General features: G+C 47.3%; 2 protein-coding genes and 1 long non-coding RNA gene across 13 annotated transcripts; 2 read left to right on the top strand and 1 right to left on the bottom strand.

Moving 5' to 3' along the window:
- The first annotated feature begins 17,511 nt into the window (after positions 1-17,511).
- Positions 17,512-19,419, top strand: LOC147005816 (uncharacterized). Its single transcript, XR_015044863.1, has 3 exons — positions 17,512-17,683; positions 18,303-18,471; positions 19,350-19,419. It is a non-coding gene; the product is annotated as an uncharacterized LOC147005816 (long non-coding RNA).
- A 12,570-nt stretch (positions 19,420-31,989) lies between these two features.
- Sirpa (signal regulatory protein alpha) lies at positions 31,990-78,917 on the top strand. Of its 9 annotated transcripts, none has more exons than XM_085834216.1 (10): positions 31,990-32,156; positions 32,868-32,958; positions 48,779-48,886; positions 49,549-49,902; positions 54,272-54,589; positions 54,996-55,331; positions 57,221-57,334; positions 60,039-60,063; positions 74,634-74,685; positions 76,619-78,917. In XM_085834216.1, exons 2-10 carry the CDS (start codon positions 32,877-32,879, stop codon positions 76,874-76,876), a joined length of 1,647 nt encoding a protein of 548 aa, XP_085690342.1. In that variant the 5' UTR covers positions 31,990-32,156; positions 32,868-32,876; the 3' UTR covers positions 76,877-78,917. The 9 variants fall into 9 exon arrangements, with proteins under 9 accessions (XP_085690342.1, XP_029329481.1, XP_029329479.1 ...); XM_029473621.2 differs by having other exon boundaries at positions 31,990-32,268; XM_029473619.2 differs by having other exon boundaries at positions 31,990-32,339.
- A 49,815-nt stretch (positions 78,918-128,732) lies between these two features.
- On the bottom strand, positions 128,733-142,968 carry Pdyn (prodynorphin). Of its 3 annotated transcripts, XM_029470256.1 has the most exons (5): positions 142,570-142,968; positions 141,293-141,352; positions 139,668-139,761; positions 131,883-132,031; positions 128,733-130,801 (listed from the first exon to the last, which is right to left on the bottom strand). In XM_029470256.1, exons 4-5 carry the CDS (start codon positions 132,012-132,014, stop codon positions 130,187-130,189), a joined length of 747 nt encoding a protein of 248 aa, XP_029326116.1. In that variant the 5' UTR covers positions 132,015-132,031; positions 139,668-139,761; positions 141,293-141,352; positions 142,570-142,968; the 3' UTR covers positions 128,733-130,186. The 3 variants fall into 3 exon arrangements, with proteins under 3 accessions (XP_029326116.1, XP_021012673.1, XP_029326120.1); XM_021157014.2 differs by lacking the exon at positions 139,668-139,761 and having other exon boundaries at positions 142,570-142,967; XM_029470260.1 differs by lacking the exons at positions 139,668-139,761; positions 141,293-141,352.
- Between the last annotated feature and the right edge of the window lie 366 nt (positions 142,969-143,334).

The raw sequence follows: 143,334 nt of genomic DNA, 5'->3' as shown, positions 1-143,334 counted from the left end.
ATGTACCAGCATCAGGACTTGGCTTGGACCAAGCTCAGAAAAGCATCTATGCCATGTTCTTTGTGCCACATAGTGGCTAGCCACTAGCAAGATCACATGAACAAACTCTTGAAGAATGAAGTAAGGATATTGCCCTAAACCCACCTGCTGTGAAATATCCAGGATCCTGAGACTGCATCCCAGAGACTTGGAGCAAACATCCGGCTTAGCCCACAGTTCCCACCATCACATCCTTCTTGTGCTGACTAAACAAGCTCTAAAGGATGATGTCAAGTTTATCCCAGTGCTGACAGGTGAGCAGAGCCAGCAGTGTAGGGAGCAGGGGGAGTTCCGAGTGAACGTGTGTTGTGGACGTGAGCATGACAATGTCAAGGACCCAATGCCTCAGACCCAGGAGAATGGCAAAGCCTTTCCCAATAAGGTTCAGGGAAATGGTAAAGCCTTCCTCCTCCTCTGCGTGCAGATGTTGTCAGTGGGAAATGTCAACAGCAGCTTCCTCCCCCTGGATGTTTACAGCCTGAGACTGGTCTGCTATAGAGACCCCCTACCAAGATTAGCTAAATCTGTCTTTTCGTTCCGCTATGTACAATAAATCCACTTCCCTGCTCAGCTGTATAAATAAATGCACCGAGTTTCTGGGCTACTGTTTGCGTGTCTTCATTACAGCATAGGGCTACCTGACCTAGCCTTCTGTAGATGTGTCATGTGTCTGTCTTTGTTTGTCCTTTCTCCATCTCCCCACCCACAGTCACCCCTGTCTTGAGCACAAGTCAGCTCCTAAAGCCATACCAGTCACAGAACAGTAGAGTCCTTCTAGCCAGAGCTCAAAGCCTAGAGCCAAGCAGACAATGAGGAAGGGAACAAGAGATTATTACCCTGACAGTGCCCTTCCCTTTTCAAGGCACTTCAGAGCTTGTGTTACTGATCCAAATCTTCTTACTACTCCTCAAGTAGTAGTGGTGGACAGCAAGTTGCTATTGCACAGAAGAGATGAGGAGTGGAAAGAAGCTAAGACCAGATCCTTAAGGTCACCCCCTTGACCAATAGGTAACTCGATTTGTCCTTGGTTTATCTGGAAGCACTCTCCCCTAGCCCATCCTGCCTCTATTCACTGGATCAGCCATATAGGCAGCCACCTCAATCAGGAGACCTGCTACTCTCAGCACTACCAAATTAGCTACCAGGAACAACAGCCCCTCCCCAAAACCAGAGTCAAGCTGGGACACCGTGTTGCCAGCTACACAAGGCACCCTCTACATCAGCTGTTGGCACGGCTAGCTAGTTAGTTATTCATCCTCCAATGAGCACACAAGCCCAGGGTTTCAGCCATGAGTTTTGGAGCATGCTCATGTGGGGAACCTGGCTGATGAGTCCAGACCTGTCAAGAAATTTGGATCTGTCTGCCCACAAAATGTTCCCGGATCCTCCCACTTCATCCCTGTCAGATACAGTGGAGAATGACAGCAGCTAAGATGTTTCTAAGACACAAAGTCCAGGCTGTGTCTGCTGTTGATAGGAACTCCCTCTCCTGGTTGCCAGTCTACCTAGCCCAGCATCATTCAGACTCAGCAAAATGCTGGGTAAGCTGAGAGTGTGGATGAGGGATGGGGCTGGGCTGGGGGTGGGGTGGGGTGGAATGGAGATAGGGATGGGGCTGGGATAGGGGGGTGGGTGGTGTAGAGATAGGGATGGGGCTGGAATAGGGGTGGGGGTGGTGTAGAGATAGGGATGGGGCTGGAATAGGGGTGGGGGTGGTGTAGGGATAGGGATTAGGAGGCATTTCTTCAGGTCCCAAGGTGGAAGTCAGCGACTCAAAGAAATCAACACACAGGGCAGGGGTCTCTTTTGCCACCACAGACAGAGACAAATGACTTAGCTCCTTTCTATTCTTTGACAAAACATTAAAACATCTGATCAGATGCTTTAAGCATGACATGGAAACTGGTTTGTTCTATAAATGTTGTACTGGTTTGAATATGCTTGGCCCAGGGAGTGGCACTATTAGGAGATGTGGCCTTGTTAGAGGAAGTGTGTCACTATGGGGGTGAGCTTTGAGACCCTTCTCCTAGCTACCTGGAAGACAATTTGCTCCTGGCTTCCTTTAGATGAAGATGTAGACCTCTCAGCATCTCCTGAGCCATGCCTGGCTGGATGCCGCCATGCTCCTGCCTTAATGATAATGGACTAAACCGATGAACCTATGAGCCAGCCCCAATTAAATGTTGTCCTTTATAAGAGTTGCCTTAGTTATGGTGTCTCTTCACAGCAATGGAAACCCTAAGTGAGACAGAAGTGTATTGTGCCCACATTGGACACTGGGGACCCAACTGGAAAGTATTAAAAGTGATCTTGCACAGCTGAAAGAGTCACTAATCTAAAGCACTTTCTGATAATAAGGAATTCTCAGTACAGAGTGAGCAGTGTCCCCTTTATTCTCTCACTGCATTCATTCATTTACTCAAAAACATCAACTCCTGTGCTGTGTAGACAGTAGACCCTGCTCTGGACATAGAGGACAAAGCTGTGACCAAGACAAATGACAGGATATGAACAACAGGAAGGCAGGAAGGCTATATACTACAGTAGTCATCTGCTGAACCCAGGGGATGCCTAAGACGTCCAAACCTTATATAGGTACATTTTTTTCCTGTACATACGTGTAGATGTGTACTGAAGTTTAAATTGGGGCATGGTAAAGGATTAGTAGCAGCAACCACAAACACAATCACTGTAACAATGCATTGGGGAAAAGCTTTAATCCATCAAGAGGAGGAACAGCTGGTAGCTGGCTGATGCAGGCAAGAAAGAGCACAAAACCCAACGCTGTGCCATCAGGAGCTGAAGAGCCTAGCCAGGATGGGTGCAGAAGCGGGAAGCAGAGGTCTGCCGGGTGGGTGTGGCAAAGCCCTGGTGAGGCAGAGAAGGGAGACCTGGGAACACGAGGGAAGAGATTTCTGCATGTGGGAAACACCCAGGATAGAGGCCTGAGGTAGAACAAAATTGAGGAGACTCTCAGGGCAGCCCACCCTGGAATCCTAACCTTATTCTTTGGGTGAGAGGGAGAAGCAAGAATGACTCCTGAGACTTCAAGGATGGGCTCAGGGAATACTGCAGACTCAAGCTGCTCCCTGAAGAAGTGGGTGAATGGGGATCAAAAAGTGTTGTGATTTCATAAGCATACACAGCCTGCAGTGGCTGGGCTGGACCTAGACTCCATGTCTCCTAGGTCTAGCCAGTGTCGTCTCTACTAAACCACAAGTGTGGACTCTCTGAGAATCTGATTCAGAGCCTCACCCTCCCACACAAGATCCTGGCTGAAACAGGGTTTCACAACTTGGGGACCAGAGTGAAGAGGGGGGAACTCTCACAGCCTCTTTCCTGGAGCTATGCTCATCTTCATGGTCAGAGTCACTGGAACCAAAATCAGCCTCCAGCAAGGCTCTGTATCTGGGAGCCATGGTTACGGCTGCTGCTTGATTGGCAGGAGTTCCAGATGCTTGCCAGTCATACTCTGATGCCTAGAGGTTGCCTGAGAAGCAGAGGCAAAGGCCAGGGGACACACCAGAGGTCACCAGTTGCCACTGGATACTACCTGCTAATCTTTCTCTCCCAAGAGATTCATTTCTGCATGGCATATCAATGCAAAATCTTTTTTAGAGCCCTGAATTAAAAATAAATTTGCAAGCACGTAACCAGATGTTACATGGGGAAAAGATAAATAACTCAGCCTGTCAAGGAACTGCCTCATCTCAGTCAACCCTCTCTCTTTCACAAGGTTTTAATTTTTAATTTCACAGCGGTAACTATAGCAACCTGCAAAAATAATATATTCCATAGCAAAACAACTTTCTTGGCTCAGGCTTGGCATCTCCATGTTCCTGCATTCTCTCTTCTCTACCAACTTCATGCAGTCTGTGCCCAGCATTGATGAGAATTCTCAGCTTTGGTTTCACCTCCATTTATCCATCCATCTATCCCGTCATTCCCAGGGATCCTTGCCACTCAAAGTCATGGAACCCCTGACTCTGAATATCAGGGTGTCGAGCAGCAGATTCAGACTCATGTGCAGGATGCGATCCTGTCCTGACCTCACTGTTGCTAGATTAGAGTACATAGGAGAGGTTGCCTGTACTTGGGGTTGGGGGTTGGGGTGATTTGTCCCACGATCAGTTCTATGTATTGGAATGAAGGAGAAGAGGACTAAGCCAAGGATCCAAGTTCAAATGCAGGTAACATCAGAGCAGAGTACTCCAGCCAGCAAGGGAAGGAGACAGTGTTAACAAACCAGTTACCAACTGGAGTCTCACTACACTGGGAGTTCTGAAGCCAGTTCCTGGCATGCCCCAGAGCTGGAGTGATGAAATGCCAAGTCTTCATCATTGATCAAAAGCTGCTTTTAGGGGACCGTAGTTCCCAGGGGATCTTGGGAGCAGAGCAGCTTTCAGTGGCCAGCAAGTCCTAAGATGGATGCACATTACCCCTCTGAATCAAAAAGCAGGCCAGCTTACTACAGATTATAAAGCGCTTGTGTTTCTTAAGCTTGGTACTTCCTTATTATAATGTGACGTATTAGGCTATATGGGGTTACATGGCTCTTTCTGTCATGCTGTGAAAATTGGAACGTAGAGAACCAATGTAAAAGCAGCGATAATGCGGCTACTGTAATTTCTCTGGATAAAAAATCTAGACTTCGTGTATAAGAAAAAAAAAAGAACAAAGGCTCACCTATGAGCATACGTACACAGACCCTGGGACAGGGAAGAATGCCCAAATAGGGATGGAGAGTCATCAAAAGCATTGAGCCAATTGGCTTCTTGCTGCTAAAAGTCTTCCCCTGGGAGAGTTGTAAACAAGTTCTACCTCTCCTTCTTAGATCCCAAAGCAAACCAAGTCATGGTTCCACCAAAGTTCACTCTGAAGAACCGGTGAGTTTGTTACCTTACTTACAGAGCAGTGGGGAAGGGGTTACAGGCAGGAGCACAGGAGACCTTAAAGCACCTCACTGGACTGTCTGTATCCAGCAGAGATGACTCTTGGCAGTGTAAATGAGGTTACCTCCTCTAGTCCTTCCCGAGACCTCAAGGCCACGTGCAATTAGAGCAGAACTGGTTGGGAGAGGGGACTGGATACTCAGGTGACCATCCCATACCCTCATCACCACCCCTTCTTTCCATGAGAGAGGGAATGTCAAGAATCAAAAGCCCACCTATGACAATTCCTTGTGAGCAGGTCCAGCCCTCCCGAAGATAGCAGCAGTACTGATCAGAGAATGATCTTCCACAACAGTTCTGCCGGGCAGGAAGTCATCTTGAAGAAAGCTTGACCTCTGTAATGGAGGCAGATGCTGGCAGCTGGTTTGTAAGAGCATGACATAGGTAACACAGTCCGAGGGAAAGCAGACCCAAGACCATTTTGGATCCATGCTGGTACAGGACTCCTGTGGCACAGACCAATCCAGGATGGACTCCTATTCCTCCCTAGGGTAGGAGAAAAGCTGTCCCTCTGGTGTCTGATGAAAACTGCAATGTTTCAAGCAAGTGTGTGCCGAGTGGAGAAATGCTCTTCACATGCTTAAGTGAAGATTCAGACATGTATGGGGCAGGGGCGCTAAGTCATTTCTCTGTGCCTCAGTCTCCCCTTCTATAAGATGTGGTTCACTAAAGTGACTGCAGCACTTACTTATGGAAAGGAGGCAATTAAGTGATGTGCTTTGATACCTACAAATCGCCTAATCAGTATTACCTATGACTATTATATCTTTTTAAGCACACAACATGGGTGCTCAGCCACGGGAATCTACAATGACCAAGAAGGCATGAATCCTCTCTTTGTGCTGCATGCAGCTTCATGGGCATGCTCAGATACATCACACAGAGATTTGGAGAAAGCCAGATAGAAACTTGTTCATTAAGTATGCCCTCAATGTTGTTTAACACTCATGAGGCTGAAGGGATGCACACCATCATATAGCGCTAGTTAAGATGAGAGCCTGCACTGAAGGTGGCTTGCATTTCTACAATGATTTTTAAAAAGGAAGGAAAACTAGCATATTTCCTTCTCTGACTTGAATTTCTACTAGCTTCCTCAGGAAAGATCACCGCCATGGGGTGGGAGGGGGGGGAGACAGATAGCTGCTTGTGCCTCTGTTGGGAAAGGGGAGGTCTCCATCAGAGCTGGAGCTGACTGGTAAGAGTGGAGGAAGGGTTGCAAGCGGGGCAAGCACCTGAAGACAGCCCTGACAAGCTTCAGGGGAGGGCTGGGCTTATAGATGTCTGTTTTCAGCACCACAGGGATCAGCTCTGCCTGCCTAAGCCATGTTCCCCAAGCAGCCCTGTCTGTAACAAGCTGGCATTTTGTTCTCTGGGTTCTGTGTCTCTGACTATTCTGAATATAAGTTGGAGAAGAAAAAAAAAGATTTTTTGTTAGCACTGTAAAATCATATGGTTTACCTCTGTCTTCTTTTAGGAGTTTTAAACTGGCCTTTAATAAATATGTTAGCCACCTGTTTTTATCATGTTCCCTGCCCCTCCCCCCCTTACCTTCTAGGACTGTGATAGGCCAGTTGCTCTTGGACAGTGCTCATAAGGTGCTGCGCCACGGGCTTGATAGGGGTTGGGTTACAGACTGTCCCAGGGGAGACGTGGCACACAGGTCTCCTCACCCAAAGTACAGATACCACCAAAGTCCAACTTATGAGCCAATGAACTTGACTGGGGTTACTTATAGGAATATAGGTGAGGGATTACTTATAGGAGCAGAAATGACTCAAAGACAGCTGCATCACCAAAGCCCGTTTCAGTGTGGGTGACCGCTCACAAAGCTGGGAACCTGGAGCACACTCCACAGCCTGTAGCAGCTCAACAGGTTAGAGAGTGTCCTTTCCAGGCCGGTCTGAGCATCTTCCAGGCAGCTCTGCTGGCCTCTGCTCCTTCCAGGCAGCTGGGCTTGTCTAAGAGGTTTTGTTTTTTGTTTGTTTGCTTTTTTTTCCCTCTTTCTGATTCTCAACAGTCTTTACTCACAGGGAGGGTCCTAGTAAATCTGATCATTTTCAGAAACTTCCTGAAACTATTTTGAGTCATTTACTTCCAATATTAGAGTTAAACAAGCTTTCCTGCAGTATGTCAGGTCCCCTTAGAACATCTTAAGAAGTTCCCTCCAAAGTGGAAGGTTTTAATCTCAGAGAACACCACTAGACAACAATAGTATTATCTGTTTGAGTCTCTGGGGGAAATTGAACCTCCCCTACACTATAGGGGCTTCTGTCAAGACACATAAATAAGGGTGGTCATGAGTTCAACGTAGAAACAACATGCTCTTTTTGGAACTAAAAACAGCTGGGCACACACTTACTGTGTAGGAGAAAGAAGCTGCATCTTCTGCTGGCCTTGATAACCTTGGAGCACATAAGTTTAGAGCCATCCATTAGTGGCCATCCTTTCCTATAAATGCTGGAGGCTTGCAAGTAGGATAAAGGTAAGCAGAGATGGTGGTCTGTTGGGTCCCTTTATGTAGTCATTCCTGAAACCACCTTTCAAGGACAAATCTGCCTTCAACCCCTTTAACCCCTTCAAATCTGTTTTTTCTCAATGATAAGTTGGGGTTTATCAGCAGCTGCAGGGATGGTGATAACCACACTACAATGGGTATCTACTGGGTGGAGGTTTGTGGCCATCCAGAACCCATGCCAGCTTCCTAAACATATCCTTAAGATTTAGCATCACAGCTAGATGGTAGTGGTGCACGCCTTTAATCCCAGGTCTCAGGAGGCAGAGGCAGGCAGTTCTTGTGGTTTGAGACCAGACTGGTCTACAGAGTGATTTCCAGGACAGCCAGAGACACAGAGAAAAACCCTGTCTCAAAAAAAAAAAAAAAAACTGAGGGAGGGAAGGAAAGGGAGAGGGAGAAGAAAAGAAGAGGGAGAGGGATAGGGAGAGGAAGAGGGAAATGTATTTAACATCATTCTCCTCTGCTAAATGCATCTAGAGCTACTGTTCTCAACCTGTGGGTCACGACCCTTTTGAGGGTCAAATATTCCTTTCTCAGGAGTCACCTAAGACCATTGGAAAACACAGAGATTTACATTATGGTTCATAACAGTAGCAAAGTGACAGCAACAAAAGTAATTTTATGATTCAGGTCATCACACATGAGGAACTGCGCTAAAGGATGGCATCTGGAAGGTTGAGAACCACTACTCAAGAGGACTCATAGGTTCCAATACTCCTATGTCTCACTCCACATCACAACCTGTGTCCTCACAGAAACCAGATAAGTCAGCGTTGAGGTTCTTCCAAGCAGCCCCAAAGTATCCCCCATGTTCTTCTATGCTGTGTCTTTCCTTCTCTCTTTGGGGATGCAGAGGATCTAGAAAAGAACCCAAGAGCCCGAAAGCTGTCAGAGCCACTAGGTGGCCTTGCCCAGATCCCTGATGTCCATGAGCAATTGACCACAGCCATTAGCCTTCTTCAGCAAATATAACATGGTAACACTGTGGACACCTAGCCTAGAGCTCTCATCAGGAAGGAGACTCCGCTTAATGACTGCAAATATTTATTGAGCTCCTAGTCTGTGCTTGCTTAGACCTCACCCCCTATGCTTTTCTTTATCCTGCACTGCCCACGGTTGCCTCTCTCCTCATCTGTCTCCTCCATATGTTCATGAATTTCCCCAAAGACAGGTCCTTATCTGTCTTCTCCTCTGCACCGTGCTCCAGGTATCCAGTTAATTGCCAGGCATATTGTCAGTGCTTAGTAAGTGTTGATAGACTGAATTTGCAAATGACCATTTGCACAAAATTGCTGTGAGGCTTAAACATTGTTCTGATTGAGAGGGTACACGGCACACAAGAGGTCCTCAGCAAATGTTCACAAAGGGAAAACGAGATGGGAAAGATAAATGTGGGTTGGGTAAGGCTTTCAGGGGAGGGCATATTTCAGCTACGTTTTATCCTACCTTGGCCTCCTCAAAGAATGCATTTCTTTCTGGTCTTTCTGGATAATCCCAGACTCTGCAGAGGAGCCTCCATCCAGAGGCTCTGGGATGTGGCAAGGGTGCCACAACACTTCAATAAATAACTCGTGGAAGGCTTGTGCTGCAAGAGCAGACTTCTCGCCCTTGCCTGGGTGTGGGATGCCTGGTGTGCCTCTAGGGAAAGAAATCTCTCAGTTTCAAGTTTTATCTTGGGAAAGGTTAACTCTTTGTACCCTGTCCTGGTTGCAGACAGGCTACATGGACTTAGCCCAAACCTGCCAGACAAATGTTCCAATGATCACTCCCTAGTAGGAAAGGGGTGGCTGTGACCTGTCTGTGATGGGCCAGTGCTTATTGTCAGCTTGGCAGGATCTAGAATCTTACAAACCTGTGGAGGATTATCTAGATTAAGTTGGCTTCTGGACATGCCTGTGAGGGATTATCTTGACCAGATACACTGAGATGGGAAGACCCACTCTAAAAGAGGGAAGTCTTATTCCCTAAGGTGGGTCCTAGATTGCAGAAACAGGAGAAAGCTAGGTGAGTGCACACATTCAGTCTCTACATTTTGCCAACTGCAGAGGCAATGTGACAAGCTGCTTCCAGTCCTGGTGCCTTGATTTCTGCATCGTGATGGAGTAAGATGGAGTAAAGCCCCAAACTGTGAACCTTTCTTCCTTCTGTCAGGGTATTTTGCCACAGCAATGGAAAAAGTAACCGAGACAGTGCCCAAGTAGCATAAAAAGCAATCCACTGCTTGAGCGCTGGAGCCAAAATGTCTGTGGTTCTTTCCTGCCTTCAGTCATCTGTTAGTTTTGAGACCAATGACTACGTAGCATCACTGAGCTTGATCCCTCCTCACCTATAAAGTGGGAAGTTGATATTAATAATTCCCACACTGGAGGGTAGTTAGAAAGATGACTCTGTTGTTTTGATACTGAACGGGATGCTTTTTTGAATGCCTCTGTTTTCATGTCTAATATGGTCGCTTCAGTAGATAAATGGATATAAATAAAAACTGCTTTGCTTCTTCTCATTTGTTTTGTCCTCATTAACTTTTAAAAGGGCATAAAAGGGCCCTAAGACCTAAATGTTGGAAACCCCTCTCTCCTTAATGAAGATGGTTACTCCAACTATGTAGAATCCTTAGTCCTTACAACTTTTATGACTACAATGTGGACAGATGTCACAGTGTCTAGATCATATCTAGGAAATCCCCCATCTTCCCATTAGACTGCCTGTTCCTCTAGCTTTGTACTCTACACAGACCTGAACTGTGCAATCCTGGGCAAGTCACTTCCCCACTTTGAGCCTGTTTTCTCATCTGTAAAATAAGGAAATTATACTATTTGCCCTGTAGTTCATGCAAGAATTGGGTGTGCTAATGCATCTGTATTATTAATTCATACAATTAACACACCACAGTGTGCTACAGGTGGCTGCAACAACAGAAATCCATCTTCTCCGCAGCGCTGGAGGATGGGAGTTCAAAATCAAACTGTTAGCAGAATTGGTCTCTGTGGGGCTTCTCTTCACCCGACTTACAGAAAGCCATCTTCTCCTCGTGGCCCCATAGGTCTTCCCTTAGTGTAAATCTGTGTCCTGATCTCTCCAAATAAAGACATCACAGTACGGATTAAGGGTCTCCCGTATTACCTCATTTTAACTCACTTACCTCTTTACCCTAGAGGGATCGGTCATTCGGTGCCTCAGGAGAAGAAATGACCTCAGACAAGGCTGGACAGCCCCAAAGAGGGCTCTCTGCTGACTTACTAGGCATCCATCACACACCCTGCTTTCTCCTGCACCTTTGTCTTTTCTGAGCCTCAATTGGCAAAACTAGAGCGAGAGACTTTCAGAGGAACAAATGTGGTGAACTTCAATCTCTGCTGCCCTTTCTATCCCTGTTCACACTAACTAAGCACATACTATGTATAGGTGAGGTATGGCTCTAGGGATACTGGGAATATCCTGACTGTCAGAACTGATGTTATCCTGGTGTCCGGAGACAGCCAAACAGGACACAAATACACAAACGCATAGTGTGTCAACCCTGATCAAACGCTGTGAACGAATGATAATTAAACCAAGGAAGGGAGCGCTCAGTGTGGCAGCAGGGACCACTTAAAGTAAGCCTGGGAAGAAAGGCCTTTCCACAGACACATCAAGGCGAGAAGCCACATGGGTATCTCAGAAGTGCCTTATAAGCAGAGGAGCCACAGACGTGCCCTGTGCACCCACAGGAGTGTTGCTGGAGCTGAGTGGACAAGGATGAGACTGGACACAGGAGAAATGAGAGGAGTGGCTCCATTCAGCCAGGATAGACTTTCCCAGGGCACTGAAAGGATCTCGCTTTTCCTCCATGCACAAAGGAGAGGCTCAGGAGTATCCTGAGTGTGACCTCACTTAGACTTTACTATCAGAGCAAAACCAGGTGACAAAGTGAGAGTGCCACAGGTCCCCAGCACTTTAAGCCCCGTGCTTCTGCAGACTGGCCAGATGTCTGTTCTGGCCCTCCATCCCTCAGCAGTGCCACCCTACTACCCACACCAGTGCCTTACATGTACAATCATGCCTGTCTTCTGGTCCTTTATCCCTCAGTATAATTTTTGCTCCCCAGGAGACAATCAGAGCCCTAGCTCTGCCCACATCCCCCACCCCCATGCCCTTTCTGAGAACCAAGAGGTAGTTAGGAAATAGGTCTGGGAACCCAAGCACAGGGTTGAAATTCCCTCTACTTAGAGTCTGTGGGGCCGGCCCAGTCTTTACCTCTGTAAACCGTGAACAATGATAACCCCAGACCCCGGGTAAGTAGGGTCCCAAATATCTGGATATGTAAAATACAGCACAGCACAGTCAAGGAGTTAACAAGCATCAGCGCTTTCAGTCATCTGTGCTGTTGCAATCCTAAAACGAAGAAACTGTTACCACCAAGAGAAAAATCTAAGATCATGTTGGTTGTTTTTCAACCAGCTACCCCACCCCCAACCCAAGTCCACTCACAGCTGAGAACAGAAACTGAGAGAACAGAAACTGAGAGGAGTCCGGGCACTTATTACCACCCAAGTTTTGCTGTCCATCTGCCTCACGTAGTTGTGACACGGAAAAATAAGCCCATACAAGATGTGTCCTTGGAGTGGGTGCAGAGTATCCATAGGTATGGCCCCGGCACCCATGCCACATGGGAAGGCCACCAGGCAGATGTCCAACAGTCATGAGAACGCTCCATGAGTCGTGGCAGCATCCGTGCCAAAGACACTTAGGAGTGAACTCCTGTGAGTCTCGGGATAGAGAATTCCTAGAGAAGTTTGGTGGCTTACAGCAGCAGATGTGGACAAGAGTTGATCACTGGGTCTGTCCCATGGAATATTCAGCTTAGCAGAATCCACGGTGGCCTCTCCTCCCCCTTGTCCCAGTCAGTCCAGGGCAAAAGGTGCTAACAGCCCCTCCCCCATTTGAGAACATTCAGTATCCCCCTCCCCCATTTGAGACCATTCAGTATCCCCCTCCCCCATTTGAGACCATTCAGTATCCCGTTCTAGGTGCTTCCTGGCTCTCCAACACTAGATTCCACTCTATGCGTGTTCCTTGGGCCCCCTTGGGTGAGCCTCTGAGAAACCCCTTGGAGCACCTCTTGGGCGAGCCCCTGAGAAGCCACTTGGAGCACCATTTTGCAGGTAAGCAAACTGAGGCACACTGGTACTTGGGATCACACAGGTAGAAAGTGATGGAGACAAACTTTGAATGTGGTCCTAGCCCTTGAGCCTTTTCCCTGAAAAGCAGCCTAGTGATTAAAGGTGACACCCTCTGGAGCAGCCTGCAGGGTTCAAAGCTAATCTGGTGCCTCTTCAGTTTCCTCCTCCAGAAAAAAAGAAGTTTAGACCCTGGAGAAGCCACCACAGGGATTAGAGAGGAGCTTTGGGCATCTACCTTCACTGAAAGCTTGCCCTAATTACCCCACAGACCCCTCCTCTTGGCCCAGGGTACCTCTGCCCACTGACTCTGCTTCTCTGGCTCCCCTACTTTTTTTTCTTATTGCCATCTCTTCTGGAACATATGTCTTGCTTTGAAAATCCTCTCTTTGCCAATTTCTCCCCCTTTCACGCTCCCATCTGGGTCCTAAACCCTAGCTCTGCATTTACCTGCTGCATAAACCCAAGCTAAGCCCAGGCTGGCCATTTCTACCCTTGCCCTCTTAAAATTTCTCCTGGAGAACTCCCTAAGTGCTGTCACTTGAGAACTGAATTCTATAGGTGAGGGTGTGGCCAGGGAATCTGCCTTTTAAACCATGCCTTCCTATGGGAGAGGGGCTGGCTCTTGGATTGTACTCTGTGAAGCACCCATCACCCTCAGTTTCCTCCTCTGTAAGAGGAGGGGCAGAACCTCCCTCCCAAGGTTGCAAAAGTGAGATGATTTATCTGCAAACAAACATATCTTTTGTCCTGCCTTAGTTTTTGTATAATTGCTTTTGTCTGTCCTTCCCGGTTGAGTTTCTATTCATTTTCTTACTCTCCGCTCATTAACTGAAGAACACCCAACTCCGGAGTGGAAATGGAAACCCTGAACACAGTGTGGGACGGAGGTGGGGTTTCTGTGAGGGCTGGAGGCCCCCAAGCCGCCCAAGTGGCCCTTTTCACTCCTGGAAGCCTGCACCCAACAGTCCCCTACGATGGAGCATCCCCGCCCCTGCAGCCTCCACAGCCAGGAAGCCCAGGGAAGAGGAGGAATCTATTGTGCAGGAATGGCCTGCTGCTATGGAAACCAGCGCTCAGGAAACTCAGCAAAGATCCATTCTGGGGAGCCGGGTTGCCTTGGGGGAGGGGAAGAGGCCAAACTGCGCCTCGGACTTTGCCCTCCCATTACCCATCCTGTGATGCTGGGCAAGTCACTTAACCTCTCTGAGCCCTCCTTTCCCTCACCGGCCTGAGAGCAGCAGCCCCCATTAGCGTTGGATAATCCCAGCCTCCGATGACTGAATGTCGCGCTGCGGCTTTCAAGACTGAAGATGGGCCAAATTGCTGTGAGCTTTCTTTCATTACCGCAAGCTCAAAATATTCCAGTGCCAGCTTGCTGAGCGACCCTGTGCCACGGAGGACCGGCAACGATTGCAATGATTGAATTCCCTCTCGCGGAGGCAGTGGGTCCACCCTTAACACACACACTACCATACACACTCAGACGCAGCATGCACACAGGTGCTGAGCTAGGCTGCCCACAAAACAGCTCGGTTTCTGCGAGGAGCTCTCGCTCTCGGTATCACTCCATCTGCAGCGCCATAGTCAGGATCATCTGAAGGCTTCGCTAGACTTCCCACTTCAGGAGGCCTAAGTCCAAGCCCAATAGCTTGACCTTGGAGGCCTTTAGCATCTCTGTCCTGCCCCGCTCCTCCTGATATTATCTCTGGATTTATGAGGGTCTTTCCTGAGAGGCAAAAATTGTATCTTCTTCTTCTTCTTCTTCTTCTTCTTTTTTTTGCCACAAATCACTCAGCATCTGGCCCACTTAGTTCCCTGTGAGGGTTGGAAAGGCAGAGACCAAGGGGCATAGATATTCAAAGTGACAGGAACTGAAACTACCCACCCCAAGAAGGTCAGTGAAAAGGTTACCCTCTCTGTGCCTTCGCTTTCTAGCACACACCTCCCCTATCTACAGTAATATGTCACACACTTGAATTCAACACACACAGCCATAGCACATATAGATCCCACCACACATCACGAGCTCCCATCCATCCAATACCTGGAGTCTCCGAACCCCTTGTGTATCTTGCTACCTTCTTGTGTTTCCTGATATGGTTCCCTTGCCCCCAAATCCTGCTGCCCAGGTTCCTCCAGGGCTCCTGAGATGCTCCAGTTCTACTCCCCCCCCCCCTTATCTCATTTACCCCCTCAATTTACAGAGAATGTGTGCCCAAGATCACACTGGCTCTGTGGCCAACAAGCCTAGGTCAGGAACAGATTCTTTAGGAGTCACTGAGTCAAGCCGCTCCAAAGAGCATCCATGTATGTGTTCCCGTGTTCCTTCCGCCAGCCAGGCTGTTTGTTTTCCTAAAAAACATTATGCTCCAAGCAGACGGCTCAGTGCTGGGGACCCAGGAACACACGAGGCCAGCTGAGATAAGGACATGCAGCCAAGAGAAGCAGGCAGATGTTAAACAAGTAATTACAAACATGATGGATGCCACAAAGGAACAGCGGGGCCAGACCCTAGGAATGATGCAGGAGGAAACCAAGGATTCTCACTTGTATGAGGTTTTTGTTGGTCTTCTGGGCCTCCCTGCACAGAACCTCCTTTGTAAAGCCCCGAGGCCTGCAGACTCAGTACCATAGGTCCCTGAACCCATGTCCACCAAAAAGCATGGTAGGGTTAGACCTGAGTTTTGGGGATTATGTTTTGTAACCACTCACCATATCACAGGCAGACTCAGCTCCCAGCCATTCATCTGACAGGCAGAATCAGTTCTAGGGCACAGATAAGCAAATCGAGGGCTAGAAAAGTCAAGTGACCACTTGCTAAATATGCTTACAGGTAGCAGCAGAAACAAGCAGTGCCCAGTCGTCTTACCCAAGATTGTTCGCTTTGTGGCAACAGTTAGCAACCCAGAATTGGTAACCCTGACATCATGGGGGATGGCTGTCCAGCCAGGCACTTCCAGTTACCAGCTGTGTGCTTTCAACCGTTTGTCTAACTCGTCTGAGTTGTTTCCCATCCAACTGTCTCTGGTGTGATGGTACCTGTAAGGATTTTACTGCCCAACCTGCTCCCTTTCTCTCTGCTCTCCATTTCCATCCCTCATCTCAACCACACCCGCCTCAAGGACTCCTCTCACTGGCAGGCCCTGACCCTGCTCAGCAGTTTTGTACATACCGCTCCCTGGGCCTGGCAACTTTTCTTCCTCATATCCACAGTTCTACTTAGAGACCTTCTTGGCATCCTGGCAGAAACAGGTCCTGTGACACCACCCTGGATGCCACTCAGCCTGGGTTTTTCTCCCCTGCGCTTCCACCAGCTCCTACTCCCAGCCTCTTGCAGCAGAGAGCTTTGGTTCATTCACTGTGGTTTCCCAGCCAAGGCACTTGACTCAGGCCACCGGGAGTTAGCAAGCCCATAGAAGCTCATGCCAGACCTCTGCACGTCCATGGCCTATGCATACCCTTGGCAGCTCAGAAGGAGTGCCCTCTCTCCCTAGCTATTTGGTGACTGGGTTGATTCTGAGCATACCTGATCCCCAGTCAGCCAGACAACAAGGTCTAGGCAGAGTGTGTTCACAACTGTACAAACAGACTCTCTGAGAGGACAGCTATACAGCCTTCCTCCTATGTAGTAGGTCTCTAAAAGGGTACCACTGGATTCCACGGGTCTCTTTCTCCAGCACCCTGGAGCTGGCAGGCAATGGGAAACCATGCCTAGGCTTGGCAAAGTCTAGCAGGGCCTCAAAGCCGAGTGCCAGGTCCCTGCCAGCTCCATTCCCTCCAAAACAGCCACCAATTGTCCCAGAGCTCCCGAGTTCCCTGAAGTCCTTCCAGAGGCCACTCTCTCATGGGGACACTTACTCTCAAAGGGACCCCAGGCAATCTGCTTCCTGCTGGACAGGCATGGTGGTCCCAGCCTCACAGGAGTCCCAGGATTTTCATGCCCCACTGAGAACTCACAGCCCAGAGCCTGGCAAGGACAGAGAGCCAGAGCAGGCCACTGCTCCAGTTAGCATTTGTATGCGGATGCTGGCCCTGAACAGAAGCTAAGGATCCATCAGCCCAAAATAAAGCTCTCGCTGAAAGCAATCCTAAGAAGACAGAGCGGGGGGAAAGGGAGCCACCAGGGCCCTCTGTCGAGCTGAGAATTCTCCATTCTCAGGCCATACCCCAATCCTCATGTATAGGGTTCACTGGATAGGTTCCTCAAAGCTCAGATTGCTATGGCAAAGATTCATTTATCACCCATGGCAGTGCCCTAACTCAGGGGTGGAGCATCTGTATCAGAATATGATACCAAAAGCTTTCTAAAAGGCTCGTCCTAGGTCCATCCTGCTGGATTTGGTGAGTGTATTAGCTACTGTTCTGTTGTTCTGACAAAAGCAACCTAAAGATGTGTGTTTGGGGGATGTAGCAAGTCAAGTGTACAATCTTCCATGGCAGGGAAATTGTGGTGGCTGGATCATAAGGCGACTTGTCACATTGTATCCAGAGTTAGGAAGCAGAAAAGGTGAAAGTTGGTACTTAGCTGTTTTCCTCTTCGTTCATTCTGGAACTCTAACCCACAGGATTGGAGGATTGGTGCTGCCCGCAGCTGGGATGATTCTTTTCATCTCAGTTGATCCAATATGTAAACATCCTCATCCACATTCCCAGAGGCTTATCTCCTAGGTGACTCTAGATGCTGGCCAATTGACAATCAGCATTCACCATCCTAGCTACCTTGGTCTCAGCTAGTTCTGAGTTTGAGACTCACTTAGAGACAACTGTGACATAGCGGAACTGACTTTTCATTTGTCAGGTAAACAGGTCCTTGAGTGGAGTGGTGGGGGGGGGGTATCCATGAGGGATCTGGGGATAACAACTTTAAAGTGAGCTTCATCAGCACACATTGTGTGTTAGGTCTTCTCTGAAGTTTTCACACTCACTTCATCCTCTTGACATCTCCATGCGGGAGACAACACTCTTCCTCCATTTAGCAGATAAGAGCTGCATGAAGCTTCCCATGGAAGACGGCAGAGGTAGGTTACAAGACTAGGTGGAGGCCCTAGAGGCTGTCCTCTTACTGTCCTCTCTCCATCCTGAAGCCCACAGTCGAGTGGGAAGAGAAGGAGTGTTCTTGACATTCAAGGGAACATACTCCATGGAAGGAGATATATGCATGGGCCAGGGAAGTGCAGGGCGTCCCTAGCCAATAGATGGGAACCTGATGGGGCTTTGCCAGTGGCTCATCCGTTTAGGACACTTGTTGCTCTTGCAGAGGATCGGGATTTGAGTCACAGTATCCACATTGTAGCTCACAACCATTTGTAACTCGTTACAGTGGCTCCAGTGCCCTCGTTTTGCCCCCCCCCCCCCCCGGCACCAAGCACATATGTGAAACATATACATACTAGCAAGGCAAAATATCCATACATAAAACAAAGTAATCTACCAGAAAGGAAGTGGGGAGAAATAAAAGAAGGAAAGAAGAAAGAGAAGGAGCCTGATGAAATCCTTCTTTAAATGATACCCCCAAGAGTTGGTCTTATAGGTGAGAATTAGCTGTGTAGATGTGGTGAGAATGGTGCTCTCTGCAAAGGGAGTAGCCATTCAAAGACATAGTTATGTTCACAGAAATGCCATGTGGTATTTGCACAGGTTCAGGGAAGATCTTGGTGACAAAGAGTTTGAAGAGCTGGTCTGTACCCCAAGGACTACAGAGAAACCACTGAACTGTGGAGAGCACAGCCTTGTCACTAGAAAAACCACCCAGGGCACAGCCTGGCTGCACTGGAGCAGAGACTGAAGACAGATCCAGGTTGCAGAGGTTGGCAGGACCCTACTGAGCAGTGGCTGGTGATGGGCACTGCTGAAGCATAGTGGGCAGGGGATGTGAGAAGGAAGCAGACAGATTTGGAGAAATCTTGGACAGGGGGAGCTAGTGAGCAGGAATGCTGGGTCTGGGCCCGGGGTCAGGAGCAAATCTGATAGAAGTGGGAGGTGTCTCAGTGGAAGTCAGGCAGAGCCTTCAAGGCTAGGGACAACAAAGTGACCTTGACAGGTCCCAGCACCAGCTTTGGCCTCTAGCAAGTGGCCATATTGCTTGTCATCATTAAGTCTATCTTTTCTCCTCTGTGGGTCTTTGAGAGGAGAGTGACTGCCAGTTCCACTGCCCTCTAAAAAATCACAGAGTTAGGGAGGGAGACACTCCCACTGTCTAGGAGATTGATAACATCACCCATCAGGAACATGTTCAGGGCCCTAAAGCTACACTATTTCAGGTGTATTTTGGCACTGGGAATCCCAGGATTCCAGAAGGTCACCCTCACCCCCACATACCCATAAGCCTTCTTGAGTGCCCCACATTGTGTTCCATATGCGCCTACTGATGGGGAATTATTGGAGAAGTTGAGGCTCAGTGACACACAAGGACAGAGTGTCAGGATGCCAGTTAGGAATGGGGTATGGATATGGCCCCAGACCCAAACTGGATCCCCACTTGAAGGTTGCCTAGAGGCAGGTGCCTTCCACCTCTGCCTGGCACAGTGGAAGTCATACTTGGAGGTAATCATGTGGCAATGCTAAATGGCTGCAGTCAGGGAGCCTCCTGTGGACACTGGGTGTTTTTCTACATCACTGTGTAAGATCTGGGGTCACTCCTTACCCATTGTTGTACAGCCAAATACCTGTGACCTCTCCTTCTAGGCCCAGCAGTAATCCTGGAGAACTGATGTGGGGTATGAGGATGGTGAGGAGTCAGAAGGTGAAAGGATAGAGGGGGTCCATCCTCACTGAAGCCTACAGGAGGATCTGGAGAGCCTGAGACTAGGTTGTGATATCCTAGCTGCAGAGCTAGCCTGGCAACAAAAGATATTACTACCAGATAATGGGTAAAGTGTCTTGTTATTTCATTAACTGTATGTCAAAGACTGTCTCTGAGAGTGTTCCAAAGCTTTCAGAAGCCTACACCCTTGATAGGAGCTGGTAATGGTTAAGAGGAGCTGGCATGGGACAGAGGGATGTTGCTGATGTGGGGCCTCATCCTAGACTCCCAGGCCTAGCCCCAGGACAGGGACCCAAGATGAGCCTAGGGATCACATGTGCCAGCATGTCCCCCGATAGAGCTTCTAAAAAATTAATTAATGATTAGAAATTTTGAATTTTTAATATTTTTACAATTATATGCCCGTATATAATGTGTCATACCATATTCGTCCTCATTATGCTGTCTGGTCCTGCCTACCCCCTTTCTCTTTCTAACTGGTCCTCACCTGTCTTCTTTGGTTGTGTGCAGGCCTTGTGGAGGAAACCAGAATTGCTGTGTGCTCATGACTGCAATGGCTATGCTATATCCTCCCTGCCACCCCCCAGTTCTTATAATCCTTCTGCTCCCTCTCGCATGGTGTTACCTCGGCTTTGGTGGGGGTGAAGCAGAGTGGTGAGTCACAGTTTGGGCACTGAGCCACAGAGATGAGGGCTGAAGCTGACTTCATCCTTTGGATGTAGCAAATTGTACTTAACTTTGCCAAACCTTCTGTAAATTGGGATAATACCACCATATTGGCCTATTCCTAAGGCCACATTCACAGTCCTTGAACGGACTCCATCCACTTCCTGCCAGGCACTTTCTAGGTCCTGAGCATCCAATAGCAAGGGTTCCACTGTAAGTGAAGTTTACATGGGGGTTGGCACATAATAAATAAATAAATAAATAAATAAATAAATAAATAAATAGGAAAGGTATCAGAAGGTGAAAGGAGCTAAAAAATGTGAAACTAGGAAAGAGACTGGGTGCAAGGAGGGAGTGTTTTACAGAATAATGATGGATTCTGACTTTGGAACAGAGCCTCAAGGGACCCACAGTAGTCACAGGAAAGTCCTAAGTTGGCATCCATAGGCTCATTTGAGGAGAAGAATGTCTATGTGACCGAAGCAAATTGTGCATGCAAGATTATACAGTTGAGGGTGGAGTAGAGGGGGTGGGGCTTTGAAGCAGTGTTGGCTGTAGAATCTGGGGTTAATTTTAGGTAGGTCAAAGCTGGGAAAGGACCTGATATGATTTCTTGCTGAAGGACCTCCTGACTGCTGGCAAAGGGTAGATTGGAGGGGCCAGGAGAGAGACAGATGAGCTGAGGAGACGCTCAGGTGCTGGTCGATGAAGGTAGTTCAGGGTGGAAAGGTGTTGGCGCAGGGCTACATTCTAAAGGCACAGCCCACACCTGTGAATGTTGTCATAGCAGAGAGAAATAGGGGCTGGGACGGTCAGGATTAAATGAGATACGTATGAGCAACTGTTCACTTAGTATGCACCTTATATAGAGAAAGTGCTTGATAAATATCACCCATTCCAGAACACTGTGATGTTTACAAGCACTGAGGACTTTGCAGGAAAGGGTTGGGCAGTGGGGCAGCCTGGTGTGTGCAGAAGTGGCATGTGGGACGGGGACTTGGACTCTTCCAAGATTAATGGGAGCAAAACAAGCTCCAGGACCAACCTCCCGACCCTGTGAAGTTCCCCCTGGGATCAGAGAAGGCTGTGTTCCCAGGGGTGAATTCCAAGAGCACCTCTCTCCACATCCGCTGAGAAACCAACTCTGAAGTCTGTTTCCTGACCCTGTGGACCCCTGGGGGACAATAGCAGAGACTGATACTCCTCCTTCCTGAACCTTCCTAATGCTGCACAGGTCATTTGGATCTTCTCCATCTCCACTCAACAGTTCTACAGAGTTTTGGCTTCAGAGCTGACCCCAGCATCCCCAGGCCAGGAGGTAGGGGTAGGGTGGGGTGGGGTAGGGGGTGTGGCTATCAAGGGAGCAGAACATTACTACTTCCTCATGTCCTTCTGTGGAAGAATCCACAGTCTTATGCTAGAATAAACTGGTATGGCAACCTGGACCCATCTCCATGGCATTGATGGATCCACACACACTCGCTCTGAGTGGCCAAGCCACACAGGATAGAACCGCCTTTCCTGTTGGGAAATGGCCCAGACGGAATCCCCCTTTCCCCCTTATCCAGCTAGGATATGAGTCAGGGAAGGTCCCATTAGCACTCTTCCTTTCTCCTCCTGCCCAAGTGGACCTGTGGTACAAGAGGAGAGGCAGGGACATTTGGAACTGCCCCACCTCGCTCTTGCCTGTAAGGTCATCCAGGAGCACCAAGCCCATAGGCAGCCAGTCCTCTACCAGCACCTAATGATCTAGGTCTCTGCTGGCCCCAGACTTAGGATGCCGGCTTTATGCTTAATCTCAAAGCAGTCCAGGACTCACTTAGAGCCAAGTTCAGATAAAAGGTAATCAGGTTCTTAAATGGCTTCCAGCAAAGGCCAGCTGTCTGGCTATTAAATATTAAGTGGCAAGAACCTGGGCACGTGCAATTGCAAATTAGACTCTGAAGCAGATGCTGCCAATGGGTTGGCCTGGAACTCACAGTTGGGATCAATGGGGACTGCAAGTTATCATGCAGAGCTGCTGGCAATTGCCTGCATTTCCTGGGTGCCAGACTCTGGGTGACCTTACCAGACAAGAGGCAAATGGGGCAGCCCCATCTGGATGCCACAGGTAGGAAGGTTGATCTGACAGTGTTAACTACAAGTTTTTTTGTGCCTGTAAAGATTCTCACCCACAGATGCTCCTAGGGACAGTGTGACCTGGGAAGACACCTGCAAGGGCTTATGGGAACGAGAAGGCAAAGGAGAACTGAGCTGAATTTAATGGACACAATCAGTCAGTCATTCAACAAACATCTATTCAATGCCTCCTGTGTACTAAATGTTGAAAACTCTGGGAAATTAAGAATTAAATATGTTAAACACTTTTTCTGATGGCACTTAGAATTAACTGAGAGCTTTTACTCCACTAATGAATAAAGGTTTGTAGCAAAAATAAAAGGCAACAAAGTTTCATACAAAGGAAGGACTGGACACAGCAGGGGAGGCTAGCAGCCAGAGCCCAAGCTAAAGAGCTTTGGTCAATTCTGGGGATTTCAAAGCAGTGACTGACCTCGGGGATGGTTCCCAGAATCCCCGGGAAGGGACACAACCTGGTCTTTTAAGCTTCCATCCAGAGGCACAATAAGGAAGGAAGATCTTGAGATGTGGCTGTAGGTAGAATATTCGCCTATTATGCAAAAGGCCCTGAGGTCTATCTTCAGTAACACAAAATCTGGTGTAATGATACGTATCTGTAATCCCAGCTCCTGGGAAGTGGAGGCAGGAGAATTAAAAGTTCAAGATCATTCTTTGCTATATGATGAGTTTGAAGTTAGTCTAAGCTACAGAAGACTGTGTGTGTGTGTGTGAGAGAGAGAGAGAGAGAGAGAGAGAGAGAGAGAGAGAGAGAGAGAGAGAGAGAGGGAGGGAGAGAGAGAGAGGGAGAGAGAGAGAGAGAGAGCCCATTGGGTATTCCAGTGAATGTGTCTGCCTGCTTAGCTGGCCATCCGCTCTTAGGTTGGGTTACTCAGCCTCCATTACAGACAGATATCTACCCCCTTATTGTCTATATACCTGCAGCAGCTAAGCCTCTGCACGCACATTCTGGGAACATAGGCACCCTCATGTTGGCTGGAAGCACAATCTATGAAGGTAATATGAGTCTGCAGACCACGCAGGTGAGAAGCCTTATTCAGTTTGCCAGCCTTAAGAATGCCCCCAAACAGCTGGGCCTGAGGCCGATGAGCTTTCAAAGTCACTCCCTGGCCATGATTGTATTCAAAGAAAAGCTGAATCCGGGAAGAGAAAAACGCAGCAGAAGATATTGAATGAAATAAAGAAAGAAAAAGGAAAGACACAGGACTGCTCCTAGGGACGGTGGAGGAGACAGTTTATTGTAGATAAAAGGGAGACAGAGCCAGGGGCAGGGACATCTGGGAGAGTCCAGGGTGGACATGACAAGACTGAGCTGGGTCATGTGAGGAGAGTGGGAAGGGAAGGGAGACTGGAGACAGGGGACCAGGAGGCGCATGGGAGAGTAGACAAAAGACTCAGTAACCTAAATGGTAGGATTATATACTGAAGGGCAGCCAAGCCCCTGGGCTGGAGAGTTTAGGGCAGGGAGCAGGGTATACCAGCCAGGAGGGCCTCAGTAACTGGTAAGGACTGAGGGAGGCCTCGAGAACCTGGTGGTTCTGCAATGTTGAATAAGTGCCTCAGTCATTTGTCTCTTTGAAGCCTAGCAGACATCACCATCCCAGCAAGAGCTCCACCCTTGATTGTGGCTCTGGTAACCTAGAATTGTGCTGGTTCAAGATGCCACAATTTCACCGACCTAAGATGTTTTAGCATCCTGTAATCCTATGGTGCTAAAACTAAACACCACCATAGTGTTCCCTTTTTCTTGGTAAAAGCCATACTTCAGGAAAGGACCTTGTAACTCACAGCACCTAAAGGCCACAGGCCTATTCTACTTCTAAATGCATAGTCTCTGTCTCTTTCTTTCTTACTCTCCCTCCCCCCTTCCCCCCTTCTCTCCCTCCCTTCCTCCTCTCTCTCCTCCCTCCTTTCCATTCCTCTGTCTGCTCTCTCTCCTTTCTCCCTCTCCCTGTCTCTTTCTCTCTCTTCTCCCCTCTCCTCTCACCCATTCCCCACCCCTCCCCTCTGCTCATCTGCACACCCCCTCTACTGCCCCTCCCCTAAGCCTTAGCAGCTACACATTTGCCATCTGCATATAACCCAGTGATTAGCACCTCTAGCTGGAGGGGAGGAGGGGTGTGGACCACGTCTGGATTTAGCCAGTCAGGTAACTCTGAAGTGAAGAAATGCTACAGGAGAAGCCCAGCTCCCCCCCAGGAGAGCCTAGTAGGGGAAGAAGGCAGAAGCACACATAACAAGATACATCAAAGAATGTTTCAGACATGCAGATTCACAGACACGGAAAGGCATGCATGCTGCATGCTGATGTCACAGACAGCACATGATGCATATGTCTACAGTTCTCACACACATGCAAACAACCATGTACAGACACATAACCCATAGTGACATGCAAAATCACAAAGACAGGTCCGGCACATTTGGTATGTGTAAATAGACACGTGTGTCCACACTCGTTTGTGAACACATATAAATAAGCTTAGAAACAGCTACAGACTCAGAATCACACACACACACACACACACACACACACACACACACACACACACACAGACACACTCCCAGGACAATTGCACTGCATTGACTACAAGCCCTCTAGGTGACAGATGGCAAAAGAGCTACTCTTTTCACCTGCAAGTGACATTCCTATTCGTTCATTATTCCACAGCCACCATGTACAGTGGCTGACACTGGGCCCTTGGGAGACTCCAGGGTGGTGACACAGGGCAGGGAGGTGGGGAACAGTTTACCTGGGAACTCAGAGGCAGCAGGAACACAGGCAGGCCTCAGATTTCTCAGGATTTCTCTGAGCTACGATTGCCTGATTGCAGGTAGTGAGCTCCGCGTCAGCTCAGCCTCCCCTCAACCCTGTCTTGCTCTGGACAGGCCCTGCTTTTTTTTGTGACAAACACAGCAGCAGATGGGGTCCAAAGTGGGATCTCAGGTGTGACGGACAGTTGGGGCAGAAGGTCAGGAGTGGAGAGCCTAGCGGAAACTAGAGGTGGAGATGGGAATCGTACCAAAAACTCATAGTCTGGTCTGGCTGCCAACCCAGTGGTCCGTCCAGGCAGCCTGTCTCTGCAGACAGCCTGCTAGCTCTGTTGTGAGTAGGCTCAGATGAGTTCAGCCTTGACCCAGTATGACAAAGGCTCTTGCTGATATACGTATTCTCGGAGCAGAGACTTTCCACTCCATGGGCAGTGGCACTGTACAGGCCCCGTGTGGCTATTGTTCCTCAAAGGCCACTGTCGATGTTCGGCAGAAACTGACAGACAGGAAGTGGTGTGTGTTGCTCAGGCTTTCCCTTAGACTCAGGTCCTGTAGCAGGAACCGATACTCCAGTCCTAAAACAGAATGACACCAGAGAGAGACTTGGACTCCCTGTCTGGGAAGGTAGTGGGAGTTGGACAAGCCAGGCCCAACCTCCCTCAGGATGGAGGGGTCTCAGCCCCTCTGAGAAGCAGCCAGTGCTCTTACAGGCAGAGCCTTCTGCTTTCTGCTCAACTCCATCATCTACTGTCATCGGCTACTTCCTGAGGCCCTACTGTGTGCATGCTCAGCTCAGGTACAAGGGAATAAAGGTGGAATCTACATGTAGCCTTAATATGAGTGGAGAGTCACCTCAACCCTTAATATGGAACATTAATTACCAGGAAATATGATTACACCCCATCCCACCCACCCCCACCCCAAAAAAGAGGAGCAGGTGAGCAAAGCAAGAGCACAAGTTTAGATAGTGTGGCTGAGGCGGGCATTCCTGAGGAGACTGCGTTTGAGTAGAGCGGGAAGAGTTAGGACAAGCAAGGCAGATAACTGGGGAGAGAGGATTGCGGTCAAAGCTGACAGCAAGTGCAGAGGTCCTGAGGCAGGAATGTTCTGGGTGAATCATGTAGAAGCATGGCGTACCATGTGAGACCCGTTTGAACAAGATAAGACTTTCCGATTTCATTTCAAAATATGACGAGGAAGGCTTCTGGGTGGTTTATGAAGAGCACGGTGAACAGTTCAAGGAGAAAGGAGCCAGAGAGGATGTGAGGAAGGCAGGTGTCAGAGCAGGGTATGATGCGGGTAGTATGATTTATGAAGATAGAACCAAGAAGATTGACTTACATGTGGGGAGGGAGAAAAAGATAAGTGTAAAGGGACCCCAAGGTACCGTGCCTGAGCTATGCCTTGACCAGAACTAAAATGAAGAAGGGGTTGAAGTGTCTCATGTCGCACTCTACTGATTTTAGTGATCTTGTGCTCTCTCTCTCTCTCTCTCGCTCTCTCTCTCTCTCTCTCTCTCTCCCCCCCTCCTCCCCACTCTAATAATTCTGGATTTCAACGTGGCATACAGTCCCTCAAGGTCACACAGCTAGAGAGGGCAGACCCAGAAACAAATGAAGGTCTCTCCACCCCTAGGCTATGTGGGCCATCAATGGAAGCTGAGCTGTATGACATCTGTTGTTTCTTTCCTCAGACCCTGCATGCCCTGACCTATCACAGGCTTGGTCAGCACTGGGACCACGGAAGGATGTGTATACCATTAAGCTGTCATCTTAATGGGCAGAGAGACACAGAGAGGGTACTGTGGACGGTCCCAAGCTCTGGACAAAGCCCAGTACTGCAGAGGAGGGGAGGTCACACTGCTCACTTTAAAGCCTGCTTCCTGGAGCTTTCAAGTCGTGTGTGTGCGCCTTGGACAAGCATCTTACATTCTGCCTCAGTTTTCCCACCTGTAGAGTGGGGATAAGATTGTTTCTCGGGGTCCAGGTGAGAGAGTCTCAGGGAGGAGTCAGTACACTGGACTCTTTGTGGATTGGGGCTCTCTGTGGACTTCTATGCCTAGGTTCTGATTTAGCAGTGTTTAACCAGGCACTCAGCCTTGGAACCCAGGTCTGTTGTTATTCATAGATGTAATGAACGTTCTGCCTGGGCTTGCTGTGGGGAAGGCTCAGCTCGGCACAGCTGGGCTGGCTCTGGGTAGAACCAGGTCCCCAAAGCCTGAGAACACTGTTCAGGGCCTGACAATGCTTCCCACTCCTGATGAGCTTAGGGGGAGAGTGAGCAAGCTGAGCTAGGGAGCTTGCTTAGCTGCCTGTCTGCTTGCCTGGTGAGTGGTTCAGTCTCTGATTTTCCTGGGAAAGCACTAATTACCTCATGGCTCCCTGGGGGTGTGGTAAATGATCTGTCATAGCCCCGCCCCCGCCCCACCCCCAGCCTGGAAACATTGTTGCCTTCTCATAGTCTGACGGTGTCCTTACCTCTGCCTTTCCCTAAGAAGACAGGACCAGAACAAACTGACCATCTACAGGGAAGCTGGGGCCAGGCTCCTAAACCATTTGTGTCTTGGTTCAAAGTGTGGTCCCCAGACTTGCAGCATCAGCTCCCTGGGACCCCTGGCACCTCCTGAAGGAAATTGGGGTGGGGTTTTGGAACCTATGTCTAACAATCTTTCTAGGGGATCTGAAGTTCACCCATACTGGAAAATCACAGATGTGGGGGCTGTGGCCAAAGAAGAGATGATTATCAAGCACCGTGGCCGCAGCACAGGCTGGTAGGGAGATACCTGCCTTGCAGTGTGAGTCCTTGTGACTCCTCACCTGTGAGCTGGGACAAAGCACTTTATAAATCTAACACATGCTAATTTTCTATCTACTGCTTATTGTTGTAAGTCCTGAGGCTGCAGTTACAGCCAATAAGAACTCATTTAACCCTTACAAGAAACATTTTGGGTAGGGCTCTACCACTGCCCTAATCTACACAGTCCAGATGGAGGTAACTTACTCCTTGGCTAATCTCAGTATGCTAAACTTTGAGCCATTGGATCTGTCCCCAGAGACAACCGCCAAGCCTCTGGGCTGAGCCAACCCATAGAGAGGCACGATAAAGGTCACAATGCAGACACACCACTGTACACACTAAGAAGGTAAATTTAAATTGGGATGAGGACAGGGAACATTGGGGGAGAAGCTGGGTAATGGGGAACTCTGGCAAGACCACTCTGACAGGCCTAGTAGAAGGGGTGGTTTCAACCTTTGCCTTTCTCTGCTGTAAAATGATACAGTAATTAGCACTCCTCCCAGGTATGGCAGGACCATGTCACAAGAACGAGACTGCAGGGATTGGAGGGATGGTTCATCAATCAAGGATACTGGCTGTTCTCCCAGAAGACCTGGGTTCAATTCTCAGTACCCTCATGGTGGTTCATAACTGCCTCTAACTCCAGTTTGAGAGGATATGACCTTTCACACAGACATAGACACAGGCGAATATGCACAGGAAATAAAAATAAAGAAATTGTTTATTAAAAAAGAACAAAACTGCAAAGCATAGCAGATGCTGAACAAATAGAAGTATTTTATTGTTGTTTTAAGAGTTGAATTCAAAGTTCAAATCTTGACTACTTGGGGACCGAACAGCTACGTGTCCTACGCAAGTCATGACCCCTCTGAGCCTCTGTTTTTACAGCTACAAAATGGGACTAACAGCAGCCACTCCCAGAAAGGGACTGCTGTGAGACCCAAAGTGGCCTACATCAGAGCTAGCCAGTCACATCACTCTCTGCTTCCAGCCTGCTCAGTGGCTTTCCCGCCAGGACAGGCAGCCTGCGGTCCAAGCTGCCCCCGGGGGTCTGTGGTACTTTTATTTTTAATCATTCTGGCTTCAGAGCTGAGGTCTCTAACTGTAAATGGTTCCTCTTGCCCTGTAAAAATAGGTCCTTGGCAACTTGAGCCTCCTGAAGGTCCCACACAAAGGCAGCCAGGCAGGCTGGCCTGCTGATGCCAGCCCAGGGCTATGGGAATCGGGGGCAAGCGTGGGCAAGGCTACATCAGTAGTACTGTGACTCTGCAGGCCCCAGCATGCCTGGCAGAGTGGCTCTGGTCAAGTCAATGTCTGTCTGGCCTTGTTCCCAGCATCTAGAAACATGGTGGGGTGTTTGGGGCCTCAAGGAGAGAGCGTAGATCTTAGGGCCTGGCACATACCAAAAATGTATTTGTTGCCCTTACAGAGGTCAAAACCTCCTGAGATTGCAATCATGTCCTGGCCATTAGTAGGGAAGGAGGAGGAGGAGGAGGAGGAGGAGGAGAAGGAAGAGGAAGAGAAGGAGGAGGAGGAGGAGGAGGAGAAGGAAGAGGAAGAGAAGGAGGAGGAGGAGGAGGAGGAGAAGGAGGAGGAGGAGGAGAAGAAGAAGAAGACGAAGAAGAAGAAGAAGAAGAAGAAGAAGAAGAAGAAGAAGAAGAAGAAGAAGAAGAAGAAGAAGAAGAAGAAGAAGAAGAAGAAGAAGAAAAAAAACAGCCCCTAATTGCTTAAGCCAAATAGCCTCATATAAAAGGATTCCCTGGCTGCTGAGTGAGGAATGGACAGGAGGGAGGGAAGAAATGGGCACTAGGTGAGAGCGTACACATATCTCCCATCTTGTAACTACACTGCCCCTCTTGATGGGTACCCTTGGCCTGACTCTATTCATCCCTCCCTGGAGCTCTGATACTCATCTGACATGTGAAGCATTACGGGTTAATCTGTCAGCTCCTTGAGCACAGGGTCATGTACCTGGTTTGTTCTTCCCAGCTGCCACATCTCGACTGCTCAGTGCACTGGCAAGCACACAGTAGACACTCAATGCATGCTGGTAAGTGCAGGAACCGTGAACGAATAACATCTGGATTAAAGCACCCAGACTGGCTATTGTGATGGCTGGTTCGTATCAATTATCTGTCATAATCTGTGTGCGACCCCAGGCAGGCTGTACCTTGCCCCTTTAGTTTTACACATTTGTCCACAAATCTCAGGGGACTCACAGCAACTGATGGGTGAGCACAAGTGACTTTTATATGGACAAATGTCAACTCCCCCACACTCAGATGTGAGAGTGAAGAGGGTAGTTTAGAAGCTCTGCTGAGCGCCTTTGCCAAAGATGCTATATATAAACAGCAGGTAGTACAATTATTATTCCTCCTAATCTCCCAGTTCCTAATCCCAGGCAGGTCGGTGTCTGTGTGTGCTTGCCCCAGAACGATGAGCAGCACAGGGCAGGAGGCTGCATCATCTCCGACTCCAGCAGTAGGCCCTTCTTCCTCCAATCTCAGGTGATTTTTTTTTTTTTTGAGACAGGGTTTCTCTGTATAGCCCTGGCTGTCCTGGAACTCACTTTGTAGACCAGGCTGACCTCGAACTCAGAAATCTGCCTGCCTCTGCCTCCCAAGTGCTGGGCTTAAAGGCGTGCGCCACCATGGCCAGCTAATTTTGGGGGAGGGTTTTCACAAGGCTTTAGTGGACACCATGGTTCTATCAGACACAATTTAAAGAGCTGGAGACACTGCAGCTCAGCTCAGATGCTAGAACCAAGTTTTCTTTCTTGCCTACCCCCCCCCCCGACTCCATATTCTCTTCCCTCTAGCCACCTCTTATTCCAAGTATAGTGGCCCTTTGAGTGTATCAATCAAGCAAGGTAGGCCCTACTTGAATCTTGCCTACAGGGGTTCCTATTTGCAGAACCAATTCTCTTGGGCTTCTGGACCACCCTCCCGACATGCTGGCCACAAACTGTTGCCCTTATCTAACCAAGCTAACACACATGCGCACTTGTAACCTACACTCCCTACAAGACCTCCTCTGTTCATTCTTTCCCTGCACCTTCTCCCAGACTGCAAGTGAGTTCTTGTAATCCCCTAGGTCCAAAGAAATACAACCAACCTTCCAGCTAGGGCTGCCCCGTGGTCCCTCAAGGATTGCTGCTGCCAAACACTTCTCAAACACTGTCCTTGCCCTTGGTACATGGTAGGCTCTTCTTAAAATGCACTGCAAATATCAGCTCATGTAACTCTCCCAGTGGCAGTTCTGGGTCGCTGCTCATGTTGGCCTGGTCTGCTTTAAAAAGAGCAGAGACATAGAAACAAGGTCTTTCTCCAAGTCTGCAGCTTCTTAGACCAGGAGGAAAGATCTAAGGCTTGGAAGCTGGGTCCTGGGTTCAACAGATGCACCCTGCCTGCCTCTCAAAAACAAACAAACAAACAACAAAAGAAGAAAAGGAAAAAAAACTAAAAAATCTCCCAGGCTTTTGGTCATGGGTGCAGAGGACTCTGTGGTGTGTGTGTGTGTGTGTGTGTGTGCCATTGCATAAGGGGCTTTCTACACCATTAGGCAATCATCCTCCTTCTCCTCTGTGCCTAAACATCCTCTTTATTGAGAGGATGGGCCAGTAGGGCCTGTCTTGCATCATTATGTCCCTCAACCACCATTGTGAGAAGCAAAATTTGCTATCTCTGAACTTCCAACTCAGAAACTCTCCAGTTTATAAGAGAGGGTCTTGATTCCTCTTCTCTGCCTTGGTGCCCAGCCTTCTGCCGATTAACCAAGCACCTGACCTAGCTCATGGAAACCCAGAGCTAGGGTACATTTTGCATCCAGAGGCTCTGTCCTTTGGGATTGGCTCTCCTGTCCCTCCTCTTCCTCATTAGGGTCACTATTTTGCAGCCCAGGTGTCTCCTAGTACAGTGTTGCCTGGGCCCTCTCCACCTCCAATCTATTCTCCCTGATAGAAGGCCTCTGGTCTGTCTCCTCCCTAGGGCCCAGCCCTGCCCCTCTCCTTTCCCTGCCACAGCATTTTTTGCTGTTCCTCTCCCCCAGCGCGTCTTTACCAAGAGGCACTGAAGTCCTTCCTACACACACGCTATTTTTGTACCATCACTCTCTCCTTCCTCTCCCCCTTCCCCCTGCATTTACTTCCTGCTTTTGCTATACCTTGGGGCCAGCTAGGAAAGATTTGGGCCCCTAGGACTCACGCCCACCCGGAGGCCGACCTTCGGCTTTGGGACACACAAGCAGGGCCTCTCGGGGAGGGGCAGAAAGCAAACCTCCCCGCCCCCTCCACTCTCCACCCTTGCAAGCTCCCCTGCCGCGGGCAGCCTCTTGCCCACTGGAGACTAAGGACTGGCCGGGTGAGAGGCCGAGACCAGGGGGCGATCGGCCGCCACTTCCCCAGTCCACCTTAAGAGGACCAAGTAGCCAGCCCGCCGCGCCGACCTCAGAAAAACAAGTTTGCGCAAAGTGGTGCGCGGCCAGCCTCTGGGCAGAGGGAGCGGTGCTTCCACCGCCTGGCAGCCCTGCGCGCGGCGGCGCAGGTCCGAGCGGCTGGCGGGGACCCGCACGGGCAGAGCGGGCTCGCGCAGAGCCGAGGCGGGCGGCGCAGCTCGCGGGGCGCACTGGGGCGCGGGCGGGAAGGTGCGGGCGCGAGGCGGGGGCGCTCGGCCGGGCCGCCCTCGCGCTGGCCTCGCGACGGCTCCGCGCAGCCCGCACTCGCTCTGCGAGCTGTCCCCGCTCGCGCTTGCTCTCCGATCTCCGTCCCCGCTCCCTCTCCCTCTTCCTCTCCCCCTCTTTCCTTCTCCCTCGCTATCCGCTCCCCCGCCCCCGTGCCTCTGGCTCTGCGCCTGGCTCCCTCGGGTCCGCTCCCCTTTCCCGCCGGCCTGGCCCGGCGTCACGCTCCCGGAGTCTCCCCGCTCGGCGGCGTCTCATTGTGGGAGGGGGTCAGATCACCCCGCCGGGCGGTGGCGCTGGGGGGCAGCGGAGGGGGAGGGGCCTTAGTCGTTCGCCCGCGCCGCCCGCCCGCCTGCCGAGCGCGCTCACCGCCGCTCTCCCTCCTTGCTCTGCAGCCGCGGCCCATGGAGCCCGCCGGCCCGGCCCCTGGCCGCCTAGGGCCGCTGCTGCTCTGCCTGCTGCTCTCCGCGTCCTGTTTCTGTACAGGTAAGCACCCTCAGCTCCTACTGCCACCGTCCCCAAGCTGCGAGCTCAGGCCCCGCACACTGCCGCTAAGCTAATGTCGACAAATCCCTGTAACGGGGGTTACAGATGCAGAGTTGAGGCCCAGAGAGGGTCAGCCACTTGCCCAAGGTCACATAGCCTAGGCTAGAAGCCGGGATAGAACTCTTCTTATCCGGATCTGCCTTGTGGACTGCGACTGGGTAGCCCTGCGTTGGGCTGCGGGGTATAGGAATGAGTTGGTTTACCGTACCCTTTGCCAAACCTGAATGGGGAAGCAGACTGGCAATTGCTTTGGGCAATCGGGCTCCTAGTTTCCCCATATGCTCCCTTGCTAGACTTGATTGGAGAGAGGGTCGGGGCAGAGGTTGGGCGCGCTGTTGGGCTGTTGGGATGGGGGAAGAGAGAGCTTTCGCCCTAGTACCAGAGCAAGCAGGGTTAGTGTATGGAGGTGGAGACAGGAAGAGAGGCCGGAGTAATCCACGGACCCTTGGGAGACACAGTGGGTTTACCTGTGGTGGGCACAGCCCTCTCTGGATGGTCTCCTCCCCGCTACCCCCCTGCCTTCCTTAGGCAGGCTTCCAGTAGCTCCCTGCAGTTCCAGCATGTACCTGTGGCTCTGAGCTTGTCTTCTTTGTTGGCCTACATCAAACACCTGGCTGTCTCCAGCAGGAGGGCTCTGAAGGCCGGTTGGCCAAGGAGTGAGGTCACCATTCAGGAGAGCTGCATCTTAAAGGGGTTTTGCAAAAAATCTTGGGTCTCTTCTGGAAGTATATGAAGGCTAAAGACATAGCTGGGGAGGGACAGAAAGGACCCTTATTTCGTGTCTTCTTGGATTGGTGCTATGGACATAGGGGTCTCTGTACAACCTTCCTTTTGCAGGGAGGTAAATCCAGCCACAGCATGCCGTTCTTACCAACATTTGCCTAGAGCTTGGCACCTGATGGCAGTGTAGAAGGAAGAAGAGAGAGTCAGCCTCAGGAGAGAGGATAACAGGGTGGGAAAAGTGGGGTGTCTAGGAGTTCTCTCTGAGCTGCAGTGTTCAGGAACCCACTGGGTGCCCTCCACCAAGTGCTCCCACCCCATTCACAGTTTTCAGTTACCCTTGGGTCCTCTCAGAGCTGAATGATGAATTTCATCTCTCTCCTGTGAGTGGCTCTGAGGTCTGGTCTGCTTCCTCCTGCTTTACCAGTCCCTGCTCTACCCTGTCATGCTCCAGGGCTTGGGAATCTACAGGCATCTCTCCGAAGTACAGAACACTGGGCCCAGATTAATACCTAAATGTTGGCTCTAGACCTTTTTCTGACTAGGGTCCTGTGGCACAGTCCCTGGCAAACAAATAGTTAACAAGTGTTCAAACTAGCAGTCTGCCCTTCCTGGGTGGGGGTAGGGGTGGGGGTGGTGTGGAGGGGGTGGAGGTGGGGGCAGTGGGAAATGACAGCACCTTTCTTAAGAGCATATCTATCCCCCCTTCCCCACCCTCACCTATAAAATCAATCTATAAAATAATAAAGATTGGATCTTCCGTTCCAATCCACTCAGCATCAATGACTTGAAAAAGTGGGAGCGGTGGAGGGGCATAGATTAACTTCATAGTAAGTAAGCCTTGGGTGGTGAGAATGAGATTCTGGGGGAGGAAGGGATGGTGTATGGCCTTTGAGTGCCAGCCTCCCAGCAACCTGCGCATAGTCCCCTTGGGGCTCAGGATCAAACCTACATTTTTGCCCCAGGAGGTACTTCAGCCCCTAGTGGACTCAGCCTCCCTTGCCCAGGGCATGGAATTTACAGCACACAGAAGAAGTGGGACAGAAGGACAGACAGGTAGGAGGCAACTGTAGGTGGGACAGAAGGGCAGACAAGTAGAAGGCAGCTGTCCAGTTTTCTAGGAAAATGGATATGTTTAAGCAAGAACCCCAAGTATCGGCTTAGAAAAGACATCTTGGATTGAGTGACTACTGTCTCTGGCAGAACTGTCGTCCTGGGAGGTGTCATGTGATCGCTGGGCTTCACAAGATCACTGCTTGGGTGAAGGGAGCTGGTCATGTGAATTATTGCCTCCGGGAGGCAGGAGAGGAAGTTTCTAAAGATTGCACTCGACAAATGATGCCAAAGGAAAATTCTAAAAAGATTCTGGTGAAGTCACCACCGTGGGTTCTTGCAGACTGTGTAGGGGCTGACCCTGCTATTCTGAACGAATGAGATGGTGGCAGGCTTCACAGTCAACTACAGGATGCTTTCCTGGCCCTGGCTGGGCCTGAGCCCTGGGATGGACTGCTTTGCCCTAGTAGGCTGTATCTGTGGGAAGTTGAGGTTCCAGCTTAGAAGAGCAGTGAGCCCCTCCAGGGAGCCCTGTGACCCTTGGGTAGACAGTAGCATACTGACAGCGCCTCTGTGCTTTCCTAAGCACTATAGCTGACCTCACTTCCTCTTTCGTAGGAAAAAAGGGGGTGGGATGGGTGTTATCTGGTATGTCTAAGGTCCAGAGGCTTTTAGAAGGCCCATTGAAGGCTCAGTGTTCTCTGGGTGCTTTGTGGCCATTAATCATCCCTGTCTCCATCCCATGGGGGACACGAGCTGATTTTAAGAGGTCCCCACTGAGCCGGGCGTGGTGGCGCACACCTTTAATCCCAGCACTTGGGAGGCAGAGGCAGGTAAATTTCTGAGTTCGAGGCCAGCCTGGTCTACAGAGTGAGTTCCAGGATAGCCAGGGCTACACAGAGAAACCCTGTCTGGAAAAAAAACAAACAAACAAAAAACCAAAAAACCCAAAAAAAACAAAAAAACAAAAAAATAGAAGAAGAAGAAGTCCTGACTGTGTGTTGAGAAAGGGAGAAGAACCCGTGTTTATTGAGTAGGCCCAGTGCTTTGCCTGCAGTCTCATTTACCAGCAGTATGCTGTTTGGCTCTTACTAGCGATGTTCAGATGAGGAAAACTGAGTCCAAAACTTGTCCCAGGAGTAAGGAACCGGAATTCTGGATCCAGCTTCTGGTTAGAGGAGTGAGTGACTTAGGCGTATGCAGCCCACATTGTTGGGGTGAGAAGAGCCACCTGAGGCTTAGTTGAAGAGCTACAGGAAGGTTCCTGTAAGCAAAAGCTTTTGGTCAGGTTTTCCCGAAGCCCACTGAGTGAGGAACTGGTAGCCTCTTGGCTTCATGGGGAGCGATGTGGTTTGAACAAGAGGCCCCATCTGGGCTGGTGAGCTCTGGATTCCCTAGCACTGGAACGTTCCTCCCTGCATCTTGCCCTTTGCAACAGATGGAGAACAGTGGGCGAAAGGAAGGGAGTCTAAAAGTGCCGAGTGGATCCCACACGCACCACCTCGCTACTTGCAGAGCCTGCGTGTGACAGCGTGTGACAGGTTATTTCTTATTTGTCATCATGAGCTGATGGAAGAGGACCCTCCTTAACTGTGTTCAGACTCCTGGCTGTGGACACAGCTCTGACTATATCATCATGTCACACCCCAGCTCAAAACCAGTGATGCCTTGGACCAAGTTTCCTTAAAAAAAAAAAAAAAAAAAGAATAGCAGGGCCTGGGTGTCCCCCGTCAGACCTCAGTTACATGTTTTCCAACAAACATACATGTTCATATGCTATGAGGTAACAGGGCTTCTTCACTGCAGACTGAAGCCTGGTTGGCCACTCATACACCAAGAAGTCCAGGGAAATTCTATGTGGGAGACCCCCCAAGCTGTTCCAGTGTGTTATGAACAAGAGGCATTTGATTTATGCTATGTCTGTTAATATGCAAGCTAACCCAGTTTGGCTCTTGGACAAATCCATGCCCCCAGCTAGCCTCTTATCTCTCCACTTTTGCTCCTGCTGTTCCACCAAGATGACCTTTCCTGTACTTCCTTGCTTCCCTTTGTCTGAATCCCCATCCCTCCAGGTTTCCTTCCCATACCTCCTGCTCAGGGGGGCTAATTCCTCTGACCCTCTCCCACGGTTTTATCTGTTCCTCTTTGAGGCTGCTTGTTACTTCTCCTTTGTTTTGTGACTGTGTGCACTGCATGTTTACCTCTCAGATCTGCTTCTGCAGCCTCACTGACGATTAGCCTCACCATGTACACACAACAGTGCCAGGACCCCCTGGGAGGGAGGTCTGGTTCTGCCACCTACTTGAACAATTTGCTGAACTTCCCTGGGTCTCCTTTTTTTTTCCCCTCATCTATAAACCAGAGATGTCATTAACAGCTCTTTCTCAAGGAGTAAGTCAATTAATGCAAATTGAGATGATGTTTGGAGCATGCCTGGTATCTGTAAGCTATCACGCAATCACTGCCTTATGCTTTGTGACTTGCTCATCCTGGTACCTGTTAGCTATCATGCTGTCATTGTTTTATATTGTTGGTCTTGCTCATATCTCGAACTGGAATGAACTTTTGCAAAGCAGCCAACCTAGCACAGCTCCAGCACATAGTGGGCACTCAGAAAACGAGGACCATGGGTAACTAACTACATGCCAGTGTGGCTCAGAGAGTTCCCTTCTCCTGAAGCTTTCTCCTGGGGGATGGACAGGTTGTGAGGAAACCAGCTCTGCGATCTAATTGCCTTGTTAGTGCCAATGAGCTGTGGACCCAGCCTGACTCTAGGTGTCTCCCTCTGGACTCACACACACATCTGAAATTGTGGCTTCGCAGCCCTGGAAAGCTGGAGGGGCTTGGGAGATAGCTGCTCACTGTGCAGCGGGGTAGAGGGCTTAGCACAGGTCTCCAGATCCAAATTCAGGTCGGGTCAGGCCATGGAGGGAGGTGCCAGACCTCCTACGATACGTGGGGACACTTTTAAAACGGGGCTGGACATTTCTACCGTGAAAGCCAGAGTTCTGACAGGATCCTGAGCTCTGTGAGAAAGTGCTAAAAATAATCATCACAATCCTGGCCTCCGAGCAACTGTGTGTGATCCTAGTGGGTCTCAGAGCTACCCTGGAGTATGCACCATTGATGATTGATCATCTAACCCCCTTGACCAGTGAGGGGATGATGGCTCAGCAAGGTGTCTACATCGGATGGCCACCCAGATCAATCAACCTGAGCTTCAAAGCCTGGGCTTTAGATGTCTCCTTACTTTGCTTGACAAGTAGGGAGGCTGAAGACCAGGGCTTTTGGCACCCTGCTCTCTTGGGACCTCTCTTATCTAGTGTTTATCGATCGGTGTATCCTCCAGAAGATGAGGACAGCAGATGTTTCCAAGATGCGCTCCCATCCACATGCTGGAGAGGGTCTGTTACGCTGGCTGATGCTGTTTAACTGCTCACATGGGCTTCCTGGAACCCTGGCAGGATGGGTCTTCCCTGCCGAGTGGCTTGCCAAGCTTTTAGTCCAGGAAGATGTGGACCAGCAGAGGCAGAGATGGAGAACATACAGCCTGGTCTTCTGTGCCAGCAGGGTTTTCTAGCACATCCGTTTGGGTCTCCAAAGCTGCAGATCAGATCAGAAGCTGGGAGTATACAGTGCTGGGGTTGGGGGAGATTGGATGCTGGAGTGAACAGCTGGGGGACATGGCTAGAATAGGTGATGGCCATGCCAGGACTATAGAGCCATTGGCCCCATCTCTAAGCCAACCGTCAATGTCTTCTAGAACTGGGAGCATAAGGTTGCAGAGAATGCTCTGTGTACCTGTGCTTGGCACAGAACACATGGTGTCTTCCCATATTCTTCCACTTTTGGAAACTTCAGACATGTGCAGAGTGAGAAGGACTGATGAGTGACCCAAGCCTTCATACTGAGGGGCTTTCTGCCATTCTTGTTTCTCAGACTAACTGGGTGATAGGAGCTGGCACAAGGAGCCTTGCACAGTGAACATTAGACACAGCCATTCCTCGTGGATGCTTAGATTGCATGTCTTCCTTTGGATCGTTATCTGACCCTCACAGAGAGCCAAAAAGCATACATTTTACCCATTTTATAGGTGAGGAGACCGAGGCTCCTGAAAACCACCCTGGGCTTTTCCCAAGCCACCCAGCCGTAGAGAATTAAGTCTAGAACCGAAGCCAGGGTCTGTCTGCTCTTGCCTGCTGTGCTGTCAATATTAAGGTCATTCTAATTATAAATATTTGTGCAGTGATTTTGAACGTTGATAGATGCCAGTAGATCTAACGGCTGCTGTGTGTGTTGGGTACCTGGAGATAGAACTGTGAACAAGGTGGGCACATCCCCTGCTCTTATGGAGCTGACATTCTAACGAGGAAGCAAAAACAAACTCATGTCAGCAAATGATGGGTTGTCTCCAGGCCGTTTCTTCCTATGCTCAGTTTAATTCTTTCTGCCCTGAATCCTCCAACTAGGATATAGGCTGTGTGAGGGTAGACACAGTGACCTGGGCCTCCTGGGACCTTAGCCCAGGAGCCCACCCACAGTGGGCAGGTTAATCTACGTTAGTGGAATAGCAGAATAGCATGGATAGGAAAAACCTCCTTTTTTTAATGTTCTTTTTTTAATTGGGTATTTATTTCATTTACATTTCCAATGCTATCCCAAAAGTTCCCCACATGCTCCCCCACCCACGAAAACCTCCTTTTAAAGAGAAGGTTTAAAGATGGTGTTGCACAGGCAAAGACGGTTTCCCCAACTACCACCAAGTCTCTCCTCCAGGGCTCAGACCATGACTGCTACAGATCTCTTCCAACGTGCTGAGATCCCAGGAAGCCCATGCCAGTGCAGAGGAGTAGCCCCAGAACTTGGGATTAGATTCCACTGAACACACCCTCCCACTGCAGACTCCATGGTGGCAGTGACCTTGCTGGTGCTGCCATGACGGTGTGGCACAGAAAGAACTGAGCATTTCATGGGCCAGATGTGGTTAGGAGGACCCCATTCCTGTCTGACTTCCAACTAGGCATTCTGTTAGTAGATCTGTCAAGGAGTAGTGAGAATGGACAGAAAGGGTGAGGGAGGACCTGCAACCACCCTGTGGCCTGGACCATGTTTTTGTTCTCCCTGTTCCTATGGTACTCCGGAGTTGGGTGAGGCTCCATATTTGAGGCCTGCCCTGCTTTGTTCAGCTTTGGTGGTCTTCAGGTGCCTTTGTGGCCCTGTTATATGATAGCCTCGTCATGTGCTTTGGGGCTCCAAAGGGCAGGTAGGGTCCCCACCCCCACCCCTCCACCTCCACTGAGCCTCAGTTTTCCCTCTGAAGGTAAACTGAAGGCTTCAACAGGTCTCTCCAGTGGTGGCTCCCTGGCCAGCTTCTTTGGCACAGGAGACCCTGCACCAAACACCTCTGTGCATTCATCCCTGCCTGACAGAGGGCCACATGTCTCCTTTCCTGCTCTGTGCACAGGCTTCCCTGTCTGCAGTCTGGAAGCTATTCTCACTCTTCTCTCCTGCAGAGGCTGCAAAGGGTTAAGGGAACTACTAGCTGAGCTGGAAAAGCTCTATGAAAGGAATCAGTGAATCACATCAGCTTAGCTGGGGAGAAATCCCATCCGGAGAGCGGAGAGCGTCTTGTGCTGGCTCAGTGCATGGTAACCACGGTAGATGATGTTTAATAGGTGTGTGTTGCTTTTAGAGAGGCCTTTAGTCTGACCAGGGAAATGCGTGCATATCTTTGGCGGCCCAAGAATGTAGAAGCCTGAGTTGAAGGCTGCATCTTGAGAGAAGGACCAATGGTTGTGCCAGCTCCCAGGCTTGAGGGCCCCATGCCCTCACATGGAGGAAAGACTGGTAGCAGCAGCTGTCATCTTGTGGGGCCTTCTAGTCTGTCCATTGCCCTAGGAAGGCATGCCAGGCAGCACCGTGCTTGTTTCAGAGCAAGTCAGGACTGGAATCTGGGAAGAGGCCAATGGGTTCCTGACCTCCACCCTCACTCCTGTGTAGGAAGAAGTCTCTTAAGTTGCTGAGACATTACTCCAGTGAATGTGGCAGTAGTCACTTCAACCTCTCTCAGATACTTCTGGTTCCCAGAGGTCCATGACAGTTCAAAGGGCCCTCACAGTACACAGGTGTTTGCAGTTACTGTGTCCTCACCCCTGCCCCTGGGCAAACCACTGGGCAAGCCATGTGCATTGCTTTGTCACCTCCAAGTTTTGTGTGACCCCGTTGCTGCTCATCCACAGCGTGTGCATTCTGCAGTGTGTGTTTGTTTGTTTGTTTTTAATGTATGTTAAGGCAGAGAGAGTCTGTAGCCCTCCATCTTACCCCAAGCTGAAGGACACAGCCATCACTTCGCTCCTTCACCTTTAAACACCTGGATACATGGGAGTCACTGCCTTCACTGAGCACTTGTTGTCCTGGTGCTAAGTTCCCTAAGTGTGCTGTCCCCTTCCATCTGTGGCCTAAACCTAGAATCAACACCATCCTCATTCACAGAGGAGAAGCCAGAGGTCCACAGTGGTTAGGATGCTAACTGGATTCTTATGGGTAGGAGGATGAGAATCCAAACCAAAACATAACTTTTAGCAAATGCCAGATACTGCTCTAAGTCTGAGAAGTGAAACAGTCTCCGCTCTCGAAGTGCTTACAAGTCTGAGGTAGAGAATCGGACACTAAGAACGTTAAATAAATGTGCAGTGTGTTAAGTAATAGATGATACTTAGAAAAATCAGCAGGGCAAAGCATGGAGTGTACCGTTTTATGCAGGAGGCAGGGAAAGTGCCAAATAGACCTGATCGAGGGGACAAGCCATGTTTGTAGACATCGAAGGAATGAGAAATGGACAGAGGCTCTGCGGTGATCAGAGAGTCTGGTCTGATTGCAAAAGAGCAAGGACCTGGGATCCTGGAGGCCACTGTAAGGGTCCTGATGGTGCCCTCAGCAGAGAGCAAAGGGGAGATGCCCCTGATTCAGGTCTAGAGGCTGCCTTGAGCATGACTTGTTGAGAGATGAAGTAGAGACAGGAAAGTCACTGGGTGGACATGGCCAGATGGTGCAGAAGGAGCTACCACCCACCCAAAAACATCAGAGTCAGAGACAGGAGGCCTGGTCAACAGGAAAGGCTTCCAATTTATCTCCACTGCAGTGGGGCGGGGTGAGAGGAAGGCAGAGTCCATCCATAACTAGAGACTTGAGCCAGCAGGATTAGCTAATGGGTGGAGCATGCAGCCTGGGAGGGAGGGTTGAGCAACCATGTGGTTCTCCACTCTGCTCTCCACCACCCAGCATGTGGTTTTGAGTAGAAACAGGACAGGATCCCTGCTTACAGATGAGGAAAGCTGCTTGGCCAAGTCACTGTTCTGGGGACAAGATACCCAGGCCTCTAGCCCCAAGCCAGAGCTTGCCACTGTCTGGATATCTTAGGAGTCTGCTGTTTCTCACAGAGGCCACCAGGGATGTGGCACAGTGCCCAGTCCTCAGAGATGCCCGCAGTGGAGATAATTTGGAAGCCTTTCCTGTTGACCAGGCCTCCTGTCTCTGACTCTGATGTTTTTGGGTGGGTGGTAGCTCCTTCTGCACCATCTGGCTATGTCCACCCAGTAGTCTGTCCAGCGGTGTCAGCAGAGCATCCAGTGGTGGTCTGTACCCCAGTTGTGTACAGGAAGCCATCCTCCAGGATTCTGGGTTGACCCAGCTCCAGGTCAACCCTGTCCCAGTTTGCTGGGGTCCCAAAGACTCTGCTCTGGTCCCAGACGGAAAGGCCCTTGCCTCTCCTCCGCATCTTTACCCATGTGGCTTCTCCTGGATAGCCTCTTGTTACCTCACCTCCGTCAACCTGGGTCAGAGGCTGCCACCTCTAGGAGGTCTTCCTGGATTCAGCCCTTTCTAAGACCCCCCCTCCCCACCCAAGCATCCTTTCATGGCATCTCTTACTGATGTATAGTCATTGCTTGTGTCCAGGATACTTCCAGAGTAAGGCATTGAAGGATAGGCCCATCTTCCTCATTTTCCCGTGGCATCTAGGACAGGCCCTGCCAGTAGAGGAAGCTTTGTAAGCGGGAATAGATGAATCACTGGGAGGAAAACCACTGATCAGCCACTGATCAGCCACAGCTGCCAGAGCCCTAAGCTCCCAGCTTTGGAGTCCACGCAACTGTATGCTGGGGCAGCCCCCTCTAGAATCCAACACCGACGGCCTCCTGTCCCTGCGGGCCACAGAGCACAAGTACTCCCAGATGATTAGTACCTCCTGCCCAGGGCAGGAACTTAGGCTGAGCACTGTGCAGATGTTACCCACTGGGAGTTGCTACTGCTCACGACAGAACCCCTCCTGTTTCCCTCCCCCGACTTCCCTCTGTGAAGAATCTCATTTCACAGCTTCATCCGAGCTAGGCATGATCCCAACTTGCTACACTGGTAAACATGAGTACATGGGTACATAGTATGTTCATAAACAGCGACCCCTAGGTGCCTCCCTGCACATGTGCAGAACACACACACACACACACACCCCTACCTGCGCAGTGCCCACCTGCACACGCACATGCGCACACACGCCTGTGCACACACGATACACATAGGCTTTTTGTAGATGCCCTCCCACTGTTCACACTTTCACCCTCAGACATCCCTCCGCAGACTACCCACAGTTCAGAAAATCTCTTCCTGTGGTTCACATCACCATGTTTTGTTTGCTCTCTACCTGTTCCCATTTGAACACACTGTGGTGTCCACTAATATGTCTCTACACACATACATCAAATTTTACACATGGCAGCCTGCTGCGTTCCTACCCAGAACCCTATGTACAGACCCAGTAAATGAGTGGATGTTTGTGCTCTGCACACTTACGTATACATACGTGTATCTGCCCTCAATGTATATATGTACTCTTCTATGTATACTTATCATGCTTGCTGTGATATGATGTGAAATCTTGTTTCTGTGTGTGTGTGTTGCATATGCACACACATGTGTGGTGCTAGGCACTAATTCGGGGCTGTAAGCATGCTGTGAAGCACTCTAGCACAGCCCCAACCCTTCTTATGCCATTGCTGGCACCAGGGGCTTTTCTACCCTGCTACCAAGTCGCAGCAGAAGGTATGGGCAATAGTATTAGTGAAACATATGTTGATTAAGTTTGCATTGTAGAGTATCTGAGAGCAACATAAAAGGAGGAAAAATTGTTTTAGCTAGTGGTGTCAGAGACTGGGTCTATGGTCACTCAGCCCCGTGCACTTGGCAGAGCAGCATGGCAGTGGGTATGTATGACCAAGGAAGTGCTGCTGATAGATGGAAAACAAAGGAACACTGCTCTTGACTGGTTCTGTCCACCACCCCTTTTCCTTTAGAGTCCCTAGCCCGGAGGGTAGTGCCACCCGAATCCATGGGCTTGCTCCTTGGTGATTCCTGTCTGGAAATGTCCTCATATGCACACCTGAAGGTCTGTCTTCCAGCTCGTCCAGTTGGTTCTAAATCTAATCAAGTTGACAGTGACAGTGAACTGCTGCAAAGTGCTAGAGGGCAGGCAAGGAAGCACAGGTGACATAGTGACCCAATGGAGGGGTGGCCTGCTGCTGTGGTGGTGGCTAGGGCGGGGTGGCCTGCTGCTGTGCTGAGGGTTAGGGTTATTGGGGTTCTTGGGATAAGGAGCTCTGGACTGTTGCTATGGTTTCTTCCGGGGATGAGGCTTTGGGAGATCTCACATCCTGGGTCACTAGGCCCCGCCTTCCTCCTCAGCTTCATTTCTGAATTGAGTTGGTTTTCTCATTAGGAAGAGCACAGTCTCTTTTTCTTTCCCTTCTTAGAAGATTGTTTTATTTTTTCTTCATCTTCAAGGCCTCATCTGAATATTGCTGTTTTAAAAAGTGAAATATGTTTTCTAAGCCCATTAGTCAGGTCTCAGCCCACCTTACTGCATAGGTTGGTAGCATTTAGCACACTGGTTAAGCCTTTGACACTTTGGCCAGTAGAAGAAAAAAAAAGATTCCAGTTGACAGGACAGGGGTCGCTGGAAGTGGGTGGGGCAGAACATGTAATCAGAGTAGCCAGCTAGAGAGCTGTTTTGTCCTTCGTTCCTGCTGAATGCTGTCACGTGACTCCTTCACAGTCTGACTTCATAACTAGTGTGCCAGAGACACAGCCACGTAGCCCTCGGTCCATGGGGATCCCATGATTCATCACTGCCTTCCACAGCAACAAACACACAGGGTAGTTACCCCTCCCTAGAAACACACTCATGTTCTCCTCATTTGCATCTTTCCCTAAAGCATCACACATTAGTTACAAAAAGAAAGGCTACTGTGTTCAACGTAGTACTTACTAGAAAGTGATAAGCGAGTGGCTCTCCAGCCCACCCTGCTCACTCCGGCTGCACTTGGAGCCCTGGCTCACAGAGATGCCGATCTTACTGATCCAGGCCGGTTCCTCTAGACAAGCGGCTGCTTGGTCCACCAGCGGATGTGTGTTAAGCATCTGCTCTGTCAGAAGCGCAGTTATCAGGAGCCCCAGTCACAGTGATAATGAGCCGAACCGTCTAGGAGAAGTCATTCAAAAAGTAGACGTGTATGGAACGTGCATGTTACGTGTATAGTTTTCTTTCAGAAGGAGACACTGTGTGTATTCTTTTGGACTTGTGGCACCAGAGCTTGGTCTCACATCTGCTGGGCAGTACTCTTTCAGAGTTAGGCCCTCCCACATCACTCAACCTAGAAAACCTGAAATTTATCCAAGGTAGAAATTAAAAAAGAAAAGGCGGCTTTATCAGTTTTTAGAGCCGTAGTCTAAGACAGTGGTATACTTAACAGTTACTCTTTATAGAGCCACAATCACACAGAAAATGCTGGCTTCTTAGACTCTCATTTCACACAGGAGCAACAAATAGGCAGTACAAACCGGAAGTGAACCCCACAGAAATCATCACTCACAAGGAACCTTAAGTTTTTAATAACCTACACCCCTTGAACCTCAAGGTTCGAGATCCAACCAAATGTCACTTGTTAACCCCGACGGTCGGCATAGTTCTGTTGTGATTCTGCAATCTTTCAGGACTGAGCTTTTAGCTCTCAGATGGCTTTACAGTAGGATCAGATGGTCCCTTTCCTTGGATGTGACCCCCTGAGGTTTCCACTGTTCCAGTAATGCCTGAGTGAATGCGAAGTGTTTGCACGTTCCTTAGTTATCAGAAGGTGTGATTTTATGTTGTTTTTATTCTCTTATTTTAACTATAGCACATCAAAGTGTTGCCTGCATTTATCTTTGATAGTATCATGTGAGCCTTTTTTTTTTTAAAGATTTGATTTTAAATTATGTGTATATGAGGTAAGGGTGTGTGTATGGGAGTGCAGGTTCCACACGGAGGCATCAGGTTCCCCTAGAGTTGAAAGTGATTGTGAGCCTCCACGTGGGTGCTAGGAACCAAAGCAGATCCTCTGAAAGACCGGTGCCTACCCAACCTCTGAGCCATCTCTAGCCCCAATATTATTATTTAGTTTTCAGACTTTTTGTTTCTTTCAAATGCTTTACAATAGGTTGTTTGTTTTTACATAGCCACCATTGCTATTTTAAATAGAGCTATGAAAAATGTTCACATCATCACAGTGATTATCTATATAATTCACCTGTGGGGTAAGGGGACATCCATTTCCTCATCCCAGTCATTTGCCCTTTGGGTTGTTGCCCACATTTTCAGGGTCCATGGAGGAGACCTACCTGTATCTGTGATTGGGCCCTGAGGAAGTGACTAGCACGTGATGCTGGTCCACCCTGCGAACCGTTCCCCACCACCTTGATCAGCAATGACGCCTATGGGGATGCTGTCTGGTTTAGGCCCCCAGAAAGGCTGTGCTCTCTGCCAGGAGGCCAAAAGGAGCAGGGAATGGTTTCATTGGCAGTGCTAGTGTGCTGCCCTGGGCTTGGCCCACAGGAGTAATTTTAACAACTTTGGCTCACAGAACTGAGCCTGCAGAGCAAAAGAAAAGCAAGCAAGCAGGCAAAAATAAGAGAAAAAGGAAAAAAAAAGAAAAAGAAAAGGAAAACCAAAAATAAAAAAAAACTGTTGAAAAATACACATGGAGATTAAAATAATGTTTGACACTTACATCACACTTTTAAAATTCTTCAAACGCTTTAGAAACACTAGCTAATTAATTAAGCTGCCTAAATCTGCTTGCAGTTGGTTGAGATCTCCAGAGGAGCTAAAAAAAAGAAGGGGGGTTAAGGGGAGGAGCCAGCCCTCCCCAGCCCCAGATTTTATTGTCACCTGCCTGGCATGTGATTACAGGCCTCTGGCTGCACCACAAGAATAGCCCTGCTCCAACTTGTCAGCGCCCAATTCCCAAGCTCCCGTGAGCGAGCGCAGCTCCTTCATCAACTGCTGACTCACAGTTGTGCGCCGTTGAGGATGGAGATAATAATAACTGAGCACCAGCTCCTGGGTAGCCACGGATGTGAGCACCACTGAACGGATGAAGGAAGAGGCTCAGGGTGTTGCTAGGGTCACGGTGCAAATAAAACCTGTTCTTTCTCACTTCATCAATGTGTTCTTTCAGCATAGATGTGGTTTGGGGAAAGGGTCCTCCTAGCTAGGTTGGAAATCACAGAGATCTGCATACTTCTATTGGGGACACAGTATATACTGGGCAGAAGGCAAGAAGCAGTTCTTAGTGGATCTACCACCCTAACAGTGGGGAAAATAGCAGTTGACGGCAAATCGGATATATAAAGGATACAGCAATGTGATGCTAAGTTTTAGAACTAGAGTTACCAGCAAGTATCTAGCAGGTGCTTATGCATAGCTTTGGAGCAATCTTCATGACAAAGCAGAGGGTACACACCAGTTCCCTGCTTATGTCTGATTGAATGGGAATCCACTTATGAATGCTGAGCTGGCAAAGGGGCCCCTTTCTCTCCCAGGCCTGCGCACATGGTGGTTCCAGTCCAACCGGTCTCACATGGTTAACTGTACACCCACTGGAATATTCATGGCTCCCTGCTATTGGCAGTAGCTGGTGATGTCACTGATGCTCTTGGGAGACTTCCTGTCTCATCAAGCCTGTTGCCTCCTTGTGTCTGTCACTTGCCAGGCCACCAGCCCTATCCTTTCTAGGTTGACTGATGCTGGCTGAGCCCCTGTTTCCACAGATCTCATTTCTTTCCCTGTAGAGTGAGAGTCAGGTTGTAACCAGGCTGGTACTTGCAGGCTCAGCTCACATCTGCCATGAAAATTGGATCTCAAGGCAAGCCCTGGCTGGGGAAGAAGGAGAGGCAGGACAGTGAGCAACTGATGACAGGCCCATCCCAGGGCTCTGAGTGCCTGCAGTGACAGCAGAGCTGATCCATGGACCTCCCTGCCTTAGGCTCTCTCCCCTTGACAGTGCAGCAAGACCAGGCTGTTGATCTATAGGCAAACACACAGTGTCTCTTTTACTCTGCCAACACAAGAGGGGCTACCCAAGGATCCTTCTACAGCCCTGTCTAATAGACAGAGTCACATTAGAAGCCGGTGGGGATCCCAGCTGCGGACCAAGATCACCTGACTCACTGTTGCAGTCTGCCACTCTTGCTATCTTCGTCCTCCCTCTCCTGTCCTCCCGTCTGGGCCACTGTGTCTCTAATGTCTATGTGTCTGACTGCTCATGTTCTACATCCATAAGTTCAGCAAACCATTGTTCAGGAAGGTAGTTAGGCCACTGTGCTTGGGTGGCAAGGACTTTAATCCATTGGATCATCCCTAGATGCTGCTTTTTAAAAATTACTTATTTTACTTTAATTATGTATATCTATTGGTATATGCATATGTGGGGGTGCTTGTGAAGGCTAGAAGCCCCTGGATCCCCTGCACTTGGACTTACAGACCACATGATATAAGTGCTGGGTATCGATCCTGGGTCCTCTGGAAGATCAGCCAGTGCTCTTAACCGCTGGCCATTTCTCCAGCCCAGATGCTGCTTTTTAACTCACCAACTTCAGTTTGTTTGTTTGTTTGTATTAGAAGTACATCAAGATGGGCTCATGCTACACATTTCACAGAAACTAAGGCCAAGGACCATCAAAAGCCCTGTCCATGCTAAAGCCACAACTCTGCAGCATTTGGCAAAGGGTGAGCACCTGGGCCTACTGATGACTCCATGTGATGCAGGCTTATGCTACCAAGCCACAGCCTTATGCTAAGACCCGGGTTCTCACCTCTCCTACCACAGACTGCTGAGACCCGCTGCTCTGCTCGGGTCTACACAATCTCCCTCTTTGAAAAGTACCACACATCCTGGGGTCTCCTCCATCTGCATCTCTGCTGGGTTTGTTCCCTCTGTGGGGAATTCAAGCTCCCATTATAACTGACAAATTCAGGCCTGGCGTGGTGGCACACGCCTTTAATCCCAGCACTCGGGAGACAGAGGCAGGTGGATTTCTGAGTTCGAAGCCAGCCTGGTCTACAGAGTGAGTTCCAGGACAGCCAGGGCTACACAGAGAAACCCTGTCTCGAAAAACCAAAATAAATAAATAAATAAATAACTGACAAATTCAGCTCAGACATGACACTTCTCCAAAGGGCTTAGGCACTCTACTATGCTAAGCTATGTGGCTTAGCACTCTGTGCTTTAGTTTTCTTATTAGTCTTGAGGCTCATGTGGGGAATAACACATGCTGAACATTGTGCTGAACTCAATAGCATTGTGTGTGCTCAATCAGTGAAAAATCATTGATAAACCTGAGCCTGCAGGATCCCTTAAGGTTAGTCATGGCTGCCATCTTTCTTTCCAGGAGTCACGGGGAAAGAACTGAAGGTGATTCAGCCTGAGAAATCAGTGTCTGTTGCTGCTGGGGATTCGACCGTTCTGAACTGCACTGTGACCTCCTTGTTGCCAGTGGGACCCATTAGGTGGTACAAAGGAGTTGGGCAAAGCCAGCTGTTGATCTACAGTTTCACAGGAGAACACTTTTCTCGAGTTACAAATGTTTCAGATACTACTAAGAGAAGTAACTTGGACTTTTCCATCCGTATCAGTAATGTCACCCCAGCAGATGCCGGTACCTACTACTGTGTGAAGTTCCAGAGAGAATCAGCGTCTGACACAAAAATACAATCTGGAGGGGGAACAGAGGTCTATGTACTCGGTAAGTAAGCCTGTGCCTTCTTCATACCCTGATATGTAGCATCAGGTCAGAGAATAACATCTTGGATCTGGTGAGTGTGGCTCACAGCAGGTACAATGGGAGGTCAGGTTCATGATCTAAGCTCAACCTTCAACAGATCAGAGAAGCTGAGGCCAGGTGTTAGCTCAAGGTTCCAGTGCTAGCAGGTAAGAGGGCATCTGCACCCTCATCTGCCCACCCCACAGCCCTCTCTTCCTTGCCCATGGTTCAAGTACCAGCGAATACCAGAATGCAGATCCCGGCAGGCTCCTTGCTGCCCAGGCATTAAGCATCCTCACAGGTGAGCCCAGGACACAGGAGATGCTGAGAAAGTTCTGAGCCTCTAGGAAACCCAGACTCTCCACCATCACTTTCACAGAGACTCAGGATGCCCCCTCCATTCAGAACCCGGGGCCTGTCAGTGACTGGGAAAGCTCTCCCAAATGCTAGGCAGGACACAAAGCACCCCTCCATTATGTGAATGCCTCCATTTTACTCTAGCCTCTAGAAATTCCACAATTTATTATAGTCTTCTGTTGGTAGAGAATTCAGTTCTTCCAAACTGTGGACTTTTACAATAGTGCCGCACTGGATGCTCATCCCACTTGTCTAGGACAGAGACACCCACTGTGCAAGGCTTACATCACATAGCTGTGTTCGTTTTAATTTGTATAGATGGTAGTAGTTTTCCCTCCAGGCAGCAATCGAGTCTCCTTGTCACCTCTGCACAGAAGCAGGGCAGGTAGCTTATCCTGATATGACAGACACCGAAGCTCCCAGGTAATGTGTCACTTGCCCAGGCAATTACAACTAGCAAGGGGCTTCCTGCCACATCTTCATCACGTGTGGCTTCATGCTGCATCTTCTTCATAGCATTTTCTCCTTAAGCCAGAGCATACTCATACTCTACCTGTACAGGGTGTATTAGGACACTGAATAGCCCTTTAGGGAGCCATGAGGAATTGCCCAAGACCTTTCTATTTGGAGCAAGATTGGCTTCTGTCAAGTCTTCAGTTTCTCTTTGTGTAAATAACAGTAATGGCTCCATTTTGGGTTCTATGAGCATCAAGATATTAACAAAGCCCTAGATGGGGGCGGGGGGGGGGGGGGCGTCAAGGTCATTACTGAGGATGAGAAGTACAGTGGCCAGGAGGACAGGGGGCAGGGTTTTTACAGTTTGGAACCACAACGTAGATAAGCCATTCCTTTGCCTGTGTCCTAGGACAACCCCTCCTTGTAGCAGCCTCGGTGGGCTCCTATGTCCATTCCACTCTCGTGGAGTATGTGGTCAGGACTGAAGCAGTGACATCTTATCAAACACTTAGCCAGCACCTGGCTTGTAGGAAGCATCCCACCAGTGGGAGCTGTCCTGAACTGTGGCCATGTGACCTTGGGTGGGTCACTTTCCCTTACCAGCCTCAAGTGTTGGTGGGGTTGGGGTGGGGTAAGTTGGTTTCTTTCCATCTGTCTGCTCATGTAACCCATCTAAGAGACCAAAAAGCACCACACACCTCGTGTCTGCCATTGAAATTCTGCTGTAATTGTCCTGACATGGATCTGAGGTTTCTGAGTGAGCTGCGTGCATGCGTGTGACATCAGCAAGTGTTCTTACCTGCCGATCTATCTCTACAGCTTGTGTCTGATGTTTCTAACCACAACCAGGCTGAGATACGTGTCCTGAAACCACAGAAGAAAAGCTGTGACTTTTATTTCCCCCCTAGTGAAGGTAGTGCCCATGAAGCTGGTACTCAAAAACCTTTTATGCGTTGGAAGAGCATGTGTTCTCTGGGTCCCAAGGTCAAGCAACAACATCTCCAGGAGCTGACCTCAGGATACTGGAGATGCATCCCACACAGCTCTGACAGCTCTGCTACGAGCAGGGCCAGGGTGTTCCTGACCTCTACACATCTGTGTTTGAACAGAGACAAATTCTCTATCTCTAGTAGAGTCCCTCCCTGCCTTGATGACCCCAGATATCACAGATCTTTCCTCGGTGCTCCAGGCTTCCTTAATAGCTTATCTGGATGAAGCACCTGTGACCCCATTGGAGTTTTGAAGCAGCTAGCCTAACTCGGGTCCTGAGGGGGATTTCTACCAAAGAGGAGAAAGCCATAATGTGGTGGCCTTATTGTGCCTTCTGGCTGCCAAAGTAGAAATGTGTAGTCTCAGAGCTAACTATAGTAGCCACTGCTGTTATTTATTAGGCACCTACTGTATTCCAGGAGTCATCTTTAAGTCATCTTCCCAAGGTGATTTTTTTTATCAACTTTGTATAAAGGAAACACAGATAGATTCTTGAAAGATTTTTTTTTTTAATTTTATGTATGTGAGTACAGTGTAGCTGTCTTCAGACACACCAGAAGAGGGCATGGAATCCCATTACCATGGTTGTGAGTCAACAGGTGGTTGCTGGGAATTGAACACAGGACCTCTGGAAGAGCGGTTAATGTTCTTAACCACCGAGCCATCTCTCCAGGCCCCGGAAGATAAATATTTTTAAGTACTAAATTAGTCATCTCAGTGGAAGAGTTGAAACCCACCCACTATGCTTTTGGCTAGTCCCACTCTCCTCTGAGCCTTGTCCTACAGAAGGAATTCACCCTATCTACCCCCTCATGGGCTGGCGAGCACAGAAGGAGCAGCCAGTGTCAGGCTCTAAGAACTCAATAGATGGTGACTTCAGCTTTTTCCTGGTATCTGTAGGATACGCAAATCCAAATGCTTAAGGCCCTCATCCAGGATGGGGGAGATTTGTGTGTAACCTACACACATCCTGCCATCTATTTTAAATCATCTCTGGGTTTCTTATAATACTTAATACGATGCAAATGCTATGTAAATAGTTGTTCTATGTGTTGTTTAGGGAATAGTGACAAGGAAAAGTCTGTTACTATTCAGTACAGATGCAGTTTTTTCAACAATATTTTACATTTCTAGTTGGGTTAGATTTAAGCACAGGGAGTCCCCAGGGCCTGACGGATGGCTCTTCACTGCTGCTGGTGATCTGATGACTTGACTTCTTCAAGTGACACCTCCTTTCTGTGCCCTCGACATATTAGGCGGATATTAGGGAGCCAGTATGTGTTGGCAGATGGAAACGTGTTGTGTTTGCTATCTGGAGGTGATGCTGGTTGCTCATGAGCAGTTTGGATTAATCCCCAAGGGACACTGCCTCCCTCCTAGTCACCCATGTGTCCATTCAGGACCAGAAGAAGCGTGTCTGCTTGCTTGGTGGGGCTGCTCGCTATCTGTCTCTTTACTAATTAGAAATCAAGAACCACCTTTGACTTTCTTAACATAGAAGTGATCTTTGTTTCCAACTCTATAAACAAAAGCTCTACAGATTGAAAGCAAAAACTCCCTTTAGCCTCTCTCTTTCAAATATGGGACTTGGCCTGGGAAAAGCCTATTAGGTTGTAGAGAGAGAAGAAGAAGAGGAAAGCCCACGTAGTGAATTCCCAAGTTCTTACAGGGAGAATGTAAGAATAAAGTGTAGGGCTGGAGAGAGGCTCACTGATTGAGGAGCTTGTACTGCGCTTACCAAGGATCTTAGTTCAATTCCTAGCATCCACGTGGCTGGGTGACTCACAACCGCCTGCGACTCCAGCTCCAGGGGATCCAGTGCCCTCTCTGCTCTCTTAAGGAACTCACTCATATACACAGACACATTTAAAAAATAATTTTTAATAAATATCCGGGTCAAGGTCAGATCTGTGTGTCATGTTTGAGGAGCATCTCTGTGTGTCTGTCAGTCACCCAAAGCAGGAAGCCTCCAGGGCCTCATCTCTTCCTCACCACATCCAGAAAGCAGAAACCTTGTCTCCCATTTCATATGCATGGCTCTGGGCAGTGTAAACATCTCAGAGCAGCCATTGGGATCCGATTGACTCTCCTACAGTGTTATTTGTTTCCTGTGTTTACTTCTGCAAACACTTTCTCTAGGTTGGCAGAGTATCCAGGAACGCAGTTAAAAGTAGTTAAAGAATGAGATAGGTCAGCAATCTTGGAAATCCCTGAAGCAGAGAAGATTTAGACCTTGGGCCTGGAGTTCCTGGTCTTGCCTTACTGCCTGACCGACCCCTCCATTTCATGAAACTTCTGCATCCTCCCCAGATAGAAGGCTAAGGACATGGTCATTCCAGCTTCATCAGGAGGGAGATGAATGAATAGTGTCACCAGACTAGAGACGCCATATGGTTTAGTAGTAGAATATGCACTGAGTATGCATAAAGCCCTGGGGCCAATCCCCCATGTTCCAGTATGATGACGGTATCTAGGCAGACGACTTACACCACCAGTTCATTTGCTTGGCCATCACAATCATATTTCTTGTCTATAAATGCTCCTTTAGCCAAACCTTCTCCACCGGAGGTATCTGGCCCAGCAGACAGGGGCATACCTGACCAGAAAGTGAACTTCACCTGCAAGTCTCATGGCTTCTCTCCCCGGAATATCACCCTGAAGTGGTTCAAAGATGAGCAAGAACTTAGCCACTTGGAGACCACCATGAACCTTAGTGGAAATAATGTCTCCTACAACATCTCCAGCACAGTCAGGATGGTACTAAACTCCATGGACGTTCATTCTAAGGTCATCTGCGAGGTAGCCCACATCACTTTGGATAGAAGCCCTCTTCGTGGGATTGCTAACCTGTCTGACTTCATCCGAGGTAGATGTCCTTGACTTCTAGCCCAAGTACACAGCAGCCATTACCCTATGACTAGCACCATGCTGGTAGTTGCATTTCAATGGCAACTATAATTCCTGGGCACCCAGTGTGAGCCACGCCCCCTTTGCCTGGTAGTTTTCATTTATTTTGTTGTAGGTACTGCATGCATTGACATCATTCATTATCACCATACCAGTAGCTACCAGTTCCCAGACAAGGCACCGTTTGTGTTCTGGGTGCTGTGCTTAGTGATTCCATTTGTATGAGACCCACACTGTCTGAGTACGCAATGCATGCCTAGCAGTCTTGTTTGTTTGCTGTGATGGTGGGAGAGGCTCAGCTCTGCAGCCCCTCCCTGGGATCACAGTGCAGCTTAAGGTTAGAGCTTTTGCCTGTACTGTTTCAGTTTCACCCACCGTGAAGGTCACCCAACAGCCCCTGACGTCAGTGAACCAGGTGAACCTCACCTGCCGGGCGGAGAGGTTCTACCCCGAGGATCTCCAGCTGATCTGGCTGGAGAATGGAAACGTATCACGGAATGACACGCCCAAGAATCTCACAAAGAACATGGATGGGACCTATAATTACACAAGCTTGTTCCTGGTGAACTCATCTGCTCATAGAGAGGACGTGGTGTTCACGTGCCAGGTGAAGCACGACCAACAGCCAGCGATCACCCAAAACCATACCGTGCTGGGATTTGCCCACTCGAGTGATCAAGGGAACATGCAAACCATCCCTGGTGAGGTCTCCACTCCCGCTGACTGGGCTTCTTTTTTTCTTTTTCCTTTTTTTTTTTTTTTTTTGAATCTTTATCATGATTAAAGTTATTATATAATGCTTATTATAGAGAAGTCTAGAAGTTTATAAGCATAAACATAGTTTTAAAATGAGAACTGCTTCTCCAGCATTTGTGCTCCTAGATTCAGCACTGGTAAGAGTTTGGCTCCTGTCTGGATGGGTCTGATGACACAGTGTATCAGAGAGGAGGAAAGGGAGAGGGAGTCTGTCTTTGCTTGCCTCCAGCCTCCTGCTTTCTCCACCTAACAATTGTTCTGTCCCCATGGCCCCTCCCCTACCTCTCACTCTTTCTGGCCTCTGCTCCTTGCTGTGCCATCGCTTGTCCCTCCTTTAACGTCTCATAGAGGCTGGCGATCTGGTTCAGGGACAGCCAGTACAGCAAAGAGTATCCTTGTTCATACCTTCTCCTAGTGGCCATCTCCCTGGGACAGTCATCCCGTGACTATTTCTAGGCCAAGGTGTGTGTGTCTAGACAGCTGCCATGCTCCACATCCTGTGACAGTTGACATGTCAGCAGTGCCACCTCAGCCCCTCCAGTGTGACGTCAATCAAGAGCTCTTCTTTTGAAAGTGGCCACGTGGCAACAGCTCTTTAGCACTGTCTCACTCAATGTTTGCCGGCTCTACAGCTGATGCTGTGTACATAGCAGAGCCTCTGAAGGGGAGAGGACAGGGGCCGCTTTTCCACTCATCCTTCAAAGGTGCTTCAGGAGTTCCACGAGCCTGTGTTGTGTTCATTTGATTTTACCCATGACTGATTCCTTAAGGATGCATAGACCGTGCAGGTAGGAAGTGTCCATGATGGCTCTATCACTGACTTGCTGTGTGATCCTGGACAAGCCAGTGCCTCTCTTTGAGCCTCTGCTTGTTTGTGGACATGTTAAAAGGGATAGGTTTGTCTCTCCTTGGTTGGTAAGGACCATGACTGTCTTACCCAACATCACCTTTAGAGCACACAAAACACAGTAGGGAATCAATAAAGAAATACTTTGCTGGAGGATGAAAGGCTGGGCAGGTGGCTCCTCAGGTCATCCTCATGCCGTTGAATGATGTACTAGAGGAAACCAGCAGGAGACCATGGTCCTCTGCTGTGGATGAGGACGAGTTGGAGCCCTTGCTTGAGTTCACATTTCATTGTCACAGAGCCCTGCTCTTGACTTTACTGTGCTTTGGTCTAGAACAGTGGTTCTCAACCTTCCTAATGCTGTGACCCTTTAATAGGTTGTGGTGACCCCCAACCATAAAATTGCTACTTCATAACTATAATTTTGCTAGTTATGAATTGCAATGTAAATATCGGTGTTTTCCCATGTTCTTAGGTGACCCCTGTGAAAGGGTCATTCAATCCCTAAAGGAGTCACGACCCACAGGTTGAGAACCGCTAGTTTAGGACTTTGCTTGTCCTTCTGCCACAAACATACACACTGTGGGTTAGGTCCTGGACACACGGGTGAAGCCCTGGGTGCTGTGCAGATCTCGTGCAGCAGGCCCTCCACTGTCACCATCTTCCCAAGTTCCTCCCCTGACAGTTGGTTTCCAGTCTGTCTGTCCTGCTGCAAGGGCCAATGAGAAGGGATGGGGTTCCATTCCTCAGGGTCGGTAGTATGGTTTCTGCCTATGTCCTGTGCCTACTTTGTCTGTGGCTGCCAGCAGTGTGCATTTTGCACTGCTCACGGGTGGCCTGAATGGGTAGTTAGGCAAGCTTAGCTATGTAAGAAGACCCAGCCAGGTGTCCACAGCTACAGAAGACTCGGGAGAAAGGGGCAGCAGGCTTTCATTGTTTCAGTCACAGAGTGGCATACATGAAGCCCTTCTTCCTTGTGGTCCTCAGGTGATAATGCTACCCACAACTGGAGCGTCTTCATCGGTGTGGGTGTGGCGTGTGCTTTGCTCGTAGTCCTGCTGATTGCTGCCCTCTACCTCCTCCGGATCAAACAGAAGAAAGGTGAGCAGGATCTCTTCTTTCTCTCCGGGCTGTCCTGACAGGATGGCCCCTGGGTTCTTAAGTATACCTGGCTTCCAGTGACAAGAAGCCCATAAGGTCGTCTGGGGGGATTGATGGAACAGCTTCATCACGATGGGTCTAAGAGGTTCATTCCTCAGCCATCTTCCCTCCTGGCTGTAAAACGACCATCACCACCCCAGGTCTTATGTCCTCGTGGAACTGCTACTGAGGGAGAAGGAAACCAGGAGCTGTTAGGGTGGCAGTGGGGAGGCTCTTACTGCCAGCCTCCGAGAGGAGATGCCTGAGCTGCTTGCAGCCTTCTGTGTCCCTTATCTGTGTCCAGGCTCCAGGTTAACAAGTTCTCCAGTCAGAACTCCCAACTACCGCCAAGGGAGTCCAAGTGGGAGAGCCGGCAGAGTTTCCATGTAGATTAGGAAAGTGCCTGACACACAAATGTTTAACAAGGGCAGCTCCTCCAGCCAGAGTCATACATAAGCCAGGAAAGCCCCTCACAGCAGCAAGGTACATGGCTCCATCGGGGAAGGAAGGTGTGAGTTCTAGGCCAGGCCATGTTTCTCTTGTGTGCACATGCATATGTTTGTGGTAACGGCTCTGCAAAGCTTCTGACCTTGGAGTCAGGCAAATAAGGCTCCAGACTGTTCCGTCCTCACCACCGCAGCCTCTACCAGCTTCCCTCTCCCCATCTGAGATTGGTTAGTATTGCATTTGGCCACAGCAACATTAGAGGAGACTGGCAGGGGGCAAGCGGTTCATCTGACTTGCTGGAGGTCACATAGCTAATCAGGGGCAGTGGTTTGAGGAGTACTTACGAGGCCCAAGTGAACTGCTGTGAACTGGTAGGTCCGCCACATCCTGGGACCTCCCAGGACACATCTCCACTCTGCTGGAGGAGACTGCTTTATGCTGGTTTCCCATGTTTGTTGTTGTTGCTGTATTATCCAAAGCAATAGATGTAACGTTTTATATCTCAACTCAGTACACCATATATATATATATATATATATATATATATATATATATATATATATATATATATATATACATATATATATATTTGAAACTCTGATGTTTTCTTTTGATTATATTGTGTTCTCTTTGGTGTTAAGAATGCCAGTGCGACTCTCACAAACCACAGCGTGAAAACAAGCACCATCCCAAGCTGCCATCCTGTAGCTGAGTGCCTGGCTTAGGAGGGACCATGGGGACCACCGGTCTCCCATCCCTTTAGCACCCCTCTGTCTCTGTACCGCACTGTCTGTCTCATCTGGACCAACTGGAAAGACTCACCTTTGAAACATCAGCCAAGCCAAGTTCTGCCTGATGACCTGAGTCCTAAGTTTGTTTTTGTTTGTTTGTTTTGCCTGACTGTTCCCAGAGTCCCTTCAGAGGGGGACACAGGAGGGGCTCCTGTTCCTGTCAGGAAAGCATGTCCCTGGGCCAGCACAGTGCAGAGCACTTCAGCAGACACTGGTGACACTCCAGCTGTCTTTTCAGAGGCCCAGCAGTGGGAGCTTATTGTTGTGTGGCACCCCATCAGTACCTAAGGGATCAGAGGAGGGATAGTGGCCTAGAGGTCTGTGGTCACAGGAGACCACCCGGCTCCTGAGTGGTGAGTGTGTGCAGAGCCCGGCTCCCAAACACAGGCTCAAGCAACAGGGACAGCCAAAATGTCCTCAGCCCAGGCCCACAGTACTCCTGGTACTTTTCATGTGATAATGCAATCAGTTCTCCCCAGCAGCCTTGGTGGTCTCACTGGCCCATTTGACAGATGAGGTGACTGAGACACGGCAGCATTACCCAAACGTATTCAGAACCTCATGGCTGGGAGGCCAGAGTTCAAAGCCAGAGAGCATGTTAGGATCTCCTCCACACAGCACATCACGTCTCCCTCCTCTACCCTGAAAAGTCACCCCTTCTCCTGTCAGCTAATGTGAGTCTGGGATGAGATCCATTGTCTGGTTTAAAGTGAGGACCATTCTGTTGTGCCCCGCTGGCTGCGGCCTCCCTCTAGCCTGGCTCACCTGCGGATCCAGTTCCTGGGAAGCCCCAGCCTGCCCCTCCTCCCACCCAGCCGCCTGAGCTCATCATCCTTGGGTGGCCTGCTCAAAGTGCAGCCCTGAGCCTCTTTCAGTGCATCTGTTTTAATTAGAGCTTTATAACAAACTGGGAATCAAACTGTTACAGATAAATATAATCCCCCGGAGATAATCTCTGGGATGATGCCCTTCCTGCATCCCAGACCTAAAAGCACAGAAGCCAACAGTCGCTTTCTTGGAAAATGAGAATGGGTAAATAATGGATGCCGTGTGAGTTAAGGAGCTCAGAGATGGGAAGTGACCCACCCAGGGTCACACAACAGATTAGTCAGGGAACAGACCTAGGATTTTTCAACTCAAATTCCTGTTCGAATCTACTCTCCAACCATGTAGAACCTAACTGGGGACTGTCAAGATGATGTGCCTAAATGGAGAGGAGGCCTAGCGGAGAATGGAGGGCCCCTGGGCCCTCGGAGGCTGGAGGCTACGTGGGACAAAGGAGGAGCACATTAGCCCAGTTTAGCCCTCTGGCTTGGCCTTTCCTGGACTGATTCTCCCCATGCCCCTGAAGGCAAACCTTGGCTCCAGGAAAATTACACAGCAACTTGTTTCTGGTTAAGTAACATCCTTTTCTTTTTCTCTTTCAGCCAAGGGGTCAACGTCTTCCACACGGTAAGTGCATCCCTGAACCATTTCATACTTACCTATTTTATTATTTCTGATCTGTGTGTATGTGTGTGTGTGTGCATGTTTGTGTGTGAGTGCGGACATGTGCTTGCCACAGCGTGCATCCGAAGGCCAGTGAATACCTTGGTCAGCCATCTGCAGACCAGTGAATAGCTTGATCCTTGCCTGCACTTTGTTTGAGATCGAGTCTCTTGCTCCACTGTGTTTGCCAGGTTAGCTGGCTGATGAGCAGGGTACTCTACTGTCTCCGTCTCCCCTTAGGATCTCTGGGATTACAGACAGACATAAGCAGCCACGCCTGGCTTTATATGGACTGTAGAGATCTCAACTTGGTCTTCATGTATAACAGGCACTTTACCCACTGAGCCATCCTCCCAGATGCCTCTTTTTACTCAAACAACCCCAAAATACTATAAATCACTAACCCTCACTTATATCTCCCTACATTCCTCTTTCTTTTCTATCATGGCTATTTTTAAATATTGCCTTAAAGGAATAGGTTTCAGGGTACATTGGCATTAGTAGCCCAGGCCTTTGCCTAATTCCCAGTGACAGCGAGGGCAGCCTCCCTCCTCTCGCCATCTGTGCTCATGAAGTCCTGCACACTCTACTGGGCTCACCTCTCCAAGCCTAAGCCAGGTTCCCCTCCTTCCTTCTGCCAAGCATATTAGTAGGGTGTAGGCTGAGTGATCTGCAAGGGTGGTGATAAAGACCATTGGAGGTCACAGCCCGATCAGGGGCTCAGGCGGTGACCTCAACAGGACACCTTAGTGTGGTTGTTTATGTTCAAGGGGGTCTGTGGCAGAACTCCGCTCTAGGAGCTAGGGTGCAACACCGGCGGGCTGGGCCTTGGGGAGGGATGCAGAAAGTGAGTGTGGAAGCACAGCCATCCAGAGTAAGGTGGCTCTGACACAGCAGGGGTGGGTGGCCGTGTATGAGGAGCGTAGGCAGAGGAAACCATAGCCTCTGAAGAGACATGTGAGCAGGGACCTGAAGCTCGGGGCTCTCACACAGGCCTAACATGCTTGGACAAGAGAACAGGTAGAACCACGCCTGAGGTTGGGAGGCCCAACTGACTGGGCACAGGAAGGCAAGAAACGAGGAAGCTCATGCAGCCATGTGAGCTTCACCTGTTTTGGAGAAAGGCTTTTCTGGCTTGTAAGTTGGGTTCTGGTGCTCCCCAGAAGAATAGGGCAGCGCCCCAGAGTCTGTTGTGTGAAGGTGCCAGCGTGAAATATAAAACTGTAAATGGCTTCATGTCGGTTCAGGTGAGGCTGTGTCCTCATGAGCTGGGCAGATCTTTCTGTCCTTCCTCCATCATCCTCCCTCTCTCTGTCCCTCCCCCCTCCCTCCCTCCTTCCCTCCCCCCTTCCCTCCCTCCTCCTTCCCGTCCTTCTGGAGTTCAGAATTGAACTGCGGATCTGGAGCAGCAGAAGCCAGTGGTATAGAGCTTGTGACTGTAGAAGAACTCGCGTGGTTCCATGGAAAGATGTGATCTAGCTTTTATTTTATAAGTATCGCCTTCTCCATGTGTAGAAGCTGGACAACAGATGAGGTGGAGCCAGAAGGGCCAGTGAGGGATGACTGGACTGCTCTAAGCAGATGGTGAAGGCTTGAGCCAAGGGGAATGTGAGCTAAGAAGTGGTCAGACTCTAGCTGTACTTTAAAGATGACTTGCTGATGAACTGGTTGTAGCGTCAAGGACAACTCATGTTTGGGGACAGGGAGGAGTCTGTGTCCTGGTTGGAGGACCATCAGTAGTAGAAACTGTGGTTGCACGTAGCAGGAGTATCTCACCTACCTTCAGGGGCTCTGGGAAGCTTCACCTGCCCATGTCTTCCCAACAAGAGAGTGCACAGTCCCCTTGGGATGAACCTGGCTCCTGTTTTGGTCTCCCTGGCAGTCTCCTGAACGACCCTGTCCAACCTCACAGCCTCCACCCCTGAACACGCACATCACTGTACTGTCCCCGGCCCCCGCCCCCGCCCTGCCCTGCTCCCACTCCCCCAGGAATCCTGTTCTCTCACCCTCACTCTGCTTGCTACATTCCTTCACCTGGCCCAGTCTTTTCTAGGAGCAAAACTTGTCTCTCTCATCTGCTCAGAGACCTTCTGTTGCTTTCTGTGGGCCTTCAAGGTCAAGTCCAAAGGGCTTGGGCCCATCCCCTGTGAACACACTGTTAGTTCTGGCCAGCCCCGAGACCTCACACTGGCCTCTTCTCTCTCCTGCCACATATGGGCTCCAGCTTTCCTCCTAGCCCACTCACACTGCCTCTTCCACACACGTGCCATCCCAGGGCTGTAGAGGATCTGGGGACACAGTGGGTTTTGCGAACGGCTCCTCTGGAGTTGGCATCTTTCTTTCACCTGATCTTCCTCAGGAATGCCAGTACTCTCAGGCCTCCCGTGAGCCTCTGATGCTCTGTCAGACATCCTGGTATGCCTGAGGTGGCTCTGGGCCTGTCTGTGTTTTCTCGACCACATCTCTTGAGCACGGGGACTGTGTCCCTCCTGCTCACAGCAGCTAGTGCTTTGAGTGCCATCCCTGGGATGGGGTAGATTTTCTATAAAGGCGAATGAAAGAATGACTGAGTAGTTTCCATCCCTCACCTCTTGCAGCGCCTGCGAGCTCTGAGTCCCTGGAACTCCTTCCCTGTGGGAGGGGTCGCTGTCTGGTTTTTCTGTTGTTCTCACTTGCCTTACTTTGTTAGATAGTCAGTTCTGGCAGATAGTGACACCATGAGATGACAGCAGCAGTCACAGCTTCTGTTTAGTGAGCACTTACTGTGTCCCACGCCCATCTGTCCCTTTACTCATGTCATCCCACTGGTGAGCGTGAGTTTCTCTTGCTATCCTATCATCTTCATATCCTGGAAGGACAGGGCTTCCCAGACAGTAGCTGAAGCCTCGGGGCTGTTCACACACAAAGCCAACCTGAGCCTGCGATCCAGACTCCATGGCATCCTTTGGGAGCCCCTGCCCCAGGAGATTATCACAGCTCCCCTTCCTGTGGTTGAGGCAGCCAGGATCTGAGATATCAGTGTGGTGATGAGCTGGCCCAGGTCTGTGCAGGATTTCTGGTACTGACACCGACACCGGCATTTCCCCATTGATGCTCCGCTGCCTCCTGCCACCTGGTCCTTCCTCCAGAGAAGCAGGACATTTTCTGCCCTTTCTTTTTTTTTTTTTTTTTTTTTTTTTTTTTTTTTTTTGTAAGAAATATCTTTATTGAGTTAAAATTACGGCCTGATTAAGAAACTTTTAGATAAAAGGGATAGTTAATTTTAAGTAAACACTGCACTTTCTTCAATTATCACGGGCAATAAGAAGTCAAGGACAAAACTGGATTATTAAAAACAATGTGTAATTCTGGCCTATCTAAGCAATACTGGATACATTTCAACGCACATTGCAAAAGTTTGAATTGTTTTTTACTGCGGGAAAGTCTTTCAGTTACTAAGCATTTTGCTTAATTAAGTCGCTGTGCCTTCCTCTGCCAGGCGGGAGATTAATTAAAAAAATTACTTTTTTTGCTTGAATTAAGTCAACTGGGTAGTTTGTAATGATTCAATTTAAAAAATTAAAGTATCCAAATGTAGACACTTTAGTCATGTGTGTTAACTCGGGGATAGAGATATCAGAAGAGTTCTGGTTATCAGGAGAAAGTTTCAAGGAACTGTATTCTATTTTTTTTTTTTTGATTTTTAATATTTTTATTACATATTTTCCTCAATTACATTTCCAATGCTATCCCAAAAGTCCCCCATAGCGCCCCCCACTTCCCTACCCACCCATTCCCATTCTTTTGGCCCTGGCATTCCCCTATATTGGGGCATATAAAGTTTGCAAGTCCAATGGGCCTCTCTTTCCATTGATGGCCGACTAGGCCATCTTTCGATACATATGCAGCTAGAGACAAGAGCTCCAGGGTTCTGGTTAGTACATCATGTTGTTCCAACAATAGGGTTGCAGATCCCTTTAGCTCCTTGGGTACTTTCTCTAGCTTCTCCATTGGGAGCCCTGTGATACATCCAATAGCTGACTGTGAACATCCACTCCTGTGTTTGCTAGGCCCCGGCATCGTCTCACAAGAGACAGCTATATTTGGGTCCTTTCAGCAAAATCTTGCTAGTGTATGTAATGGTGTCAGCGTTTAGAAGCTGATTATGGGATGGATCCCTGGATACGGCAGTCTCTAAATGGTCCATCCTTTCATCACAGCTACGAACTTTGTCTCTGTAACTCCTTCCCTGGGTGTTTTGTTCCCAATTTTAAGAGGGTGCACAGTGTCCACACTTTGGTCTTCATTTTTCTTGAGTTTCATGCGTTTATCAAATTGTATCTTATATCTTGGGTATCCTAAGTTTTGGGCTAATATCCACTTATCAGTGAATACATATTGTGTGAGTTCTTTTGTGATTGTGTTACTTCACTCAAGATGATGCCCTCCAGGTCCATCCATTTGGCTAGGAATTTCATAAATTCATTCTTTTTAATAGCTGAGTAGTACTCCATTGTGTAAATGTACCATAATTTCTGTATCCATTCCTCTGTTGAGGGACATCTGGGTTCTTTCCAGCTTCTGGCTATTATAAATAGGGCTGCTATGAACATAGTGGAGCATGTGTCCTTTTTACCGGTTGGGACATCTTCTGGATATATGCCCAGGAGAGGTATTGCTGGATCCTCCGGTAGTACTATGTCCAATTTTCTGAGGAACCGCCAGACTGATTTCCAGAGTGGTTGTACAAGCTTGCAATCCCACCAACAATGGAGGAGTGTTCCTCTTTCTCCACATCCTCGCCAGCATCTGCTGTCACCTGAATTTTTGATCTTAGCCATTCTGACTGGTGTGAGGTGGAATCTCAGGGTTGTTTTGATTTGCATTTCCCTGATGATTAAGGATGTCGAACATTTTTTCAGGTGTTTCTCTGCCATTCGGTATTCCTCAGGTGAGAATTCTTTGTTCAGTTCTGAGCCCCATTTTTTAATGGGGTTATTTGACTTTCTGGAGTCCACCTTCTTGAGTTCTTTATATATATTGGATATTAGTCCCTTATCTGATTTAGGATAGGTGAAGATCCTTTCCCAATCTGTTGGTGGTTTTTTTGTCTTATTGATGGTGTCTTTAGCCTTGCAGAAGCTTTGTAGTTTCATGAGGTCCCACTTGTCAATTCTCGATCTTACAGCACAAGCCATTACTGTTCTATTCAGGAATTTTTCCCCTGTGCCCATATCTTCAAGGCTTTTCCCCACTTTCTCCTCTATAAGTTTCAGTGTCTCTGGTTTTATGTGAAGTTCCTTGATCCACTTAGACTTGACCTTAGTACAAGGAGATAGGAATGGATCGATTCGCATTCTTCTACATGTTAACAACCAGTTGTGCCAGCACCATTTGTTGAAAATGCTGTCTTTCTTCCACTGGATGTTTTTAGCTCCCTTGTCGAAGATCAAGTGACCATAGGTGTGTGGGTTCATTTCTGGGTCTTCAATTCTATTCCATTGGTCTATTTGTCTGTCACTATACCAGTACCATGCAGTTTTTATCACAATTGCTCTGTAGTAGAGCTTTAGGTCCGGCATGGTGATTCCACCAGAGGTTCTTTTATCCTTGAGAAGAGTTTTTGCTATCCTAGGTTTTTTGTTGTTCCAGATGAATTTGCAGATTGCACTTTCTAATTCGTTGAAGAATTGAGTTGGAATTTTGATGGGGATTGCATTGAATCTGTAGATTGCTTTTGGCAAGATAGCCATTTTTACAATGTTGATCCTGCCAATCCATGAGCATGGGAGATCTTTCCATCTTCTGAGATCTTCTAGAATTTCTTTCTTCAGAGACTTGAAGTTTTTATTATACAGATCTTTCACTTCCTTAGTTAGAGTCACGCCAAGATATTTTATATTATTTGTGACTATTGAGAAGGGTGTTGTTTCCCTAATTTCTTTCTCAGCCTGTTTATTCTTTGTGTAGAGAAAGGCCATTGATTTGTTTGAGTTAATTTTATATCCAGCTACTTCACCGAAGCTGTTTATCAGGCTTAGGAGTTCTCTGGTGGAATTTTTAGGGTCACTTATATATACTATCATATCATCTGCAAAGAGTGATATTTTGACTTCATCTTTTCCAATTTGTATCCCTTTGATCTCCTTTTGTTGTCGAATTGCTCTGGCTAGGACTTCAAGTACAATGTTGAATAGGTATGGAGAAAGTGGACAGCCTTGTCTAGTCCCTGATTTTAGAGGGATTGCTTCAAGCTTCTCACCATTTACTTTGATGTTGGCTACTGGTTTGCTATAGATTGCTTTTATCATGTTTAGGTATGGGCCTTGAATTCCTGATCTTTCCAAGACTTTTATCATGAATGGGTGTTGGATCTTGTCAAATGCTTTTTCCGCATCTAACGAGATGACCATGTGGTTTTTGTCTTTGAGTTTGTTTATATACTGGATTACGTTGATGGATTTCCGTATATTGAACCATCCCTGCATCCCTGGGATGAAACCTACTTGGTCAGGATGGATGATTGTTTTGATGTGTTCTTGGATTCGGTTAGCAAGAACTTTATTGAGGATTTTTGCATCAATATTCATAAGGGATATTGGTCTGAAGTTTTCTATCTTTGTTGGGTCTTTTTGTGGTTTAGGTATCAGAGTAATTGTGGCTTCATAGAATGAGTTGGGTAGAGTACCTTCTGTTTCTATTTTGTGGAATAGTTTGTGAAGAACTGGGATTAGATCTTCTTTGAAGGTCTGATAGAACTCTGCACTAAACCCATCTGGTCCTGGGCTTTTTTTAGTTGGGAGACTATTAATGACTGCTTCTATTTCTTTGGGGGATATAGGGCTGTTTAGATCATTAACCTGATCTTGATTCAACTTTGGTACCTGGTATCTGTCTAGGAACTTGTCCATTTCATCCAGGTTCTCCAGTTTTGTTGAGTATAGCCTTTGGTAGAAGGATCTGATGGTGTTTTGGATGTCTTCAGGATCTGTTGTTATGTCTCCTTTTTCATTTCTGATTTTGTTAATTAGGATGCTTTCCCTGTGCCCTCTAGTGAGTCTGGCTAAGGGTTTATCTATCTTGTTGATTTTCTCAAAGAACCAGCTCCTTGATTGGTTGATTCTTTGGATAGTTTTTCTTGTTTCCACTTGGTTGATTTCACCCCTGAGTTTGATTATTTCCTGCCGTCTACTCCTCTTGGGTGAATTTGCTTCCTTTTGTTCTAGTGCTTTTAGGTGTGTTGTCAAGCTGCTAATGTGTGCTCTCTCTAGTTTCCTTTTGGAGGCACTCAGAGCTATGAGTTTTCCTCTTAGAAATGCTTTCATTGCGTCCCATAAGTTTGGGTATGTTGTGTCTTCATTTTCATTGAACTCTAAAAAGTCCTTAATTTCTTTCTTTATTCCTTCCTTGACCAAGGTATCATTGAGAAGAGTGTTGTTCAGTTTCCACGTGAAGGTTGGCTTTCTATTATTTATTTTGTTATTGAAGATCAGCCTTAGTCCATGGTGATCTGATAGGATGCATGGGACAATTTCAATATTTTTGTATCTGCTGAGGCCTGCTTTGTGACCAATTATGTGGTCAATTTTGGAGAAGGTACCATGAGGTGCTGAGAAGAAGGTATATCCTTTTGTTTTAGGATAGAATGTTCTGTAGATATCTGCCAGATCCATTTGATTCATAATTTCTTTTAGTTTCACTGTGTCCCTGTTTAGTTTCTGTTTCCATGATCTGTCCATTGGTGAAAGTGGTGTGTTGAAGTCTCCCACTATTATTGTATGAGGTGCAATGTGTGCTTTGAGCTTTACTAAAGTTTCTTTAATGAATGTGGCTGCCTTTGTATTTGGAGCATAGATATTCAGGATTGATAGTTCCTCTTGGAGGATTTTACCTTTGATGAGTATGAAGTGTCCCTCCCTGTCTTTTTTAATGACTTTGGGTTGGAAGTCAATCTTATCAGATATTAGAATGGCTACTCCAGCTTGTTTCTTCATGCCATTTGCTTGGAAAATTGTTTTCCAGCCTTTCATTCTGAGGTAGTGTCTATCCTTTTCTCTGAGATGAGTTTCCTGTAAACAGCAAAATGTTGGGTCTTGTTTGTGTAGCCAGTTTGTTAGTCTATGTCTTTTTATCGGGGAGTTGAGTCCATTGATATTAAGAGATATTAAGGAAAAGTAATTGTTGTTTCCTGTTATTATTGTTGTTAAAGTTGGCATTTTGTTCTTGTGGCTGTCTTCTTTTAGGTTTGTTGAGGGATTACCTTCTTGTTGTTTCTAGGGCGTGGTTCCTGTCCTTGTATTGGTTTTTTTCTGTTATTATCCTTTGAAGGGCTGGATTCGTGGAGAGATAATGTGTGAATTTGGTTTTGTCGTGGAATACTTTGGTTTCTCCATCTATGTTAATTGAGAGTTTGGCTGGGTATAGTAGCCTGGGCTGGAATTTGTGTTCTTTTAGTGTCTGTATAACATCCGTCCAGGATCTTCTGGCTTTCATAGTCTCTGGTGAAAAATCTGGTGTAATTCTGATAGGCTTGCCTTTATATGTTACTTGGCCTTTTTCTCTTACTGCTTTTAGTATTCTATCTTTATTTAGAGCATTTGTTGTTCTGATTATAATGTGTCGGGAGGTATTTCTTTTCTGGTCCAGTCTATTTGGAGTTCTGTAGGCTTCTTGTATGTTCATGGGCATCTCTTTCTTTAGATTTGGGAAGTTTTCTTCTATAATTTTGTTGAAGATGTTTGCTGGTCCTTTGAGTTGAAAATCTTCATTCTCATCCACTCCTATTATCCGTAGGTTTGGTCTTCTCATTGCGTCCTGTATTTCTTGGATGTTTTGAGTTAGGATCTTTTTGCATTTTACATTTTCCTTGATTGTTGTGCCGATGTTCTCTATGGAATCTTCTGCACCTGAGATTCTCTCTTCCATCTCTTGTATTCTGTTGCTGATGCTCGTATCTATGGTTCCAGATTTCTTTCCTAGGGTTTCTATCTCCAGTGTTGCCTCATTTTGGGTTTTCTTTATTGTGTCTACTTCCCTTTTTAGGTCTAGTATGGTTTTGTTCATTTCCATCATCTGTTTGGATGTGTTTTCCTGTTTTTCTGTAAGGACTTCTACCTGTTTGATTATGTTATCCTGTTTTTCTTTAAGGATTTGTAACTCTTTAGCAGTGTTCTCCTGAAATTCTTTAAGGGATTTTTTGCTTCCTCTTTATTGTCGTCTGCCTGTTTAGTAGTGTTCTCCTGCATTTCTTTAAGTGTGTTATTAAAGTCCTTCTTGAAGTCCTCTATCATCATCAGGAGATATGCTTTTAAATCCGTGTCTAGCTTTTCCGGTGTGTTGGGGTGCCCTGGACTGGGCGAAGTGGGGGTGCTGGGTTCTGATGATGGTGAGTGGTCTTGGTTTCTGTTAGTAAGATTATTACGTTTACCTTTCGCCATCTGGTAATCTCTGGGGTTAGTTGTTATCGTTGTCACTGTTTAAAGATTGGAGCAGAAGCTGTGTTCCACTCACCAGCAGTCGCAAAATCCTGCGGCGGGGGTCGTGGGTAGCTGGCGGGTGTCAGGCAACCCTGCTCTCCCGCTACCCCGGCGCTGATCCGGCCGGATGAGGCCTGTGGCCCTACTCAGGCTGGTTTCCGCTTCCCTAATTAATACAGTCTCAGGTCCCGCGCAATTGGATTGGAGCAGAAGCTGTGCTCCACTCACCAGAAGTCTTAAGATCCTGTGGCGGGTGTTGTGGGTAGCTGGCGAGTGTCAGCCGACCCTGCGCCCCAGCTGCTCTGGCGCTCCTCTGACCGGAAGAGGGTTGTGGCCCTATGTAGGCAGGATTTCTCTCTCCCCAACCAGAGCAGTCTCAGGTCCCGCGTGATTGGACTAGAGCAGAAGCTGTGTTCCACTCACCAACAGTCCCAAAATCCTGCGGCGGTGGTCGTGGGTAGCTGGCGGGTGTCAGGCAACCCTGCGCTCCCGCTACCCCGGCGCTGATCCGGCCGGATGAGGCCTGTGGCCCTACTCAGGCCGGTTTCTGCTTCCCTAACTAATTCAGTCTCAGGTCCCGCGCAATTGGATTGGAGCAGAAGCTGTGCTCCACTCACCAGAAGTCTTAAGATCCTGTGGCGGGTGTTGTGGGTAGCTGGCGAGTGTCAGTCGACCCTGCGCCCCAGCTGCCCTGGAGTTTTTCTGACCGGAAGAGGGTTGTGGCCCTATGTAGGCCGGATTTCTCTCTCCCCAACCAGAGCAGTCTCAGGTCCCGCGTGATTGGACTGGAGCAGAAGCTGTGTTCCACTCACCAGCAGTCCCAAAATCCTGCGGCGGGGGTCGTGGGTAGCTGGCGGGTGTCAGGCAACCCTGCGCTCCCGCTACCCCGGCGCTGATCCGGCCGGATGAGGCCTGTGGCCCTACTCAGGCCGGTTTCTGCTTCCCTAACTAATGCAGTCTCAGGTCCCGCGCTATTGGATTGGAGCAGAAGCTGTGCTCCTCTCACCAGAAGTCTTAAGATCCTGTGGCGGGTGTTGTGGGTAGCTGGCGAGTGTCAGCCGACCCTGCGCCCCAGCTGCTCTGGCGCTCCTCTGACCGGAAGAGGGTTGTGGCCCTATGTAGGCCGGATTTCTCTCTCCCCAACCAGAGCAGTCTCAGGTCCCGCGTGATTGGACTGTAGCAGAAGCTGTGTTCCACTCACCAGCAGTCCCAAAATCCTGCGGCGGGGGTCGTGGGTAGCTGGCGGGTGTCAGGCAACCCTGCGCTCCCGCTACCCCGGCGCTGATCCGGCCGGATGAGGCCTGTGGCCCTACTCAGGCCGGTTTCTGCTTCCCTAACTAATGCAGTCTCAGGTCCCGCGCAATTGGATTGGAGCAGTTGCTGTGCTCCACTCACCAGAAGTCTTAAGATCCTGTGGCGGGTGTTGTGGGTAGCTGGCGAGTGTCAGTCGACCCTGCGCCCCAGCTGCCCTGGAGTTTTTCTCATTTTCTGCCCTTTCATGTCATTCCAGTGTTAGTCTACCCAGGGAGCTAAATCACTAGCTTCTTTCATGTCTCTAGACCAAAGTGATGGTGGGGAGCAAGCTTTAATGGTGGTTTCCTGGGCAGCGGTGGCTCTAGCCCAGCATGGGATCAAATACTTTTTGAAAGACATTGGTGCTGGTGTAGGACGAGGCCTAGCACCTCAGAGAGGGTGATGGGGATCCTATGCCTTTGAACTCAAAGGACCCTGAAGGCTGCTGGCTGGCCACGGGCCCAGCCTTCTGAGAGAACACTGTTATCCCCGCCCACACGAGAGTGTTGTCTGCTCTTTTATTGGGCACTGGGGTTCATGTGGACGGCTATTGTTTAACTGTGACACGTTTGCTGCACTTATTCTCAGAATACCAGGACTACCCCAGTTGTTTATTTGTTTTGGATTGAGCTCAGCTCGGAGCCAGACTTGAGTGGCACTAGGGAAACCCAGTGAGAAAACACTCGACCATTCATTCGGCAAGTATTTACGGAGGGAGTTATAAGCCAGAGGCTAGCCCAGGACAAGGTGCTAGGGTTCCGCCGTCCCTTGGGAGGCAGCTTGCCATGCAAGCTAGAAGCTTAATAATCGATGTGGAGCAAGAGCTAGGAAAAAAGACAAAAGGACCAGAGCCCAGGGGTGATCAGGGAGTGCTCCCTACGTAGGCAGCAGTGGATGATCAGGGAGTGCTCCCTACGTAGGCAGCAGTGGATGATCAGGGAGTGCTCCCTACGCAGGCAGCAGTGAATGAGAGCTTCCGTGTGGGGTTATTAGGCAGAGTACACTAGACAAGGAGTAGCTAATGCCAAGGGCTTGAGGGAGGAGCATTGGTAAGGCTGCAAGCGCAGGGAACGAAGCCTAGAGAGGGGCAGGGAAGGGCTGTGCACAACCTCATCAGACAGGATGTGGAAGTGTAGAAGTGGACTGCACTGTATACGGTGAGGTTTCTGTACAGAGCAATAACTGCTTCTGCTGGTGCCTCTCCTCCTCCCCCTTTTCTTTTTCTTCTCTTCCTCCTTCTCCTGTTGTTTTGTTTTGAAGTGGGAGTCTCAAAGCCCAGGCAGGCCTTGAACTTGAAACCCTGAGTCAGCCTCCTGAGTATTGGGATTATGGGGATGAGCCAACACCCCTGGTTTTCACTTATCCATTATAAACGTAAGAAATGGAGGCAGAGAAACCAAGACCTCTCACAGCCTGAGAACCTGGGACCAGCACGATAAGATAACCAAATAGCAGAGTCTGATGTAGCTTTTGGAGATGGCCAGTTAGCCTTGTGGTGCTTGTATAAGGAAGAGAAGAATCCAGGATGTATCCCACACTCGTCTGGATCCCTCGTGAGTAATGGTGGTGCCAATTTTAAAGCAGAACAGACTAGTGCTTACGGTGTGGAACACTGCTCTGAAGGACAGGAATGACCTCCTGGGAACAGAGTTTGGGAGTTCTGTGAAGGTTCAGATAAGGCTGTTTAAAATAGGGTTTCAGCCGAGCACCATGCTATATGCTTTTAATCCCAGCACTTGGGAGGCAGGGCCGAGTGGATCTCTGTGAGTTCAAGGCCAACCCAGGCTACAAAGTGAGACCCTGTCTCCAAAGAAAAGTGTTAAAATAGGATTTCAAAGATCTGAAGGGAGAGTTCTCTGTGCAGAGGCCTTGGGGCTGTTTGACAGGCGCTAGCTTCAAGGTTGGGTGCCTGGGCCTATGTGCTAAGGCAGTGTGGCAAGGAGGAACAGAAAGCAGAGATGAAGATATGCAAGAAGATGTGAGGTTGCCATAGAGAAGCAGCCACACCAACCCAACACTGCTGGTGAAGCCTTCCAGGGAGGAAACACATCGTTAAGTCTTAAAGGATACATATACGTTGACAGAGAGAAAAAGTAGTAAGGACTTTGTCCTGAATAGTTTCGTGTCAGCTTGACACAAGCTAAAGTCATCTGAGAGGAGGGAACCTCAATTGAGAAAATACCTCATTAAGATTGGGCTGTAGGCAAGCTTGTGGGGCGTTTTCTTAATTAGTGATTGATGGGGGAGGGCCCAGCTCATTGTGGGTGGTGCCATCCCTGGATAGGTGGTTTGGGGTTCTACAAGAAAGCAGGCTGAGCAAGCCGTGAGGAGCAAGCTGGTAAGCAGCACTTTCCCATGGCTTCTACACCAGCTCCTGCCTCCAGGGTCCTTTGAGTTACTGTCTTGACTTCCTTCAATGATAACAGTGATGAGGAAGCATAATTTCAATAAAATCTTTCCTCTCCGGGTTGCTTTAGTCATGGTGTTTCGTCCCAGCAATAGTAACCATAGGAAGGAGAGAGTGAGCCATGGCTCTCACCGAAGCAGAAAAATGCAAAGCAGCTGCAGCCCTCATGCATGGGACATGGGACAGTGTAAGAGTGGCTAAGTGAGCAGGCTCAGCAGTGTGTGTGTGTGTAGTGACTGGATATGAACCAAACAAGCAACAGGGCCTGCAGAAGGTGGGAACTGGAGACTGGGGAGAGAGCGGCATGATCCCCTGTCTTTGCATCCTGGATCCTGGAGGACTGTTTGGCCACATGGGGCACCTTATGATCCAGGCAGTCATGACAGCTCTATCAAACACCCTGCTGCCAAGCCCCATTGCTCATTCTGCCATTGTTCATGCTTGAGTGCCCCAAGTTTCTGGCTTGAAAATTGATATAACTCCTACAGGACCTGTCTTGGCTCGTCACCTTCACGGTGACCCTCCAGGGAGCCACGCCTGGTCTCTTGATGGTGAGACCAGGGGTATGTCAGTGGTTGTTGTTGCTTATTAAGCACAGCATTTTGTTCCTTTTCTCAACAATACGTAGGTCTATCTATAACATAGAACACTTGGGAAATGTGGGAAGGGAAGGCAAGAAGCAGTACTCTGCACATCACTGTTGCTCGCATTTTCTTTCCAGTTCCAGCACATTTTCATTGAGAGTGCCTTACTCGGTGACTCAGACATGCCACTCTATTAGCATGAACAAGGCACTGAACCCTGTCCCCAGCACCACAAAAATAAAATGGAAACTTCTCATCTACTTTTTGAACAGAGAAGAGTTTAGTTTATGCTAATTTCAAAAAAAACAAAAAACAAAAAAGCAAAAACCCAAAAACAAAAAAACCACTGCCCATCGGCAGGGCCCCAGGACATAAACTTATTTCTGTATCTTGTCTAGAGCACAGGCCTCTGTATATTCAATCCCCCCAAAAGGTGCAGTTATGATTCAAAAGATGGAGCATTATTCTTGTTCATGATTTGTCCACCACCTCCAGGAAGGATTGGCCTGGTTTGTCCCCACGGCAGTGGGTGGAACTCCTCTTCATCCCACCCTCCGTACAGTGGGCCTTTCCAGCACTATCATTTCTAGAGATCCTTCCAACAGAAGCTTTTCAAAAAGCCAGTGTGCTTTGTTTAGAATTCCCTCAGTGAGACTGGCTCCTGTGTCCAGACATTTGATAAGCACTTACGGTCCCTCCTCCGCTCATGTAGGATGTAGGTCCCGAATGTGGTTCTGGTTGATTTGCATAAGCTCTTCAGATAGATATTTTTATCTGAGTCTCTTTCCATTTCAGGTTGCACGAGCCCGAGAAGAACGCCAGGGAAATAACCCAGGTACAGTCTTTGGTGAGCTGCCCTTCCTGGGAAACTTGGGGTGTGATTTCCTTGCTTCAACCGGAGTTGCAGATCCAGTTCTAAATTAAGACTCTGGGCTAGGGAGGAGGAGCTGTGCATTACTGAATCACCCATGAGTCCTCCGCATCCTTCTCCAGCTCCAGCTGGAGAGTCTGAGGCTCCTGGGTTCATTGTGAACCATTGCATAACATGGGGTACCAGTGTCCCACGTAAACGATACCCAGAGTCAGATTCCAGCCTCCTTTGTTGCTGCACATTCCTGCTTCTGGGCCCCTGCTCTAGCCAGTTCTAGCACTGGAAGCCATCGTCAGCTCACCTTACTCTTCCCTGCCTGTCATGGCCTCTCTCATTTTTGTGGAGGAGGAAGAGGAAAAACCCTGTGTCACCAGTGACCTGGATGGATGACAAGATGTCCTGGTCCTGGTAGCTTCTCCCTGCTCATTGTTGAGGAGATTTCATAGGCAGTATTATTCGTTTATTTCCCAGATCCGTGAGCCCTGCTGTCTCTGTCCAACAGTGTCACCTCTGGGGACACAGGGTTCCTCAGAGCCTTGTAAAACAAGACAAACCCAGTCCTGAACCTGGAACGAAAGCCTCAGCTTTCCTGCTATTTCCAAAGCAGTTGACACCACTTTAGACATAATCTGCTGACGGGGCCAGGCTTGGAGAGGTGTGAGATTTGTAAGCCAGACACCTTGTTGTGCCAGCCCCTACCAGCCTTAGGCATGAGCTAAGCAGTAATTAGCAAGTATGAGGCCGTTTCTAGTCATGGCAACCAGAGTTCTTGCCCTCTGTTATTTTGTTTCTGTGCTTCCTTCTGGAATCTTCTGGGTAAAAGACTTGGTTACTGAAGCCTGTAGAAATTCACATTCCAAGACTTACTGAGTGTGCAAATACATGTCAGGCCCTGGCCCCCAATATCAGCCTCAGTATCTTGCCATGAAGGGAGACCAGTTCAGTCTCCATGATTTCCCTGACAGCAGGCCTCAGGGTAGAGGTACCACAGTGTGGGAAGTTCACCATGTTAGGCTCCAACAGGCTTCATTTCTTTTTCTCAGCTGAGTGAACTTAGACCAAATCACTGAATTGATATCTGCTCCCTAGGTCACCTTTTTTACCTGTAAAATAGGGTCAGTCACTCTTCCTGAGTAGCGTTGTCATCAAGCCTTTGTGAAATGATTTCTGACTATGTGATTCCATCCATCTCTCCGTCTCGCCATCTACCCACCCATCTTCCCATCTGTCTGTCTTTCCATCCATCCATCCATCCTGTCACCATGGACTGGGCCTCTGTGCTAGCCTTGTTGTCTGCAGTATAACAAATGCCCAGTTAACGAGAAAGAAATGTGGAATAAACATGTAAACGAAGAGGTGTTCCCTATCTTGTGGGAGATCACATTTGCTAAGGTTGCAAAACAAACATAGTCTTTGGTGGTAGATGCTATGCCAGGGAGATGTGAGCTGAATTGCTCAGAGGAGCTCTGGGTTCAGCCAGAGGTCTTGAGGACCAAGAAGTATCTTAGGGTGGAGCAGTGCTAGAGCAGAATTGTACACGGTTCACTGGGGTCTCTTATGTGAGAGAGGTGAGAGTGGGTGATCCAGGCCAAGGAAAAGATACGGGAAAGGGGAGGGGATAGCTGCAGGTGGTTCCACCCAGAAAGAAGGAGGTGACATGAACATGGAGGAAGCAAGCTGGGACTGGAAAGGAACATGTGATAACCACCCGAGTGTTTCAGAAGACCCTTTGGGCTCTGTGAGGAGGAAGGTGGATTGGAAGAAGAAAGGCTGGAAATGGGATACCATTGGCAGGGGAAGGGCCCGAGTGAAGGCTGAGGCCACTGGGAAAGAAGTGGGCCGATTTTGTTGCCAGTTGATGGGTCAACAGGCTGGGGCACCAGAATGACTTTCTCTCTGTGTCTTTTAGATCCAGGACACAAATGACATCAACGACATCACATACGCAGACCTGAATCTGCCCAAAGAGAAGAAGCCCGCACCCCGGGCCCCTGAGCCTAACAACCACACAGAATATGCAAGCATTGAGACAGGCAAAGTGCCTAGGCCAGAGGATACCCTCACCTATGCTGACCTGGACATGGTCCACCTCAGCCGGGCACAGCCAGCCCCCAAGCCTGAGCCATCTTTCTCAGAGTATGCTAGTGTCCAGGTCCAGAGGAAGTGAATGGGGCTGTGGTCGGTACTAGGCCCCATCCCCACAAGTTTTCTTGTCCTACATGGAGTGGCCATGATGAGGACATCCAACCAGCCAGTCCTGTCCCCAGAAGGCCAGGTGGCACAGGTCCTAGGACCAGGGGTAAGGGTGGCCTTTGTCTTCCCTCCGTGGCTCTTCAACACCTCTTGGGCACCCATGTCCCCTTCTTCCGGAGGCTGGGTGTTGCAGAACCAGAGGGCGAACTGGAGAATGCTGCCTGGAATCCAAGAAGTGTTGTGCCTCGGCCCATCACTCATGGGTCTGGATCCTGGTCTTGGCAACCCCAGGTTGCGTCCCTGATGCTCCAGAGCTTGGTCTTCTGTGTGGAGAAGAGCTCATCATCTCTACCCAACTTGAGCTTTGGGACCAGACTCCCTTTAGATCAAACCGCCCCATCTGTGGAAGAACTACACCAGAAGTCAGCAAGTTTTCAGCCAACAGTGCTGGCCTCCCCACCTCCCAGGCTGACTAGCCCTGGGGAGAAGGAACCCTCTCCTTCTAGACCAGCAGAGACTCCCTGGGCATGTTCAGTGTGGCCCCACCTCCCTTCCAGTCCCAGCTTGCTTCCTCCAGCTAGCACTAACTCAGCAGCATCGCTCTGTGGACGCCTGTAAATTATTGAGAAATGTGAACTGTGCAGTCTTGAAGCTAAGGTGTTAGAAAATTTGATTTGTGCTGTTTAGTTGTTGTTGGGTTTCTTTTCTTTTTAATTTCTTTTTCTTTTTTGATTTTTTCTTTCCCTTAAAACAACAGCAGCAGCATCTTGGCTCTTTGTCATGTGTTGAATGGTTGGGTCTTGTGAAGTCTGAGGTCTAACAGTTTATTGTCCTGGAAGGATTTTCTTACAGCAGAAACAGATTTTTTTCAAATTCCCAGAATCCTGAGGACCAAGAAGGATCCCTCAGTGCTACTTCCAGCACCCAGCGTCACTGGGACGAACCAGGCCCTGTTCTTACAGGGCCACACGGCTGGCCCTTTGCCTCCATGGCTACTGTGGTAAGTGCAGCCTTGTCTGACCCAATGCTGACCTAATGTTGGCCATTCCACATTTAGGGGACAAGGTCAGTGATACCCCCCCTTCACTCACAAGCACTTCAGAGGCATGCAGAGAGAAGGGACACTCGGCCAGCTCTCTGAGGTAATCAGTGCAAGGAGGAGTCCGTTTTTTTGCCAGCAAACCTCAGCAGGATCACACTGGAACAGAACCTGGTCATACCTGTGACAACACAGCTGTGAGCCAGGGCAAACCACCCACTGTCACTGGCTCGAGAGTCTGGGCAGAGGCTCTGACCCCCACCCTTTAAACTGGATGCCGGGGCCTGGCTGGGCCCAATGGCAAGTGGTTATAGCAACCCTGACTATCTGGTCTTAACATGTAGCTCAGGAAGTGGAGGCGCTAATGTCCCCAATCCCTGGGGATTCCTGATTCCAGCTATTCATGTAAGCAGAGCCAACCTGCCTATTTCTGTAGGTGCGACTGGGATGTTAGGAGCACAGCAAGGACCCAGCTCTGTAGGGCTGGTGACCTGATACTTCCCATAATGGCATCTAGAAGTTAGGCTGAGTTGGCCTCACTGGCCCAGCAAACCAGAACTTGTCTTTGGCCGGGCCATGTTCTTGGGCTGTCTTCTAATTCCAAAGGGTTGGTTGGTAAAGCCCCATCCCCTTCTCCTCTGCCTAGAGACATCACGTGTGTATACACACACCGGTGTATAGATGAGTTAAAAGAATGTCCTCGCTGGCATCCTAATTTTGTCTTAAGTTTTTTTGGAGGGAGAAAGGAACAAGGCAGGGAAGATGTGTAGCTTTGGCTTTAACCAGGCAGCCTGGGGGCTCCCAAGCCTATGGAACCCTGGTACAAAGAAGAGAACAAAAGCGCCCTGTGAGGAGTGGGATTTGTTTATCTGTAGACCAGATGAGAAGGAAACAGGCCCTGTTTTGTACATAGTTGCAACTTAAAATTTTTGGCTTGCAAAATATTTTTGTAATAAAGATTTCTGGGTAACAATAATGCCTTGGGGGTGTTCCATTTTGTCTTTGAAGCTCTGTCCTTGGAGTCTGCCAGTTGCCTGTCTTCTGGGGCTGGGGGTGAGGATGAACTATGCCAAGGCTTCAAAACGTTCTGTATAACTTGGTCTTCGCTAGGTTTTACAGGAGTTCTTGTTCCCTTGGCTCAGACAGGGTCATGGTTGCATCGGTCGTGCTGAAAACTCAGGCACAGACTTTCTCCACTGCTTCAGTGTTGTGGGCATTTGGACAGTTCACCCATCCGCTCGCTACCTCCGGGACCTTGGCTGTACATAGGGTTTAATTGTGCCCCTCCCAAGGTTCCCTGGGAATTAAAGAAAGGATCACTCCATGCTGTATGCAGGTCTGCATTGAGTGTTGAGCTGTGCCTCTCTACCTGCCCAATGGGGCTGATGACCATGGCATAGGCTTTCCATGACTACAGTAAAGCACTGTGATCAAAAGTGAGTCGGGAAGGAAAGGGTTTATTTTGTTGACATTTACACAACATCACTACACAACATCACTACACAACATCACAGTTCATCATAGGACAAGAACTAATGCTGAGGTCATAGAGGAGTTCTCCTGTAGTTTGGTGTTCCCTTAACCGGACCCGGACACTCCCCACCCCAGAAATTCGTATTCCCCCTTTAGTGTTCAGTCCCTAGACTGAGGGAGGCTTTAGCGCACCTTGTGTGCTGACTCTTTGTCACCGTGACCAAACACCTGAAAGAATAATAACTTAAGGCTCTAGGTTGTAGAGATTTCTATCTGTGGTTAGCCGGCTCCATTCCTATGGGCCTGTGGCAAGACAGAACATGGCAGTCGGGGAGGAGCATGCCATCAGAGGTCCCTTACCAGGAAGAAGGGTGAAAAGCCAGGGCACACCCTTCAAATACATGCCTCCAGTTACATGCTTCCTCCACCCAGGCCCCACCTCACTGCTCCCACCACCTCCCACTAATGCCATCAAGTTATGAAACTCAGTGGAAGAGCCTGTTGATTAGGCCACAGTCCTCGTGGTCCATCACTCTCCAGTGATTCCATCGGCCAGCTGGAGGCCAAGCCTTCAACATATAAGTTATCTGGAGAGACATGTCATGTAAGGGATACAATGTGCCTGAGAGTCTTGTGATCTCTTGCATTCTTCAGTTCATGGAAACTTGGCAGAGATGGGTGCTATGATGTCCATTTCACAGACAAGGAAATGAGGCTCAGAGAGGCAAAGTGACAAACTCCAGATCGTTGAGTTAGTAACTATTTTTCAAGCTCCTGCTTGGAAGCAGGCCTTCTGCAAAATTCTGAGAATGCAGTGGTGACGAAGGGTGGGCCACACCCATATGAGCTCATGGAGTGGGAGGAAGTGAGAGCGGCTGCCAGTCCTAACAGCAGTGCTGAGCCTGCCCATGGCTGCTTACAGAATGAGAACATCAGTCAGGGAACAAGGGTCCCCTGCAGGAGGGCAGCCCTGCTGCCAAGAGGAAATGGGTGCCCTCGGGCTTTTAAGAAAGGACTGTGAGAGGAAAAAAGTCAAAGTTTGAGATAGGGATTGTTAACATTTCCCAAGGTGATAAACCAGACCTAGAGAGGCAAAACTTACAAACTGGAAATATATCATAGTTTTATAAAATCTGGACCTTAATCAAGCAGCATAAACAAGCTCAGGTGTATTTCATGTCAGGACTGAGTTATCCTTTAGTAATGCTTTAAACAGTGCTCCACTGTTGGAATGAGAAGAAACACTCCCTCCTTTTGCCTTACTTCTGAGTTTAGGATACCTTTTTCTTATCAGATGGAAATACGAGGGCTTTGCTAAGCCTGCATGAGGTGAAGCAGCTTCCCCAGATAGGAAACCCCCAAGCTGAGGTCTAAATATTGAGTAAGGATGAGTCAGGTTGTGCAGGGGAGCCAGACTGAGGCAGAGACCAGCCTTCCCCACAGGTCCTGGCCCCTATCAGAGCCACACGCCCTTCCACATTACTCTCCATCACCCTGCACTCCATCAGCCTCTTGACGAATTCAAACATGGGTCCCTGGCTCTTTGTACTTCTAAGCTCTGTCCAGAACACTCACTTTCTACTTGCCCTCCAATCTGCAGACTGGGCCTAGTTCATTTGTTATACATGCTACAGCTGTCTCCCAATTCTCTAGAACCTCTATCAGAGTTTGTAATTACACATAGACCTTGTGTTGGTTGATTCACATCCCTCTTCTGTAGTACCCTGGGTGCTGCCTGATAGTAGGTAGAGTATTGGAGTATGTTCCTTAACGTAATTCCCACGCCCAGCCCCTAGAAAGCATCCAGCAAATGCTTGTTTGAGAGGTGGGAGAATGGGTAGAAGAGTGGGAGGATGGCGGATGAGCAGACGGATGAGTTAATGATGGGTAGATAGATTGTTAGATAAAAGAATGGTTGGGGAAGTGGATGCATGTATACATGTAGTATGTATTCATATATGTATGTAGTATGTATGTATGTATGTATGTATGTATGAGAGGAAAACCCAAGAAGGAAGAAAAAGAACTTACTTTGAAGCCTGCTTGGTATCTTAGGAACACTAAGCTCCCTAACTGCCAGGTTAGAACTTAGATTTAATCACCAGTCCCCTGACTTTTTCCATTATCTGTCATTTGTCATGGTCCTGGGTACATTATCCCAACTGGCAAGGAGCCAGTGATACTTGTCTAAGCCCTGGGTCCCTCTTCTTGGGAAGCTGGGGCTATTCATAGAAAACAGGATGAAACAACACAACAAATAGTCAAATAAACTCAGGAAACATTTTAGAGAGCATGAAGGTAAATATTTGAGTTGATATTTTAAACATGATACTAAATACAAGACATATTGTTGGGATGGAATAGACAACCTAACAGTTAAGGGCACTTGGTCTTCCATAGGACACAGGTTCAATTCCCAGCCATCAGTAACTCCAGTTCTAGGGGATTTAATGCCTTCTTCCTACCTCCATGGGAACTAAGCATGAATTTAGTGTACATACACACATACAGAAAAGATAGTCACACACAACAAATAAATAGATAATAGGTTTTAAAGAAAGAAATTGGTAAAATAAGATTTTTCACTTTGCTAACACCATAGACAAAAATCCAAATGGTAAAAAAAAAAAATTAGATATAAGAGCTGACACTATAGAGCTCATGTAAGAAAACATAGGAGGGAGGCTCAATGACTCTGAATATAACAATGACATTTTTTGATATAATACAAAACTCCAGACAACAAAAAGAATAAAGCCATAATTTGGACTTCATCAAAATCAATAACTTGCTAGGCATCATGGCACAAGCCTTTAATCCCAACACTGGAAGACAGAGGCAAGCAGATCTCTGAGTCTGAGGCCATCATGGTCTACCTGGTGAGTTCTAGGAGAACCAGGATTGGATGGGAAGAGCCTATGTCAAGAGAACACTTATGTTTATCCAAGGGCTCTATTAGCAGAATAAAAAGTCAAACTATTTATTATAGGAAAATAGTTATAAGTTGTGTATCTGCTAAGAGATTAGTATACAGGATATATAAAGAACTCCTAAAACTCTACCTCCATGGCCTAGCCCAAGAAATCTCACCGACTTCCTTCTCCATGTCTTCTCTAAAACCGACCAGATTTTGGCCTCACACCTAGTAGCCCAACCTAGTCTACCCATGCCTGCCTGCACTGCAGCCAACATAGACTTCCACCAGGACCTCCCTGCCTGTAATAACCCACATATCTCTTACAACCATCCTACCCGCTCAGACACACCACTTCCTTCTCCAGGATCTAGCTGCAGAGTCTCCCTGGTCCTCCCCCGCCATTCATGCTTTTACCACAACCACTCAAATCTAGTCTGAGGACCACCCTGCCTGCACTACAAATGATCTTTATGCTTTGATCAAGACCTGCCCTACCTATTCCCTAACCCACAGGACCTTCCCATACAATATCTAATCTTTCCACCTAGCCAAATATGCCCCCACAGTCTAGGCTTATACTGTATACCAGCCCAGTCCCCTCCATGCACCTGACATCATTCCACCCAAGTAATTTCCAACTTCTAGACGCAATGTCTCCACCCACCTTACATCCTCGCTTCACCCCTAACCTGTTCTGTATATCAGACAAAGAATTAAGGATAAAAAAAATCCACATGCCCAGACCTTATTGTGAAAATACCAATAATACAACAGAGCAAGTCAACATCTTTTCAAAACCTACTCGTGCTGTAGACATGTCTGCCAATGAGCATTTTCTACATGAACTCCAGAAGACAGAATTTAAAAGAACAGTCATAAACTTCACCAAAAAGTTTAAAACACACACACACACACACACCCCAAAACAAAACAACACCGCCCAATGAAATTAAGTAGACAAGAATGATTATGGCCAAATCTCTCATTGTGCAGATTGGTCAGTTGTAGGCCTCTGTGTTAGTTTCTGTCTACCAGAAGAGGAAGCTTCTCTGATGTTGACTGAATTGGGCTCTGATCTATGCCTTAGAAGCAAGGTTTTCTTGCTAGGTTTTAGAATAGCAATAGTATTTGTTTCCTGTAGGCTGTGGCCTATTCATTCTCAAGTTCTTCGGTACCCAAGTAGTGTAAGCCACAGGTTCCATAATATGTAGTGGGACATAAGTCTACTCAGAGAGTGATTGGTTACTCCTACAATATTTGTTCCCACTATTACACTGGCATTGATTTAGAGGAAGGGAAAACCATGGTTAGAATATATTGTATGAAAAAAGTTTTCAATAAATAAAACAGAAATTGAGGAGGAAGAACTTAGTGAATATAAATAACTGAGTGATGGAAAAAATTAAAACCCCGCAAACGTAAAGCAGGTGGAAATGTTAGTGACCACGAAGGATTTGATAGTGACCTTGAAGAGGACCTGAGCTGAAAGGAAGGTTCAACTAAGAAACCCAATGATTTAATTGGAAAACTTGAAGTCTTAGAAATAATCAAATACAATAGAGATTATCGGGACTCAAAGGTAAGTAGAGGATCTAGGAAGTAAGTGAGGAGTATAATATAATTGAAAGCCAAAAGAGGAAAAACACAAGTCACATAGAATGAAAGCCCATCAGAACAACTAATTAATTTCTCAATGGAAACTTTGAAAGCCAGAAGAGTCTAGAGAAATGAATTCCAAGTTCTAAAAACCTATGATAGCAAACAGACACTAATATACCCAGAAAAACTGTCTGCAATAATTGGAGGAGAGAGACAAGCTTTCTACAATGTAAACAAAAAATTAGTCAACAAACCAGACCTGTGGAAAATACAGGAAACATTCATTCAGTCTGAAGAAAGGAGTGAGCATAGCCAAGAGACCATGGAAAGAAATATGAAGCCATGATTATCAAAGCACAAAATATCACTGAGGATGCAAACAACCTCAAAAGTCAATGACACAATGGCCATAATTAAAGCACGCACCTTTCAATAATAACTTTAAATATCAATGGTCTCAATTCTCCAATCAGAAGACACAGGCTGACTAAATGAATCAAGAAACAAAATCCACCTGTTACCTAAGATGTCTTCATTTTAAAGTTAGGCACTGCCTTAGAGTCAAAGGATGGACAGCGTTCCAATGAAAGGGGGCCAGGAGTCAAGCAGGTGTTGCTTCCTAGCACATGACAAAATAGACTTCAAATAGAGCCAATAAGAAGAGATAAAGAGAAACACTGTATTCTAGTCTGGGGAACAGTTAAAGATGAATGCACGAAATTCTGGGGCACACAGTTTCATTAGGAAACCTGGTACTGGATTTAAATACACAGATTAACACCAGTCCATTAGCAGAGTTGATATCAATACCCCATTTTCTCTAATACATGAGTCATCTGAACAAAAAATAATTAGAGAAAAATGGGAATTATTCAACATCAAATGGACTTATTTATAGAATAGTCCACCTAAACACCAACGAATACACATTCTACTCCCCAATACAAGGAATCTTTTCTAAAATAGGCTACATCCTGGAACACAGAGCAAATATTTACAAACTCAAAAAGATACTTACCACTCCTTGTATATGATCTGACCACAATGCAACAAAACTGACAAAAGAAAAGAAAAAAACAAACCTAGTAATACACCAACTCACAGAGATTAAATAACTCATGGCTGAATGATGAACGAGTCAAAGAAATCAAGAAAGAAGAAATTCCCTGGAACTAAATGAAAGTCAAAACACAACACAACAAAATGTCTGAAACAATAATGAAAGCAGCTCTATGAGGGAAATTTATACTGTTAAGTGTCTACATTAAAACAACAACTACAAAACAAACAAACAAACACTGAAGGAAAGCCAGGTGGGGTGCTGCACATCTTTAATCCCAGCACTGCAGAACTCTGTGAGTTCAAGGTCAGCCTTGTCTACAGAGCAAGTTCCAGGACAGCCAGGGCTGTACAGAGAAACCCTGTCTCAAGAACCAAAACCAAAACAAAACAAACAGACAAATAAACAAAACCAACAACAACAGAAAGAGCACAATGGTTAAATGACACTACTCAAAAAAGTTAGAAAAAACAAACACAAGTCCAGTCAATGGTAAGAAATAATAAAAAGCAAAGCAGAAGTCAGTGAAATAGAAACAAGAAAACAACACAAAGAATCAAAAAATCTCAGACCGTTTTTTTGTTTTTGTTTTTGAGAAAATGACCAAGATTGATAGACCATTGGCCCAAATGAAAGAAAGAAAGGAACCAAATTAACAGAATTAGAAATGATCAGGCATCATTACAACAGACAACAAAGAAATTTGAAATGTTATAAGGGAATATTTTAAAAACCAGTACTCTGGGGCTAGAGAGATGACCCAGAGGTTACTGCTCTTCCAGAGGTCCTGAGTTCAATTCCCAGCAATCACATGGTGACTCATAACCATCTGTAAAGGGATCTGATGCCCTCTTTGCTGTGTCTGAAGACAGCTACAGTATACTCATATACAATAAACAAACAAACAAACAAACAATTCTTTTTAAAAAAACAACCCAGTACTCCATTAAACTGGAAAATCTAGAAGAAATTGATAATTTTTAGATTCAGCTAAATCTCCAAAATTAAAGCAAGAAGTCAATACCCTGAACAGACCCATAACAAGTGAGAAGATTAAAACTAATATTAAATAGCCCAGGACCAGATGAAGTTTGTCTGGTCCTCGCATAATTCTACCAGAAAGCCAAGGAGATCTCCATCCAATTGTTCTGAACTATTTTTTGAAAAGCAGAAAGAGAAGGAACATCCCACACTCCTTCTACGATTCTAATGCCCAACCCAGGTAAAGACAACCAAAGGAAAAAAAATACAATGTTCCTGATGAACATAGACTCAAAATTCCTCAATAAAATACTTGCAAATAGAACACAAACATGCATCAAAAAGATTCTCCACCATAACCAAGTTGGCTTTATTCATAAAATTCAGGACAAACGTGTGTGTGTGTGTGTGTGTGTGTGTGTGTGTGTGTGTGTGTGTGTGTGTGTGTGAATAAATATTATAAACCATATAAATGAACTTAAAGACAAGAAACACATGATCATTTCAATAGATACAAAGAAGCCTGTGAAAAAGAAACTATCCTAAAATTCAGATGGAGCTACAGTACACCACGGAGAGCCAACACATTCCTGAGGTTACAGAACAGTGCTGAAGGGATTACCACTCCAGGCCTTAAGGTACAGTAAAGAGTCATAGGGAGAAAAGCAATATGGCACTGCTACAAAGACAGACATGTTGACCAATGGGACAAAACCAAAAAGACCCAAACAGAAGTACATGTATCTTCAGTCACTTAATATTTGATAAAGTTGCCAAAAACATGAGCTGGTGGAAATGAATGTGATCGATAAACGGCGCTGGGAAAGCCGGATGTGCATAAGCAGAAGAGAGGAGTCTCAACCCATCTGTCATCGTGCATAAAAACTAACACCAAACGGATCGAGGGTCTCAGCATGAGACCTGAAGCATGGACATGCCTAAGAAAACACAGAGAGCACATGTATGATACGGGTGAAGAAGGAAACACAGCACCATATATGATATAGGTGAAGAAAACACAGACAACTCCATATATGATATAGATATGTGGGAACAGACTTTCTGAATAGGGCTCCATTTGTCTAAGAATTGAGGCCAACAATTGTCCAGTGGAGCTTCCTAAAACTAAAAAGTTTCTTAACAGCTACTACCAAAAAACAAACAAACAAAAAAAACCCCAAAAAACAAAAAACCCAAATCAACTGGGTGAAGGGGGAGCCCACAGAATGGGACAGAATCATTGCCAGCTGTACATCTGGTAGAGGATTAATATCTAGAATATATAAAGAGTTCAAACAGCAACAACAAAGATTCAGAAAATAAATGAACTATTCCAAAACTGGGCCTGGCATCCGAATAAGAGTTCTCAAAGGAAGAAAAAATGGCTAAGGAATATCTTTTAAAAAAAAAATGCTCAACATTCCTAGCAGTTAGGGCAATGCAAATCAAAAAGACTTTGAGATTTCACCTTAGCCCAGTCAGAATGGAGAAGATCAGCAAAACAACTAGCAGTAATTGCTGGAGATATGTGGGGGAAAGGGACCTTCATTCACTGCCAGTGAGACTGTGAACTGGTACAGCCATTGTGGAAATCAGTAGGGAGAATTCTTACAGAGCTATAAACAAATCCACCATATGCCACAGCCTATGCTCCTTGCATGCCCACAGTACTTCACATCCTATACACACACACACACACACACACATACTCTCTCTCTCTCTCTCTCTCTCTCTCTCTCTCTCTCTCTCTCTCTCTCTCTCAGCCATGTCCACTGTTGCTCTTTTCACAATAGCAAAGAAATGGGAACAAAATAAATGTCTTCCATCCTATAAATTGATAATGAAATGTGATACACACACACACACACACACACACACACACCATGGAATATTAGGCAGCTGTGAAAAAATCCCTAAAATCAGGAAATTTGCAGATATATAGATCGATTAGAAAAGGTCATATTGTTTGAGGTAACCCAGACCCAAATCCTTAGATATGAGTACATATCTTAGAGTAACTGCAGAAAGCAAGAAAGTAAGAGTGGGAGGGTCGTTCCTGGAGAAGGGAATTGGTAAGCGATAGAGTGGACTAGCGGGGTTCAAGTGATCTGCTCAGGTTAATGGGAAAGGGGTTTCTTTAGTGAGAGTGGAAGGGGTAAACGCCGCAGAAAGCAGGGGGAGCGAAAAGAGGAACAGCAGAAGTAGATCTCATGGTGGAAATGGAGAAGGAGTGGGCTCTTTAGGGAGGGAAGAGGGTGAAAAAACAACAGAGTGTCTTAAAAGGACTTTTAAAAATTTAATCTTTATTTATTTATTTACACTCCAGATTTGATTCTCCTCCCTCTCCACCCTCTTACTGTTCCACGTCCCATATCTCCTCCCCGTACCCCTCAGCCCGTCTCCATGAGGATGTCCCGGCCTCCAACCCCCACCCCACAAGACCTCTAAACTCCCTGGGGCCTCCACTCTCTTGAGGGTTAGGTGCATCTTCTCTGACTGAACCCAGCCCCGGCAGTCCTTTGCTGTAAATGTGTTGGCCTCCTATCAGCTGGTGTATGCTGCCTGATAGGTGGTTCAGTGTTTGAGAGATTTTGGGGGTTCAGGTTAATTTGTCCTCCTACAGGGTTGTCCCCCCCCCCTCCTCAGGTTCTTTCAGCCTTCCCTAATTCAACCACAGGGGTCCACAGCTTCTATCCATTGGTTGGGTACAAATATCTGCAACTGACTCTTTCAGTTGTTTCTTGGGTCTTTCAGAGGGCAGTCATGCTAGGTCCCTTTTTGTGAGCACACCATAGCCTCAGTAATAGTCAGGCCTTGGGACCTCCCCTTGAGCTGGATCCCACTTTGGACCTGTCACTGGACCTTCTTTTCCTCAGACTCCTCTCCATTTTCATCCCTGTAGTTCTTTCAGACAGGAACAATTATGGGTCAGAGGTGTGACTGTGGGATGGCAACCCCCTTCCTCACTTGATGCCCTGTCTCCCTCCTAGAGGTGGGCTCTACAAGTTCCCTCTCCCTACTGTCCAGCATTTCATCTAAGGTCCTTCCCTTTGAGTCCCAAGAGTTTCTCACCTCCCAGGTCTCTGGTACATTCTGGAGGGTGCCCCCAAACACCTACCTCCCGAGGTTGCCTGTTTCCTTTCTTTCTGCTGACCCTCAGGGCTTCAGTCCTTTTCCCTCACCCAATACCAGATCAGGTTCCACACCCCCATCCCCGCCACCCTCATCCTCTTTCCCTCCCAGGTCCCTCCCTGCCTCCCTGTTTGTGATTGCTTTCTTCTGCCTCCCAAGTGGGACTGAGGCATCTTCACTTGGGCACTTCAGCTTGTTGACCTTTTTGAGTTCTGTGGACTGTATCTTGGGTATTCTGTACTTTTTTTTCTTTTTTTGGATAATATCCACTTATTAGTGAGTACCTACCATGCACTGGGTCTGAGTTACCTCACTCAGGATGATATTTTCTAGTTCCATCCATTTGCCTGCAAAACTCAGGATGTCCTCATTCTTAATAGCTGAGTAGTATTCCATTGTGTAAATGAACCATATTTTCTGTATCCATTCTTTTGTCATGGGACACCTGGGTTGTTTCCAGCATCTGGCTATCACAAACAAGGCTGCTATGAACATAGTGGATCAGGTGTCCCTGTGACATGGTGGGGCATCTTTTGGGTATATTCCCAAGAGTGGTGTAACTGGGTCTTCAGGTAGATCAATTTCTAATTTTCTGAGGGACTTCCAGATTGATTTTCAGAGTGGCTGTACCAGTTTGCAATCCCAACAGCAATGGAGGAGTGTTCTTCTTTCTTCACATCCTCTCCAGCATGTATTGTCACCTGAGGTTTTGATCTTAGCTATTCTGATTGGTGTAAGGTGGAATCTCAGGGTCGTTTTGGTTTACATTTCTCTGATCACTAAAGACTTTGAAGATTTCTTCAGGTGCTTCTCAGTCATTCGAGATTCCTTTGTTGTGAATTCTTGGTCTAGTTCTATACCCATTTTTTTTTTTAGTGGGTTGTTTGGTTTTTTGGTGGTTAGCTTCTTGAGTTCTTTATATTTTGGATATTAGCCTTCTATCAGATGTGGGGTTAGTGAAGTTTTTTTCCCCAATCTGTAGATTGCCAATTTGTCTTGACTGTGTCCTTTGCCTTACAGAAGCTTTCCAGTTTCATGAGGTCCCTTTTATCAATTGTTGATCTTAGAGTGTGAGCCATTGGAGTTCTGTTTAGGAAATTTCCCCCTGTGCCAATGAATTTGAGGCTCTTTCCCACTTTCTCTTCTATTAGATTCAGTATATCTGGCTTTATGTTGAGATTCAGTGTATCCACTTGGACTTGAGCTTTATGCAAGGTGACAAATATGGGTCTATTTTCATTTTTTCCCATACAAACAGCCAGTTAGACCAGCACCATTTATTGAAGATGCTTTCTTTTTTCCACCGTATATGTTTGGCTCCTTTGTCAAAGATCAAGTGACTATAAGTGTGTGGTTTTATTTCTGGATCTTCAATTCTATTCCATTGATCAACCTGCCTGTCTCTGTACCAATACCATGCAGTTTTTCTCACTGTTGCTCTGTAGTAAAGCTTGAGGTCAGGGATGGTGATTCCCCCAGCTGTTCCTTTATTGTTAAGAATTATTTTCACTATTCTGGGGTTTTTGGCTTTCCAGATGAATTTGAGAATTGCTCTTTCCATGTCTTTGAAGAATTATGTTGGGATTTGATGGAGATTGCCATTTTTACAATGTTAATTCTGCCAGTCCATGAGCATGGGAGATCTCTCCATTTTCTGAGATCATCTTTGATTTCTTTCTTGAGAGACTTGAAGTTATTGTCATACTGGTCTTTCACTCCTTTGGTTAGAGTTATCCCAAGATATTTTATATTCTTTGTGGCCATTGTGAAGGGAATTGTTTCCCTAATTTTTTCTCAGCCTGTTTATTATTTGTATAAAGGAAGACCACTGATTTATTTGAGTTAATTTTATATCCAGCTACTTTGCAGAAGTTGTTTATCAGCTGGAGAAGTTCTCTGGTAGAATTTTTGGGGTTGCTTATGTATACTATCATATCATCTGCAAATAGTGATACCTTTATTTCTTCTTTACCAATTTGTATCCCCTTGATCTCTGTTTGTTGTTTTATTGTTCTAGCTAACACTTTGAGCACTATATTGAATAGATATGGAGAGAGTGGGCATCCTTGTCTTGTCCCCGATTTCAGTGGGATTGCTTCAAGTATCTCTACATTTAATTTGGTATTAGCTGTTGGTTTTCAGTAAATTGTTTTTATTATGTTTAGGTATGGGCCATGAATTTATGTTCTCTCCAATACTTTTAACATGAAAAGGTGTTGTATTTTGTCAAATGCTTTTTCTGCATCTGTGGAGATGATCATGTAATTAAGAGCATGTAAACTATCTAAACAGGCCCATATCCCATGAGGAAATAGAAGTCAGTAAAAACCTCCCTACAACAACAACAAAACCAAAAAACCAAAACAAAAACAAAAACAGCCCAGGGCCAGATGGATTTAGTGAAGAATTCTACCAGACCTTCAAAGAAGATCTCAAACTATTCCATACAATAGAAACAGAAGGAACACTACCTAATTCATTCTATGAAGCCACAATTACTCTGATACCTAAACCACATAAGGACACACACACACACAAAAAGAGAATTTCAGACCAATCTCACTTATGAATATCAATACTCAATAAAATACTTGCAAACCAAATCCAAGGACACATCAAAACCAAACCACAATTCACCATGATCAAGTAGGCTTCATCCCAGGTATGCAAGTTTGGCTCAATATACCAAAATCCATTAACAAAATCCACTATATAAACAAACTTAAAGAAAAAAAATTACACTATCATCTCCTTAGATGCAGAAAAAGTCTTAAAAGGTCTTAGGGAATCATTATTAACTTTTTTATTGTAGGCATAATGTGATATACACGGTGTGAAGTTTACTCTTGGGTTATTCAAATGCTGATTCCTCTGCCCCCATATCTGTTTCAATCTGGATACAGCACTGTAATGCTTAGAACAAGAATCTCCTGTCTCGTTTGTGTAAACAGTTCTTAGCATTTATTCTCTGCCTTGTCAATAAGTGCTGATCACCCAATGGCTGGGCAGAATAGAGAATAGGCTGGGGCGTCTGCCAGCAGAGGAAAGAGGGAGGGGAGAGAGGTAGATCAGCGAGGAGGATGGAGAAATTGGAGCCATGAAGAAGGAGTCTGAAGAGTCAGATCAATAATAATATGCAAGTGCCATGGGGTGGGGCTGGGAGGGAGCCAGATTAGCTTAAGAGGTAAAGGTACAAATTTAACTGTCCAGTTATTGAGGTGTAGTTTTGAATTAATCTTATTTCTTCTGTGTGGTTATTGGGAAATAGCATAAGGTAAAGAAATACAGTTGCCCTTGCTAATTCATCCACTATATTTATATTAAGGATAATTCATTTAATGAAAAAGGAGGCCATGAATTTAAAGGAGAGCAGGGAGAGATATTTGGGAGAGTTTGGAGGGAAGAAAGGGAAGAGAAAAATGATATAATTTTATTATAATCTTCAAAATAAAAGAAAAATAACAGCAAAATTTCAAAGCAGGCAAGGTCTTGAGTAGGTAATTCTCTGAAGACAATCCATAAATAACCAATAATGGCATCATAAATAATGACATGAGATGATGCTCAGCTTCCCTGAGGGTGTTCAATGCTGTGAAGAGACACCATGACCATGGCAACTCTTAGAAGGAAACATTTAATTGGGGCTGGCTTACAGTTCAGAGGTTTAGTCCATTATCCTCATGGCAGGAAGCATGACGGCACACAGGCAGACACAGTGCTGGAGAGGTCGCTGGGAGTTTTATATCTAGATTGTCAGGAAGCAGTGAGACACTGGGCCTGGCTTGAGTATCTGAGACTTCAAAGCCCTCCCCCAGTGACACACTTCCTCCATCAAGGTCACACCTCCTCATAGCGTCACTTCCTGTGGGCCTATGGGGGCCGTTTTCATTCAAACTCCACTCTGGGAAAGTGAAAAAGTACCATGGGATGCTGTCTCATACAAGGGGCATTTGGTGTTGTCAAGTAAATAAGAAAGAACAGGTACTGGCAAAGATGTAAAGAAATGGGGAGACACAGCCACTGCTGATGTACAATGGTGCAGTGGCTGTAGAAGAATAGTGGGATGGTTTCCACAAATAAAGACCAAACCCCTGTGCTCTCCAGCTTCACTTCTGTGTACATACCTGGGAGAACTGGAAGCAGGGCACATCCACCACGGAAGAGCTGCCCACCCATGTCCACAGCAGCACTGGACACAGCAGATGAAAGGTGGAGGCAACCCACCACAAATGAATGTGGTAAATACATTAATGAAATATTACTCATCTTGAAGAAGGATTTTTTTGGATTTTTTTTAAAATAAAAACTTATGTAGCTAACGAAAATCGTACACATTGCGAACAAGATGTTTTGAAGTGCATATATTTTAAAATGACTAAATCCAGCTAATTAGTGGGTGTATTACTCATCTCTTTTAGAGGTGAGAACTCTTAAAAAATCTATTCCCTAAGCAACTGACAAGAATACAGTATACCGTTATTACCTATAGTCACTACACTATACATAGATGTCTAGAATTTATCCAGCTTGAGTTTACTAAAACTATGCTCCTGACCAGCATCTCCCCAGGCTTCTCACTCTACCCTTGGGAACCATCATTCAGACATCCACTTCCATGAGCTTGGCCTTAGATCACATGCACAAGTGAGATCTTGCTGTAATTTTCTTTCTGCATCTGGTTTATTTATTTCACTTAGGAGGTCCTCCTTGGTCATCCTTGTTGTTGCCTATATGAGACTAGGCCCTCTCAAGTTTTTAAAAGTGGAGACTTTAGAGATTATATAAAGCAGACATATTATGTCCACTCACTGTCTAGTCAACATGTAAGTCTCTGGGTTGGCTAACATGGATAATACTGTGGTGAAGTTGGGATTGCTCTCTCTTACATATCAATTCTCTCTCCTTTTAGCTACATCCCTAGCAGTAGGTTTGCTGCATCATAGAATGGTTCTGTTTTTAATTTTAACATGGCTAGTGGTCAAACATAGGGCCCTATGTGGGCTAGACCAGTACCCTACCACTGAGCAACCTCCCAGTCTTACTTTTAATTTTTTTGAGGAAGGTTCATGCTGGTTTTGTACTTTCCATTCCGAATGTCCATGTTCAAGGCTTGTCCTATTTTTCCATACACTCTCCCATACACTTTGCTTTTTTGATAATAGCCATCCTAACAGGTATGAAATACTGCCTCATTGCTTTAATTTATATTTGTCTAATGGCTTGTGCTTTTATAGACTTGACCTTTTGTATGTCCTCTTTGGAGAAAAGTCTATTCCGATTAGGAGGGAAATGATCTCACACATGTTTCAAGAAGAATGAAACTTGAAGACACACTAAGAGTAAGAAGCCAGACACAAAAGTATTCTTTGGTTCCCTTGTATGAGAAATTGAGAATATTCCTATGTGCAGACAGAAAATAGGTCAGTGGCCACCAACAGCTTGGGGAAGCGGGGAGATGAAGGACTTAGTGTTCACAGTATTGAAGGGAGATGATGCTGGAAATCACCTTGCTGGGGAGGATGGATCAGAAACATGGAAAAATTCTTGTCTTTGGTGGTACCAGGGAGTGCCTAAACCAATTCTGAGATTAGCCTCTAGCCATAGATCCTGTTATCTAAGCTTTGATTGCTCTTGATAAATAAACTTCACAGGCTTCAGGTACAGCTCAGTTACTGGGGTGCCTGCCCGCCGTGCACAAAGCTCTGGGTTTGCGTCCCAGCACTACCTAAACCAGGTGCAGGGGCACATGGGAAAGTGGGAGCAGTAAGGTCAGAAGTTCAAGGTTATCTTCACATATGTAGTGATTTGAGGCCAGCCTGGGATATGTGAGAGACTGTCTAAAAGCAAAGCAATGCATGGACTTCACCTAGTTTTCCTTGGCTTTAAACAGGGATTGGCAATGACATTGCAGGTATGATTTTGCAAAGGTCCTAAGAAGCCATCAATTTAAGAACAGGCTTTTGTTTATATTTATCTTACCTTTTCCTTTTTTAAATATGTTGGGAAAATGAGTGCAAGAAACCTTCCCTATCTTGAGACTCGGTTGGTAATGACCCAATTCTGAGAGTTCCAGTATCTGCCACTCAGCAGACGTGGCTTCCTGGCCCCACTTCAAGGACAACAAGCCAAGACATTATGGTAAAAGGAGACATCCCCTCTAGCCAAGGCCTTCTGACCCTAACTGTCCACTCAGGCAGGGTCAGCTGGGGTGACAGACAATGTCATGAATCCAAGTTAGGGAAACATCCTTCAAAATGAGGCTGGGTGAGTGTTTAATAATAACCCTGTAGCCTGACTGGTGCTGTCTCCAGATTGGGTCCCACATGCGTGCAGCCTAATGCATTATCACTGATGTTGTGTGAGAAATGCAAAGAAGCCTGGGTTGCCATTGTAGCATGACCTTTTGCTAGAAGTTTTTGCTCAGGGCAATTAAATGTTCAGCTATCTCCTCCTGGGGAGTGCCAGCTTGCATTTTAATTAGGCTTAGAAGAGGGAGGTGGTAGAAAGGATACCCAGACAGAGAATTAAAAAATAACAGTCTGCTTGATAAACAAAGCCATCCGTTTGCAGCTGTGAGTCTACTCTGCAGCTCTCTTCCCCTCTCAACTCCAGGATGCCTTTGACCCTCTGGGCTTAAAGCTCCTTGTCACGTAGTGTAGGGAGAAGTACAGGAGACAGCGTGTTCTTAGTGAGGAGTCCAAATCTCAGTGGCCTTACCACCTTCGAAAGAGTAGAAGGCATGAACCTCATTTTACAAATAAAGAAACTCAGGCTGAGAAAATAATTGGCTGTAACCTGACTTAGAACAATAAAAAAGGCGTAAACTACTGAGAGAGGGAATCACAGTAAATGATGTTGACTCAAAGGAGCCAGCCCTCAGATGTGAATCCCTTTTACATGAAATGCTAGAACCAAGAGCCAGTGCAGCTCATCCCGTCTGTCAGGAGCTGGGGAGAAGGGGAAAGGGGTCAGAAGTACAGAGGGGGCTTTTGGGGAAAGAGGACGTGTTTTGTTGTATGCAGCTCCAGTGAGAGTGTCTGGATAGCAGAGCTGGACAAACTGTAAACTCAAAATTGGTACACTATTTATAAGCTTTAATAAAACTAAGCTTAAGAAAAATAATATGGTGGGTGGCTGTTCGGAGTCAGTCTTGGGCACTATATGATGATACATAGATGCTGGCTTCTATGCCCAGACATTTGTTTGCAGTCTGGACACTGGCATGGTCAAGCATTTTCAGTTTCAAAGTTATGTAAAAATTGTTTTCCATCATCTCTAATTGGTCATTGAAGAGCTGATTCAGCCTATAACAGCAGAGAAGAGAATAGGGTGGGACTTCCAATCCCAGTGAAGGACTCTCGAGTCAGAGAGAGAAGTAGGAGAAGAAGGTGTAGAGGAGACCAGGTTGAGAGACCAGGAGGATGAGCCATGAGGTCATGCGGAGGGTCATCCTGGGAGTCCCCATGCGGACACACATGGAGAAGAGCAAGCAGGGCAAGACTCAGATTAAAGGTAAAGGACCACGAGGCTAGGAAATATGTGGGGCTATGAAAGGCAGCCTATTTTGGTTGAATGAGGCTTGCTCCAGAGACCCACTAGGAAACTCTACAAGGGACAAAACAGTGAGCCACTTTCCCAGAGACAGGTGCCTGACATGCAGACAATAACCCAATCTCCTGGCATTATGGCTAGACTCCACCCCCACAGTTAACTGACTATACCAGGTAGTTCCTCCCCACAGTTACCTGGCAACAGCGAGGTAACCCAGCCCACTATAAAAGGGCTGCTTGGCCCCTCCTCCCTCTCTCTCTTTAAGCTCTCACCTTTCTTACTCTCATCTCTAGCCCTCCTTCTCTCTCTCTCTCTCTCTCTCTCTCTCTCTCTCTCTCTCTCTCTCTCTCTCTTTCTCCTTCTCTCCATGTGGCCATGACCGGCCCCTTTCCCTCTTTCTACCTTCTCTCTTTCTTTCTGACTTTCTACAATAAAGCTCTAAAACCATAGACTGTCTCTGCTCATCAAGGTCCATTGTGCTTAAATGATGGAATAGGCTTTCCCCTAAAGAGCCGCATCTAACCTCCCTCTGGAAGGCCTTCCTGCACTCCAGCCACGGACCAGACCAAGGACTCTCACCTGAATGGGAACCACCCAGCGCCCCCTCACTCCCTGCCCTCTCCTACCCCAGGACTGACCGAGCTGCTCCCTGCCTCCCCCCCCCCCGGGCCTCCACTGTGTTCTCAGCTCTTCTGTGGTGTCCAGCAGTGTTTGGGATGCCCAAGACTGAGAACCTGTTATCTCTGGCCTCCATGAGGCCCAGAGACCTTGGACTGCCCCTTGTCAAGTCCCCCATGGGCTGAGTCCATAGCTTCCCACAGCCAGACACCCACTCAGGGCCATGTGGAAAGCATACAGCAGTCCTCCCTCGTCTGCCCGCCCAGAGCTCTGGAACTCTGGTGGGACGTAAGTTTTCTCCCACTCCCTTTATTCCCCCATGCCCACTGCCCTGCAGAAATAGGCAGCCTTATAAGGTTATAATAGCTTAGAACCTGCTCAGCATAGAGCCAGCAGCTTGTAAATAAAAATACAAGGTCCCTGTGTCATTGACTTGGGAGCTAAAATAGGCTAGAGCAGGCATAGCAATGCCTTGCAGTTATTTGGGAGCAAACTGCCCAAAATATTATTGCAGGTGGTGGTAGTGCATGCCTTTAACCCCAGCACCCTGAAGGCAGAGTGAGGTGGATCTCTGTGAGTTCAAGGCAAGCACTGTGTGTATGCCAATCCATTTATATCCCTCACACAAACCTATAAAGGGGCTGTAGTCATTTGAATGAGGAAGCCCCTCATAGGCTCTCATGTTTAAATGCTTGGGTCCCAGTTGGTGAACCTGTTTGGGAAGGATGGGTAGGTGTGGCCTTGCAGTAGGTGTGACACTGGAAGGTGGGCTTTGAAGTTCCAGAAGTCCATGCGATCACCAATTAGCTCTACATGTGAGTTCCCAGCAACTGCTCCAGCACCGTGCCTGCCTGTCTGCTGCCGCGCTCCCTGCCATGATGGCTATGAACTCACTCTCTGAAACTGTAAACCCCAAATATCTAAAAGAAATTCCTTCTTTCAGAAGTTGCCTCGGTCATGTTGTTTCAATTACAGCAGTAGAAAAGCATCCAAGGCAAGTGCCATGAGGACCCAACTCCAAGTTGAAGAGACTGAGGCACAGCAAAGATTTTAAAAGTCTCACAAGGTGACATCTGGGAAGAGGCAGAGCCTGGATTAAAATCCAGCAGGCTGATCCCTCTACCTAAAGTTCAGAGCAGGCATGGTGGCCCAGGCCTGTAATCCCAGCACCTGGGAAGCTGAGGCAGGAAGATCTTGAGTTAAAGTGAAAAGAAATCCAAGTTTATCTCCTTGAAATTGCTTGGGGAGCATTCCTTCTAGGAACTTTCTTCTTCTTTTTTTTTTTTTTTGTTTTTTGTTTTTTTGTTTTTTTAAGACAGGGTTTCTCTGTGTAGCCCTGGTTGTCCTGGAACTCACTCTGTAGACCAGGCTGGCCTCAAACTCAGAAATCTGCCTGCCTCTGCCTCCCAAGTGGTAGGATTACAGGCGTGCGCCACCACTGCCCGGCTGGAACTTTCTAACAGCAGAAATGGAAAACCCATTCATTAGAGAAGCATTTGTTCTGTGTCTTCTTCAAGTCAGAATACAGACAGAAGCATCACTCTGACGAGGAGGAGGAAAGGAATCCCCAGCTGATCGATAGCACATCATGGTGCGTGTCCGTAGTCCCAGCACTTGAAAGACTGAGGTAGGAGGAGGTGGCTTCAGCCTAGGAATTTGAGGTCAGCCTGGGCAAGTTAACAACAGTCTGTATCAGGAAGGAAGGAAAATAGGAAGGGAGGGAGGGAGAGAGGGAGGGAGGGAGGGAGGAAGGGAGAGAAGGAAGGAAGAAAAAGAAAAAGAACCGTGGACCACAGTTAGCGTCAACCCAGAAGGAAGGAAAAGGAACTTAAATGGCAAGCAGTGTCAACCTGGCCTGCACGGGAGATTTCTCCGAGAAACAAGCTGTTGCCCAGCATGTATGACATTTCCCAGGCACTTGATCTCCCTTTCGCAAGACAAGCTCAGCTCTGGCCAAGTAGAGAGGGTTCATTTTTCCCAGGCCGCTGCAAAGGCTCTTTGAGGTCACACCTCCTTAACACCTGGAGGCTGCTGGGATCCCAGCACATTTCACAAATGGCCCATGTACATTCCCCTGTGGACATGCCAAGTGTCATGTTCTGCCACACAGGAACAACAGCACTGGTGACAGCTGGGGCTCCACGGGGACTCATGCCTTAAGCCAAGTGGCTTGCAGAGCCCTGTGTGGCCTGGTATGGGGATGTGGCTTCTAGGCCTGCTTCCCACGGGTCTGCCGCTGCACTGTTAGCTTCCACAATGATGAGGTCCCAGCTGGGCACTTTGAGCACATCCTCCAGTGTATTCTTAGCAGCTCTGGTTCCCCGGTGAGGATAGAGAAGGGGAGAGTTTGTCCTAGTCACTGGGTGCTATGGGGGTATAACTGGCATCGATCGACACCTTCCCATGACTTCACAGCTTCCTATTTCCTACCATCCCACTCACTGAGATGACCACTGTAAAATCATTTAGTAAAGTCTTTCCAGAGGCTAGACCCTCTGACTTCCTATGCCTATTTCCCAGCTGTGTGCCTTGTTCTTGTTCAAGTCTCTCTCTCTCTGTGTGTCTCTCTCTCTGTGTGTGTGTCTCTCTGTCTCTGTCTCTGTCTCTCCTTTCTCTCTCTCCTTTCTCTCTCTCCTTTCTCTCTCTCCTTTCTCTCTCTCCTTTCTCTCTCTCCTTTCTCTCTCTCCTTTCTCTCTCTCCTTTCTCTCTCTCTCTCTCTCTCTCTCTCTCTCTCTCTCTCTCTCTCTCTCTCTCTCTCTCTCTCTTTCCCCCCTTATCCCTATGTATCCCTAGCCGGACTGAAACTAAAACTTAATACATAGACCAACCTAGCCTTAAACTCACAGCCTGAATTTGCCTCCAGAATAGAAAAGAGAAACACGTTGTCTCCATAATAATTAAATAATTAAAATTATTCAAGTTTCTTAACCTCTCTGACCATTTTCTCCTTTGCGAATGGTCCCAAACACCATGCCAACCTGAAACGAGAAAGTTATTGTGAAGCCCAAATTATATGTCAATAAATATGACAGTGGTTAGACCTAAACCCAAGTGATTGTGAGTTCTCAAAAGCAGGCAGCTGTGCTAAGCATGTGGTCTTTGTGCTTTCTGTAAGCCAGCTCTTATTTACTGTGTGTATTTGGGACATCTCCTAAGAAAGACCACATCTTTTTCAACAACTTACATTTGTTTATTCTCTCATTTGCCAAACCTACAGAGTTAGCAGCTTCTGAGTGGGGACACCAGATAGGGACACACGGTCCCCTGAATCCTCACTCTCAGGCCCAGTGGAAGAGATAAGAACAGAATCAATTGAAACTGCATCACTTTATGCTGAGTGTAACGCAAAAAAAAAAAAAAGATAGGCAAAGCTATAGAAAGATACTTGACTGGAGAGGGAAGCAGAGGGGTGACATTTATACTTCTCCCTAGGGTGGGAACAGTGACTGTGTATAGAAATGGACTAGAGGCACACCATGGAGAAGTGTAGAAACCATTAGACTCCTGGAGTCACCCAGATACATGAGACAAATGGCGGCGGTGGGAGAGATCCTGAGGCCATCTCCAGCTGGGAGCATACATACCTCCGGGTTATAACCTGCAGGTCCAGATGAGGAAAAGGAAAAGAGAAACAGGTTGTCTCCATAGTAATTAAACTTGAAATTCTGTCAATGCAGTCTTGTTCTATTTCTATTTTACAAATTCTTATAATAAATTTTGTCGTAAGTATCATTGCACAAGAATCTTAAGCAGTGAGATGGTAGGGTCAGAGCCATGAACATTACTCCCATGATGCCACACTGCCTGAATGAACCTGGCCAGCTCTCAGATGCTATGTCTCTGAGAACACTCTGCCCACACCCTCTGTCCCTGGCCCAGACCCAGCAGTTGTGAATGCAGTTGGATCGCTTGATGCAGCATAGAACCAACAATAGTTCAGAAGAGACCGCCTCGGGCAGTGGTTCTCAACCTTCCTAATGCTGTGACCCTTTAACACAGTTCCTCATGTTGTGGTGACCCCCAACCACAAAATTATTTCATTGCTACTTCATACCTATAATTTTGCTATTGTTATGAATAGTAATGTAAATATGGGATATACAGTATATCTAATATGCAACCCCTTGGAGTCACCACCCACAGGCTGAGAACTGCTGGCATCACTGAGCTGCCCTCAACTCCCAGGAAGTGGGCCAATTTACTGTCATTCTTCCAATCGCACAGACTTTTTCTGTCTGTTAAGCCCTGAAAGCAAGGCCCTGCCCTAAGATGGCAGAGAACCGAAGCCCTGCAATTTCAGATACTAAAAGCTCTATAGCAAACCCCCTCTAGTACCAGAACCCAAGAGATCCACTGACCTCTGGAGCCCTCTCATTCGTGCCCATCTGGAGCCCCACCTAGCTTTCTTCTCTCCCATCTCCTTGGGGTTCCCGGTTGTGGCCACCACCTGCCGGTCAGTGATCTTCTAGCTTCTTTTCCAAATCACTTCTGCTGTCAAGGTTTCCTTCTCATACACAGCTCTTGAAAGAACTTTCTTTTCATCAGTAGCCACTGCGTCTGAGATGGGAGCACTGTTTTATCATTCCTTTCACTCTGAGCCCTAGTCTCTAGTTCATTTTGGGGAAGGAGTGGGTAGCTACCATTTCAAAGGTTGGTAGGCAGTGTGTGTGTGTGTGCCAAGTTGTTTTTAGTGCTGGCAGTGGGGCTGTTTGGAAGATGCTTCATGTTATCTTCTAAAACTGAGCTGGTGGATTAGGCAGGGTTCTCTACAGTGACGGAACCAATATACACGTACTATAACAAGATTTACAGCATCATCTTACATGGCAGGGGCTGGGTAGTCTAACATCTCTTGCAAGATGTAGGATCTAGAATGTGGTAGCTGCTCAATTTGTGAAGCCAGAAGCCTCAGGAGACCCCTTCCAGGAGGTGCTTACAAAGCTAAGCAGGTTTCATGAGCTACAGGCAGAGCAATGGCATATGTGCTCAGTGAACACGGAGAAGCCTAGCTGGAGCTGTTACTCCCATGGCTCAGTTTCACTGTTTAGGCTACACTGTAGAGCTGAGAAGTTCTCAAGGGACATAAGCCTTCAGGATAGAGTCAGATGCCTACGTGAGACTCTCACAGGCGTAGTTCACCTTCTGCCCAACTTTCATTGTCACCTGGGAGGGATGAATAGTCCCCAAGGGCTATTTCTTCTCACCCACAGCATGGCGCCATGTATACTGTGCAAACAAAAGTCTCTTCACCCTGCCTGCAATTAGTGCCACCCCTCCCAGAAAGCTGACCACTGACAGAGGACAAGCTCTTACTTTCATTCCTCTTCCCTTCGGGCTGTTTGGACCCTTCCTTTTATTACAATGGAATTACATTGTGCATATACTTATAATTCTATTAAAAGAAAAGAGATATACCCAGATTTTTCCATGTCCTCCTCCAGGTTCTAGCCTGAGCCAACAAAGGAAGTCCACATGCCCAGATTTCATCTCAAGAATACCAACAATATGAAATTTCAAGTCAGTATCTTCTCTCCAAAACCTCTCAGTCCTGTGGAAATGTTTGTCAATGAGAATTGCCTAGGTGAACTTCAGGACACAGAATCATAAACTTCATCAAGGAATTCAAGGAAGTTAAAGAAGACCCAAAGAAACACCTCAGTGAGATTAAGTAAGAAGAGTTTAGAGCTAATAAATGCTTGAATGATGCCCCCAAACACTGACATAAGGCTGATGGAAATGAGGAGGATCTAAGACTTGAGAATGGAACTCAACTAGGAGATAGCAACGCTGAAGAGGACTCAATCTGAAATAGAGATGGAATTGAAAAACCCATTACCTGAAAACTCCAGGAAAGCCTTAGGAATAAATAAAGCTAATGAATAAAGCAGAAGAAAGACTATCGGGACTTGAGGATAGAGGATCTAAACAAAATAAGCAAGGAATATGGATTTTTTTTAATCACAGGAAAGGAACACACAGAAAATGAGAGACATGAAAAATATCAAACCTTCAAATTATGAGCATAGATGAGAAAGAAGGATCACACCTCAGTGCCATAGGCCAAATCTCTTTGATAATTTTACAGAAGAAAAATTCCTCAAGCTAATGCATGTAACCCCATGCAGATACAAACAGCACATAGAACACCAAACAGACAAAATCAGAAAAGAAGATCACAGTAAGATCATACTTAATACACTAAGTATCCATAACAAAGAAACTATATTGAAATCTATAAAGGGAAAAATACAAGTCACATATAAGAAAAGCCCACCAGAACAACAACTAATTTCTCAATGGAAACTTTGAAAGCCAGAAGAGTGTAGAGAAATGATTTCCAAGTTCTAAAAAACCTATGATGGCCAACAGAGACTAGTATTCCCAGAAAAACTGTCTGCAATAATTGAATGAGAAAGAAAAATTTTCTTCAACATAAACAGCCTACAAAATTTATGGACAACAAGCCTAACCTACAGAAAATTCAGGAAATAGTCATTCAGTTGGAAAAGATGGATGAACATAGCAGAGAGACTGTGGAAGGAAACACGATGCCATAATTACTAAGGCACAAAGTATCACTGAGAATACAACCAGCCTCAAAAGTCAACAATGCAACGACCATAATTAGCACACACATTTCAGTAATAACTTTAAATTTCAATGGCCTCAACTCTCCAATCAGAGACACAGGTTGACTGAATGAATCAAGAAACAAAATCCATCTGTTATCTTAGACAAAAAAAAAAAAATGTCTTCATTTTAAAGTTAGGCACTGCCTTAGAGTCAAAGGATGGACTGAGCTCCAATGAAAGGGGGTCAGGAATCAAGCAGTCATTGCTTTCTAACAGATGACAAAATAGACTTCAAATAGAGCTAATAAGAAGATATAAAGAGAGACACTCTATTCTAATCAAGGTGTGATGGTTTGTATATCCTTGGACCAGGGAGTGGCACCATCTGGAGGTGTGGCCTTGTTGGAATAGGTGTGACCTGGTTGGAATGGGTGTGTCACTGTAGGTGTGGGTATAAGATCCTCACCCTAGTTGCCTGGAAGTCAGTCTTCCACTAGCAGCCTTTGGATGAAGACATAGAACTCTCAGCTCCTCCTGCGCCATGCCTGCCTGGATACTGCCATGCTCCCACCTTGATGATAATGGACCGAACCTCTGAACCTGTAAGCCAGCCCCAATTAAATGTCGTCTTTTATAAGACTTGCCTTGGTTATGGTGTCTGTTCACAGCAGTAAAACCCTAAGACACAAGGGAAGTTAACCAAGAAGGTACTACTTACTTAAGCATATATGCACTAGATTCCAGAGCACAAAGTTTCATAAAAAAATTTGCTACTGGATTTAAAGACACAGATTTACCCCAACCCATTAATAGTAGGCAATATTAATGCTGCACTTTCTCTAATATATGGGTTGTTTGGACAAAAATTTAAAAAAAAACCAAAAAATAAACAGAAAAGCATCAGAATTAGAAGGAAGAGTTTATTGGGCTTGCAGTTCCAGAGGGATTCAAATATATCAGGAGTTGTGAAGTATCACCGAGCAGCAGGCATGGCGGCAGGCTAGAGCAGGATGCTGAGTACCTAGAGCCTTTGCCATAAGCCCAGAGCCAAGACACTGAACTGAAAGTAGGACGAGGCCTTACGCTCTCAAATCCTGCTTCCTCCACCACCAAGTCCACATAACCTAAACTTCCTCCCAACAGAGCCACCAAAGTAGGAACCAAACATTCAAATACCCAAGACTATGGGGAACATTCCTCATTCAAAACACTACAACTCATAAACATCCCAAATCCTGCTCCTGAAAAGCAGACTCAGACTTGGGTCCACCCCCACATGTGGGTGTGTCATTTATAAACCTTTATCTTTTACAACAATCCTCAGTTTCAGTGACTGGCACACTGTGTGACAGGGTGGTCAATGTAACAGTGTGGGCAATGTAACAGTATGGACAATGTAACAGTGTGGGCAGTGTAACAGTGTGGGCAGTGTAACAGTGTGGGCAATGTAACAGTGTGAGCAATGTAACAGTGTGGGTAATGTAACAGTGTGGATCATTTTCAGTTTACATGTAGTTTTCTTTAGCCAAGGGTCCTTGAGTGCTGGATTCTCAGTTAATCCAGAACCCCAAGGCCAAATTCGTGCCCACAGGCCAGGGGGGCGTCCATATAATGGAGAAAAGGAATGAACCAGTCACCCCTCTTTCTTTTACCCTTGACTTGTCTGACAAGGACTCCATCAGAGGACTAGGTCAATGGCTCCTGCTTGTTCTGCTGTTTCTTTCAGGAATCTCAACTTAGGTTGGTAGCTGTCTAATTTATTATTACACGGTGCAGTGCTGGATAATTATACACTGTGGTATAATTTGTTATAACTTGGGCTGAGGCCTATAACTGTATAATTTATCATTATACAGTACGGGGCTGAATAATATGAGGAGTGTATAATTTACTTCAGACTTACAAGCCTAACCTGCAATCCAGAGGCAGCAAGCAGCCTATGCAAATGATTAATATTTCTACAGTAACCTCAACCTAGATATTTCTGACATCTTTCCTTGAGCTTCCCAGAACCAGCCTGGCTGGGGTTGCCAAATTCTTGACTCTTTTGTCTCGAGCCAAACTCGAATTTTGGCAATCCTAGCCTAGGCCCAATGTGTGCTGCATATTGAATTATGGAAAAGGAATACCAAAGATTCCAGGAATAGACGTTATCCTTGAGTGGCCACAGTTGGCTGAAGGTGATGTGTGCAGCCTTGGGGAGATTGAGGTAGCCGACCTTGCTGGGGAAAGTGTGTCATGGATGCAGGCTTTGAGAGAGTAAGGCTGTGATCAGAACCCAGCTTCCAGATCCCCAGAAGGACCCTCAGTTTATAGCTTCTCCCTTTTGTTCCTGTGATGAGGGCACTTCTGGTTCTCAGTGCTGAGAACACCAAAGAAGCAAACCCTTCCCCTCGTGAAGCTTGCATTCAGCTAGAAGATTAAGTTCCTCTGGTCCCTCGTTTCTCAAAGTGTGGTCCCCTAGACCAGCAGCAGGGACTAGGGACTGGGTAGAAATACAAAATGTCAGCCACCTGGACCTGCTGAGTAAGCCGGTACCACGACAGCAAGTGGACCATACTGCTATGATCCCCATGATGTCACAAACACAGCCCAAGCTCCAGAAAAGCAATTTCTGCTGCTGGTTGCTTCCTGCAAGTGCGCGTCCCTCACCAAGCTCTATCTTCTTCCTCTGCATCCTCCTTTTTGTGCAGGAACATTTTACCTTGCTACCTTTTGGTTGTAATCAACGATGTCACAGAGAGGTAGGAAGGGGAGACAGAGAGGAGAAAAACAAAATCACTCAAAACTCCATTATCCAGAAGCGGCATTGTTAATATTTTAATGACTCATTTATAAGCAAGATAAGTTTAGAACATTACATATACACACACATATATGTCATATATATGTGCTTAGAACATTATGTACACACACATATATATGTCATTATATATACATACATATATGTTTAGAACATTACATACATGCACATATGTATATGCATATAACAATGAGTAGAATATATGGAAGTCAGAGGACAACTTCGTGGAATGAATTCTTTCTTTCCAACTTTTTGTGAGTTTTGGGAATCAAACTCAGGCCTTCAGATTTGCACAGCAAACACCTTTGCCCAGTGAACCATCTCACCAGCCCTGCCACTTCTGAAAGATTTTTTTTCAACATCGTTTCAAGGAAAGTTAGACTTTGAGCTACATAGCAGTTCTCATCCCAGAAGGTTTGCTCAAACAGGGGTTGCCAGGTCTCATCCCAAAGCTTCCAGGAAGGAGAGCCCGTCATGGGACTAGCATTTTCTAGCAAGTTCTAGGTGGTATCCATCTGCTGCTCCAGGGGATTGCTGGCCTCAGGGACAGAACATCAGGGTTTGGAATCCAGCTCTGCCACCTGCTGCCTATACACAGGAAGATCATTCTGAGGGACTCTCCACGTTCATATCCTGCACCCACAGCACAGTATCCACCTCCTAAGATTAGCACATGGGCCATGGGTCCAGAGAAAAATCAAATACTACTGTTCTGCTAAAGGAACACAGAAATAAAATGGCGAAGGACTTTCTGCTTTTCCTATATCTCTCTCACTCGGAGACACATAGAGTCTCAGCCATGGTCAGAGAAGCTTTCTTCTTGCAGTAGATGGAAAAGACCATAGAGACCCCAAAGCTGAACAACACACAGTGAACAACCTCTGCCTTCAGGGCTCAGGGAGCTACGCAGAAGAGGAGACAGAAACATCTTAAGAACCAGAGGTGATGGATGGACTAAGGAAATGATGTCTTCCAGACACAACAAGAGTGGTGCAAGCATGAACTCACAGAGACCCTGGCAGCAAGCACAGAGCCTGCACAGGTTCAAACCAGACAGGGTCCCAGCACTGAGAGGGGAAATGAACACAGGCTCCTACCTCTACACAAGAAGCTATCTTCAACTGATACCTGCTTGCAAAGGAAAAAATAATTTCCCCCATTGGACTCTCTCCCTGGTTATATGAAGCATACTTAAAGGCAGTCCCCATGCCCAGCAACACAAAACAAACTCAATAGTAATTTTTGTAGACTTTTTGTCTTATACTTCTTGGTTTGAACACTCTCACAAGCACGTGCATGCATGTGTGTGTGCATGCGAGTGTGTGCTTTCGTGTTATTTACCTATTTGCTTTTAGAGAAAAACAGAGCAAAAAGGCCATGGAGTTGGGTGGATGGGGAAGTGTAAAGAATTCAGGAGAGGCTGTGGGGAGGGAAAACTGTAATCAGAATATAATGTATGAAAGTTTTTTTCTTTTTTTGTCTTTGTTTTTCTTTTCTTTCTTTTTTATTAGATATTTTCTTTATATACATTTCAAATGCTATCCTGAAAGTTCCCCTATCCTACCCTCCTCCCGTTCTGCTCTCCTACCCACCCACTCCACTTCTTGGCCCTGGCATTCCCCTGTACTGGGGCATATAAAGTTTGAAAGACCAAGGGGACTCTCTTCCCAGTGATAGCCGACTAGGCCATCTTCTGCTACATATGCAGCTAGAGATATGAGCTCTGGGGGTACTGGTTAGTTCATATTGTTGTTTTACCTATAGGGTTGCACACCCCTTCAGCTCCTTGGGTGCTTTCTCTAACTTCTCCATTAGAGGCCCTGTGTTCCATCTTATAGATGACCGTGAGCATCCATTTCTATATTTGCCAGGCACTGGCATAGCCTCATACGAGACAGCTATATCAGGGTCCCTTCAGCAAAATCTTGCTGGCATATGCAATAGTGTCTGGGTTTGGTGGCTGATTATGGGATGGATCCCCGGGTGGGGTAGTCTCTGGATGGTCCATCCTTTCGTCTTAGCTCCAAACTTTGTTTCTGTAACTCCTTCCATGGGTATTTTTTCCCTATTCTAAGGAGGAATGAAGTAGGTTTTTTTTTTCAATTAAAAAATACTATCACAAGGACTGCATGACCACATTGAATTAGTAAAACACCAAGGAAGTATTAGTTATATTGTTTATACCTGTAATTTCATAGTTGGGGTTTATTAATGATCATCTATAAATGTTGTCTTGATACTGTCCTGCGTGTTTCTTTGGAAAGGCCACATGGCCGTTCTTTAGGTGAGTTCTGGTGATGACCATTTCCTCAGACAGAGTTCTATGTACCTGTCTATGGGGTCCTAAAGAAGGGAAGGGGCTAAATTCAAATTGCTGAGGAAAATAATATCTTACTGGGCTGGTGGGCCTTGGTTCTATAAGAAAGCAGGCTGAGCAAGCCGCCGTAAGCAAACTAGTCAGCAAGGCCTCTCTGCAGCCTCTGCATAGTTAGAGCTCTTGATGATTTTTTTAAAATGGTCTTCCAGTGACATGCAGCTGATGAGCCACGCCCCCAGTCTCAGACAAAACTGTCTTCTTCTCGAGTCTCATTTGCGTGCCACACTATTGGTTCTTTGATTAAAAGCATTGTTCCAGAAGCGAGGGCTCAGTGGTTAAGAGCACTGGCTGTTCTTGCAGAGGGCCCGGGTTCAGCTCCCAGCACCCACGTGCTAACTCACAACTCTACAATGCCATCCTTCAGATACCATGAAGATGTGTTCGAAAGAAATGGCTTCATGAATTAAACTTACTATTTCAAGAAAACTTGAAACGAGGTTTAAAAAGAAAGAGTATTTTTTTAAAAAAACCAAGAGAATATTTTTTGAGATTATGCAAAATTAACAAAATTTTAAATTCTAGTGACAACTAAAGTGGCTGTCCCCTTCCAACATCTGAAGTCTTTAAAGTAAAAATTTAACATTCGTCAATTAATATTGTGCTCAGTTGGCTAACCAGCCTCTCTTTCTGATGAGCTGACTCTGCCTTGGCCAGGCTCCACACTTCTTATCCTGTGGAAGCAGAGGCGAGACCCACAGGTCCCAGCTGCTGATTAAGTCTCACATTTGCTGCTGGGTGAATGCCTCCCACTTAATAGACTGGTGCAGATTAAAAGAGGCAGGGAACCCTGTAAACAGAGAAGTCGATGGAAATTGCTCAGTGAAAATTCTCCCAGTATCTCATATCTCAGGACTAGGGCCTCTGTAAACACAGACCATGTCCATGACAGGACAGTCTTGAGGTCCAAAGTGTGAGGCATCCACTTTCACCCCAAACTGCAGGAAATGGCCAAACTGCAGGAAATGGGCTTGTGCAGGTGACAGTAATGGCCTGGAATTTTATGAAAGACATGATGCTAAATTTGAAGATATAAGCACCCTGGGTTCTAATATTGTCTCTCACAACTTCTATCTTTGTGCAACAAAGTAAATTATTCTTAGACTATTTTTTTTTAAGTTTAAAGTAGTTAAATAATAAGTTTAAAAATCTGGAAGCAGGTGAAGTATACATTATAAAATACCAGACCAAGGGCCACTGGCATATAGAGGGTTCATCCAGGGTTTTGAAAAGTATTTAATAAGAGAAAATAGGATGACTTAGATGAATAATTCTCCATATGTTCTGCTGAGCAAGGTAAGTCAGGCTCAGATAGACCAATGCTATATATTCTCTCTCATTCATACATCCTAGCTTCAAATTGCAGGCTTATATATTTAGCTTGGTTTGCTTCTAGAGGCTGGAAAGCTAGAAACGGATCATGAGAAGGGAGTGGGCAGAGGCTTTGGGAATGCAGTGGATAGCAGAACACATGGAATAAGAAAGTAAATGGGGAGGGGAATACTAAGAATAGAAAGGTTTAGGGATGGGAGAGGGGGTGTGGAGGGGACAGGGGACTCAGCCCCAACAAAGGAGATGTGACAAAGTCATATAGATACCTACTTCTTTGTTAAAACGGCAACTTAGGGCTGGAGGGACAGCTCAGTGGCTTGCTGTACAAACACGAGGGCCTTGTGTTGGCTAGTCGTATGCCACAACTTGACACAACTGACACAAGCTCGAGTCATCTGAGAGGAGAAAACCACAACTGAGAAAATGCCCTCCAGCTGTAGGGCATTTTCTTAATTCGAGGTTGATGGAGAAGGGCCCAGCTCATTGTGAGTGGTGCTATCCCTGGGCTGGTGGTCCCATGTTCTCTATAAGAGCAGGCGGAGCAAGCCATGATGAGCAAGCCAGTAAGCAGCACCCTTCTATGGCCTGCTCCTGCTTCCAGGTTCCTGGCCTGTCTTCCTTCAATGATGGACTCCAATGCAGAAGTATAGCCAAATAAGCACTTTCCTCCCATGCGCCTGGTGGTGGTGTTTCATCACAGCAGTAGTAAGCCTGACTTAAATACGACTGAGGTTTAATTCTTAGCACCCACATAAAAACCAGGCACGTTGGTTACTTTTCTGTTTCCATGACAAAATGCCACGACCAAGAACAACTTACAGAAGAAAGAGTTCATTTTGACTTATAGGTCTACAGGATTAGAGTCTGTAGGGGCAGGTGGGCAGATGGGGTGAGGAGCTTGCTGATCATGTCTCAACCTTACACAGGAAGTGGAGGTGGTGATCAGGAAGCAGAATGCCCAGTCCCAGTCACGTACTTCCTCCAGGAAGGCTAGCTCTCCAAAGGGTTCTAGAGTTCTATAATTCCCCAAATGTTTCCACCAACTGCAGACTAAAGGTTAAATACTAATAGGGTCACTTATCATTCAAGTCACAACATGAGGTGTGGCTGGAAGCACCTGCAAGCCCAGTGTTGTGGGCGGGGGCAGGGATGGGGTGGAGAGGGAGAATTCCTGAGGCTTCCTGCCTCAAGCTTAGCTCTATTTTCAAGCTTAGCTAAGATCAAAAATTCAGGTGACAGCAGATGCTGGCGAGGACGTGGAGAAAGAGGAACACTCCTCCATTGCTGGTGGGATTGCAAGCTTGTACACCCACTCTGGAAGTCAGTCTGGCGGTTCCTAAGAAAAGTGAACATAGTGCTACCGGAGGATCCAGCAATACCTCTCCTGGGCTTATATCCAGAAGATGTTCCAACTGGTAATAAGGACACATGCTCCACTATGTTCATAGCAGCCTTATTTATAATAGCCAGAAGCTGGAAAGAACCCAGATGTCCCTCAACAGAGGAATGGATACAGAAAATGTAGTACATTTACACAATGGAGTACTACTCAGCTATTAAAAACAATGAATTTATGAAATTCTTGGGCAAATGGATGGATCTGGAGGATATCATCCTTAGTGAGGTAACACAATCACAAAAGAAGTCACTAGATATGCACTCACTGATAAGTGGATATTAGCCCAGAAACTTAAAATACCCAAGATACAATTTGCAAAACACAAGAAAATCAAGAAGAAGGAAGACCAATGTGTGGATACTTCATTCCTCCTTAGAATAGGGAACAAAATACCCATGGAAGAAGTTACAGAGACAAAGTTTGGAGCTAAGTCGAAAGGATGGACCATCCACAGACTACCCCACCCGGGGATCCATCCCATAATCAGCCACCAAAAGCAGACACTATTGTATTTGCCAGCAAGATTTTGCTGAAGGGACCCTGGTATTGCTGTCTCGTATGAGGCTATGGCGGTGCCTGGCAAATTCAGAAGTGGATGTTCACAGTCATCTATAGAATTTAACACAGGGCCCCCAATGGAGGAGCTAGGGAAAGTAGCCAAGGAGCTGAAGGGGTCTGCAACCCTATAGGTGGAACAACAATATGAACTAACCAGTACTCCCAGAGCTCATGTCTCTAGCTGCATATGTAGCAGAAGATGGCCTAGTCAGCCATCATTTGGAAGAGAGGCCCCTAGGTCTTGCAAACTTTATATGCCCCAGTACAGGTGAATGCCAGGGCCAAGAAGCAGGAGTGGGTGGGTAGGGGAGCAGGGCTGGGGGAGGGTATAGGGAACTTTTGGGATAGCATTTGAAATGTAAATAAAGAAAATATCTAATAAAAATAAAATAAAATAAAATACTTTGTCCCTGTTAGCAAGCTTCCACAGAACTGGAGGGTGCCTTGCAGGTTGTCACCAGTCTAATGCAGATACAAACCCCATCAGGTGAGATGTGGGGCGATAGTGGTCTGGTGGGTATGGGAGTAACCAACAGCTTCATGATTAGATTTGTACCCCACTCCACAGAAGGAAATGTGTGCATCATAAGAAGCCCATGGCTGGGGAGGCCACAGGCCCTAGAGGGTCACCTACTACTCTCATTTTGCTAAATGGACTTGTTTTTAAAGTGCCTTATAAATATTTATGTTTATATCCATACACTAGTGCTGCTGTCTGCGCTGGCCAAACCTCTTCATGCAATAGTTAATACAAAGACTCAGAATTGTAAAGGTGTTGAGAGTAAATGGATGACTACTGAGTGCTAACCAGGACATTCTATCACCTCCTCCAAGGCTTGGGAAAAAATAGGAAGAAGGATCAAAAAAATAAATAAATAAATAAATAAATAAATAAATAAATAAATAAATAAAAGCCAGAGGAAGGGGAGGAGTGCTCTGAAATGCTATTTTTCTACACATGCCGTGGCCATGTTAATCTAATCCAAATCAGGCATCCATAGAGATAGTGTGTTGATCTACTTGCCTGTGTTCACAGAACACCTACTGTTTGCCAGATGGTGTTCTGGAGACCGAGATGGAGTAAAAACTCCAAGAGGGCTCAGTATCTTTGTTCGGGTTTTATTGCTGTGAAGAGACACCATGACCATGATAACTCTTACAAAGGAAAGCATTGAATTGGGGCTGGCTTACAGTTTCAGAGGGTCAGTTCATTATCATCACAGCAGGAAGCATAGCAGACATGATGCTGGAGAAGGAGCAGAGAGTTCTATATCTTTATCCACAGGCAGCAGAAGTGAGTGCCGCACTAGGCCTATCTTGAGCATATGAGACCTCAGAGCCTGCCCCAACAGTGACACACTTTCTTCAACAAGGCCACACCTACTCCAACAAGGCCACTCCTCCTAATAGTGCCACTCCCTATGGGCCAAGCATTGAAACACATAAGTCTATAGAGGCTGTTCCTCCTTGAATCACCCACCACACTCAGTCTCCCATATCCTTTGTTGTAATAGCTGCCCTTCCAGTTACTATGATAAAGTTCCTCAGGTGGCTTTAAGAAAAGAAGTCTTATCATTACTTGTGGCAGAGGAGGCACGGTAGCTAGCTCAGCTCGAGCTGAGGCAGCAGGAGAGTGAGGTAGCTTGCCTCAAACCCCATCTGCAGCCGCAGTCAGCAAACAGACAAAGATGGATGCTGGTGCCGAAGGGCAAACCTCCTTTCCTTCTGATTTGGTTCAGGACCGGCCCCTTGGAATGGTATTGTCTATCTTCAGGGTGTGTCTCTCCTCCTCAGTTAAAACGCTGGAAACCCTCTTACAGCCACACTCAGAAGTGCATCCCCCACATGCCAGCCAGGTTGACAATGAAGATCAACCAGCACAGGCTCTCAGCCTGTTGCATGGAGATGGACAGACTCACTAGACCACGGTGAGTGTTGACCCAGCACCAGCCATAGTTTGAAAGATGAGCCCCAGTCTTCTGAAGAGGTAGGAGGGAGCAGATGCACTGGGGGAGCTTTGGGAGGCATAGAAGGAAACATCTAAGATAGAACCTGGGAGAAATAGAAAGTACAGATGAGAAAGAGCTGCGAGTGTCTGCCCAAGGGGGTTGAGCTTAATCCCTGGCCTGGAGGGAGTTTCACTGAAAGGTATTTTTTCAAGTAGATTATCAGCGTACTAGAGCTTTAGAGAGGCAGTGCAGGAAGCAGAGGAATGTCCGTGTGCGGTTGGGGTGATCCCTGAGAGACAGAGGGGTGGCATGGATCACTTAGCTTTGGATTAGGTACACATCAGGCTGACTGACCTGGAGAGAGTGAATGAAGAGTGAAATTGTAAGGCCTGGAAACCTATCAGCATGAGGGGGAAGTAGAAGAGGGGCTGTTGGAGCCTCTTTAGGAGCTATTTCTATAAAGGCATCCCTGAAGCCTGGCGTGTAAGCACAGACCAAGGGGTCACCCAGACACTGATTGTGGTGATGACTGGAAAAGAGTGGGCTATCACCAAGAACACTAGAGACAGCCTGGCTGTCTTGCAATGCTATATGACTGTTCTCCAGGGGAAGCCAGAGTAGGGGTGGGGGAGAGAGAGCATGAATCTTGGCCACACAATGTACAGAACCCAAAAATTCTTAGAAGGAAATACCTAGGAGAGAAACAGGGCAAAGTTAGGCAGATGGACTTCCACTGTCTCCTGCCAGTCCTTGTGTTTCCAAACTCCTGCCACAGGTCCCCAATCCCACTGGAGAACTTCTCCAACCACTCCCAAGACTCAAGATCCCTCTAAGCTCCCCTAGTTCCTGCAATCTGACCACAGTGATGTAGCACCCAATCTTTTCACTAACTATTGAGTAGCCTAGATGCTGAACTGGAGTTTAAGCCATTTGTAAACTTCTAGAGTAAATGAGAGGAGTCAAAGATGAGATGGAAAGGGAGGGGGGGGACCTGATGGAAGAATGTGGGAAGGAAAATGAAGGGGAAAGAAGAGGCAGGAAAGCAGGAAGAGATGGAGGGAGGGAAGGAGTGAAAATCTGAGGGGAGGCAGACGGGAGGAAGAGGAAGGGAAGGAGGGAGGGAGGGAAGGAGCAAGGAGGGAGGACTATGGATAGATACATTTATGGAGGATTGATGGAGGGAGAGAGGGTCAGACAGACAGATACAGTCACAGATAGGTAAGTATATGGACTTGGGGAGTTGGTGATAAAGAGGTTGAGTCAATGGGGAGTAGGTGAATATAGGTACAAATGAATGATCAATTAAGCACTTACATAAACGAACGAGAAGATGGGTAATTAAGAGAAGGGATGGATGGAGCTAAGTCCTCTGCTCAATAGATCTCTCTGTCCTCCCAGACTCCAGGTCAAGCAAGCATACTGTCATTTTATAGGAGCCCCCACCCCTGGTGTCTGATGTCATCTGGTATTGTGCTGGCCTGTGGTAGGATAGTGGTAATCCTATCAACTCAGTGGACCGAGAAACCTCTTGTCCCTAATGTCTCTCTTGGTAATTTTGTGCTGGCTAAGCTCCATTCCACTCCTTGATTATGAACCTCTGCTCACACAACTGTAGCCACAACAAAGCCAAGAGGTACAGGCAGGCCCAGGGGGCAGGAAATGAAATAATGTGTATAATGTACGCATGTATTTATACAATGTCCTCATTCATCTCCTCAGAGCTGGACTTGAGTGTAGTCCATTTTCCAGCGATAATGACTACCACACCCCTCTACTGGATTGGTCCATATACCCTCAGCCATGAGTGTCCTTGAATAAAAACTGCCTTGTCATCTTTTAATATCACTCAGGGCCACTTTAGTCAAACACCTCAGCATTTATGGTTTATCACCTTTGCTTTTATCACAGTTATTACTCTAAACTTTCCCTAGAGCTCTGGGCAGAGTACATAACCAAATATCATAGGCTGTTTTAATTTCTAGTCTTATTTTATATGTGTGCCTAGTTTGCCTGGATGTATTTGAGTGCACCACACCCATGCCTGACCCAGGGAGGTCAGAGAAGGGCGTTGGATCCCCTTGAACTGGAGTTAAGATGGTTGTGAATCACTACTTGAGTACAAGGAACTGAACCGGGTCCTTCACAAAAGCAACAGTTGCTCTCTAACCCTGGAGCCATCTCTGCAGCCCTATTGTGACCCTGTCTTTATCTTCATTTTTTTTTAAGTGGAGAAAACTGGAGTGGATGGAGAGGAGCGTTGTTTTGTACTTGAGTGAAACTGAAATCCAAAGGTAGTCATCCATGTTCAAGGTCCACAGGTGCGCTCAAGAATTCCAAGCCTGGTTTCCTTTTCTTTGAAACTGGGAAGTTGCTTAATCATTTCTAGCCAAAAAGAAGATAGCATTGAAGAACAAGGTATTTCAACAACAATTACAAAAGCCCAAGGACTTTTCGTCTTAATGCCAATAACTGCCCGTTTATAATCAGTGCACTGCTGAGTTCCCTTCTTAAACCCAGAGTTTTTAGTGTTGGAATTTAGATTTTTTTTTCTTTTTTAATATTTTTATTAGGTATTTTCCTCATTTACATTTCCAATGCTATCCCAAAAGTCCCCCATACCCTCCCCCCCACTCCCCTACCCACCCACTCCCACTTTTTGTCCCTGGCGTTCCCCTGTACTGAGTCATATATAGTTTGCATGACCAATGGGCCTCTCTTTCCAGTGATGGCCGACTAGGCCATCTTCTGATACATATGCAGCTAGAGACAAGAGCTCCGGGGTTCATATTGTTCATAATGTTGTTCCACCTATAGGGTTGCAGATCCCTTTAGCTCCTTGGGTGCTTTCTCTAGCTCCTCCATTGGGGGCCCTGTGATCCATCCAATAGCTGACTGTGAGCATCCACTTCTGTGTTTGCTAGGCCCCGGCATAGTCTCACAAGAGACAGCTATATCAGGGTCCTTTCAGCAAAATCTTGCTAGTGTATGCAATGGTGCCAGCGTTTGGAGGCTGATTATGGGATGGATCCCTGGATATGGCAGTCTCTGGATGGTCCATCCTTTCGTCACAGCTCCAAACTTTGGAATTTAGATTCTTAAGCCTACCCAGATGGTGACAAAACTCCCCCGAGTGTGTTGATCCAGGTGACCACAAGGGGGCGCGCCCAGATCAGATACCGCTGGCTTCAGCCACCTGGCTTGTTACTGCCCCCTGCGGTGGATGCATCTTTGCTCTAGAGCTTAGATAGTGTACCCCAAGGTGATTATGCCCCAAGTCCCCAAGAACCTGTGGAGACTGTAGCAAAGGAGCAAGATTGTTTTTGAGACTTATCAAGAGCTTCATAAAACACACTGGATTCCTGGAGAGGACGCTAAAAGTAAATCCAGGACCTACTGTATGCCTGGACTTCATGTATCTCAACTCTACATAGACACAGGGCTTGTGGGGAAGGGAGCAGTCTAGGAAGGGAAAGCGCCTAAGCATTAAGTAGGAGGGTGACTACCAGTCCAGTTTTCTTGGCAGCCAGCCCTGCTTTCACGGAGTGAAAACAAGAAAGTGGTCTCAGCTGTCGCCTAGCTCCGAGCCAGATTCTACACAGGGCTGTGGCCTGGGAGTGAGGTTGTGGTTTCTGGAGAAGACAGCAGCTGGATGAGCACCGGGTGTCAATATAGGAAGCAGCAGTGTCCCTACCAGGAACTGGCACTACAACGGTGACGATTGCTTCTGATTTTTATTAGGGCAGAAATTGTCCCCTCCCAGGCAGAGAGCTTAGGGGTGATCTGGAAACTGTCCTCTGTTCAAAGACCCCCTCAGGACTTCCGTGGCTGTCCCAGCTCCCATTCTTATACAGGCGTATCTTCAGACCCTTTCCTCCAAAACAAAGTCTCCAGTGAAGAACAATGTGTTCGTTTGGGAGGTAGAGTTGGCAAGGTGGGTCTGGGCTGCCTCCTGTGCCTGCCCATCCACTTAACCCCATGTCTGCCTGCACCTGCGCACTGCCCTTGCCTGCACCTACCCCCTGTGCCTGTCTGCTAGTGCCTGCCAGCTGTACCTACCTGTACCTACCTGTGCCTACCCTCTGTGCCTGTCTATACATGTCTGTCCCTGTCTGGGTGTCCCTGTGCCTGTCTGGCTGTACCTATATCTGCCCCTGTACCTGCTTCCTGTGCCTGTTCCCTGCATTCTCTTCCCATTCTGTTGTTGCTAGCCAATTCCAGGTCCTTAAAGTTCCCCACCCAGGCTGGCAGAGTGTGAGCCTAAGGGACAAGCCCAGCTTACTTCTGCGGGAGATCAGAGATGTCATGAGGCAAGGAGTCTTGTTATTTAATTTGAAACAAAGTACTTGTTATTTAATTAAGAGTCAGAGCCTTGCAATTGCTTCTTGAGGAAAAACCTCCCAGTTGTCCTTAAGCCTTTAAGTTCAATTTTCAAAACTTGGTCTGTTTCTTTGCAGTCACTTTCAAGGGACTTTTGATTAATAGTCAACACCATTAAAACTATCTATCCCCTTTGCAAGTGTGGGTAATTAAATTATCTTCAACATTTAACACAGGACTTACTAATTTAGTGTACTCGGTTTCATTTTTAAACACTTTCCTTATTTGCCCTAACAAGCAAAACTTTCCAGAGTTTAAAGCACGTTGGAAAATCCAATTTAAGACCTTAAAGTGTAGTGAATCTCAGGACCTCTGGTACATCACACCAGTGGTCACAGGTCCTCAACAGAAAACCGACAAGTCTATAATCAATTACAAATTTCAAATTAGAGTCGTAGGCTAATTTGTTCATTCTCTATGCTGAAGCGCCCCATTGTCGTGAATACTTTACATCTCAAATGCCTAAGTGTGCAAGGTTAAAAGGCATTTGCCCAAGAAAGAGAAAAGCTCTCCATCCTGTGCGAGTTACCACCCTTTATAGTTCCTTGTGCAACAAAGCCAATACCCATGGTTCCCTGCCTGACCATTTGGTTACATGAAACCAAGATGGTACTTCCCAGCATCCCTTGTAACAAAGTGAATATGTGGCCAAGATCTGGCCAGTGAGGTTTAAGCAGAAATATTATGTGACTGCTTCCAGAACACGTTCTGAACACATAACTACTATATTTGTCCTCCCCACTCTATTTTAGCCGTTTCTCCATCTTGCCCCTTGACCACAGACATCATGGTTGAACTTCTGTCACCATTAGTCCTAGGAGACTAAGTGCAATGTGAGGATGCAGGATCCTGGAATTCTGGTAGCTTTGTAGAGGAGTCTGAGATTACCTTGTAAGACCGTCCACCCAAGCCTCCTGGGAATGTGGTCTTGCCTTCTTGCCTCCTCCTGCTCTGTGGACTTGCCCGTGACTTGCTTTCATCAATTACATGTGGCAAAACCAGCATTGGGTGTTGTCTGAGGCAGCATTCACATTTGCCTGCTTGTAGTGCTGACTGGAAATGTCATGCTCCATTGGAAACTGGTCTAACCTGCTGGAAGATGAGGGACCCTGGCCCAAGCATATGCCATCAGGAGATGTAGTGACTGCCTGTGGAGTCCCCCAGCTCTGCAGCCCTCCATTTCCGTCCAGGTAAAAACCCTCAGAGAGTTACTCCTCAGCGCACATAATTGTTTTCAGCCATTGAGTTTTATGACGGCTTATGCAGCAAAAGCTAAACAGAGCAGGGTCATAAGCTGCCCCAGCCTCACTTTTCCGAGAGCTTTAAGCCATTTTTGTTTGGGGTCTTGGATACATTGTATCCTGATACACCCATGGGCTGCGCTGAGCTGCTTTGATGGGCAGGGTGTTCTCTCTTGCTGCAGAGCCTTTTTCAAATGGTTGCCATGTCAACAAAGGACTCCATTTTCTCTAAAGAAGTGGATCTTGTGGATGGTTGGGCTCTGGCCATCTCATTAACTCTGTAATCTGAGACCACAGTACCCATCCCCAACCCCTGCCTTGCCCTCCCTCCACCCACGTAGGAAGTCACCTGGCTTCCTTCACTAATTTCCTTACTGCCTAATTGAGTTATGAAGCTCTTTTAGCCCTTGCTGTCTGCCCAGGCTAGGACTCTGATAGACACGGCAGACATCTTGAACTCCACATCTTTCCCCTCCCTGTGTTCTATTAGTCCCAAAGTCAGGTCAGACCAGGAATGCAAGCTTCCTCCTGCTCCCAGCCTCTGTTTCTTTAGCTTTCAGATAGAACCTAGATTCTGACATAGTGTGGTTGTTGGGACATGACTCGGGTTTTCTACATAAACACTGTGATGTTAGAGACCCAGGGAGCTTTCTGGAGCCTGGGCCATGATGCCCCAGTAGCTTGATAGCTGTTGAGTCAATAGGATTCTCCAAGTCTTCATCCCCGTGCTCGCCTGGTGGTCTGAGTACTCCGATCAGATCACCATGCATCCATGCCGCCCTAGGCATTGCCCCCTCACATCTCCATGCCACCCACGTTGTACCAGGCACTCCTCACTCCTTACGATTCTCCCTTGGCTCTATCATGGCTGGCTCCTTTGCTCTCCTTCAGGTCCACATGTAGAATTTGCTCATTCCGCCTCACTTCAAAAGGATTATCAGGGATTAGAGAGATGGCTCAGGGGTTAAACACTGCTCTTATAGAGGACCTGGGTTGGGTTCACAACACCCATGTGGTAGCTCATTACTGCCTGTAACTCCACACCTCCTCTGAACTCCAGGGATACACGAGGTAGCACCCATAAACTCACACAGGCTCATGCACAAATGTAAATTTAAAAGAATATTTTTAAAAGTAATGACATAATATAGTGACAACTTTAATAATAATTAAAGATCTTAGTTGTAAATTTATGTTCCCACAAAAAAGCCAAGATGCCCTTCAGTGTATACATGGAGTAACTAGAGAATATTCACATGAGGGTTAATAACTTCACAGGGTAGAGAGACCTACTGGGCACACCTGTAAGGGATTTTCTTGATGCAGTTCTGTTAAGTGAGGAGACCCAGCCCAAATGTGGAGGCTTGCTCCTTCCTGCTGCCTTTTCACCGTGCTTGCAAGTACACGTACATCATTTGACTCTTGCAGCAGGTTCATCTACCCTGTTGCTGCTACTGCTGCTGCTGCTGCTGCTGCTGCTGCTGCTGCTGCTGCTGCTGCTGCTGCTGCTGCTGCTGCTGCTGCTATTTGCCGACATCAGAACTGTTTCTTCCACCTTCCAATGTGGACAGAAGCCCAGTGGCTCTCCAGAAATTTCCAGGCCAACAGTGATAGACTGGAGGTCCTGGGGTGACTGGTTTTGTGGGCTGAACAGCTGCCAGGTTCTTGGCCTCCCTAGGGTGAAGGCAGACACTGTTGGACGGCTCAGACTATACTGTATAAGCTAATCAAACAAACAAACCAACAACAAACCTCTTAGTATGTATTTTTTTTCCTCAGCTCTGTTCCTTAAGAACATATCACCCACTGACCATATGAGCTCGGATGCTGAAGAAAGACATAAAGGAACTTAAGTGTCCATCACTCAGTCAAAGAAGCCCCTGCAGAGGCTGTGCTGCACCGTTTCAACCATATGCTATTCTGGAACAGACACTGCTATGGAGACTGTAAAAGGATCAGTCGGTGTTAAGAGTGGGGAAGGAGAGTGTCTGCCACTGTAAGGTGGGTGTGTGGCATCCTGCCTTTGTCTCATTCTCTTTTGCTTGCTTGCTTTTGTTTTTGAGATAGGGACTGACTATGTAGCCCTGGCTAGCCAGAACTCATTATACAGACCAGTCTGCCCTCAAGCTCAGAGATCCACCTGCTAATGTTTCCCAAGTGTGTGCCAGCAAGCCCAGGCTCACCTTCCTTTTCTTTGTGTGTGTGTGCTTGTGGGTGTGGTAGATGCATGTGTGTACCAGTATGCACAAGGGGACATCCTGTTCTACCGATTCTCCATTATTCCTTTGAAACAAGGTCTTTCACTGAACTTGGAGCTGCTGTTCATCCAGCAAGCCTCACTGGCACTCCTGTCTCTGCCTCCCAAGATTGGGGTTACAGCCACGAACTGCTTTTTACACAGGTGCTAGGATCAGAGCTCAGGTCTTCATGTCTGTTCGGCAAGCACTCTTAACCACCCAGTCATCTTTAGCCCTGTCTCGCCTTAAATGTGAGATCTGGGGTAGCAGTGAATGAATGATGTGGGGCATCAGTTGACAGCAATGGTGTAGCATCCAGCAGCATACATGGCGTGGCCAGAAGAATGGCCCTAGCAGTGTGAGGTTTTAAACCCTTGGTATAGCATTGCTCTGGTGCACAGTGTTGCTCCAATCAGCACCCTGGCCATGCCGCTTCTTTGATTAGATCTTTTACTTGCTTTCTTCATTTCTGAGATGAGGCCCACTGGCCACCTACAGGGCTTACATGAAGAAGCTCTTCCTGTATCTGAAATGTCCCTGTAGCACTTCAGCTATCTGCCCCGCCTCGAGCCATCATTTGGACCCAGGCCTCTGCTCTCTGTGCCCAAAGCTCCTCTCTCTCCTCTGCAGGGTCAGAATAACTCTCCATGGTTTTTTCTACTGGCATTTGCTCCAAGCCAGTGGTTCTCAACCTTCCTAATGCTGTGACTCCTTAACATAGTTCCTCGTGCTGTGGTGACCACCAACCATAAAATTACATTTGTTGCTACTTCATAACTGTAATTTCGCCTCTGTTATGAATTAGAGTGTAGATATTTCTGGAGCTAGAGGCTTGTCACCCACAGGTTGAGAACCACTGCTCTAAGGACTCTCCCCAGCTGGACTACACAGTTCTGAGTTCAGAGGTCATACACTAACCCCAGGGAAGGGACCCCAGGGAAGGGGTTAGTGAAAACTCCCTGTCTCAATCCCGACTCTTGATTAATTTCACATGAACATTCTTGATGGTTTTCAGATGCTTATAAACGGGCAAGAAGTAGTATAACCTGCAAAATCAAAAAAAAAAAAAAAAAGAAAAGAAACTGAAAGCAATAGTCTCCAATGCACTGAAATCCAATTTGATTCACAAAAAAAAAATATGATATGTATATACTTGACAATGATGAATCTTTTTTATATAAAACAACTCAGAGACCAATTTTCTTCATAAAAGCTCAAAGCATGAGGCTACATTTCTCAGGCTAAGAAGGATGGGGAGGTAGGAGCTCTGTGTATCTTCTGCAGGATAATTTCTCAAGTGCTACTGATTTTTTGCAAACTGGCTTCCCAGCCCCCACCTGCAGCATTTCCAGAGCTACCCCCTGCCTGTGAGGAATTTGAACCACCCGGTGAACCCCAAGTCCCAATTCCCTTGGCTGCCTGTTTTAGAGAAATTATTATGACTGGGCCCTTGATACCAGGAAAGAAAAGTTACTTCTGGTTACTTCCAGAACCTTCCATCATCATTTTTTGGCGATGCCAATTGACCTGACCTAGATTATGTCCTTCCAGAAGCTCTTATCCCCCATGGGTCAAGGGTCTTTTCCAGGGTCCATCAGTTGAGCGACAGTGACCCTTGGAGGCTGTCATGGGTAACAGTATGAGGTAGAAGAGGGCAGAAGCCCAGTGCCATCTGCTCCCATTGACTTCTGCTCCATTTCTACCCCCTGCCCTCCCTCAGCCCCTCCTGTTTGCTTTTCTACCACAAATAATCACACACTCTCCTGATAGTGTTTGAATTTGCCATTCTCTGTGCATGGAAAACACACACAAACACACACACACACATCTAGACAACTACAACTTAATGCCAACCTTATACATCTCTGGTCTTATGCCACCCTTTCAGAGGTACCATTGTGACCTCTCTAAGTGGCTACCCTCCCCCCATCCCTCACTCCCTCCTCCCTTTCTTTCCCCCCCTAGAACTCACAACCATCTCACCCAACCCTTGTCAGATCCATCTATGTAGATACTTTATCCCTCCTTGAGAATTGAACCCTGTGAACTAGTACTTTGTTTAAGCTCCAATGGATCGCTTGCCTCTTGCCTGTTGCTGAGTATACAGTAGATGCTCAATAGTGGTCATCAGAAATGAGGTGAATTCAGGTAGGGAAGACACTGCTCTGGTTATGCAACAACTTTTAGCTGGATGGTATTCCTGCATGTCTGAGAACTTTCTCAAATCATAGGGTAGAAACCATCTCCTTCATTCATATAGGATAGGATGCAACGAAAAAACTCAGTGGCTTTGGGCAGAATTTCCTGACAGATACCAATCATCATGTGCAGGCTCCTGAAAACTGGAAATGTTATCAGCAGCATTTAATGGAAACTGAAGAGGCCCAGTCCCCTGTCTCAGCTGCTGTGCAGAGCTAGAACAATACTCAGGCCCATGGGCCTGGACTCTGTTCAGTCTCCCTTTCTCAAATCTCAATATTTCACTCCTCTTGTCAATTATCAGAAATCTCCCCTCAAGGCAGCTCCTGCAGGGGCCTGGCAGGGGTATGGAAGCATTGGAGAGCAAGAGAGGTCCTCCCTTTCAGAAAACACACTTCCTGTCAGCAGTAATAAAGGCTCCCGAGAACAAATAACGGACTCAACTGAAATTAGACATAACACGACAAATTGTGCGTGAGAACAATATGGGCGCACATTTACACATTGGAGGAGTAATTATAAATCTTTGTTATAAATCTGCACACTCCTGTGTAGCGTTATGGATGTCAAACTGACATCTATTAGGGAAGAGTTGTTCCCAAGACTGAGGTGGGGATTTTTGTTGTCTCACTTTGGAGCCTTTAATTAATAGATATGCCCCATCGCTAGGTTGGTTCCTATGAGGGACTTGGAGGGGTGACCCAAAGCAGAGAATGGTAATGACGGTCATGATCATTATGAACAAAGTTCCTATCTAGAGACTGTATTCGATGTTGTCTAGAAACTGCTTGCTTATTAGTAATGGGCTTTTTAAAGGTTACCAGGGTGTTGGTATGTTGGTCGCCAGTGCCAGTGGGCAGGGACAGAAGCTCAGGAATCTGGAAGGGCTATGATAGTCTCTGTCCCCACAGATAGCTCATTAAAACAGATCTTGTTGAGTCCTCTGGGGTGTGGAAATGTTCTAAGTATCCACACTTGAGGGGCTCTCGTAGCACATAGGTTACAATCCCTGGAAAATTACTTAATGCCACTGCTTTCATACCAACAGTAGAATGTTGTTCTTCCAACAGGCAAGTGCCTTACTCGGGTGGTATCAGACATACCGTGATCAGAGTCACCACCAGAAACCGGGTTCTGAGGCGGTCCAGTGCCCTGCTGTGGCTGATCCACAGAGTGAGACCAGTACGTGGGCCATGGGCCTAGACTCTCAGAACATAACAGTATGTAGCACACATGGCTTAAGCAAGTCAGGTATACTGTAGACTTACTTGATGCTCCCATAACAGTAAAGTCAGTATTCTCCTCTCCACTCAAGAGAATGAAAATCTGAGCCCAAAATACCCTGTGCCCCTAGAGCCGTGTTGTCCACCCTTCATAGGCCTGCCTCTTGGTCACCATTGAAGGTAACCTAGAAAACGGAAGCTGGAACAATACTATTGTGGAATCCATAACGTAGAGGATGAATTCTTTTCATTAACTTATTTATTTATTCACTTTACATCCAATCACATCCCCCCCTCCTTCCTGTTCCTCCTCACACATCCCCTCTTCCTACCTCCTCTTCTCCTCTGAGAAGGGGAGGCCCTCCCTGGGTACCAACCCTCTCTGATTCATCAAGTCACTACAGGACTAGGGATATCCTCTCCCACTGAGACCAGACTACTAAGACCAGACGAGGCAGCCCAGTTAGGGGAACGGGATTCACAGTCAGGCAACAGAATCAGGGTAAGCCTGCTCCAATTGTTGGGGGTCTCACATGACAAGCAAGCTGCACATTTACGTGTGGGAGACCTAGGTCTATCCTGTGCTTGCTCTTTGGTTGGTGGCTCAGTCTCTGGGAGCCCCCAAGGGTCCAGTTTAGTTGACTCTGTTGGTCATCCTGTGGAGTCCTATAGAGGGGAAATTTTAAGGGCTAGCTCTCATTTTTCCAAAATTGAAAAATGAAATCATAAAGTGGTGCGAGAGGGATGTCTGGTGTCAAGCACACAGCTGTGCATATTGTAATACTCTTTTATAATTACTTAGCTCCAACTGAGAGCCATCATGCAGAGCCAGATGTCTGAAGTCTCTTGCACATTCCCCATAGCATCTGCTTGCCAGCTCTCCCTGTCCCCACCAGTCCTTCGACTCGCTGGAGAGAGATTCGCTGCTGTGTGGTCTGGCACATTCCCTAACTGCTGGGAAACATGCTCCAGTCCTCCACCCCCACCCACCTTGAGCCAGCCCTTTCTCCATCCTATCTCTATGATGTTCATGCTCTGACCCACCAGAGCACCACACATACCTATCTGTGATGACTGGAAGTAGCTCATTATTGATCATAGGATCCAAACGCTGCTGAAGAGGTGTAATAAAGCGTTGGCTAGGGCAACTGTGAAAATAATGCATAAAACAGAAACCTGCATTGGCAAGACCTGGAACTTTTGGAAGCCACCTAAAAAATATAAGGAGCCTTCACCACTGAAGAGAAGGAGCCTTTTGATAGGCAGTTCCTCAAGTCCTCAGAGAGCACCTTTTTCCAGTTCTACCTATGCCAACAGATTGCCTGTTGTAATCATAAGACATTTGTCGTAGTCATAAGACACTTGTTTGGAAGTGACAGAAAGGTCTTCCCTAAAGAACATTCCAGGCTGACGGATAGCAGGGTCAGGACCCAGTGGGTAAAAGTGATAGAGATGACACTCTGACCCACCAAAGTGGAGAGCAATGCTGAGAAGTGTCTGTCTACAAATGTGCTCAGGCAGATTTAAGTGTCTGCTTTGGACCTGGGTGTGGCTGGATGAAATGAGTTCAAAGCTCAGGTTCCTTCAGACTTCATTTCCTGTGACCACCAAGAAAGAAAGAGAAGGATTTCCTGGACATTTTTACTGTCCTCCAATTCTGCAGACCAATTATTTTCTTTATAGCAAGTACCACTATTTGTCCTTACTTGTTGATACTCTAACTTGTTGAAAAAGGAATATATATCATATATCATATTTGTTATACATTATATTGTATATTATATATTGCATGTTGAATATTATATATTATATATCCATCCTAAATATTCAGTAATTAATAAGCACCTAAGACAGTCTTACTGCTGCCATGCACTGCTAATATCTTAAGTATTTCAGTCCCAGAGCTATAGGGCTAAGCAGAGACAGAACGAGTCACGATTTACTGAGTTCTGAAATTTGTGCTCTGGCCAGCTTTGGTTGAATCTCTTTCCTTTTGCCTTGGGAAAAGCAAATGCCTGTAAATCTACCTTAAGAAAGAGTTGACACAGCTGTCTGGTTAGACATCAAAACCCTGTTTCCTAAAGCGATGATGTCCTAATGATTCCCAGCAATGCCCATGTCTACCCACATGCTTGAACTATAGTAAACACTTCCTATCGGTGGTCACGGGACCCAGAGAGTACCCTGAGGTGGTCGGAGAATTCAACACTGTTGCTCAAACTATAAAAACTGTAAGAAACTACAGATTTAAACAAAGCAGTTTGGTACATTGCCTGCTAGCAAAGTTATGAATAAGGCTGAGCCTTTAGAGTGCAGTTTCCAAAGCGGGATTTCTATGACACTGTAAGAACAGAGAGCATGTCCACGCCGTCTCCTGCACTTCCAGCACCTAGCAACAGGTCTTCCAGACACAGCAGGCTTTCGATTAGTACCTCATTAAATGAATAAAGAATGAGTGTCACACGCTTGGCCCTGTGCTTTCTGGGAAGTTACTCTAAGCAAAGGTCCCACTGGAGCCCACATTTACAGCCATTCAGACACATCCCACATAAGGACACCTTATATGCACCACTCAGTGATGGATGGCTGTTTAGCAGAGAACAGTATATGTTTGCCACTAACACAGTTACTCTTGTTAGGAACATCTGTGATTTGTCCCGGTTTCCCTGCACAGGAAATGGCCCCTGAGGCTGCAGTACCTCTCTCTGTTCTCCCTATTTTGTTGCCACATGCCCAACTTTGCCATTGTTCCTTAAGACCATATGGGGAAGGAAGCTCTCGTTTACTGAACCTACTAAGTGCTGGGAACTTTACATGTTTGATTTCATCTGATCCTCTCAGCCATACTACTAACACTGCCCTATTCATCTTTATTTTATAGAAATAAGAAGTAAGGTCCAGAGAGATCAGAGACTTGCCCAAAGTTACACAGACTCAATTTACAGATGTGAATCTGTAAAACACTTGCTTTCTGTTATTCCACACTGTATTTTCTATGACTAGAGGGGCTGGAGCTATGGCTTGGTGGTTGAGTGTTTGCCTATCACACATGAGGAACTAGGTTCAGTCCTCCAATACAGCTATACATGTGTGTGTGCTTGTGTAAGTATCTACATATCATATATGTATATATATATATATATACTTTTTCTGGAGACAACACGAATATATTCATGCAAACACAGCAAGCCATCCGCATAACTTTATTTATTATACCAGAGAAGCAGGAAACTACACAGACCTATTAAGGATCACATGTCCCAAGTAGGTTGGATAAATGTGATTTTTAAGCAGCACACAAGTCGCCGTAAAACAATCTACACATTTCAGAACACATGAAGGGCTCTACAGGCTGTGACCTGTGTGTGGAGAGGGACACTCAAGATATCTTATGCAAATATACAAATCCAGTCTGCTCCCTATCAAATATGCAAATCCAGTCTGCTTCCTCTCCTGTCCAGCCCCATCCCCTTAACTCATCATCTAACTATCTGCCTGGAGACGGGGAGGTCAAACCAAAGAGGACCTTGTTTGTCTCTGACTCTGGGTTACTTGAATCCAGCGAATCCACTTGATCCTGAACACTCAGTTGTCTTCTTCTCTCTCTGCTTTTATTTGGAGACAGAGAGAATGAGACTTGCTGTAGTGTTGAGGCGGGACAGTCTCTCCTTCAGCTACCACTTCTGGATCCCCTTCCCAGTGCCAGTGCATAAGCTGGGCCAAATGGCTCAGCCAAATGGCTCCGGCTCCCGCAGCCAACTCAACTACTGAAGAGCACAGCTGTGCCCAGCCGCATCAGCTCCACTCCGATGCAATTCCTCATGGGCTAGAAGTGTGATACTGATCGGTTTTAATGAGGGCTGTGGGAACTGGCCCAAATTCTGAATTTGTTGTACAGAACAAATTAGTTTGCTTTGCTCCCCCTTTATCACGTCAGCCTTCAGAAGGATGGCTTCTCATCATAAGCAAGGGGATTTCACCCTTGGGAAAGGCACCGCCCTAACCAGGGTCTAGGAGCTGGGTTTTTCCAGGAAACGTTTGAAACTATGAGGACTCTGGGTGTACAGACAATTAGCATGCTAGAGGCCCGGCCTCTCTAGGGTTATAATCCCTGTCCTTGAAAAGGCTTTTCATTTAGCCTATGGCCTCCAGGGTAGGGTGCATAAGAAGAGCCTCTGTGGCTGAGAATATAGTTAGGATCCTCATTTGCATGTATCTGGTTTTATGTTTCTACACTGCATGTCTCACGGTTCCCATGCAATACTACCAGGAAGTGCTCATTTTTCTTCCAACAGGAGCACACGTTCAGTGAAGTTTGGAAACCACAGACGAATAGGAATAAAGAACAAGTTTCTCTGGATTCTGGGATGGGCAAGGGTCACAGGGACAGAGCGGTTGCGCTGATGTCAAAAAGCCACTAGTAGTGGTAGTTTAGAGGTCTTGGGGTTTGAGCCGGACACTGGGCCTATTGGCAGGGGGTCTCCACTCTTCCCTGCCTGAAAACAAGCAGAACGGGGTGGGGTGCGCTTAGATGTTCTCATGGGAGTGCTGAATGGAGCAAGCAGAGGAACAAGCACAGGAGGATGAAGCAGGGGGCTCTAATACAAGGAAGGGGGCAGACCCAACTCCATGGAGGAGAAGTGTTATGCATCAAACATCTAAATCTTCAGAATAGGTATTGGGGTTCTCCTGGGACCGCGTCACCACCTTGAACTGACGCCTCAGGAAACCACCATAGCGCTTCTGGTTGTCCCACTTCAGCTTGGGGCGAATGCGCCGCAGGAAGCCCCCATAGCGTTTGTACAGGTCCTCATGCCCTACCTGATCCCCATCCTGGCCCCCGTCCTCATCCCCGGCCATCTCGGAACTCCTCTTGGGGTATTTGCGCAAAAAGCCGCCATAGCGTTTGGCCTGTTTTCTCAAGTCTTCCTCATTAAAATGGAGCGTGCCCGCCTGTGCGGCTTCATCATTCATCCGGTCAGCACCCGCCAGCTCAGATTCTTTTCCATTGCCAAAGCTGCTGGAGAGACCCCTGAACTTTTCCTCTGGGACGCTGGTAAGGAGTTGGCTTTTCTCCAGCTCCTTCAGGACGGGTTCCAAGAGCTTGGCTAGTGCACTGTAGCCTTCTTCCAAAGCAACCTCATCTTCCAAGCCATGCTTGCCACGGAGCCCAGAGACAGTCAGGGTGAGAAAAGATGAGAAGCCCCGGCATGTCTCCCACTCCTCTGAGGGCGGCACCAGGTCCTGGCACTCCAGGGAGCAAATCTGAAAGGATGCAAGAGCTTCGTCATGTGAGAAATGAGAAATTAGACTTACAGAGCCTAGGCAGCTATCCCAAAGGCGCAGAGACACGGGTGGCAAGGCCAAAAGTAGAAACAAGATCTTCCGATTGCCCCGCGCATACTCTTTTGCCCTTTCAAAGGGCCTAGTTGCTCTACCGACCTCTATCAGGGATGGAGGGGACTACTAACACTTTAGAGACTGAAAGCTTATCAGAAGAGCAGAAAGAATGTGCTTGGGGGATGGAAGGGCTCAGCCTCTATGTCATAGTTCTGTATTCAATCGCCTCCATGACTCTAATGATGCTGACAGTGATGAGGAACACCAGTGATGAGCTTGAATTCTGAAGGTCTGACCTGGGGTCCCCAAGCTTAGCCACATTGCTTTCCTAAGAGTGAGCACGGACACACTGTGTGATGGACACACTGTGTGCAGCTCAGTGAACACAGACCAGTCAAGATATTAAACACTAATCATCATGATCTCAGGGAATCAACCCTCATTAGATGAGGAAAATGAGACTCAGGAGAGAGTTCCAGAGTAAGGGAGCAAGAAAGGGCCAGAACCCGAGCCTGAGTGTTGTCCACCACAGTCAGCCAACAAACACTACTGCTGGGTGAGGTGTGGGAGAAAGCATGAGTCAAAATAACATCAGCCAGGCAGGAGAAAAGGCCCAGGCCCAAGAGAGCCCCAGCCCGACAAGGCAGATTCTGAGAGTGTCATGGTGATAGCTTCTGCCAGGAGACTGAATTTGGAGGTGCCTATCAGCCAGGAAAGGAAGCTTTGGAATGTGTACCCAGTGCTTCAGATGGCAGAGCGAGCACACCATGGTCTACACCCCGTTGCCAGGCAGTAGGCTGCCTGGAGACATGGCCTCTGTGCAGGTCTTGGGGAGCCATGGTAATGAAATCTAGAATGCAGTGGGAAGTAGACAACCTCAGACCTCGGTACCCGGCTGTCTACTCCATGCACTGCGGCAGAGGCACAGCTGCCCAGATATGCAACCGCCCCTCTCTGGGCTCCACACACAAATAGAATAACATGGAGAAACCTTGCTGAGACCTACCAGGGGGTTGATGGGACGGGGCCCATCCTGAGTCCTCACTGCACACAGGGAGCACAGGGACAGGCAGTCCGCCATAACATTAGAGGGCATCACAAGGAGGCAAGCTGCCAGCATCAGCCTGGACCACGCCATTCTGTCTCACTCGTTTGCTGGAGAGAGAGAAGGACAAGATGGTGAAGTGTGTCTGAAGCAGACAAGGCCATCTCTTACTCCTGTGTGACGTAAGAGCAGCACGAAGCAGGCATTCTCCTTCCCACCCTGTCGTCAAGGACACAGAAGCTGGGGAGGGAACCTGGGAGTCAAGGCCAAGGACTCAGGAAGGGTTGAGAGCTGAGTAATCACTGCTTCCTGGGATCTTCTCTCTGTAGACAATCCACGTACTAACTCTGCAAGGCAGGCTATGCTATATAGTCTTCACCTGACAGGTGGAGAAACTGAGGCATGGGAAAATGGTTCCGCACAGCTAGGAAGCCAGTAAGTCAGGGATTGATCTGGTCTGTCCACCTTCAAGTCACACTGTGACGACCACCAACCTCCAGGACTGTCCCTATGTGCTGAGTCCCCAGGCTATACGCTGGACATAGAAGCAAGGGCTGTCCTGTTGACATGCACCTCTGCTCTTTCTGTTCTTCCCAAGGTCTTTGGAACTCTCCTTTTTTACTTCAGCATTGCCCTTCATTCTGACAACTGCTTCACTTTCACCCCTCTCCATGCTGGCCTCCCTCCTTGGCTTCCCTCATTATTTCATGAACTATCCCCCTCGGCACATTAATTCTGAGATGGCGCCCATTAGGTAGAGTGAGGCTTCCCCCTCTGCCTCACTGTCACACATCCCACCAGTCTGGCCCCCTCTCTAACCCCAACCTCAGACCTGAGATCTACTTTCATGGCTGTGCCAGGCTCTGCCTCACCTCCTGGTCTTGCTCATGCTCTTTCCTCTTCGTGGAGAACCTTTCCTGTCTTCTTGTTACTTGTCTTTCCTTGATTAGGCTTCACCTGTCAGCAACAGGTACCTCTTCCATCACAATGGTGCACGCCCTAACTAGTTGTGTGAGCGCTTTGCCCCTTGATACATGCACACACACACACACACTCATGCATACACGCACACAAACTCTCTGAACACAGACTATCCCTTGCCCTCTCCGAAGTACTTGTTTGTGGGCCTCAGATTTAGCCTGTTCCTGCCTCAGGACCCTCGTGCATTCTCTTCCTCTGTCTGGAATCCTGGACCTCAGGTTTTCACAAGACTTCCTTTCTTGCATTAAATAAAATAAATGTCACAGGCTCCCACCAGCTGAGGTATCTGCCTTTATCATTTCCCCAACTAGAACATTAGCTCTCAAAGGCATAGAACTTAGCTGACTTAAATTCTTGTCCTAGCATTTAAAACTCCAGCCAGCACATAGTAGGCCCTTTGCAAATGCTTAGCAGACGAGCTGATGGTTCATTAAAAAAAAAAGAGTCTATTAAAAGTTGTCCTTTACTAAGCCACCAACCAAGGAGTACACATGGCTCCAGCTGCATATGTAACAGAGAATGGCATCAATGGGAGGAGAGGTCCTTGGTCCTATGAAGGCTTGATAGATGCCTCAGTGTAGGGGAATCGAGGGTGGGGAGGTGGGAATGGGTGGGTGGGTGGAGGAACACCCTCATAGAAGTAGGGTGAGGGAGGATGGGATAGGGGTTTCCGGAAGGGGGGGAAGCTGGGAAAGGGGATAACATTTTGAAATGTAAATAAAGGAAGTATCCAATAAAAAAGAAAAACAAAAAGTTGTCCCTTTTAAGGGGGTGAATATGGGAGGGGCTGGAGGGAGATGACATGAAAAGGACTTGAAGGGGGGAGGAAAACCAAAAAATGATGCGACTATATTGCAATTAAAGCAAAACGTTAACTTTGTCCCTTTCATAGTCAAGTTTTTTTTTTTTTTTGGTTTTTCGAGACAGGGTTTCTCTGTATAGCCCTGGCTGTCCTGGAACTCACTTTGTAGACCAGGCTGGCCTCGAACTCAGAAATCCGCCTGCCTCTGCCTCCCAAGTGCTGGGATTAAAGGCGTGCGCCACCACCGCCCGGCCATAGTCAAGTTTTAAAAAGGTTTTTATTTTATTTTTAATTATATGTCTATGTGTGGTGGTGGGGGGTGTAGGATACATGCTATAATGTCAGGTGCTCTTGGAGGCCAGCAGAAGGAGCCCTGCACCCCCCAGAGTTAGAGTGACAGGCAGTTGTGAGGTGGCTGACATGGGCCCTGGGAACCAAGCGTGGGTTCACTCTTAACAACTGAAGCATCACTCCTGTCTCATCGGACAACTCGTTAGAAGTCAAATCACTGTGTGTTCTTCTTACAAGTGGAGCTGTGATGCCCCAGGGACTCATGGGCAGCCACCTGGGGCGTTACTCTCTTCCCACCTAGACATCCTGATCTACTGCCTCCAAGATAAGAAACAGTGTCCATCTTCCCTCCAGGTTCTGCGGAAGTGCTCTGTTTCTTCTGATGTTCAGGGGCTCCAAAGATCCCAGCCATGAGCCAAAACCCTGGATTACCCCAGGACAAGTATCCTCTCTTAAGGTACACGGTCAGCTTCAGTTGCCGCTATTGAGATTCCTCCATTCTAAGCCCCTACAGGGGTGCTGGTACTGCAGAGAGCTGCCCACATCCTGCCCTGAGCAGTGAATGAAGCTGGGGTGCGGGCCCACTCTCCACCTTATAATTGCAGTTTGTAGAACAGGTTTGAGTCAGCAGCAGCTAAATCTTCTATGAGTCCCAGCAACAATCCACAGAGCACCGACCCTACCCCAGGCTTAGTCTACCCACCAGCTCAGGCCAGAAGCAGGCCCATGTGCTTCTCCCAGACTGGGCTCAACTGCTGCTGGCACAGGGAAGCTCGGAGTGGAAAAACACAGAACTGTGGGTGTCTCTGTGACCCTTGGGTTTCTCCTGCGTTCTATCAGTAGAGCAAAACCAAAGGTCCGGGCAGGTGAATGCACCATTTCCATGCAGACAAAATATATGGCTCTTTTTTTTCCTCTGATGCTGATCAAAGCAGGTCTGGTCTGTTATAAGATTTGAGCAACCTGTTGGGAGACTTTCCATACCAGTGAGCTCTATAATAGACCCAATTTCAATTTCTCTGTACAAAACTGGTGCCAGCATCTTAGCTTCTGTGTGATGATATAGGTGATGAAGTAGCTAAGTACCTGCCATTCTGAGCAGCCTCTTGAACTAACCACATACACAGCAGCTTAAGGCATGAGTGCCATTACCGTGCCTGCTTTACAGACTCCCCCGGGGCCAAGGGAGATTGGCACTTAGACAGTCTACTGCAGACCGTGCCTTCTTGTCCACTGATGACTTCCCAGACCGTTCCATCTCCTTGCCCCACCCTGCAACCTTCAGCCTCTGCCGGGTTTTGGAGCAGATCCAAGCATATCCCCCTAGACACAATCTGCACAGTAGCCAGAGCACTCTCCTGACACTCCCCTCTGACTGTGCTGCTACCCAGCTCTGTGCCAGCCCTTCAGGCTCTGAAATGCCTTCCAAAGATCTGACTCTTCTGGCTGTACTCAGCATCTCTCCCAACACAAAGAGCCTGTGTTTGTGAAGTGCACATTGCGCATGTCTGTGCTCCACCCTGTACACAGTCCTCAAGACAACCCCATAAGGCTGAAACCAAGATTATTCCTGTAGTGGAGAGAACGTGGAGGTGCAAAGAGATTTGTTCACAGCATCCTAGCAAGTACACAGAACACTGCATCCTGATATGAGCTCGGCCTGACCTGGGCTCATCTAAGCCACTTTAATTCCATAGCCAAGGACACATGCTATACAACCAACCCTTGCATACAGAGTTCCCTCTGCCTCGAACTGCTGTCACCCACTCCCACTACCTTTTGACCTGACTAACTCTCACACACTCTTTAGAATTCAGCCTCAGGTCTCACAACCAAGAAGTCTGTCTGGGCGTGTGATCCCTCCCTGGATCTCCTGCAGCCACCCATGCTAGCCCCAGCAGAGAATTATATCTGACCATCTGAGTCTAACACGAGAGGCGATTTTGTAAATACAAAGCTCTTGCCTATGCGCGTGTGGGGTATATTTGACCATGAGAAGCAGGCCACATTGAGAAAACTATGTAAAGGAGACACTGGAGTACTAAGTGCCAGGAAGGGGGCAGAGGTCAGGTTGTGCCAGCCTCATGGGCCTAGCTATAGTTTTCATTTGTTCGAAATGCCATGAGAAGACCAACTTGTATGATTTGATGCATGGATGGGTTGATGCGTGCAGTAATGGATGGATGGAAGGATAGATGGATGGGTAGATGGATGGATAGATGGATGGATGAGTAGCTGAACAGATGAATGGATCATCTCCCAGAATGTCATCCAGGATTCAGATGAGACGAGGAGATCCATGCAAGTTTGATGTGTGAATAAACGGACATTTTAAAACTGGGAGATTTTTAAATTAAAAGAAACAAACAGTCTAAAGTCTCTGAGACAACATACACACACACACACACACACAGAGAGAGAGAGAGAGAGAGAGAGAGAGAGAGAGAGAGAGAGAGAGAGAGAGAGAGAGAGAGACTGGCCCCCCACTGTTCCTGCTGAGCACTTAACAGACATTTGTATCTGCCACCCTTGGATGGCCAACTCAAACAATTTGGAGAAGCAGCTTGGGGCAGGGAAGGGGGTTCAGTGATTCTGAGAAAGGCGAGGCCCAATCCTGCTGGGCCTGGCTGCAGGGCCCTGAGCTTGTTTAGTGAGGAGAGTGCAGATTCCAGCTGGCAACTTAACCACCTCTTGGGGAAAACCGACCTTGCTAGGTATCGGCTTTCTCCAGTATACAGAGGGGATGGTATCAAAGAGTGTGAGGGTTGCTTTAGGCACTCTAACTAAGCCTATGCCTGGCACACACTAGGCGCTCTAAGCCTATGCCTGGCACACACTAGACACTCTAAGCCATGCCTGGCACACAGTAGGCACTTTAAATAAGAAAATATGAAGGCGGCAGTCTGGTCTTATGTGGGCTACAAAGGAAAGGAAGAGAGTCAAAAGGACACAGAACCAACACATGATGGATACATTCTCTGCCCTGCGTGGGGCTTACTACCTGGGAGGGGAGCTGGTACCCCTCATAAGCATACCAATCCTGTAACAATCGCTGCTTCTCAGGAGCTACAATGTACCAAGCTTATGCAGATTTGCTCAGAATTCCTAGAGTTAAATGATTTTTGGAGAAGGGAAGTTGCTCCTCTGAATTCTCTTGACTTGTGAATAGACGACCCAGCTTATCAGCTCCGTCCCTGAGGGTGAATGTGTCTTTACACGCTGGCCTTGAGACAACCCCCATCTGATTTCCTCCTTCCTGTGAACACACACTCCTGAAAAGAAGCTGTATTTACAGACTGATTAACTGATGAGAAGTTCTGCACTGTGGAGAGACTGGATTGTTAACGGTACGAAAGCTAGTTTTCTTATCTTCAGCTCCCAGAACAACCATCCATTGCCCACCTCTGTGTCAGAGCTAATATCCTGTGACTAATAGATTAAAAAAAAAAAAACCCTCAGAATCTATTGTCTTAGCAGACACACTGGTTTCCAACCCAAAAGCTAAGAATGTCATCAGATAGCATCTTGGGCCTCCGAAAAGCTTCCCCTATCTTCCTGTACCTGCCTCTCTGATGTACACACCAGTGTATCTCAAACTTGCCTTGATTTCTGAATTTCTTTGTTCCATAAAATGATAAAACTTCATGAAACTGCTTCCATATCAGAACGTGGATTTTCCATCTGTGTTCCCAGACCATGGTCACTTAAAATGGCTCCAGAATAAACTTTCTCTTATGCCCTTTAAGATGAAAGCTGTGGTTTTGTTTTGTTTTGTTTTGTTTTGACACCTTTAAAGGCTTTACAAATTGCTGAGCAAAGTTGGTGGCTCCAGAATCAGGGTGGGGCAGAGATTTCCACCTTTTCATTGGGAACTGTCCCTGAGGGACAGAACTGGGAAGTTGACCTGCTGTGAGCTGCCTCCATCTGTGGCAAACTGAGGAGAAAGCAGCTTTAACCTTGAATGGATTCAGAAATGGGAAGGCAAACATGAGGTTTGCTCAGCCAGGGGGAGGTAGGTTGGAGCCTTCCTAGATGAATCCACTTCACCTGGCACTTCACAAAATGCGTCCTTGGCCATACTCAAGACACGCATAAGAGCACTGTGGGGAAAGACAGTGGAGGAAAGAGGTTTGATCATCCTAACAATCAGAAATGGGTAATCGGGACATATCCTACTCCATAATCACATGGCCCAAATGTTTTCTTCCCATTCACAGATTCTGTGGGTTTCTATGGATTCCATTTATCTGGAGAACCCTGGCCCCACTGACAGCTGTCCACAAGTGTGTACATGCCACAGAGCATCCTTGACTTCTGAAACAAGGTCTCCGACATCCACAAAGCCAAAATTGTTACTGTCTGACCCTTCACCAAGAAAGTATGCTGAGCCTGTTTCATTCGACTGACACAAGTCTGATAGCTTTCAGCTTATTTTTTTTATGTCTTCAGACATGCAGACATATTATCTAATAATATCTAATAACAATCTCCTGACAGGAGGCCAGGTGGGCTGACTGCAGTAGAGGCAGGTTGCATCCTGCACCCCAGCAAGTTCAAAGCCATTGCTGGTGGCAGAATCCATTAAGGAAAAGGGTCATCACCTGAAACTTTAATATTCTCTGTGCGGTCAAACCATGGGCTTCTCAGACAGCCCCCAGCTCCCTCGCTCCTTGAGCCTCTGGACAGTGTCTGTTAAAGGACCAGCGCACAGTAGGAACTGTTTTCCCTCTTGATCCAGAGTTCCTTGAAAGAGTTGGGTTTGTTTTGATTTGATTTTGCCCCCTCTCCTGCTCAGAGGCATCTCTACTGTAGTCAGCCAGGGCTCCAGAGGCAGCAAGCATTTTTATTTGAAAAGCCAGGGCTGAATAATAATGGCGTGATTTAGCATCACAATTATCCCTGGGAGCCACGTCTGCATACGATTATTCCTATTTGGAGGAAGAGGAAATGGGAAAAGGTAAGAATGAAGTCACTTGCTTAAGGTCACACAATGAGTCAGGAGGACGCAGCTCTCACACCCTCCTTGACACACACCACTGTGTCTGTGACCCTCCAGTGACAACCACCCTAGAATCTATCAAAGACTGCGCCACTGTTCTGTGCCAGGCAGAATGTCTCCAGATGGCTCCTCAAGAGGCTATCAGTAAAGGCTTAGGCTCAAGGGGAAAATTGTGGGCTGAGAGAAACAGCGCCCCTAGTGGCAAGGCTGGAATTCACAGTATCTCCCACCTGACAGCCAAAAATGCTTTACATCTTTTATGTGAATTACCTCCACCAGCCAGCTGGGCAATATCAGCCCCACTTAGATGGGAATACAGTGGCTCAGAAAGATAGGAACTAGGCACAGAGTTGATCTGCCGACTACACAGACTGACCGGAGGTGTAAGGGCACATGGCATGTCCTGCAGGCTATCCCCAAGACTTCCACGCACCCCTGAAAATAAAACAATTTCAGGACTTTTCACTTTACTGGAAAACAGCAAGTTCGTTTTGGTGGGTTCCCAAGGGGCTGGCGAAGGAAGGCTCTGAAACCTGGAAGCGCTCCTTGTTGAGATATGATCACGAATAGAACACAGGCCATAAGTTTGCAGTTTGGCTTGGGTCCTGAGCAGAAAATGAGCCAATCTATTGTTCAGCAAGCATCAAAGCATGGACATAGGAGCAGGTCTTACCCAAAGGTCATTACATTTGCTGTGCAGAGAGTCTGACAGAAGCAAAATCCCGTTGTCTCGGCCGCCATAGTCAGGGTCTCAGTGATAGCATTAGCTGCAGTTTTAAAGGAATGTTTCTCATGTAGGATTTGTAAGGAATCCCTTCCCTTATTGTCATTTGAACAGTTGTAGGATAAGGAGAATAGCAAAAGGAAAATGAGAGGGCAGGGAGAGAGATGAACAGTCAGAAGAAAGGGACAAGGGGCGGGGGGAGGGGGAGTGCAGAGGCAGTGTGGATGCTGGGCAAGTGGGTGAATGGGAAAGAAAAGGGAGGGGCAAAGAAGACGGAGGCAATGCCAATGTGGTGTCCTGCTCCCTCCCCATACTGCCCCTTGAGCTACATAATAACTGCTCGGTAAACCTTTCTCAAGTTAAATAGAATAAGACTGGGGGCAAAGGCAGTTGAAACCGCTGCAGACACATTACTCTCCAGCAAGTGTGTCTGCAGCTGTGGTTAAGCATCCTGGCCAGTGGGCATCTGGGGGTAGGGTGAGGGGGAAACTCCTGAGCAGGTCACTGGCCTCATAGATATGACCACTGAGCCCCTGTGGGAGTATGGAGTGGGATCCAGGCTGAGCTGCAAAGGACTCAGTTGATGCTACAATCTCCCCCTAGTGTGGTCTGCTGTGTGTTGTCTTAGCACCTTTTCAGACCTCGTAAGATCTGCCAACCACTTATCAGCCAAGAGGAACAAACTGCTGAAGAGAGATCATCTGCTGACCACACCTTCTCAGAGACGCTCTGAATCCAAACCAGCAACTGCAGACCCCTCGGAGAATGAGGGAGAGATCTGATAAATGGAAAAGTTGTGTCAGGATAACTGGAGGTGGGGTGGGATGTCAGGGAGGAACGTCATTGTTCAGGGGTGGGTGGGGGTGGGGAGCAGCAGATGAAGCAATGGCGTCATCTGTAGGAGTGGGGAGAGAAACACTGGTCCCAGAAATATTTGACTTTTGTCAAGTTTCCCCGGAAGAGCACACAGCAGGATGGAATGGGATGACTGACGATGCCTTATAAGAGAGGGGAGGGCTTCATTTTGAAGCCAGCCATTTTGAGTCATCAGAGAGGTAGCCATAATAGCATTTACTGAGTGCCTACCAAATGCCAGGCGCATACAGCCTCCCATGGGAGTCTTGTAGTGACATAGGGAAAGGACATTATTATTATCTTCATTATATTGGTGGGACCGAAAAAGGAAAAGCAATCGTTACAAAGTTACATGCAACAAATAATGGACGACCATTGGGTTTGAACTCAGCACAGGCTCAGGGGGGGTCACACACACTTAGGCAATACATGGAAAATTCTTGAGGTAAAGCTCCGGAAGTCCTAAGAGTTATCACACCCTTCCATGTGTCTTCTCAAACAGCCCTGACCCAACCACTTGAGTTGCCTACAGTGTCAAAACAGTGGATCCTACCACACAGCATCCGTGTGGACCCATTGTGACACCACACTCCCATCTGCCAGCTACTCCTGGAGACAAGAGGAGTCACCTGCCGCCCATCACACTTAGCACAATGAGGACAAAGCAGTGGGCTCAGGATTATGTTAATACACACGCACACACAACACACATAACTCACCCTGCTGGGGCTGCTTCAAGAGCTCCCCCACGCAGATCTCAAAGCCTGGGGATGAATGACCTGCAAAAACAGAACAAAAGACAAAGTGGGGTGGTATGGGAGCACAGGTGAGGTGAGCAGAGGAGGAGGGTGAGCAGAGCGTAGGCGTGAAGCCCCCATGACTAGGAACAGAAAAGGACTGACATTCTGAGAGGTTTTGCAACAGATCTTGACAGCAACGCCTGTCAGGTTAGAAAGATATCAGTGTGTATTTCACCAACCCTTGGCAGAAGGGTGATAATGAAGGTTTGCTCTCTGTGGGAAGGTACTCGAAACCAGATCCAATAACCTAAAGAGCTCGGAGGCTTTATTAAGGAATACTTGTAAATCTTGAGAGGTTCTCAGAAAACACACACACACACACCCAGGGGAAAGGGACAAGACACAGAATTTACTGTTCAATCGTCGAGGTGACTACAGTCGCCTTCTCTGAAGCTCGCCAGCTTTTTGGTGATGTCAAACTTTGGGGTTCTACAACACTTTCTTTAAACATGAGCATTGCTATCAGAGAGCCGGTGACTTTCCTCAAAAGAGCCTCCTCCAGCCTAACTTAGCTGCCTCCAGCAGTAACGGGACTGTGATTTACAGGAAAGCAACAAGTCCTTTCAAAGTGAAATTGACATGGGAAGTCCCCCTCAGACTGGGTATCCAGCCGAGCTCCTGCTTTCCTTCTGAGTTCCCTTTCAACCAAACAACCCCAGACTTCATTCTGAGTGAAGTCAAAGGAAGCCACTCAAATCAGCACCTTGTCAGAGATTAAATGTGATTCAAAAAGAGTGAAAAAGGACGGCACTTATTTATGCATTGATGGTGCAGATCGGTACTTGGCAAATGCCGAGTCCTGAACCTCATTAACGTTCCCAACCTGTGTAAGCTAAGTCCAGTGAGAACGTTGACCTTTAAGATCACGCTAATTAGTGAAACCTCTCAGTCTTCCACTCAGGCTGCCACCTTCTCCTCAGATCCTGAAAACTAGTGTGGGTACTGCTGTGTGGGCAGAGCCGAAGCCCCGCTAGCACCTGTGGGCGCCAGGACTGTTCAGGGCATGGTTTCCAGAGGACAGGCAGCTCTTTGGACTCTCTGATCTTCTGTAAACTCACCTTGAAACTATGATTTCCTGTGCTGAGTAACCAGACCCAAACCTAACTTTCCCCAGTCCAAGCTCCCACCCTTACCCATGCATAGCATCAGGAGCACATGCATAAAGCCAGAGAGCCTGAGCGCCCTGCGGATCTTACCTGCTTACTGCTTTGTCCCTGGCAGGCTTCTGGCTGACCAGGTGGTGGGGTGGCCGATCCAAGATTCAGAAGGCACCCTGACTCTAGCTCAGAGAAGTGCCACAGAGGAAGCGATGAGGGCTACCAAATCCCCCTATGGCAGTTCTGGAGCCTTACTCCCCTTTTATAGATGAGAGTCTCCCCCTGTCGCTCAGCCCTCTCAGCGCTCGCTCACAGAGCACAGGCTGCCAGGAACCAATGGGGGAGTGGCAGAGCAGTCAGCACTCAGACCCCCGGGTCCTTCCACTCAACTCCCTGGACCCGAGTGAGACACAATAGCTGCTCCTGGTGATGCGGGTGTGGAGGAGGATGCTTTCGTGAAGCCCGGGGGTGGATTCTGGTGTAGCGCTGTTTGTCACTTTCAATGCGGCCACTTTTCAGCATCTCCAGGAGAGTGTCATAGGAAAACAGAGACAAAGGTGGGGGAAAGGCAGAGATAGGAGGAGACAGAGAGAGGCGCAGAGAGTCCAATAGAAAGGCAAAAAAAAAAAAAAAAAAAAAAAAGTTGAGAATCAGAGAATGGAAACAGAGAGAGGTGATGTCTGAAGCACAAGGAAGCCTAGGCAAAGTACGAGAAAAAGAGAAAGAGCCACAGCCACAGAGGCTATCAAAGAGCAGGAGAAAAAGAGGAACAGGGAGTCAGAGGAGGAGGAATGCCGGCACAAGAAACAAAGGCTGTCTTGGGAATCAAAGGATATGCTGAAGTGTCCAAAGCAGAGGTCTTGG

The sequence above is a fragment of the Mus caroli genome, unplaced genomic scaffold (assembly GCF_978045245.1).
Source record: "Mus caroli unplaced genomic scaffold, Mus_caroli_1 scaffold_2, whole genome shotgun sequence".
NCBI classification, from domain to species: domain Eukaryota; kingdom Metazoa; phylum Chordata; class Mammalia; order Rodentia; family Muridae; genus Mus; species Mus caroli.
The sequence above is the reverse complement of the archived record's forward strand: the minus strand, read 5'-3'. Positions and strand labels throughout refer to the sequence as shown.

Coding starts and splice junctions, on each gene's coding strand:
- Sirpa (XM_085834216.1), top strand. CDS start 32,877: ATGGAGCCCGCCGGCCCGGCCCCTGGCCGCCTAGGGCCGCTGCTGCTC. Junction 48,887..49,548: donor TCTGCAGCATTTGGCAAAGG/GTGAGCACCTGG, acceptor CTTTCTTTCCAG/GAGTCACGGGGAAAGAACTG. Junction 54,590..54,995: donor CCTGTCTGACTTCATCCGAG/GTAGATGTCCTT, acceptor GTACTGTTTCAG/TTTCACCCACCGTGAAGGTC.
- Pdyn (XM_029470256.1), bottom strand. CDS start 132,014: ATGGCGTGGTCCAGGCTGATGCTGGCAGCTTGCCTCCTTGTGATGCCC. Junction 130,802..131,882: donor CCCGTCCCATCAACCCCCTG/GTAGGTCTCAGC, acceptor GCATCCTTTCAG/ATTTGCTCCCTGGAGTGCCA.